The 144,179-nt window shown below is 44.9% G+C and overlaps 1 protein-coding gene across 1 annotated transcript; it reads left to right on the top strand.

Annotated features, from left to right (window-relative positions):
- Window positions 1–18,792: 18,792 nt before the first annotated feature.
- Window positions 18,793–112,088, top strand: LOC125462525 (extracellular serine/threonine protein kinase FAM20C-like). The gene is made up of 10 exons (XM_048552644.1): window positions 18,793–20,066; window positions 22,165–22,337; window positions 68,093–68,171; window positions 97,927–98,019; window positions 98,108–98,223; window positions 100,193–100,373; window positions 101,901–102,010; window positions 104,560–104,641; window positions 108,214–108,273; window positions 110,785–112,088. The coding sequence occupies exons 1-10, from the start codon at window positions 19,486–19,488 to the stop codon at window positions 111,035–111,037; spliced, it is 1,728 nt and encodes a 575-aa protein (XP_048408601.1). The 5' UTR covers window positions 18,793–19,485; the 3' UTR covers window positions 111,038–112,088.
- Window positions 112,089–144,179: the final 32,091 nt, after the last annotated feature.

Here is a 144,179-nt window from a genome sequence, read left to right on the forward strand (position 1 = left end):
TGCCGACTAGTTGGTAGTACTTTGTAATTGTTTGAAATAAAAGAATACTGAGCTGGCCCACTCTCTCAGTTTAATTGCTCTAATTATTTCAGTGCTGCACCTTAGAGGGGCGCTTGCTGTACAGACCTTTCCATCCAGCAACATTAAATAAACCTTTGTCCTCCCAAATAAATTAGGCACATTTTAGAGCTTCAGTAATTTGTCTCTATAGTAACTCACGTTCAGGTGAAGTTCTATGATTTTCCATAATTAGCTCTTGTCAAAGAGCCTGGGCCAACTGACAGCTTGTGAGTACCATGATAATGGTGCCCCCTGATAATAGCATTATTCCATCTGCACATCAAACCTTTCCAGCAACAGGAAGAATAATGGGCTTTAACACAATAAATACCATAGTGCTCTCATATTATAATGCATCATTATCTGTGCATGACAGCCTACACTGTGGAGCTAAATAAACTAACATCATGAGTCACATTTATTGACAAAACATCAGGTTCTGACATTTGCAACATGCTATGGACGTGAACTGCAATATCTTCAGGAGCCCTTCCACTTTCTGCCTGCTTTTCACTTTCAGAAGCTAAATTATCACACATCAATATGAGGAGCACATTTAAGCAGTTGCAGGGATTCCTTTCGTCTATTATTCAATTAACCTATTCAATGTTTTTGTATTTTCTTTACTTACTGGTGGGCTGTGGACATCAATAGCTCGCCAGCATTTATTGTCTGTTCCTAACTGCCTTCTTGAATCATTGCAACCCAGGTAATGTGGGAACACCCATGGTATTTCTTGGAACTTCCTGAGGTTTCAGAAATTTCCAGGCGTTTAGGTTATTTTTTAATATATTCAAAACTAAATTTAGCTCATCTGATTATCGGGAAGCCAACAACCAACTGAACATTTCTAGAGATAAAATCTTTAACTAAAACAGAAATTACTGGGAACACTCAGCAGGTCTGGCAGCATCTGTGGAGAAATCAGAGTTAACATTTCATATTCAGTGACCCTTCCTCAGAAGAGCTTCCAACGTGCACATTTTTTGGTTCTTCTTTTTGGGATAAAATCTTTAACAGTTTAAGACTTTCTTTTAACCAGTAGTCAGTTCAATTTTTCACATCAGAGTTATTGAATCTATCATGGGATTAAATGAGAGAGTCATTTGCACAGTAATGTTACACGGATACATTTCTTCAAACAGGATTCCAATCACATTGTGTTGAAAATTAGGATACAAGGCTTCAACTGGCTTAAAGAGGCAGAAAACATAGTCTAGGTAGGCTATTGAATTTATTACAGTCAAAGAGTCATACAGCATTGAACCTTTGGTCCAACCAATACATGCTGAGCATTATCACAAACTAACCTAGTCCCACCTCCCCACACTTGGCCCATATCCCTCCAAATATTTCTTACTTATGTACTTATCCAAATGTCATTTAAATGTAACAATCAACATTCACCACTTCTTCTGGAAGGTCATTCCACCCACGAACCATTCTCTGAGTGAGATAATTACCACTCCTCATCTTTTCTGAATCTTTCTCCTCTCACCTTAAAAATATGCCCCCATCCTTGAAATCCTCCACCCCAGGGGAAAGACACTTGCCTTACAACTTGTCTATACTCCTCATGATTTTATAAACCTCTACCAGGTAACCCCACAACTTCCTGCACTCCACTGGAAAAAAATTCAGTCTATCTGCTCTGTCCTTATAACTGAAATCCTCCAGGCCCGGTGATAACCTGGTAAATCTCTTCTGAACCTTCTTCAGCTTAATAATATCCTTCCTATTACAGGATGACCAGAACTGCACACAGTTCTCCAGGAGAGGCCTCAACAACGTCCTGTACAACCTCAACATGACGTCCCAACTCCTATTCTCAAAGGTCTGAGCAATGAAGGCAAGCATGCTGAACTCTTTCTTAGCAACACCATCCATATGTGATGCAAACTTCAAAGAACTATGCACCTCAACCTCCAGATCTCTGCGTTTAATAAATATTTGCTTCGATGTGCTAGTATTGTTCTGTGATGACAATTCAATTTGAAAAGGGATCGTTTGACCAAAGCAATTTTTTGGGCCACTGCTACAAGCACATTGGTGTACCTCTTATTTCTATCTGAGCTCAAAGACGTCCAAGCCCAAACACTAACTCATTCACTTTCTCTATAGACATTCACTGAACTGCATTAGAATTCTTGCTTTGAAGTTAACCAGCTTTCACAGATAAGTACACAATCATAGAATAATTGTTCTGATATTAAATAGCACGCTTATCCCTTGTGACTCTCTGGTCTTTGCCCATAACTGGCATTTCTTGGCTGTGAATTCACTATGTGACTTTCTGGTCATTTTATTCTGTTTCCTTTATCTCCCAGTAGCCAAAGTTCTAAAGCATCAATGGCTGCCAGGACATTGCTGGCCTAGAGAAGATCAGCCCTACTTCCTTAGAAACCAAGCATGACCCGCAAAAGGTTGAATAATAAATAAATGCAGCACCTCTGAGCTTATCACAATAATGACTGCAGTAGCAGAAAGTATGGGAGTACAAAATGAAATGCTTGGCAGCCTTTCCTAGCAGAAAATCAGTCAGCAATGTGCAGTACTTCAGAATAGATTTCTTGTAGCTCTGAAAGGTCTGTGAGGCATGCAAATTTTCCCTCTGCTCCACACTATTAACACACTGAGTAGCTATTGCTTTTATCTGTACTGAAATGTTTGCAAAATGTCAGTCGCTCTGGCAACCATGTTATATCTCGTTCCGTGTCAGCACAAGTTTTGTCAGTAATGGATATCCTGCAGATAAAGGGTTGCTTTCTGTGGACTGATCGATTGACTCTTGACGGAGAAAAGGCTTTCGTAAAGTTACGATGCCAATTGATCTGCAATATGTCAATAGGGGGTACAATGAGCTGGACAAGAAAAAAGGTTTGCATAACAGTTTACAGCTGATGATGAGCCTTCATCTATCATCTCAAAGATTTAAGAAGCTATGAAATGTGTCAAAGAATTGAAAGCTCTGCTGGATATCCAGAGATGAAGAACTCACTTGACATCCTTTCAAAATCCACTACACTCAAGAAAGCGAATGGTCAAAGAACACATGGTTCGATAATAAAAGGCAACTTACCTAAGCCATTAAAGCTTGGCCACCTATTCTGAGTGAATAAGTCAAATTCTGTTTTTGCTATAGCAATTTTGGGGACTTTACAGATGATTTGGGGATTCATGGAACTGATTATTCTGTGAAAAACATTATTGGTGTTCTCTCGCTTTATACATATATTCCTTTACCTTTATGAAAAACTTTACTCAAGGCAAAAGACAAAAATGATACTGGATTAACGCATGCTATTCACATAACACCTTTACCACAGTATTGTCAACATTTATGATGAAATATGTTTGTTTTCATTTTGCTTCATTTGACTTTTATTGGACATCGTAAGTTATTGAAAAAAGAGATAATTTTCATTAATTTTACTCAAAAGAGAATTTTGAGTAATTCAACTGACTCACCATTTCACTTGTGTTTATTGTTGCTGCTTTTACTGCTCAGTTCTCCCAAACAATTACAAGGAATTGGTATTTTTATTCATTCTTCATTCCAGTTAGTTTTCTCACTTTTGCTTCCCACCTTATCAATTCTGATTTGCTGTCATTGTACTTTGAAAGAGCAAGCAACGGAGAGTGAAAAAAGAGATGCATTTATATAGTGAGCTCACGTATGGATATCTCAAAATTGCTTGATAACAAATTAACTACTTTTGAAATGAACTCTGCGTTGCTTTGTCAGCACTACCTCAATCAATTGGGCACAAGAAGATCTCAGAAACAGCAAATGAGATGCATGATACTTTTAAAAAGTGTGATGATTGAGGGAACAATAGTAAATTTTGTATTTAATGTAGGTGTCTTCATTGACAAATTTGCACTGGCAGAATCTTGTACCTCATTCGTTGTGGAGATAACTCATCTCAGCGCAAGATCTAGCTTGCTGCAACTTAAAGAACAAAACAATACAGGCTGACTCTGACACTTTTTAGTTAAATGCGAGTTTTGTGGAAGGTTTTTCACTGCGATGTCTGGCAGGCTTTCTTGCTGTAGCTTACTCAGCTGGCCTCAGTTAGTACTGCCCCGCACCCATAGCATGGCATTCATCCAATCCCAGCTCCATCTCCATTTCCAGAACGAGTTGCCACTGGAATTAAACAGCATCGTTGGCACCCATGCCATCTTTGAAAGGCCATTGTGTACCTACTGGTATGGAGCTGCCCTGCACAGTTCCTGATATTTGCCCCGAATGTGGCAGAGAGGGGACACTGTGCTCTGCTTTTTGGGCAGGGGACTGGGAGGACCTGCTGGATGGGATGGTATACGAGTGGAATCTTCTCTTTACCCAAAAGTGGCAGCAGAAGTTCTGACACCAGGAAGCCTCACTGGGTCGGTGCGATCTCAGTCATCTAAGGGGTGTACATGAGTGGGAATGACCTTTCCCACTCAGCCAGCATAGATTGCACCATCTTCTCATTGACACCTCACGCTCACTATACCTCAGTTACTGTACCATCTCTCACCAAGGCTCATGCTCTGCCACTCTCACTATTGCCTACTGCATTTTCCCGCACTCGCTCTCACCCAACCCAATCCCTGATACCACTAAACTTAAAAAAAAGAGCTGCGGTTGCTAGAAATCAGAAATAAAAATATCTCCGCCGATGCTGCCAGACCTGCTGAAGTTTTTCCAGCAATTTCTGGTTTTGTTTCTGATACCACTAATCCTGCATGCTCTTTGCACTGCCAACTCACTTTCTCAGGTCACCACCCCTCCTTCATAAGCAGAAACAATTCACTTGGCTCATTTCAAAACTCACAAGATTTAAAGCATCACATTTGATATCTTTTTTAAAAAGTTTAAAATTTCTATTGCAATAATTTGAGTTTACTGGTGCCATTCACTTTTGTTTCCTGAAGTACTTGCTCTATCTCATTTCAGGAGGCAAGGATCCCACAACAGGGCAGAAAGTGGGCAAGTCGGATGGTGGGCTGCCCAAATTCCGGCTCCTCTCCCTTTATGTGGACAGTATTGCTGACTGTGACTGCTCAGAGTGACTAACAGATTGATTGTATCCAAGCCCCTGGACTGGTGACAGAGACTGCCCTTGACATTGTGCTGTGACCCCTGACCAAAAACTACCTCCTTGACTTGTTGGTAGACAGCTGACAACTCCCTGGCTTTGTGCCTCTGCTAAATGACGAAGCTACCCGGCAGTGTTATGAGCCTGGTATCTTTAGTTGAGGAGGCAACATGCAAAATGGGAAAACAAGGCAGTGGAAGATAGGGATGCTGTAAATGCCCAGGTTCACTCAGAGTGGGTGAATGCTATGACAGCAAGCAAACAGGTTGGAGATACAACCTAGTCCAGTACATGAGCTGAGTACATCTTCCTGAACACACATGTCCTTGCAGCACATTACAATGATCGTTACTGCTGCAGCACTGAAGTATTGAAGCATCCTGTCATTGGGTTGGAGATGTGGTGCCATGACACCGTTTAGCGGTTGGTACCGGTAGATTGCCAATGTCCCTGGTCATGGAGTGCATATGGCTGTTGGCCCCGGAGTATTCCCTGAGAGGTTTGTTCCCAATGTCCAATATGAAGGCCATTCACAGCCTGTGGTGAGATGAAGTCACAAGGAACCTGCTCTGGCTCCCATGAGGAGAATTCTCAGCAACTAGCTTGTTTGGTTAGATAGGTAGAAGACTATTAATGATGTGAGCTGTGACATTAATATGGTGTTTTACTTGCTATAATTCCCTCTTAACTGCCATCTCACTGAAGCCTGGTGAGAAACTTGCCCCACTGGCCAGCAATGCATAAAAGAAGCAAGGAGGTGCTCCCATGTCAAGAAGGGCCTTGGCTGACTTCTCACTCAATTCCACTACAAATCTTGTCACAGGCAACACCACTAAAGCTGCTGTAAGTTCCTGCCTTACATCTTGCATTGACATAGAGAGCAGTACCCCTTGAAATACAGGAGGATTCTCCAGACTTACAAGACAAGGAACTTGCTGGCTCTTCAATGATGTTACAGAAATGGAATATGGCAGGATGGTCAATGATTGTAGGCCTCTCAATTTAAGATCATTAGAAATTAACTCCAGTGGGTAAATTGAGGAGGTTTTCTTTAACATTCGTAAATTGCTGTGACCTAAAATGCACTGCCTGAAAGAATGCTGGATGCAGATTCAGATAGAAATCAGATATATATTACCAAGAAAAGGTGTGGTACTTATTGGACAGCTCATTCTAGTGTAGGCATGATGGCCAAATGGCCTCTTTCTGTGCTGCATGATTCTGTGCTATGCGTACACTTTATTGTAAGCTACACTGGAGAATTGGCTCACCTCAGAACTTATAGGACTTAAAATATCACATTTGATGTATTTTTTAAAAAAATTAAAATTTCTTTTGCAATAATTTGAGTTTACTGGTGCTGAATAAAGCCGGTTTGATATGTATCCAAATGCATGCAGCATGGTACAATGCAGAAATGTGGTATTACTGGCTCAATGCCCTAATAATGAATTCTATCGGTGTGCTTGTTTAACAGCATAAATGATTAACTGCCATATTAAGCTATGCTTAAAAAATTTGAATCAACATGAACATTGTCTGAATGAGCTAGGGCAAGGCAATACCCAGAAGGCAATGATACTGAGTTTCAAAACTGCCAAGTAGAAGTAATGAAATAGGTATTTCAGATTAACTGTTCGAAGTGTGCTAAGACTACAGCACACTGCTATAATTCTGTGCTCATCTTCAGCTACGTTCTTTGTTCATAACTTGTAATGCATCTGGGTGTTGGTTAGGGTTAGAATAAATATGTCTCTTCACAACATTACCTTCCAACTCCCACATCTGCTCCATAAACTCATGCCACACTGGCTTTGAAACTCTGATGACCCCGTGGTCATCCTACAAGCATAAACCAGATGCCAAAGCATCCAGTATAGCAGGCAGTATACAGAGACACAATCTAGACCAAAAATGTGCCGCTGCCATCATTTTGCCCTGGTTTAAATAGCAAAAAAAACTGTTACTCAAACAGGACCTCTACAGGCATTATAGTCTAAGGATATTATCACTGGACTATTACTCCAGAAACCCAGGCACTATTCTGGGTGAGGGTCTAAGCCCGAAATGTTAGCTTTCATGCTCCTATGGTGCTGCTTGGCCTGCTGTGTTCATCCAGCTTTACACCTTGTTATCACTGTTCTGGGTGCCCAGGTTTGAATCCCACCACGGCAGATGGTAGCAATTGAATTGATAGCAATTGAAATTGAGTTCCATAAAATCCAGAATTAAGAGTTTCATAAAACAACTGTCAATTACTGGAAAAACCCACCCGGCTCACTAATACTCCATTAGGAAAGGAAATCTGCCATCTTTACTCAGACTGGCCTACAAATGACTCTAACCCACAGCAATGTGGTTGACTTTAACTGCCCTCTGGGTCAACTGCAGATGGACAATAAATGTTGGCCCAGCCAGTGACACCCCCGTTCCATGAATGAATTTTAGAAAAAGGCAAAAGGTCATGTGTTCAAGCTCCACTCCAGAGACTCAAAACCAAAATACAGGTTAACACAGGTAGAATGTGTGGTACTGTTGGAGGTGCTGTCATTTACATGAGATGTTAGACCTCACCTGTCCTCTCGAGGCAAATTTGAAAGATTCCATGACAGTGATCAAAAAAAGAGAAAAGCCTTTCCCCCAGTGTTTGCACAATCACAAATCCTCAGGCCACATCAAATAAAACAGGCTCTGTGGCCAATTATCTGCTTGCTGTTTGAGCTTGTTATGTACAAATCTTTCCTGTGTTTCCTACAATACAATAGTGACTTAATTTCAGAAATACTCAATTGACCACAAAAGCATTGTCAGACATTCCGAAGTTGTCTAAAGTACTTCTTCTGATCTCCTTCCAAGATCACAGTGAAGCAGAACTCCTCAGCTGGAGCGTGACCACTCCTTCTGTTTCTTTTCTTGTTTTTTCTCCCTCTATTTTGCTTTAGTATTTTTGTTTTCCTTCTTTCTTCCTGGGAATGCCCTGAGCTCCCAGTCTCAGCATGGACTTGGACTCTTGGTCTTCATGCAGAGTCAGACTCTCAGCCTCAGCATGGACCCAGTGTGGCAGTCTCCCAGCCTGGCATGGATATTTGGCCTCGAGAGCCTTGAGGTGAAACCCAGCACGACCTGGAGTCATGGCCCGGTGCGGACTAAAGGCTAGGGTTCAGTGTGGACTGGAGTGGAAAGATTGTTATTCTGAACTCTTTATTTAATTATTTGTCTAATTTATTCATACGATCCGAGATGATGGACTTTTTATTTATTTTTAACCTTTTTGTTTCCCCTAAGAATTTATACTTAAGAATCTGCACCTCGGTACCTTTGCACCTAAGATGGTGCCATAAGTGATGACTTCTAAACTTTTCACTGTACCCATTCGAGCACATGTAGCAATAAAGCTCATTCCAATTCTACGCAGTCAAAGTAAGTTATTTCCTGAAAGGGCGTCTTGCATGTTTCATGTTTCCTTTACCAAGTTGGTTTGGCCTGATGAAACCATGGCTGGGCTTGTTGTTTCAAGCCACATTCAATTTTTAGTGCACATGCAGCTTGATCAATTTTAAATAAGATGCAATTGGCAATTAACAGAAATCAAAAGTTCATAAAATAATTTAAATGTATATAACTTTGAACTGGTACTTTGAAAGGGGCGTCCCCCAACAGTACCTGGATGTGGAGCCTGGAGCATCAAGTATGTTTGCATGCAGTTACCGCAGGCCCTTGAGGGGAAAGGAGTAAAATGGCCTTATCACAATCTCAACTTTAAGCAGCACACTGAAAACGGATGCATTAGATGCAATCAATAATTGTCCAATCAATTGGAAGGCATACAAGAATGCTGGTTGTCTAGCTAAACAATCACTAATTGGAGTGCTATCCTGCTGCAACTGTACAGTCTCTGTAATAGGTAGGGGGAGAATGCACAAGGCAGAGCAGCACAGTGCAGCACGCAACTCAAGGAACAAGTCGTCAGTGCAGAGCAGGCAATGCAATCTCAAATTATCATGGCACAAAAAGCCAGCGTTCAGTCACATAATGGGAATGAGGAGAAAGACTTCCAGAGGAGATGTCAAGACTTTTAAAAAATGTTCAGGGGCAAAATGAGGATAAATGTGAATAAACATGCTCTGTCTTTAACAGAGAGTGGTGAAGTAACCCCATACATTAAATCAAATCATCTAGGTTTATTCCCATCGATCAATAAATTCTGACACTAATAGATAAAAGTCAAATCCAAGCTCACAGAATTGAAATTGAATCCTTACAAACAGAAAGACTTAGATTCTTGCAACACCTTTCACAATTAAAGGCATCCTGACCACTTTGCACAGTTAAGCATTTTATGAAGTGCTGTCACTGTGGTCATGTAGGAAACGTGCAGTCAATGCGTGCACAGCAAGCTCCCACAAACAGCAATGAGGTCATATGACCAGACAATCTATGTCAGTGATGCTGGTTGAAGGAGCAGCACAAGCACTCTGAAAGCTTGTGATTTCAAATTGTTGCATTCCAAGCTGGCGTCGTGTGACTTCAGATTTTGTCCACCCTAATCCAACACCAGCACCTCCACATCATCATTGAAGAATAAGTGTTGACCAGGGCTCTGTGGGTAACTGCCCTTCTCTTTGAAATAGTGTCGTGAGACCTTCATTTTGTGATACCCACCCGACAGAATTGACAAAGCCTTGGTGTAATATTTGATCTGAAAGTCAGAATTCACACCTGAAATTTATTTTCTGTGTGATAACAATAGTTCTTTCATTGAAGATCTATCATTTAAGTTGACTTCTATTGCTGGCAAGTGTTAATAGCAAATATTCTACTTATTAGACACACCTTGTCATTCAAATTTACCTTCAAACTTAAGTGTTGACTTCAGTGAAATCACAAGATGAAGTTTTTGCAATGATATAGCACCTTTCACATTCTCAGGCCATCACAAAATACCTCACGGCCAATGTGTTACTTTACAAAGGGTAGCCACTATTCACACCAGTGAAGCAATCAGGGCCAACACCAACCTCAAGGAAGTTGCCCATAATGATCGAGCTAACCTCCATAACATGGGTTCCATCTTTCCCAACATCACTTTGAAACTGACACAAAGTCAATGGGATCCTCACTCACCCGGCAATAATGATAGGATCAATTTGTGCAAAAAACCAATTACATTCTCATGGACAGCAAATCAGAAAGCAAAATTAAGTTCTTATTAAGTATTAATTACATTCTGAAAAAAAGCACAGTACATGATTAGAGCACGCAGATGGGATTAAGGTAAAAATATCAACAAACTTTACAAAAATATTTTTAAAATGTGGTAACTGTTTTATCAGAAGTTCTCAAAATATAGCATTAGATCTTGAAGGCCAGAGATGTTTTTTCAGTAGTAGTTATAAAATTAGTACACTGCTAGAAAAAAAAACTCATTCAACAATGTGCACATTTTCCAAGAGTGTTTACTATGAGGATAATAACATCAAGGGGAAAATTCTCATTAATTCATTCATTTCTTCCTGATTGCAATTTGAGAGGACTTCAACTGTGCATCTGTCGGTGGAGAACAGAATCACTGCCAGCAACTTTTGGATTTCCTTGTAAGTGCATGTGTACAGTCCAGAAACTATTGCTTGTTTCAGAGAAGGAATGCCAGTAGATGTTTCAGCTTTGCTGTCAGCAGCACCATAGTTGTATCGTTATTTGTACTTTGGGCTTGAAGATGAGCAGTGTCATAACATGTGTATTATATCCGGCAGTACATTAAAAACTGACAGGTAGAAGAGACTTGTTCCAATGGACTGGACTTCGGTTGAGTCATGCAGGCACCAGTGTCTCAGCGAATCGATTAATGAAGACTGTAGACAGAGTTTTAAACAAAATGGGATAGAGTTCTGGAGAGGGAATACGTAGGTTTACAAAGCAAGAAGACACAGCAAGCATTGAACAGAGTTATTTAGGTATTAATATTCAGTGTGGGATGGGAAGGGTTACAGTGTAGGAATATCAAAAAAGCAAGTAAAGCCAAAGAAGGAAAAGTTATTAAAACAGCCAAAATTAAAGTTCTTTACTTAAATATGTATAGCATTCAGAATAAACTAAACAGCATAGTACTCCAGATGCAGTCTTACCAATGACACGTAAAACTGAAGCATAACCTCCTTACTCTTGCATTCAATTCCCCTCACAACAAACCATAACATCCTATTAGCTTTCCTAAGGAGAACAAAACTGGGAATTAAATATTCAAGGCTATTTGACAGTACATAAGAATGGGCAGGAAAGAAAGTTTAGTCAGATAGCTTTGTTAATACAGGTTGAAATAAGTATGATAGCAAGCGATGATCTTGGGTCAGAAGATGTCGAATCCATATGGGTGGGAGCAAGAAATAAGAAGGGGGAGAAAACACTATAGGCTCTATAACAGTATCTATGCAATAGGACAGAGAATAAATCAGGAGATAATGGGGCATCAAATGAAGAGGTGGTCATTTGAGATAGAGATGAAGAGGATTTTTTCTCTCTGAGGTTAGTATATGTGTGGAATTCTTTGCTGCTGAGCTTTGAATAGAGATGTAACCAAATTTCAATCAATAAGGGAATCTAGGGTAATGGGAAAAGTGACATTGAGGATTACCAGATAAGCAATGATCTCATTGAATGGCAGAGCAAACTTGATGGACTGATTGGCCTACTTCTGCTCCATATCTTATGATCTTATGGCACATACTATTGCAACTACGATGTATTATCAGATTTACAACATTGCACCTAACAGTGTATTAAAATATGATGTGTCCTTTTTCCAACAGGATGCCAATATGTTACATATTCTTTACTAATTTGTGAAATGTAGATTTCTCTGGCAAAGGCAGCATTTATTGCCTACTCCTAGTGACCTTTCAGATGATATTGGTGGGTCATTTTCTTGGACTGCTGCAATCCATATCATTGAACTGATGTCAGAGAGGGAGTTCCATGTTTTGGACTCAGTGACAGTGAAGGAATGAAGATTATATCACAGTCAGGATGTCCACAGTGTTCCTCCATGACATTCCTGCGCATCTGTAGCAAATGATCCTTCTGGGGCTAGAAGTTGTGATGTGGAATTTACCATCACTGGAATGGAACAAGCTGCTGGAGGAAGTGGTGAAGGCTAGTACAACTACATTTAAAATGCACCTGAATGGGTATATGAATAGGAAGGGTTTAGAGGATGTGGGCCAAATGGTGGTAAATGGGAACGGGTCAATGAGGGATGTCTGGTCGATATGGATGAGTTGCACTGAAGTGTCAGTTTTCATGCTGTATGACTCTGTGGAATCACTGAACAGTATACCACTACATGTGATATAGCACAGCATCTGACATTATATACAAGTCACATATACCATTGGCTCTAATAGCATACTGACATAAAATATGTAAGAACTCCTCGTCGTATGTTATCATAGAGTGAAACACCATCTGTCTTAAGAACTTTTAGAAACATGTTTTTGAATGGGACTTAAAGTTTTGAATCATTGAAAATCAAGTCTTATTGCTGCATACCAATACTTTGGTGCAAAACAGTTACTACAATTTTACAAATGGAAGGATAATCAATATGAGCAGTTTGACAGGCTGGCGTGCCCTAACACGGATTGTGTTGTCTTCCCATAGTAGGCCGTGACTGAAGGCTATAATCTGGGGATCCATGTCAGGGCTGAATATTCCTTTCATGTGTCATCCTGTTCATGTGCATGCAGCTCTCTGAGTTACTCAGCAACATATTGAAACTGAGCCACTTTTAATAGACAGAAACTAACCTGAAATTGGGCAATACAACTCATTGGAAAATAGACAAACAGCTTAAGTAATTGTCACATCCTCAACACACCCCAAGGCGCTTCATCCACAACATCTTTCACAATTTGAAATGTCATCATGTGCTAGTAAATGTTGTAGCTGCACAGAAAGACAGGGATGACAACAAAATGGATGAATGCTAGTCAAGACACCATACCTCAGGAATACTATGTTGGTTTTGGCAGTGTAGTTTCATTAAAATAATACTGGGCCTGAAGAGTTTATATGATGTGGATGGTTTGCAGAAACTCGACATGTGTTCCCTTGATGATAGAAAATAAGTTTCAGTTTTAAAATAAGGGGTCAGCCGTTTAGAACAGAGTTGAGGAAAATCTTCTTCTCCCACAGAGTGGAATGGAATGCTGTGCCCCAGAAGTCAGTGGAGACCAACTCTCCGGATACGTTAAAGAAAGAGATGGATGGAGCTCTTAAAGATAGTGGAATCAAGGGTCATGGGGATAAGGCAGGTACAGGATACTGATTGTGGATGATCAGCCATGATCATAATGAATGGTGGTGCTGGCTCGAAGGGCCAAATGGCCTACTCCAGCACTTATTGTCTGTTGTCTAATAAAGGACTAATGAACTAAACTAAAGTGTTTAAGATAAGGCAGGCAGAGGTGAACACTTACTTCTGTGGGGAATAGAGCCCAGAACAAAGAGTATAACCTTAAAATTAAAACTGAACCATTCAGGACTGATTCAGGAAGCATTTATTCACAGATAAGGTGATGAAAATCTATAACTGTGCCGTCTGAAAGCCTGGAAGTCCATTTGAAAAATTGCAAACTGAGTCTAACTTTTTTTTGTTAGGTAATGGTATAAATCAATATGAAGCTATGGGGTGGGGACAGGAATTAAAAGCAAGAATCTGTCATAGAGTCATACAGCATGGAAACAAACCATTCAGGCCAGCTAGTCCACACCAATCACGTTTCCCAAACTAGTCTAGTTTCATTTGCCTGTGTTTGGCGCATATCCCTCTAAACCTTTCCTATTCAGGTACCTGTCCAAATGTCTTCTGAGTGTTGTAACTGTACCTGCATCCATCACTTCCTCTGGCAGTTCATTCCACACACTACGTTTGTGTGAAAAGGTTGTCTCTCGGGTGCCATTTAAATGTTTATTCCTCTCACGTTAAACCTGTGCCCTCCAGTTTTGGACTCCCCAAACCTCGGGAAAAAACCTTTGCTATTCGCCTTCTTGATGCGCCTCACGATTTTGTAAACATTTACAAGGTCACCTCTCAGCCTCCATCACTACAGTGAAAGATCTCCTTAAAATCCAAACCCTCCAGTCCTGGCAACAGCCTGGTAACTGTTGTCTGAACCCTCTCCAATTTAATAATTTCCTTCCTATGGCAGGGAGAGCAGTAGTACATACAGTGCTCCAAAAGTGGCTTCACCAACATTCTGTACAACCTCAACATGACATCCCAACTCCTATACTGGAAGGTCTGAGCAATGAAGGCAGGCATGCTAAACACCTTCTTAATCACCCTACCCACCTCTGATGCAAACTTCAAAGAGCTATGTACCTAAACCCCTAGGGCTCTGTTGGACAACTCTACCAAGGGCCCCAAGATAATAAAATGTGAGGCTGGATGAACACAGCAGGCCAAGCAGCATCTCAGGAGCACAAAAGCTGACGTTTCGGGCCTGGACCCTTCATCAGAGAGGGGGATGGGGAGAGGGAACTGGAATAAATAGGGAGAGAGGGGGAAGCGGACCGAAGATGGAGAGTAAAGAAGATAGGTGGAGAGAGTATAGGTGGGTCCTCTACCAAGGGCCCTACCATTAACTGCAAAAGCCCTGCCCTTGTTTGCTTTACCAAGATGCAATATCTTAATTAAACTTCATTTTCCACTCCTCAGCCCACTGGCCCAATCTTTTTGTTATCTTTAGATAACCTTCTTCACTCTCGACTGTGCAACATGATTTGATTGAAGGATAAAATGGGACTCCAGGACTGAACGGTTTCCCCTTTCAAGCCTGTTGCAATGTCAAGATGAATAGATTTTGGATTATCAAGCATTCACCCAGGCGGTGTTAATAAATATGCTGTTAAATTCGCCTACGTGACGATGGTTAGTGAACTTCCAAAGCCGTTCATTCTAAGAAGGTCTCGATAAGGTGCTATATAAATTCACCGACAGATAAACGCAGTGAAATGATATTATTGGCGCCCTAGCCCATCCTCCCATCCAAAAAAATGAGGTGCCGAGACGATCTTGCGCGTTTAATGAAATCTACAAGGGTTGTTTTAACAGAAGTTGAGAACTCTTGAAGTCCCACATTGTTCAGCGGCACGGCCAAGAGGTTAATTATTTTCCGAGATTTATAGCTGCATCTAACCAGGCACTCACGGCTACGACCTGCAAATTTGCAAATTGCTTTCGGGCTGGTTGTCAAAGTGGCAGATAAGAGAGAAATCTACTGTCCGTGTGGACAAAGAGGTATGATACTCCATTCAAATTATACTCGTTATCGGACACGCGCAAAATAAACGAAAAATGTCCTTGTGAAACAAAATAATCACCTTTCTCGTGCAAATATTTTTAATCAGCTTGTTCAAACACGTTGTAATACGTCTTAGGCAGGATGTCTCAAAGCCGGATCTTCTGTGCCAGAGATGGGAAAATTACCACTGTGGCACAAAGGCTCTAACCTTCCCCTTGCAGGCTGCTGGCCCGCTGTGTTCATCCAGCTTCACACCGTTATCTTACAGAGAGGGGACTTTGTTGGGCGCGATCCGCCCTGTTTATGGAAGACTGAGAATTGTACATTCATGAAAGGATTCACAGCAGAGATGGAGGCCGTTCCGCCCATCAAGTCTGTGCCCGCTTCGAATGAGTCATGAGTGGCGAGAAAACGAGACGTGCATTTCTGGGCAGAGATAATGGGAACTGCAGATGCTGGAGAATCCGAGATAACAAAGTCTGAAGCTGGATGAACACAGCAGGGCAAGCAGTATCTTAGGAGCACAAAAGCTGACGTTTCGGACCTAGACCCTTCATCCCGAGACGTCAGCTTTTGTGCTCTTAAGATGCTGCTTGGCCTGCTGTGTTCATCCAGCTTCACACTTTGTTATTGTGCATTTATGGGATCGGGACTATATATTCAGAAATTGAGAGAAACTGGTAGGTTCAGACTAATCTGCGCTGATTGATTTGATATAATAAAATGTGAGGCTGGATGAACACAGCAGGCCAAGCAGCATCTCAGGAGCACAAAAGCTGACGTTTCGGGCCTAGACCCTTCATCAGAGAGCAACGATTGATTTGATTTTTTTTTAAATGGGTCATCGCGTGAAACAGCCGGAAGGAGATTTTGGCCATAACTTTCCTCTCGTCGGAAGGTGATCTCCTTTTAACACAAGGCGCGGAGTCTCTCCTTTGGAGCAGTTAGGATGTTATGGGGTGGAGAACGGAGAGTGAGCAGTCATTGTGGTCACCATCTCAAAGTAACTCTGCTCCTACCACCTCTGCCTGACGTCGGTACTGCAGGCTGCCCGAGTCCTGAGGGAGAGAGATCACTGAGCAATGTTCTTGTGGACTGGGACGTAATTAAAGTCTCTATCGCTGCTGCTAAAATGACAAATCCATTAGCCGAAGGGCTACCTTAGCGATTAACAAATACCTTCATTTTTCTTTCAATATTGGTGCCTTGTAAACTACCAATGTTCTGTCATTGTAACAAGAGATGCACTCAGGGCGATTTCCTTGCGTGGTTCAAATATATAGAACAATACAGCGCAGAACAGGCCCTTTGGCCCTCGATGTTGCGCCGACCTGTGAACTAATCTAATCCCCTCCCCCCTACACTATCCCATCATTATCCATATGCTTATCCAAGGACTGTTTAAATGCCCCTAACGTGGCTGAGTTGACTATATTGGCAGGCAGGGCGTTCCACGCCCTTACCACTCTCCGAGTAAAGAACCTGCCTCTGACATCTGTCTTAAATCTATCACCGCTCGATTTGTAGCTATGCCTATTTGTAGCTTTGTAACAAAAACAAATTTGCTAGAAAAGCTCAGCAGCTCTTGCAGCATCCGTAAAGGAAATCACTATTAAACTAGACAAGTTCTAACGGGCTTTACTGCTGGGCTGAACCTGTGGGAAGTGTTGAAGGAACCAATGAGGTGGAAAAGACAGCAAGAACTATATAATCTGTATCTCTCGCAATGTCAGAGGGTGATGGACGGGATGAGTCATGACGGGCAGATTTGCAGTGAGAACGTTCGGCAGACAGGGAGGGAGCAGACGGATCCCCCGGAAACAGCACGGAGATCTCTCTTCACGATGCTGTCTGGCCCTGCTGAGTCTTTCCAGCATTGTCTGGCTTTATTATACGTTACCCATCTGTAGCGCTCGTTCAAGAGGGACTGGGTTTAACAAGCAGAAACTGAAGGCTGTTCTCTTCCTTACAGGCAGTTGGATTGCAACTTCCCCAGGGTTTTACACATTGTCTGACAGCACATAGTCGAAACGAAGAATCCCGTCAGTTCCGAACTTTTAAGGTTATATGAATATTATACAGGTTTAGAGGGATAGCAGGAACTACCGATGCTGGAAAATCTGTGATAACAAGGTATAGAGCTCGATGGACACAGCAGGCCAAGCAGCATCAGAGGAGCAGGAACGCTGACATTTCGGGTCTAGACCCTTCTTCATTTTCTGAAGAAGTGTCCAGACCTGAAAAGTCAACTTTCCTGCTCCTCTGATGCTGCTTGCCCTGCTGTGTTCACCCAGTTCTACATCTCGTTATCTTAGCTTTAGAGGGATATGGGCCACAAACTGGCAAATGGGACTAGATTAATTTAGGATATCTGGTCGGCACGGACGAGTTGGGCCGAGGGGTCTGTTTCCGTGCTGTACATCTCTGCGATTTTAAATTGTCAGAGTATTTGAATATTCAATGTGCGGCGGGGGTTTATCCCATTTTACATTGGCCATGTTATAGCGATTATAAAAATCAACCTGCTCTTCAACTAACTCGGCAGCAGCCTCAAAGCAGCTCATTTTTCGCCCTATGGATTGTACAGTCCTGCTATCAGTTGCTAACAAGATCCAGGGTTCATCTGAACATAAAAGTGTCAGAATAATGTCATTTCCTCGCGATCTGTTCTGACAGGGAAAATGAAGGCGGCCGGCCAGCGCGGAGACTTGGCTCGGGCAATAGGGACTGTTTGGAAATCAGTCAGGAACAAGGAGACACATTCCACAGGCGAAGTTGTGCAAGGCTGACTGTTTCTGGCTGTGGATCCCTGTCTGTCTCTCTCTCTCGTCTGTCTTTCCCTCCGTACGCCTCCCTTTCTCTTTCAGTCTCTTTCTTCTTTTCTGTTTCCCGTCTTTCTGTTTCTCCCTCTATCCGCCTCTTTCTCAGACCCCTCCCCTCGCCTACCATCCCTGTCTCCCCACCGCCACCTCCACCTCGTTCAGCTTGTGCCTTGCTTTCCCAGTGTCTCTGCCTCTCCCTCGATGTACCTACTTCCGTTTATCCCCTTGTATCACTATATCTCTTTCCATAAATTGTGTTTTCTCGGTAGTTCTGTTTCTTTGTTGGGGGGGGGGGGGGGTGGCTCAAGAGGCCGGTGTGTATGTGCGGTGGGTGTGGAAGGGGGCGTGTGTCATGTAAAGCCGGCCCTTCACTCTGATTGGAAGCCGCGGTGGATGCGTGTTGCCTGAGGTCCTGACTGGGGAGGAGGGGATTTGAAGCTGGCATCAGTTTCCCAACACGCGGGAGTCCAGCCCTCCTCCCAAACGTGACGTTTTCCTTCCCTTCACTGGGGGACGGCTAAATAAAACATTTGCACATCTGGCAGGCTCATAGCTACTGGACTCACACACACATACACACACACACAGACACAGAGGGAAAGACGGAGAGCAAGAGAGATGTTCGCTGCAAGGCTTCATTCACTCTGATCCTGTGACAATCTCACAGCCCCACACCTCTCTCCTTGGGCTGACACATGCGAGGCAGGAGCCTGAGAAGAGAGCGGAGCTGCCTCGTCCTGTTGGAGGAGGGTTTGTAACTGGGCAGTGAGGAGTTTCAACACTGCTCCTTGAGGTGGAGGAGAGACGGGCGGAAGATTTCGTGTGTCTTATGTGTTTCATTTGGACACTCGACCATTGCCGAGGGGTCGCCACCGACATTACATTTTAAAACAAAACATGTTTTAGTTTTCTTCGGGGTGTCTGTTGTGTCTGGTTTTCTGAGTCAATGGAAGGTTAAGGACAAAAAGGAAAACAAACACACACTGCGCCAAATAGATACATTTATTTTCCGCAACTGGGAAGCGCCAGGACTAACGATGGAGACGGGCTCAATGCGGATCCTTCCAAATGAAACGGGCCGCTCTGCAGCTGAATTGAAATCGTTTTAATCTCTTTTAATTTGTTCGGGAGCCTGACTTTTTTTTCTGAGCACTCCCCACCACCACCCCCACCCCGCCCAACCCCACTCCACCTCCCGTCGGCCCGATCCCAGCAATGATGCTGCTCCGCAGATTCCGGGTGCTTATCGTCACGGTGTTTCTGATCGCCTGCACCATGCACATTCTCATTGACTTGCTGCCCAAGCTGGAGCGGAGACCGGAGCCGGGGCTTTCCGGAGGAGGGGCTGGACCGGGCTGCCCCTGTCAGCACCGGGACTCGCTGCTTGTTGGTCCCGAGCTGCAGCCGGGGCTCCCGGCCTGGGGCAAGCCACTAGCTGGGGCCGCTCCTCCAGGAGGGGGTGCCGGAGGAGATGCTGTTGTCTGGCCCAACAAACACACCCTCCGGATCCTGCAGGATTTCAGCAGCGACCAGGCAGCCGGATCGAACCGGAGCGGCTCGCAGACCCTGGCTAAGGCTGAGGAAACCGGACTGAGAGCGGGTGAGGAGCACTACAAGAGGCTGATCCCAGATCGGGTCCTGGAGGCTGTAATCCGAGCTCCCGGCCAGTTCTCCAAACTGACTGCACTCTTCAAACATCCTCTGTACCAGAGCCCGCTCCCAGCACTTACTCAAGGAGAAATCTTGTTCAACATTAATACCGACATAAAATTTAACCCTAAACTTCCCCGCGACTGGTAAGTGAGTTTAACTCGTTCCCGTTTACCCTGCAGTCAGTTCTGTCCCTGGGCTCACTCATGCGGGAAGCCGAGGACTCAGCGCTCACTCCAGCCCGTTCCCCCTCCCTCCCTCAGGCTTTGTAGACGCAGCCCCTACCGGTTTGATGCTGTCGAGAGCTCCGAACTCTCCGTGATTCTCACCCGCCCCCCCGGTCACCGAGAATCCCACAGCCGCCGGTGCAGATCGAGGAACTGTGCGAATTTCTTGAAGACTTAGCTACAGACACCGAGAGCCACACCAGGACATTAGTGCACAGGGAGAGACAGAGAGAGAAAGAGAAAGAGTGGCAGGGGAATAAGTGACAGTTAATGAAAAGCAGTCAGACTCAGAGAGCCAGGAAAATTGTCAACAGTGAGCGAGGGAGAGAGACGGGGCGACGGGGACAGAGGGAGAGGCAGAGAGAGTGACAGCGAGCGGTTGGCAGAGAGAGAGAGAGATAGGGATAGAGACAGAGGGAAACAGAGAGAGGTGAACAGACAGCGATTTAGAGACAGAGACAGCGTCAGAGAGGTAGTGGGAAAGATAGAGACAGAGACAGGCAAACGAGGAGAGGGAGAGCGAAAGGCAGAGAGAGAGATGGAGACAGCAAAAGACAGAAAGCGAGACAGAGGGAAAGGGAGAGAGAGATATAGCAAGTGCGGCAAACAAAGAGAGAGAGAAAGGTGGCCAGAGAAAGTCAGGGGCCAAAGAGAGAAGCAGACCAAATGAGTGATGAAGGGAAGACAAAAAGAGACTAAAAGGGACGCTCAGAGGGAGACAGATAGACAGAAGGACAGACAAGACAAGCAGGAACACACAGAGTTGGGGAATATACGGTGACAGAAAGATGCAGGGGAAATTGAGCGGAGAGACGGAGAGAAAATGTAAGAGAGAGGGAAGAAAGATCGAGGTAAAAGCAAAGCTGCGAAGAAATTCTCACCCTCATAAAGAAGCTTTTCCCGGATGCAAGCTGTGCTTTTGTATCTCATCCTTTCGCCTGCATGGAGTTCTGTCTTTGAGATTGGTATCCCGTACATTTCTAAACCTCTGTAGAGGAACTATCGTTCTGGGCGAGTAAATAGCACAGAATCAATACATTCCCTATCCACCTTTCCCCCCTTTAACATTAAAAAAACCTTCGTCTTCCGCAGAACCAATCTCCGCCAGGTCACCCTCTGTGTTACTGACACAGCGTTCAATGTGGTTTCACTGAACACTGGTACCAGAGTATTATGGCTGTGACCAGGAGCTCTCTCAGCTACATTGACCATCCTCTGCAGCTCTCTAGCAGTGTCCGTGTCTGCCTGTGCCTGCTCTCTCCGTCCTCTCCCTCTGGACCTCACTCTCTACCTACTCTCCTTTCACACCGCTCTGCTTTCTTTGTCTCAGTCATCCCATTGCAACCTTCTTCACATCTGAGATCACTCGCCCTGCTCGCTCTTCCCATGAACTTTGTACCTGTTTCTCCCAGCCCTCTCTTTCCAATCGCCTTATCTGAAGTCATAGCTTTCCTTGAACAGGTTACCGCAGGCGTTATTTTTAATCTGGCATCGCCAGCACCTGGGACGGTATTAGATACCGGGTAGGATCTCCTCTGGTATGGCCAGGCTCTTGTGGAAGGGGGAATTGAGTTTCTGTCGCTGTCGGATGTATATGTAAGAAGCATTCTGTCTCCAAAGTCAAGGACATGTTAAAACTATTGCCTCAATTTTACACGTTGAGGGTCAGATCGCTATTCACAGAAACAGGATTTCCTGGTTTTACAGTCACCCAGTCTGTGTGTCAGCTTATTTTGAAGCTTCGTTTCGGTGGAATTTTCTCTGAGGGCTAAGTGGAAGCGAACTTGGACGCGCCTCTACCCCCGCTCCCCCATCTGTACTTCCCTCTCTTGCTTCTCCTCCATTTCTCGCCCATCTTTCTCTCACACTGTTGTTGTCCACCATTCCCACCTCTTCCCTTCCGTTCCTTTGCTCTCATTTTGGCTGTTTATATCACAAACAAACCCCCTTCCCCAAGTGGTACGGTGACAATGTCGCCAGTAGGTTTGATTCTCCTCCCCCATGCATTCTCTTTCAGGGTGAATGAAGATGAGGAGGGTCTTGCAGCGACTGGCGATCCCCCCATAGACTCGTACCCCAACTGGTTAAAATTTCACATCGGGATAAACCGCTATGAGTTATATTCTCGCCACAATCCAGCCATTGAAGCTTTGCTGGAAGATCTAGTGAGCCAGCGGATCTCCAGCGTAGGTGAGGAAAATCTCTATTTGAATAACTGCTCCCTTGCTCTACCGTGCTTCTTTGTTCTTGCATATTCCGCAAACGCCCTTCCCCGCCCCCGAACTAATTAGACCTTGCTCCCAGTGTCTCAGGATGGAGAAATGCAGTTGAATGTAATCTGTCTTTGTCAGCCGGGATGTAATGAGATAAATTGGAAGCGAGTGCACCTCGGAGGATGCGATACTAAGATTATGGATCTCTCATTGAAAATTATTCCTTGTCTGAGATCATTATCTCTAGTAAGAAGTGCCAGAGAGTGGAGGATGGGAGTTAATAGCTTTTTGGACTGACTTATCCAGCAAATAAATAACATTGATGTCTCAAAGGAGAGATGTGAACAGATACTGCAATTTCATTATATACAAATCTTAAGGTGAGGTTGCTGAGACTCTGTATCCTGAATATGATTTCTAACAAGGATGGTGGCTGAAAGCACCATGCAAATATTTCCAATTCACATGATATGCTGTAGTATCTTAAAAAGCAAGGATAGATCTCATGGAAAACAGGGACAACCAACCTTCTGGATACAGAACTAGCGTGAAGGTAGTGGACAGAGGGTGGTGGTGGAGAGTTTCTTTTCATACCAGAGGCCAATGACCAGTGGTGTGCCATTGGATCGGTGCTGGCTCCACTGCTTTTCATCATTTACATAATTTTTTTTGGATGTGAACATAGGAGGCCTGGTTCATAAGTTTGTAGATGACACCACAATTGGAGGTGCAGCGGACAGTGAAGAAGGCTACCTCAGAGTACAATGGGACGTTGATCAGATGGGCCAATGGGCTGAGGCGTGGCAGGTGCAGTTTAATTTAGATAAATGTGACGTGCTGCATTTTAGAAAGGCAAATCAGGGCTGGACTTATACACTAAATGGTAAGGTCCTTGGGAGTGTTGCTAAACAAAGAGACCTTGGAGATCAGGTTCATTGTGAAAGTGGAGCTGCAGGTAGGATAGTGAAGAAGGCATTTGGTATGCTTGCCTTTATTGGTCAGTGCATCGAGTATTGGAGTTGGGAGGTCATGTAGTGACTGTCCTGGACATGGGTTAGGCAACTTTTAGAATACTGTGTGGAATTCTGGTCTCCCTGCTATAGGGAGAATGTTGTGAAACTTGAAAGGGTTCAGATTGTTTTACAAAGATGCTGCCAGCTTTCGATAGTTTGAGCTGTAGGGAGAGGCTGAATAGACTGGGCTATTTTCCCTGGAGTGTCAGAGGCTGAGGAGTGACCTTATAGAGCTTTATAAAATCATGAGGGGCATGGATAGAGTCAATAGACAATGTGCTTTCCCCAGGGTGGGGGAGTCCAAAGCTAAAGGGCATTGTTTTAAGCTGAGCGGGAAAAGATTTAAAGGGGTACTGAGAAGCAACTTTTTCACAGAGGGTGGACTGTGTATGGAATAAGCTGCCAGAGGAAGTGGTGGAGGCTGGTACAGTTACAACATTTAAAAAGCATCTGGGTGGGTCTGTGAATAGGAAGGATTTAGAGGGATATGGGCAAATGGAACTAGATTTATCTAGGATATCTGGTTAGCATGGACAAGTTGGACCAAAGGATATGTTTCCATGCTTTCCCTCTCTATGACTCTAAACTGAGAGGAAGGGACAATTCTCCAACTTCAACCTGCCTCAGTCTGGGACTCTGTCAAAGCTTTAGCAGTTCTGGCCATATGTTCACCAGTTTTCCCATATTGATGTCAGATCAGTAACAATCAATCAGGCATCGTCTGTGTTTAAGCCCTGTCAAATTATGACAATAATAAGGGTAACAATATAATAATTTGTGTGTAAGAGCACTTCTGGATGTTGACATAAGTATTGTAATAGAGTATATCAGGATTTTAAAGCTAAATCCTGACTGCTATTGGTTGAGGCAGCTGTAAGTTAACATGTTCGATTCATGTCAATTTGTACATCATTGACTGTCATTTCTTTACATTACGCAATGCAAACTGTTATAAAGAATGAGTATATGCATTTCCTTAATGAATATTGATTTGGTTATGCAGTGCTCCATAATTTATTATTCATTACCCAACTTTTCACAGAAATTGCTGCAAATCTCCAATTCTCCATCACCCCTGTACTCACTGACCTACATTGGCTCCCAGTCAGGCGATACAACAACTTGATAATTCTCATCCTTGTTTTTAATTCCTTCATGTCCTCACTTCTTAGTATCACTGAAACCACCTCTAGTCCTACACCCCTCTAAGATCTCTGTGCTTCTCTAATCCTGGCCTCTTAACACATTCCAAATTTCTATCACCAATTTGTCTTCGGCTGCTAGGTCATTAGCTTCCTCCCAAACCTTTTCATCTGTTTCTCACTGTCCTACAAGGTGCATATTTACACCATTCTCCCTGACCAAACTTTCGATTATCTAAGATCTCTTACCAATCACCAATTCCCCAAGAAGCCAATATTGAAGAGTAAGCCACGCTGATCAGCTTACTGTGGTGAATTCATAGCCAGGGCTGGTTGCCTCAGCACATGGGAAGCATGCATATAACTATTCAGCAGGTGGACACTACTGAACAGGGGCCACATCCCAAACCCCGCAGCCCCACAACTGTTCCACTAATTAGAGGAAGGCAGAAAAAGAATTCTCCTCAACTTCCTGCTTCAATACTTATCTCTCAATCCAAATGAGCAGAAGGCAAATGATCTGGCATTGTTTCATTCTAGTTTGCATGACTGTGCTATAAATATACATGGGGCTGTTGCAACTGTTAGATTATCGATAACATTTCAAATTGGGACATACAGAGTTTGTGAAAGGCACTGACAACCTCTCCAATCAATTTTTTCAGAAAGTTACAAAGTTTCAGAATGCAAGTGTTGCTAATGTTTATTTGTGTGTTCTGAGTCTCCTCTTGGGAAGGATGGATGAGGGTCTTCTTCTGGAAGTCCCGCAGGTGATTGCAGAACTCTCCAGTGAACATGCTGATAAAACTCACTGCACAACTTCATGAACTTTTTATTAGCAACTCACAAAATAAGAGTAAGACTGGACACAATACTTTCCTCAGAAGAGCAGCAATTTAAATTTCTACCAGTAAGCATTCATAAATCATTGCTTAAATCTCAGCTAGAGTATTGCATTCAACTCAGGGTGCCACTTCTAAGTCAGAATGTCAAGATCGTGGAGTGATTGTGAAAAGTAAAATGTATCAAAATGTTAGAATCTTTGTGGCACAAAAGGAAGTCTTTCACCCCTTCAAGACCACTCTAGTTCTCCATAGAACAACACAGCCAATTCCATTCCACTCTCTATCACTGGAGCCCTGTAAATTCATTTCCCTCAAGTCCCAATCCAGTTTCCTTGATAAATTATTCATTGTCTCCGCATTCCCCAATTTCTAGGGTGTCAGTTCAGGTCATTACCTCTCATTGGATAAGGAAGGTTTTCTTCACAACGTCCAGCATCTCTTGTCCAATACCCTAAATCTGTCTCACTAGTCCTTGTGGCATCAATTAATGAGAACAGCTTTTCTTTGTCGACCCAAGCCAAAACTGTCATGCTTGCACATCTCAATCACCTTGCTTCAAGACAAAGAACACAGCTTCTTTATCCTAACAGAAATCTATAAACCCTCTGTATGGTCATTCACATCCTTCCCAAAGTGTGGTGACTAGAATTGGATGAAATATTCCAGTTATTGGTCGAACCAAAGTTTTACAAGTATTCACCTTAAGTTTGCTGCTTTTGTACTTAATGCCTCTATTTATGAATGCCATGATCGCATAAGCTTTGCTGAATGCTCCCAGTCTTCACTGGCGTTGTAGAGGCAAAAGATTTCAATAGTGTTGATAGATTAATGGAGTTGGAATTGTTTTCCTTAGAATATGGAAGATTTAGGGGTTATTTAATAGCAGTGCTCAAAACGTTGAGAACTTCCAACAGAGTAAATAGAGAAAAATTGTTTCCATTGGCAAATGGGTAGGTAACTAAAGGGCTCAAATGTAATGTGATTCTCAGAAAAAAGGAAATTAGTAAAGACAAGTGTTGTAATTTGTTACAATCTGGAATGAAAGTATAGTGGAAGTGGAACCAATAGTAACTTCCAAAAGGAATATATACTAAGGAAAAATTTGTATGGGTGTAGGGAAGCAACAGAGCAATGGGATCAATTGGTTAATGCAAAAGTCGGGGTAACGGCTGTATTACCAGGTAAAGATGGAAAGCTGCAATATTGGACCTGATATCTGCTGCGATTAAATCAGTTTCTCCCATTGAAATAGAAACTACAAGGTCACCACAGAATATTAACATTCTCTGGAGTCTGAATTGATGGACTTTGATGAGCATTTTCAGGTCAGCTCGTTCCAAAGAACCGGACATTTGGTGCTCCTGCATCTGAAATGTACACACATTTTTCTGTTAGTTTTAAAGCTCTCGAATAGTTTAAGAAGTAACTCTGTTGCCCACGCCTTAACTATCACTCCCATGCTCAAGAAAAGTCTTAATTTTAAAATTCTCATTTGTGTTTTCATTTTCCATCATAGCCCTGCCCTTCCATAACTAATTTTCTTAATCTCATAACCTCTGAGATATCTATGCTCATCTAATTCTGGCCCCTTGAGCATCCCTGATTTTAATCACTCCACATTTGGTGGTGATACCTTTTTTCTGAAGAAGGGTCTAGGCCAGAAATGTCAACCTTCCTGCTCCTCTGATGCTGCTTGGCCTGATGTGTACATCCAGCTCCGCACCTTGTTATTTCCTTATGTGGTTTGGTTTTTCATTAGTTTTGTGTTCCTGAAGGGAACTTAGGGATGTTTTATTACATTAAAGCATGATGTAAATAACAGTTGTTGTAGCAATCATTTCTCCAACTAGCTAATATTAATGTATGGAAATAATTTACATCATACCTTTCACATCCTCAGAATGTAAAAAAGTGCTTTTCAGTCAAATAAGTATTCTTGGAAGCATAGCCCCTGTTCCAATGTAAGAAATACATGCTCACAGCAAGCTCCTAGAAATGGCTTTCCGATAAACAACAAATAATTTCCAAAGTGATGTTGGTTCTGGAGAGGTGTGAGAACTCAGTTCAACTCACTCATGGGATGTGACATCTCTGGCTAGGTCAGCATTTATTGCCAGTCCCTATCTGCCCAAGAGTCAACCACATTGCTGTGTGTCTGGAGTCACACAAAGGTCAGCCCAGGTAAGGATGGCAGATTTCCTTTCCTAAAGGACATTGTGAACCAGGTGGGTTTTTCCAACAATCAGTAATAGCTTCAGGGTTATCGCGTGACCCTTCATTCCAGATTCTTTATTGAATTCAAATTCCACCATCTGCCATGATGGGATTTGAATGCAGGTTCACAAAATGTTAGCTGAACCTTCTACTTTGAAGTAGCTCCAGTGCATCTTTTGCATCATGAGGGCAACAGGGGCATTGTTCTAACATGTCACCTGCAAGATCCAACCTCCAACAGAATGAGCCTAGAAAGTGAATGCCTTCAGGCTGTTCAGCCTTCCAGGCATAATCATCAGCTGGTAATCACATTTAGTCATGCTCCACTGATAATAGCTAGATAGCAATCAGCAATGGGAAAGCTCTCTTGAGCAGACACGTGCTGGCAGAATCAGAAAACTCACTCTAGAGGCTGGGACTTGAAACCCAGGAACATCTATTACCCCAGGTGATGAAATGTGAGGCTGGATGAACACAGCAGGCCAAGCAGCATCTCAGGAGCACAAAAGCTGACGTTTCGGGCCTAGACCCTTCATCAGAGAGGGGGATGGGGGGAGGGAACTGGAATAAATAGGGAGAGAGGGGGAGGCGGGCCGAAGATGGAGAGCAAAGAAGATAGGTGGAGAGGGTGTAGGTGGGGAGGTAGGGAGGGGATAGGTCAGTCCAGGGAAGACGGACAGGTCAAGGAGGTGGGATGAGGTTAGTAGGTAGCTGGGGGTGCGGCTGGGGGTGGGAGGAAGGGATGGGTGAGAGGAAGAACCGGTTAGGGAGGCAGAGACAGGTTGGACTGGTTTTGGGATGCAGTGGGTGGGGGGGAAGAGCTGGGCTGGTTGTGTGGTGCAGTGGGGGGAGGGGGTGAACTGGCCCTCCCCCCACTGCACCACACAACCAGCCCAGCTCTTCCCCCCCACCCACTGCATCCCAAAACCAGTCCAACCTGTCTCTGCCTCCCTAACCGGTTCTTCCTCTCACCCATCCCTTCCTCCCACCCCCAGCCGCACCCCCAGCTACCTACTAACCTCATCCCACCTCCTTGACCTGTCCGTCTTCCCTGGACTGACCTATCCCCTCCCTACCTCCCCACCTACACCCTCTCCACCTATCTTCTTTGCTCTCCATCTTCGGCCCGCCTCCCCCTCTCTCCCTATTTATTCCAGTTCCCTCCCCCCATCCCCCTCTCTGATGAAGGGTCTAGGCCCGAAACGTCAGCTTTTGTGCTCCTGAGATGCTGCTTGGCCTGCTGTGTTCATCCAGCCTCACATTTCATCATCTTGGAATCTCCAGCATCTGCAGTTCCCATTATCTCTATTACCCCAGGTGCTTCTGTTCTAGACCAAACTAGGCACTTACCAAATGAACCCTCAAGGAAGACAACAATATCCTGTAAGAATTCAGACAGCTACATAACTCTTTACCCGATTGAGTTGCACATAGCTCCAGCAGTGGCTTTAGGAGACCTCTAAAGGGTAATTTTAAAATTTTTTTTGAAAGGACAGCTCAATCTCAGGATCTAAACCTGGGGAGTTCTATCAACTGTTCCTATCTTCTCCACTTTGTCCACATTTCAACTGAGTGGGGACACCCCAGAAGGAGCTGAATTGGATTTTCATCATTATAAACTGTACCTTACTGACTAACAGTCATGGAAAACAAACTACAGGAAGATTTGTATTTATATAACACCATTCATGACCATAAGACATCCTGAAGTTCTTTACAGCCAATGTAGTATCTTTGAATTATAGCCATTGCTGTAATGCGGAAATATGGCTGTTAACTTGTGCAGAGCAAGCAACAATATGATCAGGTAATTTTTCGTTGTATTTTGGTTGAGAACTAACTCCTGGTTAGGCTAGCTTCCCTGTTTTCCTTTGAAGTAGTTCCATATGATCTTTTACATTTGCTTATGAGAGCTAACGAGGGGAATTTGGTTTAGCGTCAGATCCACAAAGAACACCTCTGAAAAAGGAACAGTCCTTCTGTACAGCTCTGGGAATGTCAGCCTCGATTGTGGTACACAGATTCTGGATTTGACTTGAACCCAGAATCTCTGACTCAGATGCTAGTGTCACACCCATCCAGCCACAGCTTTGCACTTCACTCTTGAAGCAAAATAGACATGGTGCAAGGCAGCCTTATTAAAGCCGGGGTGATATGGGGGTGTGGGGGCAGGGAAATGAGAAAATGTAGCAAATACAAGAAATAAAGCTACGGTATTTCTAATTAATAGAACAAATTGTCCAAACTGGAAATAAAGATATGCCCTTAGAACCTGTCTTCTCTAACTCTGGATTGAGATGTTCAACTTAAACAGAGAATGGTTGATGTGCAAATATCACTGTGCTATGCATTCACATCTCCATAGAATATCAATATATGTCCGATTATGCTCCTACAAAATGCCTTGGGTTATTTTCCTACATTCAAGTTACTTTGAGTGCACAATTTTGTTAATTGATTGCTTCAAAACAGATTGCAATTAGTTACTAATTGAACTCATCTCTATCAGAATAAGATACATGGTTATAATAAAACATGCAGGATTTAAAAAGAATAAAACCTGGACTCTAAAAAAAAATTTCTGTTTTGCAATGCATCTGGCATATATAACTCCCAGGTAATAATATTACAAAGGAATTAACAGGTCCAAGGGCAGAAGTAAACAGCAAAGTAAGAGATATGATGTGGGAGTTACAAGGCTACATTTCAATCAATGCATTTCAATGACAGTCGCTTGCAAAAGCCAGGTTACAATCTTATCCGAGGGAATCTGTGCCACGTATGCTTTTGAATTAAAAAATAAATTGGGAACATACTGCCAGAGAGGCCAGTAAATGGGAGCCACAAGTATTAACACAGTACTGTTCACAATAGTTAATTCAATGTCCAAAACACAGAATGATAGCAGCAAATGATTTACAGGAGGGCAAAAGAAAGCAGATTCACAGTGATGGATCATATCGTTCTGCAATTGTGGTAAATTTTAAATGTGGCATACAGGGCATAACGACCAGAAAAGATTATTCAGCTCTTCCAACCTGATCGGCAAGTCAGTTAGATATTTGCGGATCTATAGCTTAACTCCAATTACCTGTCATGTTTCTGTGTCCCTTAATACCCTTGCATGACAATTTCAATAACAATCTCTGTTTTGAAATTCCTAATTGATACCCACCTACAGAGTTCCAGATTTCCACTATCCTTTGCATGAGACGTGCTTCCTGGCATAAGCTATGTCTATATTTTAAGGTTATGCCCCATAGTTATGGACTGACCCACCAGAGGAAACAACTTCTCTCTATCCATCCCATCAATTCTTTTAATCATCTTAAACACCACAATTAGATCACCCTTTGAACTTCTGCACTCAAGGGAGTGCAAGCCAACTCTGTGGAAGCCGCTTCCATGATTTAACTCTTTTATTCCCCATTTAAAGCACATTTGAAACCTGTTTCAAGTCAAAATCATTAACTTACTTCTTCTTTAAAAATATTTGAGAGTTGTAAATAAGTGACAACAAAGTGCCAGATGCCACCAGTAATGCCAAAACATAGACAACCACTCCTCAGAAACTTTCCACTTGTTCCAGCAATACTTTTCAATGTCCTACGTGAACTACTTAAAACTAATTGCTCAATTAGCCAATGCACAAATTTCAATTGTTGTGATAAAGGCAAAACGCTGCGGTTGCAATGTTGTGAACCGTGACCTGGTTTGTTGAGTTCCCTATGCATTTCACAGTTTTCCGGTACGTGACTAATCATTAAAAACAATTGCTATCTGCAAAACAAGCCAGCTTGGTCCTGCCGTTCATTCAAAAGGAAACATTTGGACAATGTATGAGTGCTATCGTCCGTAGTGGTAGTGGGTCATTCTCTACTCAGGTTGCCAGGTTTATTCTCTTTATTATTTCATGGGATGTGGGCATTGATGTGAGACCAACATTTGTTGCTCATTGTTAAATGCCCTTGAACAGAACAGATTACTAGGCCCTCTCAGAGGGTAGTTAAAAATCAACTGATTTCAAGCAAAATACTGCAGAGTCTGGAAATCTGAAACAAACACAGGAAATACAAGAGAAACTCAGCAGGTCTGGCAGCATCTGTGGAGCGAGAAACTGAGTGGATATTTTGAGTCGATTGTGACTCTTCTTGTTATAGAGCTGTAGAGATATACTGTTTGGAAGCAAACTCTTTGGTCCAAATTGTCCATTCCGACCAGATATCCTAAATTAATCTAGTCTTCTTTGCCAGCATTTGGCCTGTGTTCCTCTAAACACTTCCTATGCACAAACCCATCCAGATGAATTTTAAATGTTGTCATTGTACCAGCCTCCACGACTTCCTCGATAAGTTGTTCTTTCTGTTGCCATGGATGCTGCCCAACCTGTTGAGTCTCTCCAGCACTTGTGTTTGTTTAAGATTCACCACATTGCTGTAGATCTAGAATTACCCGTAGGCCAGAACAGATAAAGCTGGCAGGTTTTTCCTTAAGAGACATTCGTGAATAAGATAGGTATTCACATTACACAATTGTTAAGACCAGCTTTACATGCATATTTATTAATTGCATTCAAATACCACTAGCTGTTACGCTGCTATGGTACCACCTCCCTAGTAAAGTGCAATAAATATTTGATTATTTTCCTCTATATCAGTAATTTTTTTATCACAGGACATGGGAACATAAGAAGGTCAGTTAGCTCTTTGACCCTGTTCTACCAGAGAATAACATTGTGGCTGATCTGGTGCCAAAACCACCTCTGCCCATATTCCTTAATACCTTTGGTTAACAGAATCGATCAGTTATAGATCTGAAATTAATAATTGATGCAGTATCGATTGCTGATTGTGGAAGAGATTTCCAAACACCACCAGGGTATAGAAATGTTTCACTCATCAAAGACCTGGCTCTAATCTAAAGGCTGTGTTCCCTTGTCTGAGTGTAAATATTCTTTCACAACTTACCATGTGTGTTCCACTAAATATTGTGAAACCATTGATCCTGTTATCACCCTTTAATCTGCTACATTCCAGTGACTGCAAACCTACTTTGTGTAATGTCTCCTCAGAATTTCTGCCAATCTTTTATTCTGAAAGAATCGAACCTGTATTCCTTCCAACACCAATCTATATTTTCTAATTTGTGCTGTCTAGAAGTGAACACTGTTCGCCCTCCCTCCTGGACAGAATATAGGAGAACCTGATGTGTTTTCTCCAGCTGGCTCTATCAGTCCCAGACCAACGCAAGTTAGTAGCAGAAGTAGGCCACTCAGCCCCCTGAGCCTGCTCCAGCATTCAATTAGAAAATGGATGATCTGTCTGTGTTTCTAAATTCACATTCCCATCTATCTGCAATAATCTTTGATTCCCTTGCCTACCAAGAATCAATCTCCCCGCACAGTTAAAATATTGAATTACTCTACCTCTGCTGCCTCCTGAGAGAGAGAGAGAGAGAGAGAGCTTGAAAGTCACATGATCCTCTAAGAGAAAAGAATTCTGTTATCTTTGTCTGTCAGGGCGACCCTAGTTGGAAACAGTTGTGTACACATTGTGGCCTCACCCACAAGTATGAACATACTTACCATGTCCACCTTGTCAAGTCTATTCAGAACCTTACAAACCGCAACAAAATCATCCCTGACTCTTCTAAATCTGTATGAAAATTTGACCAAATTCTTACCATTCTGTAAACTTTCAATTTTCAGCTATTATTATTTTCTGTATCTATTTAGCAATTACTAATCTATATTGAAATCACTCATAATTAATGTCATCCCTTTATCATAAGCTTGTATACTTCTTGCATGCATCATCCTACATTGTACTTACTGTTAGGGGGTCTGAAGATCATTCCCACAAGTGACTTATTTCCTTTGCAATGTTTTTTCTCTCCCCCAAACCATTTCTGCACCCTGATCAGTGATAATGGGAACTGCAGATGCTGGAGAATCCAAGATAACAAAGTGTGGAGCTGCATGAACACAGCAGGTGCTGCTTGGCCTGCTGTGTTCATCCAGCTCCACACTTTGTTATCTCTGCACCCTGATCTCCTGGATGAAGTTGGTCTTTACCTATTGCACCAATATCACCTCTGGTTAGGTGTGCTACCCTTCTACATTGACCTAGCTTCCTACACTTCTTGAATGTCACATACCTTTCAATATTCAGAATCCACTCCTTTTCATCCAGCAGCCAAATCTCCATAATGATGATCAGATCATATTTACTCAGTTCAATGTGCGATATCAATCAAAAAAGGGAGGGTCATCACTATGAGTGATGCCCACATTCAGATACAGAGCCTTTAACTTTGTTGTTGTCTTTGCAGTATCTATCCTTGGCTATTGGCAGTCACACCTTGCCTAAAGGTTGTGCCTGCTATCTAGAATAAAGCATCCAGGTAACATTCCCTGATGTGTTGATTGTAGATATCTTTGCTTTGGATCACCCTAGCTTCCTGAAGCTCCCACATTCTGCAATGTCCCACATCATTTGCCCCTTCATCTCTCACGTGTTTCTTAATTACTAACTGCTAATTCATTGATATATAATTAACACAACCTACACAGCACAAAATGTTTTAACACTGTCAGTAAACTTTATAATTATGATGAAAAAATATAATACTTGCTGATAAACTAGTTGTTCCTAATAATAGCAGTTACTGATTTATCTATTCCAGTTGCTGGACAAATCAGAATTCACATGCTACAGCCTGAAAAATAGCTAGCTGAAAAATAAAATGCTTCCTTCCCACCTTCACTGAACTCCCTCCTCAGCACACTTTCCTTATTGCAGTAAACCTTACGAAAGCAACTCTTTCTCCTATGCACTAAATTCCATTTTTGAACCAAATTCCCAGAAAGGACACTTTGTCATACAGGTGAATTCTCCTGCACACTGTTTGTACTTTCTTATTCACTGTGTTGCCTCTTTGTCTTTCTCCACTTCACAGATACTCTATTTCTTTTCAGTCGTAACTTCGTCACTTGTTCTTCATTACATTAAAGGGCCTACAGATTATCCGTACGACTGAACATTAGATCACCTGTCCCAATATATCCTGACCTGATTTAGCACCAGATTCTACATATAACACACTTTTGCAGCACCTTGGGATGCTCATATTACATTAAGGGAAATATACAAATGCAAGTTATTGCATTTTCACTGTGTTGAGATCAGGAATCATGGATGAGAGTTTGCTAGCTGAGCTGGAAGGTTAGTTTTCAGACGTTTCATCACCTTTTTTTATTTGAAAAAATATACTTTGTTCGTAAGGTGTACAAAAAATAAAACATACTTACACACCTACCCAGTCATGCAAGCCGCTCCGGATTACCCAGGGGGTACATACACCAACTAAAAGAGGAAAAAAAAACAAAGCAAAGAAAACACCCTGGCAGTCGTCACCCCGCACAGTCCCCGTTGGCCCCCTGACCAGTTGAGGAAGGCGCCAGCGGGGCCCAGTTACTAGAGAGGATTCTGTTCTCTATTCTGGACGAGGGGTTTCATACGGTGGTCTTTCCCCACCGCGCCTTGGCGGCGGCTGCGCCAAGCTTTAGCGCGTCCCTCAGCACGTAGCCCTGGACCTTGGAGTGCGCCAGTCTGCAACACTCGGTCAGGGTCAGTTCTTTCAGCTGGCAGACCAGCAAGTTGCGGGCAGACCAAAGAGCATCTTTCACCGCATTGATGGTCCTCCAGGCGCAGTTGATGTTGGTCTCGGTGTGCGTCCCCGGAAACAGCCCGTAGAGCATGGAGTCCCGTGTCATGGAGCTGCTCGGGACGAACCTTGACAAATACCACTGCATCCCCCTCCAGACCTCCTTTGCATAGACACACTCCAGAAGGAGGTGATCGGCAGTCTTGTCCCCCCCGCAGCCACTTCGAGGGCAGCGTGCGGTGGCGCAGAGATTCCGGGCATGCATAAAGGATCTCACTGGCAGAGCCCCTCTCACCGCCAGCCAAGCAATGTCCTTGTGCTTGCTTGAAAGTTCTGGCGATGAGGCATTCTGCCAAATGACTTTGCAGTCTGCATGGGGAACCACACGACGGGATCCACCCTCTCCTTTTCCCGAAGGGTCTCGAGGATACTACTTGCTGACACCTGCATGACGGCCTTGTGGTCAAAGATGTTTCCTTTCAAAAATTTCTCCACGAAGGACAGGTGGTACGGAACGGTCCAACTACTCGGAGCGTTCCGCGGCAACGAGGCCAGGCCCATCCTTCGCAACACCGGGGACAGGTAGAACCTCAGTAAGTTGTGACACCTGGTGTTTGCGTACTGAGGATCTACACACAGCTTGATGCAGCCACACACAAAGGTAGCCGTCAGGGCGAGGGTGGCGTTCGGTACGCCCTTTCCCCCATTTTCCAGGTCTTTGTACATGGTGTCCCTGCGGACCCGGTCCATCCTCGACCCCCAAATGAAGTGGAAGATGGCCCGGGTGACCGCAGCGGCGCAGGTCCAGGGAATAGGCCAGGCCTGCGTCACATACAACAGTACTGAAAGCCCCTCGCACCTGACAACCAGGTTCTAACCCGCAATGGAGAGGGACCGGAGCGTCCACCTGCCCAGCTTTTGCTTCAATTTGGCGATACGCTCCTCCCAAGTCTTAGTGCATGCCCCAGCTCCATCAAACCAAACACCCAGCACCTTCAGGTAGTCTGTCCTGACAGTGAAGGGGATGAAGGAGCGGTCATCCCAGTTCCCAAAGAACATGACCTCGCTCTTACCCATATTGACTTTGGCACCCGAGGCCAGTTCAAACTGGCCGCAGATGTCCAATAGTCTACTCACCGACCGACAATCGGTGCAGAAGACGGCGACATCATCCATGTACAGGGAGGTCTTGACCTAAAGGCCTCCGCTGCCTGGGATAGTCATGCCCTTCAGGCTCACGGCCTTCCTGATGGATGCAGTGAAGGGCTCCACACAGCACACGAACAAGGCAGGAGAGAGCGGGCAGCCCTGCCTGACTCCAGATCTAACAGGAAAACTGTCTGATTCCCACCCGTTGATCAAGACTGCACTAACGATGTTGGAATAGAGCAGCTGGATCCAATTGCGGATGCCCTCCCCGAACCCCAGTTTGGAGAGGACGTCCCTCATGTAAGCATGAGAGACCCTGTCAAAGGCCTTCTCCTGGTCCAGGCTGACGAGGCAGGTGTCCACCCGCCTGTCCTGTACGTAGTCGATCGTATCCCTGATGAGCGCGAGGCTCTCAGCGATCTTCCTGCCCGGCACAGCACAGGTTTGGTCAGGGTGAATCACCGACTCCAGGACAGACCTGACCCGGTTGGCTATGACCTTGGCCAGGATTTTGTAGTCCACGTTCAATAGTGGAATGGGACGCCAATTCTTAATTTCTTCCCTCTCCCCCTTCCTCTTGTAAATGAGGGTGATGATGCCCTTCCTCATGGACTTGCACATTTTCCCTGCCCGAAGCGCACTATCGTACACCTCCGGCAGGTCCTGGCCGACCAGGTCCCACAGAGCGGAATACAGCTCGACCGGTAAGCCGTCGCTTCCGGGAGTCCTATTCCTCTGCAAGGACTTGAGCGCTCTGGTCAGCTCGTCCAGGGATATCGGCCGGTCCAGCCACTCCCTCGTGCCGTCGTCTAAGACCTCCGTGATAGACGACAAGAACGACTCAGAGGCCGTGCTGTCCGTGGGCTTCGTGTCGTACAGTCCGGCATAGAAGGATCTGCTGATCCTCAAAATGTCGGGCTGAGATGATGCCACAGAGCCATCGTCCTCCTTCAGCCGGCTAAGCACCGAACTCTCTTTATGCACCTTCTGAAAGAAGAAACGCGAGCACGTCTTGTCCTGCTCCACGGAGCGGACCCTGGATCAGAAGATTATCCTGGAGGCCTCCACGGCAAAGAGCGAGGCTTGCTGGCCCCTCACCTCGCGGAGGTCCTCCGTCACATCGACCCCCATCAACTGCAGAAGGAGCAGGTTCTGCACCCTCTTCTGGAGTCGCGACAGCTTTCCCCGCCTCTGTCTCGCCTTCCGAACACCCTTGAGGACAAAGAACCTCTTGATGTTCTCCTTCACCATCTCCCACCAGTCGCCCGGAGACTCAAAGAGGGGTTTCATGGTTCTCCAACTGGCGTACTCCGTCTTAAGCTCCTCAACGTTCTCTGGGGTCAACAGAGTCGTGTTGAGCTTCCACGTCCCCTTGCCGGCCGGCTGGTCGTCCTGTAAGTGACAGTCCGCCCGCAGGAGGCAGTGGTCAGAGAAGAACACCGGCTCGACGCCGGTGGACCTGACCGAGAACGCCCGTGACACAAACAGGAAGTCTATCCTTGAGCGGTTAGACCCGTCTGGCCGCGACCAGGTGTACCTCTGCTGCGCTCCGTCTGCAGGGGTGCTGAAGACGTCGAGCAGTTTGGCGTCCTTCACCGTGCCCATCAGGAATCTGGGCGTGACGTCCAGTTGACTCCCCCCACCCGCTGTCCCCACGCTGGATCTTCCATCTGCATCGATGATGCAGTTGAAGTCCCCGCCTAGGATGACCGGCCTGGACATAGCCAGCAGGGGTGGAAGCCGCTGCAGGACAGCCAACCGCTCATTCCGTACCGCTGGGGCGTACACATTGATCAGCCTCAGGGGAGCGTTCCTGTCGGTGACGTCAGTCACTAGGAGGCGCCCCCCCCACACCTCCTGAACTTGAGAGATGGTGAAGTCGCGCCCCCGCAGCAGAATAGCCAGGCCCAAGGAGCGACAGTCATTACCCCCCGACCAGATCGAAGGCCCGCAGGTCCAGGCGCCGGACCATTTCCCGTACCTGCCGAGGTGCGGTATCCCGCACTCCTGCAGAAACAGGAGGTCCGCCTTGATGGTGGTCAGGTAGGCCAACGTGGACACACATCTTGCGGTTGACTTGACGCTGCGCACATTAATGCTCGCAACTCGTACCCCCATTGTGGGCAGTGACCGCAGGTTCCCTCCCCAAGTCCAAGGTCCAGCCCCTCCATCTGTCCCTTCATGCCCATTGCCCGGGCTAACTGCTGGACACTCTCCGGGCTCAGGAAACCGTCCATGCTGCCTTCCGGGTGGCATCCCCCCGTCAGGGGTGCGGAGGCAGGAGGGTCCAGCTCTGGGTCAGGCTGGGGACACGCTGTTTCCTTCTTCCCGCCTGGAAGTTCCGGGGGGCCCTCCAGTGCCCCAGCGGCACTTGACTGGGTGTCAGAGGGAGTCTCAGGACGCCTCCCGTCACCTGGAAGCAGGGTGCTGCTTTCCTTCTGCCTCGAGATCTTTAACTTCTGCTTTGGGCGGGCCCTGTCCGAATCCCCCTCGTCAGAGGAGCTCTTATAGCCCCCCTGTAGCTGCCTCTTCCCGCCTGATGGTTGCGGTTCCTGGGCCTGTCGACGCACCTTCCTCCTCGCTTTCCAGACCGTCGTCCACTCCCCTGGGTCGCCTGACGCCACCTCCATCGGCTCCAGGTTTGAGGGGCCGGCGGGGGGGTGAGCAGAGCCTGCAGGGGTGCTTTGCTGGCCTCGGGCCCATCCTGCGGGGCTGGGCCCTCCTGCACGACCTGGCCCTCCTGCATATCAGTGGGGTCCTTGCTGGGCCCTGGTGCCTTCCTCTCCTCCGGGGGTGCTGGCCCCGCATTGCCCCTGCCGGCGACCTGGGCGTAGGTGGTCCCCCGCTGCGGGCATGCCCTATAGAGGTGGCCCGCTTCCCCGCAAAGGTTGCAGCTTTTCTCTTGTGGGCAATCCTTTGCAAAGTGTCCCTCCTCCCTGCAGATGGTGGCTTTGCAGTCGGCCGCCACGTGACCTGACCTAACACAAGCATGGCAGACTTTAGGTTGCCCTGCATACGTCAGGTAGCCCCTGCTCCCACCAATCGCCAAGCTGGACGGTGGGTGTACGACGTTCCCGTCCGCGCCCATCCTCAGCGTCACCTTGACCTGCCTCTTACTCGTCCAGATGCCAAAGGGGTCCACGATGTCGGTTAGGTCCCCTTCCACCTTCACGTACATTCCAAGGAAGGTCAGGACATCAGCTGCTGGCACATGCGGGTTGTACATGTGTACAGTCACCATACGGCTCCTCTGCGCTGGCATCACAAACAGCGGGACAGTGGTCAGTACAGAGAGGGGGCCCTCACCTCCTTTCTCCTTGAAAACCTCCAGGAAGCGCTCGCAAAGCTTGGCACTCCGGAAGGTCACGTCGTAAAAACCTCCTCCGGGGAAATCCTGCAGGCAGTAAATGTCCGCAGCAGCGAGCCCACAACAGTCCAACAGGACCCTCTTCACGAAGAAGGTGCGGTCCACAGGTGCACCTTCATCCACCTTCTTCACGGAAACACGGATGGTGGTCCGGACCCCCTGACCTGGGGCACGAGCACTTGCCGCAGCCATCGTTGCAGGTTGGCTGCTCCCCTGAACCAGTGTTAGGCCGAAGCCAGCGTTAAGACCCACTGGTCGCAAGGGTGCACAGCCAACCCGACGTCCTCCTTTCACTTCCAAGACAGCACTCTCCTCCTCTCGGTCCACAAGAGAGTTGGTCTTTATTTTGTTCCAGATGTAAGCTGGTTCACTGAGCTTGCCGGTTTGTTCCCAGATGTTTCGTCACCATTCTAGGTAACATCAACAGTGAGCCTCCGACGAAGCGCTGGTGTTATGTCCCGCTTTCTATTTATCTGGTTAGGTTTCCTTGGGTTGGGATGTCATTTCCTGCATTGGTGATGTCATTTCCTGTTCTTTTTCTCAGGGGATGGTAGATTGACTCCAAACCAATGTGTTTGTTGATGGAGTTCCGGTTGGAATGCCATGCTTCTAGGAATTCTCGTGCATGTCTCTGTTTGGCTTGTCCTAGGATGGATGTGTTGTCCCAATCAAAGTGGTGTCCTTCCTTAGCCACAAAACGACATGACCCACTATCACTCGTATCCTTACATACAGATGAGGAAGGACACCACTTTGATTGGGACAACACATCCATCCTAGGACAAGCCAAACAGAGACATGCACGAGAATTCCTAGAAGCATGGCATTCCAACCGGAACTCCATCAACAAACACATTGGTTTGGAGCCAATCTACCATCCCCTGAGAAAAAGAACAGGAAATGACATCACCAATGCAGGAAATGACATCACCAACCCAAGGAAACCTAACCAGATAAATAGAAAGCGGGACATAACACCAGCGCTTCGTCGGAGGCTCACTGGTGATGTTACCTAGAATGGTGATGAAACATCTGGGAACAAACCGGCAAGCTCAGTGAACCAGCTTACATCTGGAACAAAATAAAGACCCACTCTCTTGTGGACCGAGAGGACGAGAGTGCTATCTTGGAGGTGAAAGGAGGACGTCAGGTTGGCTGTGCACCCTTGCAACCAGTGGATCTTAATGCTGGCTTCGGCCTAACGCTGGTTCAGGGGAGCAGCCAACCTGCAACGATGGCTGCGGCAAGTGCTCGTGCCCCAGGTCAGGGGGTCCGGAACACCATCCGTGTTTCTGTAAAGAAGGTGGATGAAGGTGCACCTGTGGATCGCACCTTCTTCGTGAAGAGGGTCCTGTTAGACTGTTGTGGGCTCGCTGCTGCGGACATTTACTGCCTGCAGGGTTTCCCCGGAGGAGGTTTTTACGATGTGACCTTCAGCAGTGCCAAGCTTTGCGAGCGCTTCCTGGAGGTTTTCAAGGAGAAAGGAGGTGAGGGCCCCCTCTCTGTACTGACCACTGTCCCACTGTTTGTGATGCCAGCGCAGAGGAGCCGTATGGTGACTGTACACATGTACAACCCGCATGTGCCAGCAGTTGATGTCCTGACCTTCCTCGGAAGGTATGTGAAGGTGGAAGGGGACCTAACCGACATCGTGGACCCCTTTGGCATCTGGACGAGTAAGAGGCAGGTCAAGGTGACGCTGAGGATGGGCGCAGATGGGAATGTCGCACACCCACCATCCAGCTTCGCGATCGGCAGGAGCAGGGACTACCTGACCTATGCAGGGCAACCTAAAGTCTGCCATGCCTGTGGTAGGTCAGGTCACATGGTGGCCGACTGCAAAGCCACCATCTGCAGGAACTGCAGGAAGGAGGGACACCTTGCAAAGGATTGCCCACGAGAGAGAAGCTGCAACCTTTGCGGGGAAGCGGGCCACTTCTGTAGGGCATGCCCGCAGCGGGGTGCCACCTACGCCCAGGTCGCCGGCAGGGGCAATGCGGGGCCAGCCCCCCCGGAGGAGAGGAAGGCACCAGGGCCCAGCAAGGACCCCACTAATGTGCAGGAGGGCCAGGCCATGCAGGAAAGGCCCGAGGCCAGCAAAGCACCCCTGCAGGCTCCGATCCCCCCCGACAACCCGGAGCCAATGGAGGCGGCGACAGGCGACCCAGGGGAGTGGACAACAGTCTGGAAAGCGAGGAGGAAGGTGCGTCGACGGGCCCAGGAACCACAACAATCAGGCGGGAAGAGGCAGGTACAGGGGGGCTATAAGAGCTCCTCTGACGAGGAGGATTCGGAGAGGGCCCACCCGAAGCAGAAGTTAAAGGTCTCGAGGGGGAAGGAAAGCAGCACCCTGCTTCCAGGTGATGGGAGGCGTCCTGAGGCTCACTCCCACACCCAGTCAAGTGCCGCTGGAGCACTGGAGGGCCCCCCGGAACTTCCAGGCGGGAAGGAGGAAACAGCGTGTCCCCAGCCTGTCCCGGAGCCGGACCCTCCTGCCTCCGCACCCCTGACGGGGGGATGCCACCCGGAAGGCAGCACGGACGGTTTCCTGAGCCCGGAGAGCGTCCAGCAGTTAGCCCGGGCAATGGGCATGAAGGGACAGATGGAGGGGCTGGACCTTGGACTTGGGGAGGGTACTGCGGTCACTGCCCACAATGGGGGTACGAATTGCGAGCATTAATGTGCGCAGCGTCAAGTCCACCGCAAGATGTGTGTCCACGTTGGCCTACCTGACCACCATCAAGGCGGACCTCCTGTTTCTGCAGGAGTGCGGGATACCGCACCTCGGCAGGTACGGGAAATGGTCCGGCGCCTGGACCTGCGGGCCTTCGATCTGGTCGGGGGGTAACGACTGTCGCTCCTCGGGCCTGGCTATTCTGCTGCGGGGGCGCAACTTCACCATCTCTCAAGTTCAGGAGGTGGTGGGGGGGGCGCCTCCTAGTGGCTGACATCACCTACAGGAATGCTCCCCTGAGGCTGATCAACGTGTACGCCCCAGTGGTACGGAGTGAGCGGTTGGCCGTCCTGCAGCGGCTTCCACCCCTGCTGGCTATGTCCAGGCCGGTCATCCTAGGCGGAGACTTCAACTGCATCATTGATGCAGATGGAAGATCCAGCGTGGGGACAGCGGGTGGGGGGATTCAACTGGACGTCACGTCCAGATTCCTGATGGGCACGGTGAAGGACGCCAAGCTGCTCGACGTCTTCAGCACCCCTGCAGACGGAGCGCAGCAGAGGTACACCTGGTCACGGCCAGACGGGTCTATCCGCTCAAGGATAGACTTCCTGTTTGTGTCACGGACGTTCTCGGTCAGGTCCACCGGCGTCGAGCCGGTGTTCTTCTCTGACCACTGCCTCCTGTTGGCCGACTGTCACTTACAGGACGACCAGCCGGCCGGCAAGGGGGCGTGGAAGCTCAACACGACTCTGTTGACCCCAGAGAACGTTGAGGAGCTTAAGAGGGAGGACGCCGGTTGGAGAACCGTGAAACCCCTCTTTGAGTCTCCAGGGGACTGGTGGGAGACGGTGAAGGAGAACATCAAGAGGTTCTTTGTCCTCAAGGGTGTTCAGAAGGCGAGAGAGAGGCGGGGAAAGCTGTCGCGACTCCAGAAAAGGGTGCAGAACCTGCTCCTTCTGCAGTTGATGGGGGTCGATGTCACGGAGGACCTCCGCGAGGTGAGGGGCCAGCAAGCCTCGCTCTTCGCCGCGGAGGCCTCCAGGATAATCTTCCGGTCCATGGTCCGCTCCGTGGAGCAGGACAAGACGTGCTCGCGTTTCTTCTTTCAGAAGGTGCACAAAGAGAGCTCTGTGCTTAGCCGGCTGAAGGAGGACGACGGCTCGGTGACGTCGTCTCGGCCCGACGTTTTGAGGATCAGCAGATCCTTCTATGCCGGACTGTACGACACGAAGCCCACGGACAGCACGGCCTCCGAGTCGTTCCTGTCGTCTATCACGGAGGTCTTAGACGACGGCACGAGGGAGTGGCTGGACCGGCCGATATCCCTGGACGAGCTGGCCAGAGCCCTCAAGTCCTTGTAGAGGAATAGGACTCCCGGAAGCGATGGCTTACCGGTCGAGCTGCATTCCGCTCTGTGGGACCTGGTCGGCCAGGACCTGCTGGAGGTGTACGATAGTGTGCTTCGGGCAGGGGAAATGTGCAAGTCCATGAGGAAGGGCATCATCACCCTCATTTACAAGAGGAAGGGGGAGAGGGAAGAAATTAAGAATTGGCGTCCCATTCCACTATTGAACGTGGACTACAAAATCCTGGCCAAGGTCATTGCCAACCGGGTCAGGTCTGTCCTGGAGTCAGTGATTCACCCTGACCAAACCGGTGCTGTGCCGGGCAGGAAGATCGCTGAGAGCCTCGCGCTCATCAGGGATACGATCGCCTACGTACAGGACAGGCGGGAGGACACCTGCCTCGTCAGCCTGGACCAGGAGAAGGCCTTCGACAGGGTCTCTCATGCTTACATGAGGGACGTCCTCTCCAAATTGGGGTTCGGGGAGGGCATCCGCAATTGGATCCGGCTTCTCTACGCTAACATCGTTAGCGCAGTCTCGATCAACGGGTGGGAATCAGACAGTTTTTCTGTTAGATCTGGAGTCAGGCAGGGCTGCCCGCTCTCTCCTGTCTTTTTCTTGTGCTGTGTGGAGCCCTTCGCCGCCTCCATCAGGAAGGACGTGAGCCTGAAGGGCGTGACTATCCCAGGCAGCGGAGGCCTTCAGGTCAAGACCTCTCTGTACATGGACGATGTCGCCATCTTCTGCACCGATCGCCGGTCGGTGTTTAGGCTGTTGGACATCTGCGGCCAGTTTGAACTGGCCTCGGGTGCCAAAGTCAATAGGGGTAAGAGCGAGGTCATGTTCTTCGGGAACTGGGACGACAGCTCCTTCATCCCCTTCACCGTCAGGACAGACTACCTGAAGGTGCTGGGTGTTTGGTTTGGTGGAGCTGGGGCATGCACTAAGACTTGGGAGGAGCGTATCGCCAAATTGAAGCAGAAGCTGGGCAGGTGGACGCTCCGGTCCCTCTCCATCGCGGGTAAGAACCTGGTTGTCAGGTGCAAGGGGCTTTCGGTACTGTTGTATGTGGCACAGGCCTGGCCTATTACCTGGACCTGCGCCGCTGCGGTCACCCGGGCCATCTTCCACTTCATTTGGGGGTCGAGGATGGACCGGGTCTGCAGGGACACCATGTACAAAGAACTGGGAAATGGGGGAAAGGGCGTACCGAACGCCACCCTCGCCCTGACGGCTACCTTTGTGTGTGGCTGCATCAAGCTGTGTGTAGATCCTCAGTACGCAAACACCAAGTGTCACTACTTACTGAGGTTCTACCCGTCCCCGGTGTTGCGAAGGATGGGCCTGGCCTCGTTGCCGCAGAACGCTCCGAGTAGTTGGACCGTTCCGTACCACCTGTCCTTCGTGGAGAAATTTTTGAAGGGAAACACCTTTGACCACAAGGCCGTCAGGCAGTGGTCAGCACGTAGTATCCTCAGGACCCTTCGGGAAAAGGAGAGGGTGGATCCCGTCGTGTGGTTCCCCACGCAGACTGCCAAAGTCGTTTGGCAGAATGCCTCATCGCCAGAACTTTCAAACAAGCACAAGGACATTGCTTGGCTGGCGGTGAGAGGGGCTCTGCCAGTGAGATCCTTCATGCATGCCCGGAATCTCTGCACCACTGCACGCTGCCCTCGAGGTGGCTGCGGGGGGGACGAGACTGTTGATCACCTCCTTCTGGAGTGTGCCTATGCGCAGGAGGTCTGGAGGGGGATGCAGTGGTATTTGTCGAGGTTCGTCCCGAGCAGCTCCGTTACGCGGGACTCCGTGCTCTACGGGCTGTTTCCGGGGACGCACACCGAGACCAACATCAACTGCGCCTGGAGGACCATCAATGCGGTGAAAGACGCTCTTTGGTCTGCCCGCAACTTGCTGGTCTGCCAGCTGAAAGAACTGACCCCGACCGAGTGTTGCAGACTGGCGCACTCCAAGGTCCAGGGCTACGTGCTGAGGGACGCGCTAAAGCTTGGGGCAGCTGCCGCCAAGGCGCGGTGGGGAAAGACCACCGTATGAGCCCCCTTGTCCAGAAAAGGGAAAAGAATTCTATCTGGTAACTGGGCCCAGCTGGCGCCTTCCCCAACTGGTCAGGGGGCCAACTGGGACTGTGCGGAGTGACGACTGCCGGGGCGGTTTCTTTGCTTTGTTTTTTTTTTCTGTTTTGTTTTTTTACCTTTAGTTGGTGTACGTACCCCCGGGTAACCCGGAGTGGCTTGCATGACTGGGTAGGTGTATAAATGTTTTATTTTTTGTACATTCTATGAATAAAGTATATTTTTTCAAATAAAAAAAAGGTGATGAAACGTCTGAAAACTAACCTTCCAGCTCAGAGAGCAAACTCACATCCAGAACCTCAACCTGAGCTACAAATCTTCTCAAAACTCACTATCAGGAATCATGCAATGTTTTCCACACCTCACATATTCCCTTCATCCTGCAGTGGTGTTACAATCTTCAGGCCTTTTGTACTCAATGTTGGCCTCATTTAATCACTTACCTCTTGATATATCTGAGCTTTCTTCCTGCTATGTTCATTAAACTTTCTTATTATCCACACCAGATTACATTTATGGCACACATCACCAGCAATCCACAATGCATTACTTTCTGTGTTTTAATGTAAGTCATTAATATATAGATTGTAAATAGCTGAGATCACAGCACTTATCCTCGTGATTCTCATTTAGTCACAGCCCTCAAACTTTAAAGAGTCTACTTTATCTCTTCACTAGCTGTTCTTTAACCAATTACTTATCCATGGAAATATATTATACACACCTCCTCCTCATCCCGCCCTCAACATCTGAACTTTAATCTTGCAATTCAATCACTTATGTGGCACCTTATTGAATACCTTTGGATTCCAAGTATACTACACAGATTCCCTTTTATTAGCTACATTTTCAAACCTGCTAATAAATCTTACGAGAACAATTTCCCTTTTGTAAAACCACATTGAACTTATCTGATGATTCTATGGTTTTCTATGTGCATTGTTCAAACTAATGCCAACATCTTCCTGATATCTGCTCATGGGGTAACTGGCCTGCTATTCACTGCTTTCTTGAAGAGTGGAGCTCCATCTTTGTGCCTGTTGAGACCATTCAAGAACTGAGCAAATTTTGAAACATTACAACAAGTGCAGCCACAATCACTGCAGCTCACTGTTTTGGAACAAGTTTTAGAATTATTGAAAATTAGTCATTTAAATTCCTCCATTACTTTGTCTCTACTCATATTAATCACGTTAGGTTACTCACTCTGATTAGCATCCAGGCTGCAATCTACTCCTGGTATGTAATTTCAGTCTCCTACTTTGATGACAGGCAAAAAAATTTGTTCAGTGACATTGGCATTTTCTCAACCCCTTTCAATAATATTTCCCATCTCTTTCTTTACTCTCCTATTTATAAGTGCTTTTTATAGTCTGCTGTTATACTTCTGGCTAGTTTACTCTGATATCCCATCTTTAAACACATTATTGACGACCCTCTTGTTGATTTCTTCAACATTATAAACCTCTTGGTTTAACTTAATACCATGCTTAATTGTTTTTCTAAGCAAGGGATAGATCTTCCTTGCTGATTTTTAATAAACGAAATGTAGTTTTGAAATGTTTCTTTAATTGTTTCCTGCGGTTTATCTATGTTATATTTGTCTATTTACCTAACCATACCCAGCCCTTCCCTCATTCTTGTGGCACTTGCTTTGTTCAAGTTTTAGATTTTTGGGCAGGGGGCACTGGAGTATGTACCTTTCCAACTCGATGTGGAATTCAATTGTATCTTGATCATACTTCCACAGCAGGTCATTTACTGTGAGACCACTAATTAACGCCACCTCATTGACAAATACTAGATCTATAATTGCATTATTCCCATTGGTTTCAGGGAAACGCTCATGAAATCAGTGTACAAACTCACTATCTAAACCGCTTTTACCAATTTGATTAGTCTGATCTACACATAGTTTAATGCCTTTTGCAATTATTATATTCGCTTTGTACAATTATTTTAAGCCATTCGACAGTATAACAATACTGTAATCCTAACAGCATTTTCTGATCATTGTTGTTCATTATGTCCACCCACAATGATTCAACTTTGTAATCTTCAAACTCAAGCTCCCGTCTCACTACAAGGCTACTACTCCCAGTTTAATCCTCCTCTCCTTTTAAAATTGTGTGTACTCTGAAACATCCATTTCCCACCCTTTGTGACATTGTAGCCATGGGCAGAATTTTTGAATGGTTGGGGATACCCTCTAGGTTATTTTACTGGCAGCATTAAGTGACTGGAGATACTGCCAGGAGATCTAATTAATAAGCAGCTCGGGAACCTCAGCAGCGCCACCAGGAATAATGGCCATTGCTGGGTAAGACAGGGTTCCTGCAGCCTGAAGAAGATAGACCAATGATAATTTTAGAAACAGCAAAATTAGAACAAAGAGTGGCATGGTAGCTCAGTGGCTAGCACTGCTGTCTGTCAGCGCCAGGGACCAAGGTTCGATTTCCCCCTTGGGTAACTGTCTGTGTGGAATTTGCACGTTCTCCCCACATCTGCTTGGATTTTCTGCGGGTACTCTGGTTTCCTCCCAAAGTCCAAAGATGTGCAGGTTCAGTGGATTGGCCATGGGAAATACAGGAGTAGGGTAGGTGTGGTTCTGGGTGAAATGTTCTTTGAAGGGTCAGTCTGGACTTGATGGGCTAAATGGTCTGCTTCCACACTGATTCTAACAGAAGGGAAACGCCTTTGAGGCGGTCACTGAAGTTCAGGGATCCATGATGCCAACCTGCATCCCTCATTTTGAATAATCAAAAGCTGGACTCTGCTGTTTCATGGAGGCTGGCTGAATTCAGGTTAGTAAATTCAGATATTTACATTCGCTTTCTGCTTTCTTGTGGCTTGGTGCCAGTCCAAACCCAGTCTTGCCGTCAGGAATAGCTTGTGATGGTGTGACGTTATCACGGAGTCAATCTGCCACAGCTTACTTCCGCCCCTCAATATGACTGCACCTCTCTGAGCCCCTGCCAAATTCCAGATTTGTGTAGGCCAGCTTTATGGTAATTAGATCTAAACCAATATCTCCATCTGTGGAATTAGTTCATTTATATTACTGTGAATGCTTTAGCAAGAATGCTTAATTTTATTTTTATGCTTACTATTTGCATTGATCATATTTCCCCCAAGCTGGATGATGCTGGAGAGGTGTTGCAGGGTGATGATGTGGTTAAGGGGAGAAAGAAGGAAAATTCAGCTTTGTCAGTCACATTGGATGTCATTTGTGATGTTGATAAGAGCAATTTCACTGCTGTGACACAGATAGGAAACTGATTGGAGAGATTCAAACCTGCATTTCTCGGAAAATATTTTTAAGGAGAGAATAGGTATTGACATATCTAAATGAGAACAAAGCACAGTTGAAGAACTTATCACTACATAGGCTAACATGGGGAGCAGGGTCATCAGCAGTTTAGTTGAAATTGGTTAAGGAAGCAGGAGGTGGGTCCCTTATACATCATGAGCAGAAAGGCCTTGAAGGGAGATAGGTGAGAAACTGGAGAAAGATAGGAGTTGGGTCAGGCCATGGCTCGGAAAAGAGGGGAACATCGCTAGTCAGTTTTAGTGACAAAGAATTCCACTTATTGTAGAGAAGGGGAGGGCTTTAAGATATGTGCATAGAGAGAACAAACCTGGGTATCCTTGCATTAAATATTCAGGAGTTTTAGAAGGTCAAAGGAGGTGCAGGTTGGTGGTGGAGGGCTAAACAGCGTGTTCACCACCACACTACACCCTCCTCATGTCTGTGGCCTGTGAACTTAAGGAAGTGGTGATGTACTGGGTGGGGGTGGGGGCGGGGTGCGCAGAGTGGGGGGTGTGGGGAATGTCCAGGCTGAGAGAGGATCACACATCAATCAATCCTCCCCTGCATTCCTTTGTTTTGCGATGACTTTCTGGACTTTGCAACAAGAACAAGCCAGGCGAAGACTTAGATAAGACACTCTCCCAGAAGCTCAACTTGACCTGAGATCTCCTTTTGTAAACATTGAAAGGGTGACATTGGAAGTTAAATTCTTGCCTAAGGTATTACTGTGGTCATCATATTAATGCTTCAACACTGAGGACTAACTTTCTGATTTTTTTTTCATGATGCTCAAGCTCAAATTATGCTGGTCAATAGCCTTTCAAACATTTAACATGCTTTATATGTAATAAGATCTTTGCTGGATAATGTACAAGTGTGATTCTAATCCATTTCCACCCATATCTTCTGCTTCTACTATCCAGGTTATGTCAAGCTAGTATTTTTGTCTGAATAATTTATATACATCCTGTACCATCTCCTCTTTAAAATCAACTTGTTAAATGCCTCCTCATGCTGTTTATTATTCCAGTTTCGCTGTCCCTACCTGAATGCCTGTACCTCTCTTTGTGGCAAACAGCTCACATACAATACCACAATTGTGGTCTTCTTAGCTAATTCCAACACATTTACCATTCAGCACAAGTGATCCACAGTAGTGTTCACAGTGCACAAAGGCTCTTCACCTCGCCATATCACTGTACTCTTCCATTCCTGTCACGTGTATTAATCTGTTTTTTATTATATTAGTGAGTTCCACATTCAGAGAATTCCCCAGATTAAGAAGTTTCTCCTGGATTACCTAATGGATTTATTTGTGACTATTTTATTTTTATGTGTCCCACTCCTCCCTGCAACCATATTCTCGACATTTACCCTGTCACTCTATTTAATAATAATGATAAAGACCTTCATCTGGTCACCCCAAGTCTTTTCTAGAGAAAAAAGCACCAGTATATTCAATATTTCCCGTCAGGTATAACTTCTCAGTTCTAGGAAATATTTGCTAAAACTTGTTTGGTCATAAAGAAATGAAGTGTCACTGCAAAAAATAAATGTTTTTTAAAGCTCTGTATTATGAACTATTCAGCTCAATTTAACAGATTTTCAACATAAAGGGAAAACAACATTTACACTGTATGAGCGAAGAATACTGAATTCTTGGCAAGTGGACTCTGATTAGTAAAGATATTGCCATAGAGATACACCAGATAGTCGACTGACAGTTAATTGCCAAACTTTGTTTAAATTTTAGACCAGGCTTGTTGACTTTGATTGTTCACGGCACTGCCCTGAGAAATGAATGAAAGAATGGATGCCACCTTTGTTGAGTTATAACAGGCATAGTGTGCCTCTTTGTATTGGTATTTCTTGTGAATTGTCCTGATAAGTACAAAACAAAATGCTTCATCAAAATCTAAGATAATAAAGTGTGAAGCTGGATGAACACAGCAGGCCAAGCAGCATCTCAGGAGCACAAAAGCTGACGTTTCGGGCCTAGACCCTTTATCAGAAAAGGCCCAAAACATCAGCTTTTGTGCTTCTGAGATGCTGCTTGGCCTGCTGTGTTCATCCAGCTTCATACTTTGTTATTTCGGATTCTCCAGCATCTGCAGTTCCCATTACCTCTGCTTCAACAAAATCTATCTTGCTTCATCAATACTCAGTTGTTTTTTTTTCTCCACTGCCTCTATCTCATTTTTATAGAATGCAGCCCAGGACTCACAAGCATTTTTAATCAAGCTTCATTTTTTTTTTCCCTCTGGAAACCAACCCCAGTCATCGTTTTGTATGACTTTATAAGCCAATGTTAATTACTTTACTAATTTGTGTATTTGAACATCCTCCGCAGATCCTTCTGCTCCTCCATCTACTTTCTCACAGCTGTTTTCCAAGGTAGTCTACTTGGTCTTCTGACCAAAATGTGCTACATCATACTTATATATCTGGAAATTGTTTTTCTAGTTCAGGCTTGTATCCTATAATTCTGGCTATACATAAACCAAGATCTTGCTAGCTATTTTAATTGCCTCAGTATATTACCAAGATATTGACAGTAACAAGTCCTGTATTACCTCCAGAATCCTTGAGAAGCCTTGCTGTGCTCATTTATTTGAACTTATGCTGCATATTACTTAATCCAATGTGCATTTGTCAATATTAAATGTAACTTTCTATCTGTCTGCCTACTTTGCAGAATATATCTAAATCTTACTTCAAATTCATCTCTACTTCCTCTTTTTTACTGTTCTCCCTGTATTGGTGTCACCTGGAGATCTACAGCCTAATTGTGGATTTCAGAATCCGGTTTACTTATGAAATATAAAAAGAAAATGATTTACACCGAAATGCAATGTGTGTTTTGTGTTTAAGAAACTGTGTTAGGCGTTGACCCTGGTTCAGTGTTCGCGTTTTCAACTAAATGCTTTGTCCTCCAACTAAACATTAGGAACAAATTCATCTGGTCATTTTCACATTTTAAGGTCTTGAAAAACATTCTGGGACATTGTACAGCCACCAAAGACACCGTATATATTGCAAATATTTATTTTCTTCCCAACTAGCAATGAAGAAATTGACTGAAGGCAGTCAGCATTTTGTACATTCATCAATGTCATATGCCAGTTCATCATGGATTGCCTCAGACATATTACTAGGAACATTAAATAGTGAACAAAAGTTTACATTCATGATACGACAGCTTGGAATGCGACGATGCCGCAATAAAATCCCATTACCGTCCAGACTGTAACCAGCAATTATTAAACATATTCTGATCCGTGGAAAAGTAGATTCAGATACACTTGGGAAACAATTTGTTCTAAACTTAGCCAGGGAAGAGCCAACACAATTGGATGGGTTACTTGATTTACACCTTATTCTGATTTTGGCTTCCAGCACTTTTCAGTGCAGAGTAACTTGGTACAGGCAGACAATAAAGCATAACAAATGGAGAGTGGAGTGAGCTAAGTTTATAAAATCATGAGGGGCCTGGATAGCGTGAACAGTCAAGGTCTTTTCCTGTGGTGGAGGAGTCCAGAGCTAGAGGGCCTAGGTTTAAGATGAGAGGGGAAAGATTTAAAAAGGACCCAAAGGCCAAATTTTTCACACAGCAGGTGGTGCGTGTATGGAATGAGCTGCCAGAGGAAGTGGTGGAGGCTGGTACAATTAGAACATTTAAGAGGCATCTGGATTAGTAACGGAAGGGTTCAGAGGAATATCAGGCAAAATCTGGAAATATCCGGTCAGCTTGGACGTGCTGAGCCACAGGCTCTGTTTCCATGCTGTACATCTCTATGACTCTTTAACTCAGGAATAAAGTGAGTAAGATGGAATGTGAAATGGACAGCCCATTCAATACCCTGTTTTCTTCCGAGCGCCCACCTACATCCTCCACCCAAGCTCCAACAAAGACACCGCCCTCTGCTGGAGTCTTCCCTCATTGTGCCTTCATGCTCCACTCGCATTGCACCGCAGTTCTCATTCACCTACTTGCGTGCGTCCAAATTACCACCAATTTGCAGGAGCTACTCTGAGGAAATGTTCAGGCCAATAAACATAAGTGTGACTCTCTTTGTCACTGAGGAAAAATTCAACAGAACTGACTTCTCCCATCATTAATAGGAAGCTCCCCAGTGAGATCTTGAAAATGGTTCTATGGGACGTGTGGGAGCAATGGATTACAATAGCCTTATAATGTGTTGATGATGCAACATCAGTTTCAAATGCATTCCTCCACTTGAATATTACAGGGTTTGAGTTAAATAATATTTCAATTATTAATTGTCAATCATTACTCCCCCTAAATTTTTTTTTGTAAGATGTCTAGTTACTAAAAGAATGTGCCTTTAACATATCAAGGTATCCAAGGCTTTATCAGCAGATTATCTCAGTGTGATCAATTTTGTTTGTCCTTCTTCCCAAAGTTATGACCCAGAGCTTTCAAAGTCTTCACTTTAATTTGAAATTTTCATCAGCTTTTATTAATACAGGCTTAAGATTTCTATTATTACAAAGTTAGGATTGACTTCACTATGTGAGCGTGCAAGCTGAATTTTTATTCGGATCAGGGAACCAGAAATTTTCATTAATGTAGTGATTTCTGAAGATTGCAATCATAAAAACATCTACACGGCAAAAAATCAGGAGAAACCTCTTTACTCAGTGGTTAGAAAATGGAACTCAGCACCACAAGGTGCAGTTGAGGCAAAAAGCATTGATGGATTGAAAGGGACACTGGATAAACATGTGAGGGAGAAAGGAACAGAAGGAACTGCTGATGGGATAAGGTTGTAAAGGGGTTGGTGGAAGCCCTATGGAACATGAGCTGTAGGGCCGAATGTCCTATTTCTGGGCTGTAGAGTCAATGCAATTGTGCATTTAAAGAAAAGCACTGAATACTAGCATCGCCCACATATAAGCTATGAAGTGCTTCGCTTAAATGCTTTGACATTCACTAGTTGGAGGCGTAACTTTTATTGGTGAGCCAGTGCTGTGCCACAGCGAGCTGGGCCTACACAATTCCCCACAACGAGAGGACAAAGTGGAGAGAAAGCCTGTTCAGGGAAGGCCGAGGGGAACTGGAGATCAGAATGCAGGTCAGCGCATATGCACGGTCTCACAGTCCGTGTAGGTAGAAGCATAACCTGAAAGACAGGAGCCTTTTGTCACTTGGTGGGCTGCTGCACAAATGGACAGTGCTGAAGTAGTGCTTAAAATAACCCAGGGAAGGAGAAAAGCCGTTGAAGCAATTTTTCTTTGAAATGGTAGGGTTTTGTTTGGATGTTGGGATTAATTTTTCTCTACTTCTGGGAATTATTCTGGACTTCCTCTTTATTAAAGATCCCAAGTAGCCTGTCATATTCATCGAGCCTACGTAGAATAGCCCTGGGCATGCATTCAAATGGGAAGAAGTGATGCTAAATCTTTACAAATTACTGCTTAGGTTTCAGCTGGTGTATTTGATTCTAGGCACCACAATGTGCAGAATGGTGTCAAGCCTTTGGAGAGGGCACAGCGCAGATTTATTAGTATGTTTCCAGTGCTAAAGGGTGAAAGTAAGGAGCTGTCCTTCTTACAGTAGAGAGGAGCAAGGGGGATTCTGACAGAGGTTTTGAAATGGATGTGGGAGAGTAAGTCTAGAGAAACCACTGCCAGCGGCCGTTGAGACAGGAGCTTGAGAACTGGCAGCCGACCCAAAGGGCAGATGGTTGGGGTGGGGACGGGGGTGGTGGTGGGAGTGGATTTATTTTTTAAGCAGAGAATTGCTATTGATCTGGACGACACTGCATGAAAGAATAGTGGAAGCAAACCTTCAATTATAATTTTCCAATGGGAATTGGATGAATGCTTGGAAAACAAATATTTACTGGGTTAAGGGGAAAGAGCGGAGAGAAGTAAGACTAATTGGATAGCGCTTCCAAAGAGCTAGTACAAACACAGTGGGCTGAATGGCCTTCTACTGTGATTCTGTGACTTGTACTACAGTTCCAAAGTAAATAAACATGGATCAGACAAATACATAGCACACCACGCACGTGAAGGGCAAGGAAGAGAATTAAGCAGCACTATCACCTCCTAACTACCGGGGAGCAATGCTGGAGTGTCATCTAATAAATAAACATCCTGGGTGCACTTAGATTCAGCAAAGGCGCCTTCCCCAAAAGGATGGGGAGAATGTGGAACTGAAGGATTAGTTGTCTTCAGCACCATAGATATATTTAAGGGAAGCTAGGTAAGCATATCCGGCAGGTTATGGTGCATTTAAGAGTCAGTGGAGACTGCTGTGAAGCATAAAGACTGGCATGGATCAGTTTGGCTGAGTGACCAGTTTCTGTGTTGTAAATTCTACTTTGCCCTATGCAAAGATGTAATCCGAACAATTCCTGGTGGAAGTCATTGGGGGAATTCAGAAGAAAGACAGCACCAGGCACATGGTGCTCTTGGCATTCCCGATAAGGAGGGTAGAGGTCAACTCTGGAATTGGTGCCTTTGCACCAACCTTCCTCTAGGAAAGGCTGCGACAATTAAACTGGGATTAATTCTGTCACTCAGATTCGGTGACACCCACAGGAGAACTACATTCGCAGATGTGACTGGTTTCATTTGCAGATTTGGGACTGATAACTGAATGACCCCCACATGTCCCCTAAACACTGCTGTTTCTTCATGGTTGGCTGCCTACTGGCCTTGATGTGCTTGTAGATAGCCGAAATATATCTTCCCAAGTCAGCCCTGTGCTCTGTCTGCTGTGTGTAAATGGAAGTCCTGAAATGAAAGCCATATATTTTGTCGAGTGCTGTGACAGCTGAGATAGCATTGTAGCTTGCCTGACTATCACTCAATCTGGGGTGGCATATTTCTGTTTTGTAGCGATGGCTCTGTAGGTGATAGTATTGACCTTTGGTGTGAGATGACTCACATTTACAGCGCAGGAACATGCCACTCAGTCTGACTGCTCTATTCTGGTGCCAGCCCCCTCCCAACCTCCTTCCCCACGGTGGCTCAATGGTTAGCACTGCTGCCTCACAGCGCCAGGGACCTGGGTTCAATTCCACCCTCAGGTGACTGTCTGTGGACTTTGCACATTCTCCCCGTGCCTACGTGGGTTTCCTCCAGGTGCTCTGGTTTCCTCCCACAGGCCAAAGGTGTGCAGGCTAGGTCAATTGGCCATGCTAAATTGCCCTTAGTGTTCAGGGATGTGTAGGTTAGCTGGGTTATAGGGGATGGGAGTGGATGGGATACTCTGAGTGTTAGTGCGGACTTGTTGAGTTGAAGGGCCTATTCCCACGCATTAAACCTGAGGTTGGTAGACTTTTGTGAACAAAACTTTTTAAGGGCTATGAATCAAGGGGGTATATAGAGTTAGCTCACAAATCAGTCCACTGGTGGAACACACTCGATGTCTCCCTCTGTTCTTGTCATGTACAGTCAGAGTTTGGGCATGTTGGAAGCATTTGCTTCTTCAGAAACTCCAATATATAGGAAAGTCTGTGTTTCCCTTCACAATATCGTGTATTAGGTGATGTTTGGATCAAAGTTGTTCCTTAAGGAGTGGATCCTCACAAACAAAGGAATTGAGAGCTGGGGTTTCCTTCTAATGCCAGAGAGTGACATATGTTTGCTGAAGGAATCAGGCTGGGCTAATTTGAAAAACTGGGTAATTCCTATCCTTCCAGCTGCTGGTACAGTTGCTCAGAGGTTAACACAGCTGCCTCACAGTGCCAGGGTCACAGATACCATCCCACCATCGAACAACTGTCTGTATGGAGTTTGCAAATTCTCCTCGTGTCTGCATGGATTTCCTCTGGATGTTCCAGTTTCCTCCCACAGGCCAAAGAAGTGCCATGTTAAGTTGCCCAGGGATGTGCAGGTTAGATGGATTAGCCATACGAAACGCAGGGTTACAGGGGTCGGGTCTGGGTGGGATGCTCTTTGGAGGGTCAGTGTGGACTCGATGGGCCAAATGTCCGTTTCCTCGCTGTAGGGATTCTCCGGTACTAAGGGCTTCACTGAGCCATTCTGGTGATGAGTGAGTTAAGTAAATTTTATCCCAAAAACTTGATGTCACTTCTAAAATGCTCACAGCAATATTGTCTTCTGTAACACAGGAACAAATGAGGCAACAATTGAGCTTTCTGTTTAATCAAATACTTCTTGAAACTTGCCCAGTGTGTCAACAGAACAAGGTAAACATAACAGAGAACACTATTGATTTGTGTATCAGCAGTAAAATACCCCAACCATTGACCTTTCAAACCCCGTTTTAATCAGCCAACAATTAAGAGACATTGGACAGTAATGGTGCAGCTGGTGAGCTCCTGAGCTGGGTACGAGTGAAATTAGTTTTAATGAAAAGCACAGTGACCTCTCCAATGGACTGTCCTGTAAATAATAGGCAACTTTCATGGAAAAAATTTCACTGCCTCCTCTCCATTGCCCTGAGTAACAGTTCATTCAGAGAAGCACATAGGTCTATTACTAAGGCATGATCTAGTGATTTTATATCGGGATTAGCAACCGGTCCAGGATCACTCTGGGCTCTTTCAGAATTTGAGACTAATCTCCGGGATACAGATGTGAGCAACATCCCAGAGAGTAAAATCACAGCCCCATTAAACAAACTCAGGGATAGTAGGTAAAAACCAAAAGAACTGCAGATGCTGTAAATCAGGACCAAAAACAAAGTTGCTGGAAAAGTTCAGCAGGTCTGGCAGCATCTGTGGAGGAGAAAACAGAGTTAATGTTTCAGGTCCGGTGACCCTTCCTCAGAACTCAGGGTTTTGAGGAAGGGTCACCGGACATGAAACATTAACTCTGTTTTCTCCTCCACAGATGCTGCCAGGCCTGCTGAGCTTTTCCAGCAACTTTGTTTGTGTCAGGGATAGTAGGAACTGCTGATGCTGGACTCTGAGATAACAAGGTGTAGAGCTGGAGAAACACAGCAGGCCAAGCAGCATCAGAGGAGCAGGAAAGCTGACATTTCTGAAGAAGGTTCCAGACTCGAAAGGTCAGCTTTCCTTCTCCTCTGATGCTGCCTGGCCTGCTGTGTTCATCCAGCACCACACCTTGTTATCCCATTCAACAAAGTCATGCTTCACAGGAAGTTATTTGAACATTTCAGTTGGAAAATGGAAGTGACATAGCCAAGAGTCAAGAATCGCCCAGACGGATAATGAGGGATGTGTCCAGTTTTCCATTGGTGTATGAAAGTGAGGCACTAGGAGGACGGAAATGTTGGGCAACCAATGGCAAAAGTGTTGTTCAAGGCAAGTTGGAAGCAAGGGGCCACTCATTGAAACCTCCAGTGAGGTTGTAAATCTCCAGCTTACACCACACAATATGTTTCTATCACAAACACTGAGTTTAACAGCATAAAAGGAGGCTACTCGGCCCAATGTGTCCACACCAATCAGCAGGTAACTATCCCAGCATCCAATTTCCAGTTCTTCATCCATTAATCTTGTAGGTGCCATCACTTCAATTTCATATCAACAAACTTTTCATTTCTCTTGGCTATTTCTGTCTCTGGAGCCCAAAAGTGTCTCCATCATTGTAAAATATAAGGCACTTCATAGGAGCCTGAGCAAAGAAAAGTAGTGCAGAGCGATGTGAAGAGAGAGCAGGAGAGTTGACAAAAACACTTGATCAAAGAGGTAAACACTATGGAATGGAGGACAAGAAATGCAGAGGCACACAGATGGAGACAGTGAGGTATAGAGCTCAGGGTGAAGACAGCTGAAGCAAGATTGCCAGTGGTGGAGCGATTAAAATTTGTGGTGTCTGAGGTTAGAATCTGAGAGAATATGGAGGATTAAATGGTCTGGAGGAGGTTGGAGGAATAGACAGTGTTGTTGAGTTTAAAGGAGGTTATAGAGTTAGGGAGGGTGGTAGGGATGGAGGAATTTACAGAGATAGGGAGGTGATAGGGATGGAGGAATTTACAGAGTTAGGGAGGGTGGTAGGGATGGAGGAATTTACAGAGATAGGGAGGCTGGTAGGGATGGAGGAATTTACAGAGATAGGGAGGCTGGTAGGGATGGAGGAATTTACAGAGGTAGGGAGGGTGGTAGGGATGGAGGAATTTACAGAGATAGGGAGGGTGGTAGGGATGGAGGAATTTACAGAGGTAGGGAGGGTGGTAGGGATGGAGGAATTTACCGAGTTAGGGAGGGTGGTAAGGATGGAGGAATTTACAGAGTTGGGGAGGGTGGTAGGGATGGAGGAATTTACAGAGTTAGGGAGAGTGGTAGGGATGGAGGAATTTACAGAGATAGGGAAGGTGGTAGGGGTGGAGGAATGGTAGGGATGGTTATTGGGGCTGCAGAAGGTAATGGAGATAGGGAGGGTTGTTGGAGTAGGAGGAGGCTACAGAGATAAGGAGGGTTGTTGGGGCTACAGGAGGTTGCAGAGATAGGGAGGATGGTTGGGGCCAGAGGAGATTACAGAGATTATCTTTTTTTATTCTGATTTGGATAAGTCTGCACCTAAAGTACAACTATTAACCAGGCCTTAGTACAACTGAAGACAAACAATTGTTGGCTGATTCCAAGTCTGGAACAACAGTGTACTGTGTTACAACAACAAAGTCACCAGAGATACTTCCAATGTGCCAGTGTGGTCAATGATCTGAATTTCAATTTGAATTTGAATGATTTGTTCTTGGCCACAATGAATCACACAGTAAAATACAGTGAAAAGCTTCAACTGTCAGCACAATATGGTGCCATTTTGAATAGTTTAGAAACAAAAAGAGTAAAAAGATATAACTGAAAGAGAGTCTATCTTTGTCCTGCTGCCTCCACCTGAGCTGCCATCCCTCCTAGCGCCATCTGCGCCAGACCCACCAACATAGGAGTCTCCACTCTTTAGGTTATTCTTTGAAGCTGGGCCCATCTCACTAATCCCAAATCCCATTGCTGAATGCACGCCCACCCTGCAACCAGCAGGTCCTCGGCACTCAGCTGACACACCGGGCAGCTACCACACCAATAATCACCCCTCCAGCCACCCTAGCACCTCCCCTGCCGGGATGGCGCCTTGCCAGCACCGCCACCTTGAAGCGTTTGTTGCTGCCATGGCTACCTCCAACCACTGGAGGTGCCATACCCGAGGCCGGCGCCAATCTGCACGCAGCCCACTCTCGCCGCTGCACTGATGCTGCCGAAGAAAAGAGAAACGAAAGAGGAAGAGCAGAATTGAAAAGAAGAAAAAACAGATAGGAAGCAGATGGGATTGGATGAGCCCTGGAGAAAAGCTCGAATGCAGCCCTGTTATCCTGCCACATTCTTGGATCTGGACAAATAGTAATTGCTCATGTCCGGTTCCAGTGAGGAGTCAGCACTCATTGATACCTATTCTCAGCAGCAACATGCGCATGAACAGGATCAGGCGTTTTGACAAAGCCCTTTTTATTTCTTCGCACCTTCCAAAGGAAGCTGAATGATACAAAGTCTGAGTGATCAATCCTGGACACATATGTAACACAATGTCCTAGTGACCAACACCGGGAACCCGGGTTTCTAAAATGCTTTACTAGGCCTAACATTATTAATATAGCTATAAGTTATCCCATGTGAGATCAAATGAAGAATCCATTGTACGTGTTAATTTGGTTTGCTGCACTGTCTTCTGCTGGAATATTTTATTTTTCGCCGGTTAATTCAAGGTGATGTTTTCATCTTGGGAGAACGGAGCAAAGATTACTTCTTTTTTCCCTCAGGTCAACCACTAAGCTCGACAAATGCTCACAATATGTGGGAAAAAAGGCCTGCTTTAAAATTTATAATGGCCTGCAGCTAATCACAAACATTCTCATGACTACCGAAATGAGGAAAGAGATTCTATTCGCTAGCTGGGTTCCACAATCACTTTGGTCTGAATATGAAAATGTCTCAATTTAATCTAAAAACCACAGCATCCTTCTGCATAGAACATGGAACAGTACAGCACAGAGCAGGCCCTTCAGCCCGCGAAGTTTTGCCGACCTTACTCTAAGATCAAACTACCTTGCATACCCAACATTTTACCATCCTCCACGTGCCTATCCAAGAGTCGCTTGAATGTCCCTCATGTATCTGACTCCACTACCACTGCCAGCAGCACATTCCACGCGCCCGCCACGCTCTGTGTAAAGAACCTACCTCTGACATCTCGCCTATACCTTCCTCCAATCACCTTAAAATTACGCCCCCGTGTAATAGTCATTTCCACCCGGGGAAAAAGTCTTTGGCTATCCACTCTATCTATACTAGTCATCACCTTGTACACCTCTATTAAGTCACCGCTCATCCTTCTCCACTCCAATGAAAAAAGCCCTAGCTCCCTCAATCTTTCCTCATAAGATCTGCCCTCCAGTCCAGGCAGCATCTTGGTAAATTTCCTCTGCATTCTCTCTAAAGCTTCCACCTCCTTCCTATAATGAGACAGCCAGAACTGAACACAATATTCCAAGCGTGGTCTAACCAGAGTTTTATAGAGCTGCAGCATAACTTCACAGTTCTTAAACTCAATTCTCCTGCCAATGAAAGCCAACACACTATATGGCTTCTTAACAACCCTATCAACTTGGGTAGCAACTTTTAGGGATATATGGACATGGACCCCAAGATCCCTTTGTTCCTCCACACTGCCAAGAATCCTGCTATTAACCCTTTATTCTGCATTCAAATTTGAGCTTCCAAAATGAATCACTTCACACTTTTCCAGGTTGAATTCCATCTGCCACTTCTTTGCTCAGCTCTGCATCCTGTCAATATCCCATTGCAACCTACAACAGCCCTCTATCAGAACTCTGTCAACTTTCGTGTCATTGGTAAACTTACTAACCTACCCTTCCACTTCCTCGTCCAAGTCATTTATAAAGATCACAAAGAGCAGAAGTCCCAGAACAGATCGCTGCAGAACACCCTGGTCACCAAGCTCCAGACCAAATACTTTCCATCTACTACCACCCTCTGTCTTCTATTGGACAGCCAATTCTGTATCCACACAGCCAAATTTGCTTAAATCCCATCTATCCTTACTTTCTGAATGGTCCTACCATGGGGACACTTATCAAATGCCTTGCTAAAATCCATATACACCACAACCACTGCTCTACCTTCATCAATGTGTTTTGTTACAACCTCAAAGAATTCAGTAGGGCTTGAGAGGCATTACCTGCCCCTTGCAAAGCCATGCTGACTATTTCTAAACAAACTGTGCTTTTCCAAATAATCATAAATACTATCTCTCAGAATCCTCACCAATAATTTGCCCACTACATAAGTAAGACTGACCGGTCTGTAATTTCCAGGATTATTCCTATTCCCTTAAACAAGGGAATGACATTTGCCACCCTCCAATCTTCTGGCATCTCTCCAGTGGACAATGAGAATGTAAAGATCATTGCCAAAGGGGCAGAAATCTCTTCCCTCACTTTCCGTAGCAACCTTGGGTATATCCCATCTGGCCCAGGGGACTTATCTGGATTCATGTTTTCCAAAATTGCTAGCACATCCTCCTTCCTAACATCAACTTATTCAACCATATCTGCTTGTTTCATGCTGTCTTCACAAATGTCAACGTCCCTCTCACTGAAGCAATGTATTCATTAAGGACCTCCCCTATCTCCTCTGACTCCGCGCACAGCCAATTCTGTATCCAGACAGCCAAATTTGCTTGAATCCCATCCGTCCTTACTTTCTGAATGGTCCTACCATGGGGACACTTATCAAATGCCTTGCTAAAATCCATATACACCACAGCTATCCCTGATTGGCCCAACCCTCATTCTGGCCATCTTCTTGTTCCTAACATAAGCATAGAATGCCTTGGGGTTTTCCTTAATCCTACCCACCCAGGCATTTTCAAACCTCCTTCTAGCTCTCCTAAGTCTATTCTTCAGCTCCTTCTTGGCTACCTTTTTGGGCCCTATCCGGTCCTTGCTTCCACAGCCTTAAGTAAGCTTCCTTCTTCCTCTTGACTAGGTTTTCCATATGTCTTATCATCCGAGGTTCTTACGCCCTACCACCCTTTCCTTGCCTCAGTGGGACAAACCTACCCACCACTTGTAGCAAGTGCTCCATAAACAACCTCCACATTTCTATCATGCATTTCCCTGAGAACATCTAATAACATTGCAATTTCCCCTTCCCCATTAAATACTTTCCCATGCCGTCTGCTCCTATCTCTTTCCATTGCCATAGTAAAGGTCAGGGAGCTGTGATCACTGTCACTGAAATGCTCTCCCACTGAGAGATCTAACACCTGGCCTGGATCGTTGCCGAGGACCAAACCCAATAGGGCCTCCTCTCTAGTCGGTCTATCTACATATTGGGTCAGAACTCCTTCCTGGACACACCTAACAAAATATGCTCCATTCAAACTATTTGCACTTAGGAGGTTCCAGTCCATATTAGGAAAGTTGAAGTCATCCGTGACGACAATCCTATTACTTCTGCACCTTTTCAAAACCTGCATTCCAATCTGTTCTTCAGTGTCTCTGTTCCTATTGAGGGGGTGGTCGATAGAAAACTCCCAATAAAGTGACTGCTCCTTTCCTGTTTCTGACCTCCAGCCATACCGACTCAGTGGAGACACCGTCCTCCATGGTCTCCCTTTCTGCAGCTGTGATACCACCCCTGATTAGCAATGCCACTCCCTGACCTCATTTACCTCTCTCCCTATTTCTTTTGAAACATCTAAACCCCAGAACATCCAACAACCATTCCTGCCCCTGTGTTATCCAAGTAGCTCCAAGTACTGATCCATGCTTTGAGTTTGTCACCCTTATTCCTGACACTTCTTGTGTTAAAATAGACACACTTCAACCCGTCGCACTGACTGCAACTTTGCCCTATCAACTGTTTATCTTTCCTCACAGACTGTCCGCATGCTGTATCTGTCTGTGCACCAGCTATCCCATCCTCTGATCCGTAGCTCCGGTTCCCATTCCTCCGCCAAACTAGAATAAACCCTCCTGAACAGCTCTGGCAAACCTCGCACCCAGGATATTGGTGCCCCTCCAGTTCAGGTGCAACCTGTCCTTTTTGTACAGGTCTCACCTTCCCCAGAAGGTATCCTAATGATCCACATACCTGAAGGCCTCTCTCCTACACCAGCTGCGTAGCCACGTATTTAGCTACACTCGCTCTCTATTCCTAGCCTCACTAGCCCATGGCACCGGTAGTAATCCTGAGGTTAGTACTCTGCTCATCCTGCCTTTTAGCTTCCAAACTAACCCCCTCACTTTTCAGGACCTCATCCCTTTTCCTAGCTATTGCATTGGTACCAATTGTAAAATTGGAGGAAGCTGATGAACTCGATTGTGTATTGTTTGTCATGATAAAATTGGGTATGAACGGTTGTGATTCCCACTCACAAATAAATTTTCACTGTTCTATCATCATCAAGTTAGAAACAGGAGACCATTCAGCCCCTTAAGCCTGTTCTACTATTCAATTCGATCATGGCTGATCTTCCAGCTAACTCCATCTACTTTCCTTTTTGTTCTGTAATATCGTTAATATTCTTCACTCAACAAAACAAAGCTATCCATCTCAGGTTTGACATTCCCAATTGAATGCCAGCCTCAATAGCTCTTTTGGCGGGAGAGAATTTTCCCTGAAATCCATTCCTCTTGGTGTGAAAAGGTCCTTCCTGACAGGGCCTGTGACAATTCCTATTCTGATTTCAAGGTTAAAATCAGAAGTTGCATGACACCAGGTTATAGTCCAACGGGTTTATTTGAAATCACGAGGTTTCACAGCACTGCTCCTTTGTCAGTCGAAGTGGAGGTAAACGCACAGACACAGAGTTTATAGGCAGAGAGATAATTGCAAGACTCCAGGTAATTAAAAGTGTCAAAAGATAGTACAATTAATAATAAGCCTTTACAGGTGATCAAAAGTGTCAAACTGTGTAAGGTGTCAACAGCTGAACAGCAAATGAAGGGATGTATTATGATCCGAGTAACTGAGGCAGAGAGATAATTACAAAAAGTTAAAAATAAGATGGTACTAGAGACAAACCAAATGGCTGGAATTACATGATAGGTATAAGTCATATGATGAGATTCTAACCAAAGTAACAAGTAATTCAAAACTGTACAAACTAATTCAGGTAGAAAGATAATAATGAGTTGTCATGATGATGGCATCGTAGGTTTTCAAGGTTACAGAACAAAGTGTTATTTCGCACAAACACAAAAGATAGGATGAAGTGGGAAGTTAGGGAGGAAGGAGGAGAAATCTAACATGGGATTGGAATTTCCTGTCAGTGTGGAATTCTCTTGATGCCTCCATTCATTCCAACAGCAATCATTTGGGAACTTTGAATCAAAGAAAGAGTGAACAACTACGGAAGCTGAAAATGAATTTCACCCAGGGCTCCCTCTTCTCAGTACTGCATCCATCCTGCTGTACAGGTCAGGAATGGTGCTGCAGTGATACTGAGTACAACAATAAAACCTTGGATTTATGTAGTGCCTTTCATGCAGTATAAGAATTATTCCACAGCACGACATCATGGGCCGAAGGGCCTGTACTGTGCTGTACGTTTCTATGTTCTATGTTCTATAACTCTGCAAAGTGATTCACCAGAGCGATTATCAAGCAAAATCTGACATAGTGGAAATGAGGAGATGTAAGGATGGATGATGAAAAGTTTGGTCAGAGAGGTAGGCTTTAAAGGGTATTCATGATTCCCTTGCCTGACAGATGCACAGAACAAGGGGTCACGGTCTCAGGTTATGTCATAGGCTATTTCTTTCTGAGATAAGGAGGAACTTCTTCCCTCAGAAGTTGGTTTGCCTGTGGAATTCTCTTCCACAGAAGGCTGTCAGGGTCAAGTCACTGAATACATTTAGGAAAGACAATGTCGAGGGGTGTGGGGAGAGAGCACGAGCATGGCATTGAGATACAGAGTCAGCCATGATTATGTAGAATGGCGGAGCGGGCCCACATCTAGACCTATTTTCCATGGAAAGGTGGAGAAAGAGATTTAGAGATGGAACTCCAGAGCTTGGGACTCAGGTGCCAATGGTGGGGAAATGAAATGGAGGATGGGCAAGAAACCAGAGTTGGATGACTGTGACTGGAAGAGACTTGGTTTGTAAACAAGGAAGAAGGTTTTGAAATGCGGTTGTTGGTGGGACCAGGAGCTAAAGTAGATCAGCGAGCACTGGGGTGATGGGTGAACAGAACCCATGTTAAGGCATATGTACCAATGGACAGAATGAGTTCAGGGTTACCGAGGATGAGAGAACAGCCTGCTAAGATCTGTCAGTTGAAACATGTAGAATAACCTCCCTGGGGAAGACCGGAATTGTTCAGAGCCATGGGGAAAGGACTGGGGGATATCCAGAGTAAGAAGCCTGCAAGCAGGATAGCAAAGGAACAGACCACGGAATATATTTCCAAGCATTAGTAACGGGATTGATTCTGCTCTACATTAATCCTTACTGATTGTTCTTTGTTCTCCATTCACTGTGGTCACCATGATTGTGCAGGCTGCATCCACCCATTTATCCACAACAAACAAGGCTTTCATTTGTATCCAGATGCATTCAGTGACAAAGCATCATTTTTCTCTAATGCCATAGCTGTGAACTGACAGTGTGGCAAAATGCCAAAGGCACGGCTATTCACCCACAAAAACATGGGTCAACACGATGCCTCCATAGTGACTGTTTCCTACCCAAGTTATGTAAGAACCTCCATTGCCCTTGATGGGAACCACTAAACACATCGGGACTTGTTACAGACGGGCACCATCTCACTGGCACAGGGCCTTTTGGTTCTAGCCACACAATCATACCCTGTGGAGGAAAGCCATTCAGCCAATCATGCCCTCTTACCAGCTCTTTAATAGAGCTACCTAATTAGACTTTTGTCTCTTGCATTTACTCCATAGCCTTGCAAAACCTTTTTCAGATCAAATTTAGCCAACTCTCTTTTGGAAGCTATTATAAAATCTGCTCCAACGACTCCACCTCTCTCCCCTCACCCCATTTACCCAAGCCCTTTAACAGGTAATGTGTTTCGGGTCAGAACTCACTGGTAAAACTATATTCCACATGGCCTCCAGGCTCAGTCTTTTGACAATCACCCTGACTGTGTTCCCTGCTAGCTGTTCTCTTACCAATGCAGGTTCCTCCTTATTCATTATTTCAAAACCCTTAATAATCTTGGACATCTGTCTTAAGACTCCCTTTAACTTCTCTGTTCAAAGGAGACCAACTCTGCCTCCCTGGTTTTTCCACTGAACAGGTTGGAAAGCAAAAGCAGAAGAGAGTCATTTCTGATTTGTGTAATGTCCTGTGGGATTATTTACATTTGATCTAATGTACATGAGTCTTGTTGCGCTAGATGCACAGAAGTTATGTCCTCTTGGAGTGTGAAATCTCAAAATTAGTGGGGTAAACGTTGGAAATGAAGGACATTGAAAGTCTGAAATTCCTTCCTGTGGAAAACCTTGTATTTTGGGTCAATGAATATGTTGAAGACGGACAGCAATATGTTTTGATTGAATGTAAGTGCAAAAAGTAACATCACCATCGTCCCACACTTGCATCAAAGAGAAACAATTAGTTGTGGTTTAACCTAAAAGTCACCTTACCTCAAAGAGCAGTTGAAAAAAAAGCCCTTCATAGTAACCTCAGCTGTTGCGAGAGTCGAACCCACACTATTAACACTACCCTGCAGTACATCCCCATGTATCACAGATATGAAGCAAATGTTGGTGAGTAGAATCAAGTTAGCATAGCCATGAATAGTGAGCCAGCTTTCAGGGGTTGAATGGCCTAGTCCGGTCCTAAATGATGTGATGTAACTGTGAGGAGAAAGCACTCATCCCTCAAATTAGGAAATCATTTGCATTCTGATTAAAATATATGTTGCATTTTAATTAATCGTCCACTTGTATTTCCCTGACAGCGATGAAATCTGGAGGCACACAGTTAAAACTCATCATGTCTTTCCAAAACTACGGCCAGGCACTCTTTAAACCAATGAAGTGAGTATGTTTTTCAACTACCATGTTCACTTATTTGGTTAGTAGCTGCATGTAGATCGACAATGAACGAGACGTTCCCATCAGTTCTTCTCGTTGTTAATCGTTTTGCTTTCTATGAATTTTGATTTATTTGTTTCTTAATGACAGAAACATTTAAATAGCATATTCAACACAGCGTAACATAGCTAAATGTTCTTTGATGCCTCAGATACAAACTTTTGACACCAAGATACATAAGGAAACATTAGGGTCAAAGAATGTGGATGAAGAGGTAGATTTTAACCAGCAGCTTAAAGGAGCAGAGAGAGCACTGAGATGGAAAGGTGAAGGAAGGAACTCGAGAGCTAAGGGCCTAGTCAGCTGAAGGCAGAACTGACAACCCTCATTCAGGTATGTACAAGAGGCCAACAGGGATATGGGAGGCCTGGAAGAAGGCTGAAGAAGCAAATCCAGGGAATGGTTTGAATACAAAGATGAGAAGTTTCAAATTGAGGTGTTGCTGGAGAAGAAAGCAGTGTAGGTCAGTGAGCATAGGATGGATTGAGAGCTCGGTATTTTATTTGGGACATGTTGGGGTAGTCAATAGGAAACTGTTTCAAGGACAATAGCCCTGTCAGGCACTGTGCCAGCAAGCAGAGGATCCAGACTCCTGTTGGACATTTATTTCAGGATTCAAAGGCAGCTCAAACAAATTGATTCCTCTGGGGAGAGTCCAGAACAAGAGGGCATAACTTCAGAATTAACGGTTTCAGAATGATGACTGAAATACACTTCATCACACAAAGGACAGTGGAAATCTGGAGCTTACACTGCCAGGAAAGTGCCTGACACTGAGGACAACTGAAGATTTCCAGAATAGAGTTTGATACTTCTCAGTTTGGTAAGACTGTGAAGGGACATGGAATTAAAGCAGGTCACCGAAGTTTAACCACACATCAGCCATGGTTGAATTGAATGAGAGAACAGACTCAAGGAGCCAAAAGTGCCTTTTACCCAAGGATGTGTGAATATCGGACATATATTATGGACAGGTAATTAATATTGCAATGCACCTCTCCCACCTCCCAGTTAATATTGGAGGCATGTTCGTTGCATAATTCCACCTTGAAGGCACTTGAATTATTGAGCCCTGCATTGAAAGAAAGAGATTTCAGCAACATCACAAGAAAGCACAACTGTTAAGAAAATCTACAGGAATATAAATCAACAATGCAAAAGCAGACTGTGGAATGAGGACAGTGTGAGGCGACACAGTGGCTCAGTATTCGAACTGCTCCCTCATGGTGCCAGGCACCTGGATTCAATACCACCCTCATAGAATCCATACAGTGTGGAAACAGGCCACCCAGCCCAACAAGACCACACTGATCCTCTAAGCAGCATCCCACCCAGGCCCAGCCCTACATTTTCCACGGCCAACACATCTAACCTATATGTCCCTGAACACTATTTTTCTCCCCGTGTCTGCGTGGGCTTCCATCAGGTGCTCTGGTTTCCTCCCACACTCCAAAGATGTGCTGGTTAGGGGGACTGCCCCATAGTGTTCAGGGACATATAGGTTAGATGTGTTGGCCGTGGAAAATGTAGGGCTGGGCCTGGGTAGGATGCTGCTTAGAGGATCAGTGTGGTCTTGTTGGGCCGGGTGGCCTATTTCCATACTGTACGGATTCTATGAGTAGACCGCCTCAATGAACAGGAGCATTCATTGAATGGACCTCATTCTGTTCTCTCTTCACCGATGAGTGTTAAATGTTGTGGATGAGTTTTTTGTAACATCCAGAGCAGTCAGAAAATGGAAGTTATGACCAAAGTCAGAATCAGTTTCTCTCCTGCTCTGGAAAGCTGCCTCCCACAGGCTCCTACAATCTCTCTGTCACCTCCCTAGCCTCTGTCTCACTGTGTGTAGACAATGCTGAGGCAGGATGAGTCAGCGGATGTACTGAGGAAATCCTTCTCACTGTTATTTCCCTGCAGTGAGGACATGGAGAGCCAACATGTGCTGAGCAATGGGGGAGCAGGCTGTCAGAGAATGTGAGCAAAGTTCAAGGACCTGATTATGGGGGTATCTCTTCACTATTTCTTCAAATTGCGTCAGTTCTGTAATCCCCATATCACACAGATAGACTTCCTTGTGTTATAACATCTGTCACTCGAGTAACTTTGAGGTGTTTGCTTCCGTTACCTCCATTCCATGTGACAACGGTGCTTTCTCCAAGAAATAACATCCTAACCTCAGCCCTGTGTTTGCCATTCCTGAAACTGAATTTATGTCCTTGTCTTACTGTCACAATTTCATTGAAGCAGTGTTCCAAACTGAACTGTTTCTGAGTAGGAGAAAATTACTGCAGATGCTGGAATATGTACTGATGACAAAAAATGCTGGAGATTAAAGCAGATCAGACAGCTTCCATGGAGAGAAAACAAGCTAACATTTCGAGCCTAGATGACAACTCTTCATCAGAGCTGACCTGAAATCTTGAACTCTTCCTGAAGTCCTGTTCTTTTTCACACTTCCACGTGGGATTTCCTCAGTTGGCTGCCCATCGAAATTAAAATTTCTACCAGTCTTTCTTCTAACCCTGACATTGTTTCAGGGCTCCAGCTTATTCTGCTCCAACTGCACATTGCTGTGATTCCTCAGAATCAAGAACTGTGCACAGTTGGACAAAGATACCAAAGCACTTGATGCTGTGTCAGCTGTAGCTCTGTGGGTAACACACTTGCTATTCAGTTAGTAAACCATGGGTTCAAGCCTAACTCTAAAAGTACTCATGGAATGCTATGCTGCCAGACATGGCACTGTTTGGATAAAGTGCAAAACTGAGGACCCATCTGTCCTCTTGGGTGGACAAAGAACTGTTTGGATGAAGAGCAGAAGAATTGTGGTTTGCTGATTGTGGAATTTGGCTGTGTCTGAATGCTCTCCTCCATTAACACTGAGTGCACTTGAGTCTGTTGTTGTCTATAAAGTGCTTTTGGATATCCTAAAGCCATGAAAGGTGCTATACAAATGTAAGCTCATTCTTTCCTGTGACAAAGATGATTGATGACGACAGGCCAGTGGATGTTGTCTACATTGACTGTGGGAAAGCATTTAACAAGATCCCTCCTGGCAGGTTGTTCCAGAAGATTGAATCACATGGAGTCCACAGTGAGTTGGTGAGTTTTCTATTGGCTTGGCCATAGAAGACAGAGAGTAGTTGTGGATGAGTGTTTTTATCACTGCAAGTCTGTTGACGATGGTGTCCCACATGGATCAGTGCTGGGACCTCTGCTGCTGGTCATTTTTATAGATTATTTGGATGGAAATTTAGGTGGTCTGATTAGGAAATTTGCAGATGACACAAAAATTGGTGAAGGTGTGGATAATGAAGAAGGTTGTTAAGGGATACAGCAGGATATGAATCAGTTGGAATCTGGGCAGAGAAATAGCGGATGGAAATTAATCGGGACTAGTGCGCAGTAATGCATTTTAGAAGGTCAAATGCAAGATGAAAGTATAGTGTATATAGCCAGGCCCCCAGAAGCATTGATATACAAAGGGATCTTGGGATAGAAGTCCATAGCTCCCAGAAAGTGGGAACGCAGATGGGTAAGGTGGTGAAGAAGGCATGCTTGCCTTCGCCAGTCAGGGCACTAAGTATAAAAGTTGATGCGTGATGTTGCAGCTGAATAAGCCTTTAGTTTGGTCACATTTGGAATATTGTATGCAGTTCTGGTAGCCACAATATAGGAAGGATGCGGAGACTTTGGAGAGGAAATAGAAGAGGTTTACCAGGGTGCTGCGTGGTCTGGAGTGTATTAGCTATGAGGAGAGGTTGAACAAACTTGGAATGTTTTTACTAGAGGCTGAAGTGTATAAAATACACTTCGGAGTAAAGTGTATAAAATTATGAGTGACAGGGATAGGCTGGATAATGAGAGCCTTTTCCCTGGGTAGAAATGTCAAATAATAAGGGGCATAGGTTAAAGGTGAGAGGGGCAAGTTTGGAGGAGATTTGTGAGGCACTGCCAGGGAGGAGGTAGAAGCAGATATGATAGCAACACTTAAGAGACAAACGCATTAACAGGCAGGGAATAGAGGGGTATGGATCATGTGCAAGCAGATAGACATAATCAGCACAGACAAAGTGGGCCAACAGGCCTGTTCCTGAACTATACCATTCTATGTTCTGTGTTCTATGCCATACCATTTGCACATAGAGTGAATTCTCACCTGGGCTGATCCATGATATTAGATTTTCAGTTGACGGAGGCATCTCAAACTGAGGCATATTATTTCAAATGTTTCTGGTATTTAAGGACAAGCACAAACTCGCTCTGTAATTTGATGATAGCTTAAAATCATTTTGTTTCTTTGTTTTATTTTAGTTTGCCCCAATGCACTTTCTCCATTACATTCTCATCCTCTCCTTGGCCGCAATCCAATACAACCTATCGAATTTTAATATCCTGGTCATATAATGGAGCTTTTCCATCTGGAGGGTCTACCATTAGGGGGATGTGAGGAGATAATCAGGATTCATTCACTTTAAGAAACAGCTGCTGTGAGTGAAAAAGTGAAGGCTGGTTGCTCCAGCATTCAAATGACTAAAGTTTTAGCAGCTCCCCACTATGACTTTCATATTTAGGTCATCATGTACTTTAATGTTAACAGAGGTTATCAGTCGGTGGAGATAACTGAGTAAGCACATTACTCCAGGAAGTGTAGGACTAGAATTTAAGCTTAAATGTGTGGATTGGGAGCCGACCTACAAACTTCTACCATTAGAGGTGAGAATGTAACACACTGAGCCACAGGAACTATTGATCCCAGTTTCAGGGGATAGAGCAAGATCTAAGCTGACCAAAGAGAATGGTTAGAATACCGAAACTGCAGAAATAGAACCCAAGGCCATGAGTAAAACCCAGTGCAAACAATGGAAAAGCCAAATGATGATAGAGAGAAACATGATGTTCTTTCACAGAGTCACGTTCAGTCAGGCAATATAGCAGCAGTGAGCAGGAGAGTCTTTTCATGTCTGGTTTAAATCAGTCTTTCTGAAAGTGCACTCAGTTAATTGGGCGATGGTCTAATTAGGTGGTATGCCCATTTGTGATATGACAATGTTTTGCTCTGGAACAACATTCTCAGATACAAAAGATCTTGCTGTAAGTCAGATGTCCCAAGGGTTAGAATGGCATATTGCCAAAACATTTCTAATATTGCCTCAGAGCCTTAACTCAATTTCAATGCCACTAAAACCTACACTGAAATTATTTTTCCCAGCAACGTTATTAGTACTCAGACTCAGGAGTGTATTCGTCAGATTTCTGTCATGCTGATTCAGGTCACGTCTACTGCAAGGGGATATTGTGGGTAAAATGGGCCTGGAACCGGGGCTGTTCAGGCCTGAGGCCAGCCTGAAATTGGGCTGGAATGTGTGGCCTGTCATGCCTTTAAAGGCTTCCTGGATAGGGGGAGAAAACAGGAGTATGACACTGAGACAGAGTATCAGCCATAATCAGATTGAATGGTGGAGCAGGCTTGAAGGGCTGAATGGCCTGTTCCTCCTCCTGTCTTTCACAGGTAGATAACCTGTCATTGGAGACACTGTGGGATCCCACCTCTCCTCCAGAGCCCCTCATGTTAGTCCCAATATAAGGGACAGACAGGAAATGTGTACTGCCATCAGGACAGCTATGCTACCAAGAGGAGCACTCCTGATTTGCTTGGTTCCATGAGAATTCGAGAAAAGTTGATCAATGATGGCCGTTCTTTTTCATTCACTTGCAGGATGTGGGCATTTTAGGCTGGCCGGCATTTATTGCCCATCCCTGGTTGCCCTTGAGAAAGTGGTGGAGAGCTGCCTTCTTGAACCACTGCAGCCCATGTGCTGTAGATAGGCCCACAATGCCCTTAGGGAGGCAATTCCAGGCTTTTGACCCAGCAACAGTGAAGGAACAGCAACACTTTTCCAAGTCAGGATGGTGAGTGGCTTGGAGGGAAACCTGCAGGTGGTGGTGTTCCTCTGCATCTGCTGCCCCTGTGCTTCTAAATGGCAGTGGTTGTGGGTTTGGAAGGTGCTGTTTAAACCTCTTTGGTGAATAGGTTGAGGGCCCATCTGCTATCTGCAAAACTTGGCCCTTTAAAGCCTACTCCACTCCCACAGCCCAATTTCCCAGAGAGATTCAGAGCAGGTGTTATGTCACATATTGGCCTAAATGTATTTTAGGTGGCCAGCCCAAATGCTTGAAAAATGGCCTGAAGCAATCTCAGGTTGAACTTTCTTCAGGCTTCCTTGGGAAGAGCGCATCAGTGCCAGAAATTGGGCCCACTGTACCTATTTACACCTGCAAAACATTATGTACGCAAACAAAATGTACTTCATGCATATATTTACATCACAAATATTGGCTCGCATTCAGCAACCAAGTAACTGAAACACTCACGGTGATCAGAAAACACTCTCATGCTCTGCTTGTCATCTTACAATTTTACCAAAAACCTTACAAAGACTTTAAAGTTCACGTGATGTGAATGGGGATTGGGATCACACAAGCCAAGTAAGAGACAGGCAAGTTATACAGGACAAACATTGCTGGAAATACCAACATTAAAATGAGACATTAAGAGCTGCAAATGAAACATCAACCATCTTGTTGGGTGTGTGGTTTCTCTTTGACCCAGGGAGCAAACCTGATTCTAGAATCATATTCCAGTCGAGGTCTGAAGTCACATCTCTGGCCTGACATGATAGGTGAGTGAAGTGAATCTCTCTGAAGGAAGTGGTTCTCCTCCTTTTTAATTGGTGACCTTGGATCCGCACTCCACAACTGCATCCTAAACTTAAGAGGGTCCAAATCACCATCAAAAACTTGCAGGGCTCTACAGTGCCCATCGTTCCATTTAAATATACCCAGAAACCTCCCATACAGTGGCTCCATTGTCTAGACTTTGCCTAACAAGCTACACTGTGCAACTTCTAACAGAATCCTGCTAAACCAACCATCTTAAAACTAAATGTGTCACCTGGTAATCATTGCATAAAACATCTGCCCAGAAATATCCATTCACCTTTGGGGCTGCCTTGAACACAATTGCGTCAGATCCAGTTACAGAAACCGCAGATTGCATTTTATACAGCATACTCCAAGCTTCATAGGAGAAATAATAAGACCTAAGAGCCACATCATGAGAAATGGCAACATGTGATCAAAAAGGTTGCTCAGCATTTAAAAAGTTTCACAGAATCCCTACAGTAAAGAAACAGGCCCTTCGGCCCTACAAGTCCACACTGACCGTTGGAGCATCCCACCCAGACCCATCCCCCTAATTGACACATCCCTGAACACTACAGGCAATTTAGCATGGCCAATCCACCTAACCTGCATATCTTTGGACTGTGGGAGGAAACCAGAGTACCTGCAGGAAACCCACACAGACACAGGGAGAATGTGCAAACTCCACACAGACTTCACCTGAGGGTGAAATTGAACCCAAGTCCCCGGTGTGCTGTGAGAGAGCAGTGCTAACCACTGAGCTACCATGCCGTCCCAAAGGTGTTGGCTGGTGGAGAGTTTAGAGCCCAGCCAGCAACTCGTGGTGGAGTGATGGAGACTGGGGACTTGCCAGAGGCCAGAATTGAAAGTTTACGGTAATGTTGGAAAGTTTTAGGACTGGAGGGAGTTACAGACATATGAAGCAGTGAGACATTAGAGAGGCTTCACAATAAAAATGAGAGTACTTAAATTCAGGCGTAACTGGGCTGGGAGCTGGTATAAGTCAGCAAGCACAGGAATGAGTGGGATTTGGTATGAGTTAGTGAGCAGGGTTTCTGTGTTCTGTGCTAAACACATGAGAAAGCATCTGGTAAAAAAAGTGATCAGGCTTTTTTTCCAGACACTTTCTGATGGAAAGCATGTGACATTTAAAAGCCTCAAACAGCAGTCTAAACTTGCAATGTTAATGATGCTTCCTGAATGTTAACATTCTTTTTAAATAAGAACGTACATAGTTTTCCAATTGAGATAGCAGCAGTGTAATCTGTAATCACCATTCAGAGTGAACAATTCACAGAGCAGCTGTCTGTGAATATTCCAACCTATCGTTTCATTATTCACAGCACTTTTTTACATCTTTGCAAAATATTCATAAAATTTGCATAGCACGTCATTATTTTTTGGAAGCGAATATATAATAACTGGCTGAGTACTCAGTGCGTCTGCAGCAACAGTTAACAATGTCAGCTATGCATCAATGTAGAACTCTTGACTGTGAGGTCAAAGGTTGTGTGTTCAAGCCCAACCTGGACACTTGAGCACAAAGTTCAAGACTGAGGGAGTGCTGCACGGTCAGCTTGAGATGAGATGCAGGTAGCTGTGATAGCAAAGATCCTCCACCACTTATGGCCGAGTAGACTACATGGGCACACCATTTTGCTATATGTTTGAATGGCTGTTAGCCTGACATTCTGCACAACTGATAATGTGTAGCAAACCCCAAGAGTGGAGGAGGGTTGCTAATTTGCAACACACATACATAGTATCAAAAAAGGAATTCTGTTCATTATGAGAAGCATCGATTATCTATTTATCATTTCAAGCCAAGTATAAGCAGAGGGTAGCATGATTAAATTAGTTAATCACTCACAGTGAATAAACATTGTGCTATTTGATCAATGGTATTGTTATAGCAAAGATTTCAGACCAGCCTGTGCCTTTAAGATGGTTAGATGAGACTCAATGTTCCAGTGTAAAGGCATCCACCTCACCGGCAGTCACTGTCTATGTGTGATGGAGTCAGTCAATTGTGGGCATGCTCTACCATAATATCAGTAAACATACAGTAAGTCTGTGTTACCATAACCTAGCGAGTAGTTACTGTTGTAAATAAACTTGAGAAATCAGACTCAAGAAGAACCTGACTATCTGTGGTGTATTTTATGGGAAATAACTTATAGAAAGCACAAACACCATCTGGTGGAAAGGTTATAACTCAGCTAAAGATTCACCACGTGTTAGCATGATGGTGCGAGCAATTACTGGTATTTATCTAGCATCACAGAAACATTAGAGCAGATACAGCATGTGGCATCAGATTCAGTCATTTGTAATCAATCCTCAGTCCTGCAGACAGCAAGAACATTCTTATTCCTGCCTCCTCCAACAGCCAATATTATGGCAAAGTTGCATCTCTGCTTCTTAGTTTTATTTCATTATACTTTATTATAAAAGGCAAATTCCATTCAGGGGCAAGCCCAACAAGAATGTAATTTTGGTTTTGGTGGTACCTAATTGATTAGCAGCTGATGTGTAGAGTTCATGGATCTATTGATCCTCCAGGAGTATCAGTCACTGTGTCTGTTTATAATAATATATTGGTGATTTAAACTTCAGGTTCAGTTGCCTTCCACCACTGGTTCTTAGCTGATTATCTAAATACTCAATTACTAGCAGCCAGTAACTATAAATGAGAGGTTCTTTATACCATCCAGTGAAATACTGAACAATGCTTAATCAATGATAATGCATGTTCACATGAAGCTGTACAATTTTTTTTGTTAATCACCCTGTTTGAACAAATTTCTGACACGTAGTGAGGTGGAACTTAAACCCAGACCTTCTGGCCCAGAGGTAAGGATGTTACCACTGCACCATAAGACCCTTGTACAATGACTAGTGATAACACACTTTATATTTTTCTACGAAAAGCCTTTAATGGGTTAATCCCACTGAGAAAATGTTTTTAGTATGTTAGACATTGGAGACATCATAATAAGCACTCATAAACCCTAAAACTTCAAATAAACTTGCAATGATATATGTCTGCTATTTGCAAGAGCAGTGAAATCCCATTTCTTTCGCGTTTCCTCTGTAGCCCAGCACACTTCACTGCTTGAGGAGTTTGGAGGCATAGAGTAAAGTCATGGAGTCATGATTTCGATCCAATTGTCCACACCAACCAAGTTTCCTGATCTAAACCCATCCCATTTGCCTGTGTTTAGTTATTATTCAATCTGCTTTAATACCCGGGCATTTCCACATTGTTAAAATTTACTGTGTCAATCAGATCTGGTTTCTCTGCCCATTAAATTTCATGCTTTTGACCCAAACAAACCAGTACTTAATGTGAATGATGTTAGTGGAGCATCCAGCCTCACCTGATGGTGGCTGAAGTTACAATGCACATCAGCCATGACCTTTTCGAAAGGCGGAACAGAGGGGTGAAACAGCACCTCCCCTGTTCTGATTTTACTAACCTGTGACGTCAAGTTACCTTTGGTGATATTTTTACAGCTGTTGAATGGATACAGAGCCATTGACAGTTCTGATTAAACCCATCACCCAGTGTCACACTGACCTGGAGTCTGTGCTGAATCTTGTTCCTGCAGCCAGGGTTCTTCAAATCAGCCTCTGAGTCTTAAGTAATAACTCTCTACAGAAGTCTTCATTCTGCAGATACCAGCTCAATGCGATTTTTAGCTTCTTCTCCCTTTTCAAACCAGATAACTTTTAATCCCCAACAATACTTGCATGTGATGGGCTACCCCAAAGATTGGCAGGTCTGGTAACATCTGTAAAGAAAAATTAGAGTTAACGTGACAGGTTCGGTGACCCTTCCTCAGAGGGTCCTGCTCTGAGGAAGGGTCACCAGGCCTGAAGCATTAAGTGACATTTCTTCACAGATGCTGCCAGGCCTGCTGAGCTTTTCCAACAACTTCTCTTTTTGTTTCTGATGGACAGCATCTGCAGCTCTTCTGGTTTTTATTTTCCCTAAAGATCTGTCCTTCGAGCCAAAATTAAGCTTGTCTTCCAGAGTTGACTTAAATCCACATGACCTTGATCTCTTAAATCTGAACATGAGCTCCCACCCACATTCTTGCATGGTGAACCTTAAAGATTTGCTGCCTCTCCCTCTCTCTGTCTCAATGTCTGTCTCTCAGATTCTCACAAACTGACCACATCAATGAGGTTTAGTGATATTTGAGAAAATTTTCAACCCAATCCTGCAGTGGTTTCTTCTGGACTCATTCACTCTCAGTGTCCATCTCCATAAGAACATAATACACATGGGCCTTGTTTCCAAGTGATTAACTGTCCTCCAGGCCTCTGTTTATCTTGGAGTTAAATATACGGATCAGGATGTAATCATTTCCAAAATCTGACACCTCCTGGGGATTTAGTGGCCAGCAGTCCATCCACCCACCACCCACTTGTTCAGGTCCAAATAGCTGCTTCCCAGTAATACCTTCTTCCCAATAAAATAACTTCGGGCCTTGATTAAACTTTAACAAATGTACCAAATATCCTCATCAACAACAGAATTCAGAGCAGGTCACATGATCTCTATCATTTCCCCATCCGACCAAAAATGAAAGACACTGTCCCAAATTATAACAATCATACAAATTTCTCCTTTGTAACTCCTCCCTCCAAATGCTGATGGTTTATTTTTATCTTTAGTCATTCACTGGATGAGGCCCGTGCTGGCTAGGCAACAATTATTCCCCATCCCTAATAGCTCAGAGGGCAGTTAAGAGTCAACCAGGGTGCTGTGGGTCTGGAGTCACATGTAGACCAGACCAGGTAAGGATAGCAGTTTCCTTCCCTTAAGGACAATAGTGAACCAGACGGGTTTTTCCAACAATCAGTTCATGGTCATCATTAGATTCTTAATTTCAGATATTTTAGTGAATTCAAATTCCACCATCTGCTGAGGCAGGATTCAAACCCAGGTCCCTAGAACATATCTGGGTCTCTGGATTAATAGTCCAGTGATAATACCACAAGGCCATCGACTCCCCTAGGTCATCTGCTCAGTGAGGAGATAAAGTCAAGAGTATAAAGTCAAGATAATAGTTTTGAGCTTCATGATCAGAAAGATCCTGGGCTTCAGTTGGATCTGCAGATTTGAGTTTGGTGTCTGTGATCAACATTCATGGACATTTTCATCATCTTCTGATGACAATTTCATTGATGCTTTTAAAAAAATACATGGAGTATGAGTTTGCTCGAATGTTATTTCTTCAGAGGATTAAGCAGCACTTTAATTAAACTGTAGCATTTGATAAATGGCATCGAACAATTATCTCCCGCAACATAATTGGCATTTATTCCCAGCAATTCAATTAAATTGTGCAAAATGCCTGGCAATCTGATGGGTTATGTTAAATTCAAATGGCCCATTTATAACCAGTGGGGCACTGTTAGCTGCTAGAGTATAAGCCAAGCTTGGTAAATGTTATCTTTAGTCATGGGGAGGACTCGGAATCTGAATCCTACTGCACCCAAGGTTGTGATTATTATTTCAGATCGAAGCCTGTTTGATCCTGAGCCACAGACTGAAGCTGCCAAAATATAGAGTCACAGGCATCATGGCTATATTTGGCCTAGTTTTGGATGCTTGCATTTTGCTAAGGCTCAATGGTAGCTCTCTTACCTCTGAGTCAGAAGGTAAGTCTGTGAGTGTGAATTCCACTTCAGGAGTTTATTAACCCTTTGAAGCTGAAGCTGCAGTGCAGTGCTGAGGTGGTGCTGTGCTGTTGGAGGTGCTATCATAGGAATGAGACCTCAAATGGATGCTTCCTCTCAGGCCCATTTTGGATCCCACGGCACTATTTCACAGAAGACCAAGCTCTCCCCATGCTAATGATCTCACAAGTTTAGACCATGCGTGACAGCCAGCTATTAGACCATATGGGAGACACTGCAAACAAAGTCATTTGACGTCAAGGTGAATCTATTTTCCAGTGAACGTCTCTGAGTACACAATCAAGAACAGGAAACCAGACTTCTTCACAATTAGCAATGAAAAGAAAAACAAAATCATTTGATAACATTTTTTGACAACTCCTTGCACGGCCTCAGGACATACGGAAGCATTTTACAGCCATTTGCCTACTTTTCTTTCAAAGTGTAGTCATTATTATAATGAAGGAAGCAGCGCATTGAATTTGCACACAGCAAGTTCCTATAAATAAACATGATAATGACAATAAAGTCTGTCACATGATTTTGGTCGGAGGGTAAGTATAGACCAGTGATCATTTAGATAGACAGACTGGCCCTCAGTTTCTTGTATCAATGGAAAGATGGGCTAGCACTCTCCCAGTACTTGTGCTGATGTAGGTGACAGCCTTGAATTTGTGCTCGATCTGAGTAAGTTCCTCATCCCACTCCCTGTCTCCTTTTAATAATAGCTATCACTTCAAACCACAACCATCTGACTCAGAATCAAGTTCCCAGCCACTGTGATGCAACTGACTTCAGTCGTGAGCTTCTTTCATATTGTTCAAAAATGCAGTAGATCAGGCTGTTTGTGGGACTTGAACTTCAGTCCGAGACTCAAGGTCATGAGTTCCTAACAACTCAAATGTCATTTCACAACAATAATTTTGAGGCAGATGTCAAGTTTGTTTGTGGATTCCTGGTCTATAACGCAAGCCTAAATCTGAAAAGGTCAGAATTCAAATCTGTGTTGAACAACTGATTCATAACGGAGGAGTTAAGGGTGTTAGATGTTCAAATTCTTCCGGGGGACTTTGGTGGAGTAAATAAGGACAAACTCTTTCGCTGGCAGAAAAGTGGGAGGACGTATGTTTAAATTAATTGGTCAAAGAACAGGGGAAGCGAGATGGAGAATTTTGCTCACACATCGAGTTGTCAGGATCTAAAATGTAATACCTAAAAATGTGGTGAAACAAAAGTCAGAGCAACTTCCAAAAATCTGCAGGGTAACGGGAAGCAAGCAGTGAAGTGGGACAGTGGTTCTGGCATAGACACAATGGGCCAAACAGCCTGCCTTGTTGGATGAGTCTGTGCATTTTATGGAAAAAAAATTGGCGAGATTGTTCAGGATGGGGGAGAGAGAGTGGATTGATCAGCTATTTCTGACTCCTAAATTTTTTTTTCGTCTTCACCCAGAGTATCAAATGGATGGTCAGCCAGGGAGCAATGCGAATGACAGAGTAGATGTCTTGATCTGTGACCCAGTGACATTGGGTAGACTTCTTGTTGATAATAGTCCTTCACTCATTCAGACAGAGGACACACAAGATAACAAAGTATGTAGCTGGATGAACACAGTAGGCCAAGCAGCATCTCAGGAGCACAATAGCTGACGTTTCGGGCCTAGACCCTTCATCAGAGAGGACACACAAGGTTCATTCTATAACTATGGGAGTCTATAAAAACCCATATGCCCACAGCCCTTGGATCTGAAGCAAAAATCTTACTTCTCTTTGGGTTAGGAGGAGGTCACAAGCCCAGACAGAAAATTCAGCAGGTTGGGCAGTATCCATGAAGGGAAATGGTGAATGGCCAAGGTCTTTTTCCAAGGATAGAGGAGTCCAAAACCAGAGGGCAACAAGAGGTGAAAGGGGGAAGTTTTAAACGGGACCTGAGGGGCAGTGTTTTCACACAGAAGGTATTGTGTGAATGGAATGAGCTGCTTGAGGAAGTGGTGAAGACACATACTTTTACAACAGGGAAAGGACATTTGGACAGCTACACGCATAGTAAGTGTTCAGAGAGATCTGGGCCAGATGCTGGCAAACAAGTCGAGTTCGGTTTGGGAAACATGGTTGGCACTGACGAGTTGGGTCTGTTTCGTGCTGTATGACTCTATCACTCTCTGAGATTAACAGCGCTGCTATTTAACAGAGCACAGTTTCGAATTGAGGAGGAGAGAATGGAATCTGGTTACTTTCCATTCTAGTATGATTTTTAACTCAAGGGCCTGAATGCTTTCTTCCAACAGATTCCTCTCTCTAAAGTTGATCTGAATGACAAGCACAGCTGTCTGTAGGATGGGGAATGTTCTGAGTGAGACAGCCCAAGAACAGACAGGCTTCCTGCTGTTCAGGGGTAGAGATCATGTGGGGTAAATGATGCAGTGGGGAATGGGAAATGATTGCAGGCTGTCGTTGAGAGATTGCAGGCAAAAGGGTAGCAGCGGAAGTCAATGATCGCAAGGGGTATGCAGTTGGAGGGGCTGGAAAGGGAATCAGGTAATGTTGGAGGGGAAGAGTGCACCTGCATGTCCTGGCCCACAAAAAGGGCTGTAAAGGCTGTATAAAGGTGTAGAGCTGGATGAACACAGCAGGCCAAGCAGTATCAATGGAGCAGGAAGGCTGATGTTTCGGACCTGGACCCTTCTTCATCTTCTGAAGAAGGGTCTAGGCCTGAAACATCAGCCTTCCTGCTCCTCTGATGCTGCTTGACCTGCTGTGTTCATCCAGCTGTACGCCTTGTTACCTCAGATTCTCCAGCATCTGCCGTTCCTACTATCTCTGTAAAGGCTATACGTTGGTTCTCACCTCCTTTTAGCTGCTGAAATTCCCGAGGTTGATCAAGAATAAATCTTGGAAGAGGAATAAAATCAGGAGCACAATGGATCGTTATATGTTCAAACAAGGAAGGCATCTCTTCAATATGGATTGGTCTTCCACTCTCCGTTGGGGGCAAGTGATTCAGAATGGGTTGGATTCAGGTGTTTTGACGTTTTAACACCAGAACCCTGTGTTTCAGCTGAGTGACCTTTCAACCATTGTTAGATGTAAACTCACTGGGTGTACCAGTCAGATTAGGCAGAGTTTGAAGCCCAAAATCAGCCGGTCCCCACAAGGAAAATCTATGTTCTTCTCTGGACTGGAAAAGCTATCAGTTTGAGGAAATGGACTTGAAGTTGGAAAGTTACTGTTTTGGAGTCAATTGGTTGGAATGTCGGAACTAAAGGTGTTTGTAACCAAAACATTAAAGTTACTTTCTTGTACTGTTGACTAAAAATGAATTTGAGACAAAACTGAAGTTGAGCTGATGGTTTTTGATTATCCCAGTTTTTTCATTGAGCACTTAACCCCCAAAGAAGTTCAAAAAAGCAGCTTTCAATGGCTTTTAACTGCTATCAGATAACTTTCTGGTACAAGTCAATTGAAATACATTATTGAGTCCCAAAGTACAGTTTGAGAGGTATTGGCCTTACTTGACCATAGTATTTGACCACTGTATTGGCCATAGCCTGAGATGCCAAGTGCTATACTGAGAGAGTGCTGCAGTGTCAGAATTACCATCAATGAGATGACAGAGAACTATGACCTTTTGTTGGCACAGTGACTCAGTGGTTAGCACTGCTGCCTTACAGGGACCTGGGTTTGATTCCACCCTCAGGTGACTATCTGTGTGGAGTTTGCACATTCTCCCCGTGTCTGCGTGGGTTTCCTCTGGGTGCTCCAGTTTCCTCCCACAGTCCAAAGATGTGCAGGTTAGGTGGATCGGCCATGCTAAATTACCCATAGTGTTCAGGGATGTGCAGGTTATGTAGATTAGCCATGGGAAATGTAGAGTTACAGGGATAGGTAAACAGGTTGGATTGGGTGGATGTTCTTCAGGTGGTTGAACAAATGAAAAAGTGCAGCATAGTATCAGGCCCTTCAGCCCTCCAAGCCTGTGTTGACCATCATGCCCTAATTAATCTAAAACCAAACCTGCTGTTTTTTTATCCATATCCCTCTATTCCCTCCCTAGTCATGTACCCATCTGGATACCTCTTAAATGTCTTCAATGTGCCTGCTTCCACCACCTCTTCTGGTCGTGCATTCCAGACTTCTACCACTCTCTGCATGAGAAACTTCCCTCAAACATCTCCCTTAAACTTTCCCCCTCTGACCATGAACCTGTGTCCCCTTGTCATTGAAACTTCAACCCTGGGAGAAAACCCCTGACTATCCATCCTATCTATGCCTCTCATCATTTTGTAGACTTCTATCAGGTCTCCTCTCAGCCATCGTCTTTCCAGTGAATACAATCCTAGTCTTTTTAAACTTTCAACGCCCTGGAGACCAGGCAACATCGTTGTTGAATCCTCTCTGTACTCTCTCCAAAGCTTCCATATCCTTCTGGTAGTGTGGTGAGCAAAACTGCACTGGTTGAAGTAGACTTGATGGACCAAATGGCCTGCTTCCACACTGCAGGGATCCCATGATCCTTTCAGGCTGTGGTAGCTGACCAATTGCACAAATTTGTCATATCACAAAAAGAAGCATCTCTGCAGGGTCCAGGTCAGCATTTATCCCTCATTCAGTGCCAGAATTTATAGGCAGGGAGGGGCAAACACACCCCACCCCCTCGCTGAGAGAGGAGAGATTTCAGGCAAATCTATGCACATAACCTTTAAACAAGGAGCGCAGTCGAACATGTTGGAAATTCGGTGACATAAACAAAGACAGCACGTTGAGTTCTGTCCAGTTTGGAAATATCTCTGGTTGGACATTGTAACCACAAGTATGACTGGAACCTGTTTGCACCATCTCAGCACAGAACAGACTCTTCCAACATTATCAGCTGCCAGTTGGGAAAACAGCTCAGCTTTATTAATCAGACAAGTCATTCTGTTTAGAATAAAAGTCAGCCACAAATGGCAAACAATCCCAAGACTCATCTTTCCATTTTAAATTATTCCATGTTGTACACACTCCTGACTTACCTTCACTAAAGAAATGTGACAGTTTGTGGAACAGTAAGTCATTCTGTGTATTTAATGTACAGAATTGCATTATCCTGTTCATCAATATTTAACCATATCCTAATGTCATGTTATAAACTTTTCTTTGGTGGGCCTTTTGTCCAGCTGCCTGAAGCTGTGAAGCTGCCGAGGAGTTCAATGAGTTTGAACAATTCCCAGTTACATTTCATGCTCATTCATGCTGCAGATGTGAAAGTGACAGTGTCACTGGAAATGATACTGTAACATGTGTCACTTTCAAGGCCCCAGTCATACCCAGTTTCTCACACGCACACACACACACACACATACAGACACACACACACACACACACACACACACACACACACAATAACTAGACACTGGTGAGATTCACACACACGCACACTCACACAGTAACTAGACACTGGTGAGATTCACACACACACCAACACAACCAGACATACTGCGTCTTGGGGAATTTCACACATTCTCTGACAGAGTAACTGCACAGATGGGAATTCCACACAAACATTCAGTAACTGCACACAGATGAGATTCACACACTGCATAGAGTAACTGAACATAGAACCTCATGCAAAACTACACCGAATTATTACAGGAATCACACAGCAGATCCTCTCCACAGGGCCGGCATGATGTGTCTCAATACTACCACCTTGTGGGATGTTGCACCTTTAAACTTCTCTCTATCTCCCTGCTGAAGACAGACTGCATTGTGAAATCGAGGCTAATTACAGTGCCCCTAATTCTAACTCAGTTGAGATCAGCTTGATCAGCACAGTCCCTTCTTGTCTCAGTATCACACTGTCATCACTTTGATGGATAGCTCCAAACCTGGCATATTTTGAATCAATGGGTCACCACAACCCCCAACTCTAATTTCAAATAAAACTTCTTGTTCCTTTCACAGCCTCAGGATATCCAAAAGCTAATTAAGCATTTCTGAAGTGCAGTCGCTCTTGCAATTTGGAAAACCTTGCAGTTAAATTGCACCCAGTGATTTGCCTCAAATTCTCTGATTGTTACTGATGTTGAAGGGATGAACATTGACCAGGATACCCTGCCCAGTTGGTCTTCAAAATAACCTTGTGGAATCCTTCACAATCACCAAGCACAACAGACAGGACTTTGTGTGTTTAATCTTTTTATTTCAAAGATGACCCCTCTGACAGTAGCAGAGGCAATACTGCATTGGAAGCCTCTAGCAGACTGTGTGCTTGAGTCTTTGGAGTGGAGCTTTAACCTTCTGACTCTGAGACCGAACTCTTTCCACTGAGCAACAGCTTACATAAATTTACTGGATTTGTTTTGAAGGATTTGCAGTAAATCTTCAACCATTGTGACTCTTCACGGATTGACAATAATTTGGAAACTGTTGCGTGGTGCTGGTTATAAAAAGAATTAATGAGGTTGTGACCATCATTTTCCATGGAGACAACGCACTCAAATTTCCATTTGTCTCCAGCTTGTTGCTGAGCCAGCAGGAATAGCGGAAGGGCCACAGTATGGAGCTGGAAGAACACAACAGGCTAGGCAGCATCAAATAGATACTTGGGATCATGGTATAATGGAGGGTATGCAGGATAGTTTGATCTTAGTAGGATAATAGGGCAGCATAACTTCATGGGCTGAAGGGCCTGTTCTGTGCTGTACTGTTCTATGTTCTATATTCTAGAGGAGCAGGAAAGTTGACATTTCAGGTTGGGACCCAATTTCTGAAGAAGGTGGTGGCATGACAGCAGCTTTTCTTGTTAAAATAATTTGTCAGGATGTTGCTGTTGCCAAGAAGGCTGGCATTTGGTGCCCATTCCTAGTTTGCCCTTGAGCATGGTTGTAGTGAACCCACTGTAGTATGTTCAGTGAAGGTGCTCTCTCTATGGGAGTACAGTGACAAAGAGTCATGATTCTGATGATCCAGAGGCCTCATACTCTGGAGACTCGAGTTGAAATCTCACTATGGCCTCTAGAAAAGTTAACTAGAAGCAAAATATTACAGATACTGAAAAAGTCGAAAACAAACATACAAATGGCAGGGAAACTCAGCAAGTCCTGCAGCATCTGTGGAGAAACAAAGAAGAAGTCATAGCAGACATGAAACGTTACCTCTGTTTCTCTCTTCACAGAGGCTGCCAGAGTTGCTTCTGCCTGGGCAATGAAATTCAGTTCGTTAAATTAATCTGGAATGAAAAGTGAACCTTGGTATTGGGGAATGTAAAAGTGAAGGCGTCCACAATTTGGCAACATCTGAGTGAATGAAAGCTCGTACTTATGACTGCGATCCCATACATAGTTTTACATTTTAAAGATCCATCCTACAAATATTTCCTGTTGTCATTAACGGTTGCTATCCGGTGTCCTGCACTGTGCCCTGACTGCACACAAATCAACATGCTAAAGGATTCCAGAAAGGAACCTGTTCATAACCTGAGGACAGCTGGATTGGCATTAGAAATGCACCCCTGTCCTGATGGTCCTCTGGTCGGAAGCTTGTGCAGACAGTACTTAGGAAGCTTTCAAATCAAACCAGGCCACATTGAAAGTAAAATGACTGTTTACTGGAGTCTGCCAAAGATTTGTTTGATTCATAAGCCAATGTGATGGCAGAATACAGGGGGAGCAGTAGCTTGGAATTCCTGTGGCTTACACGATCAGCTGGGTCTTGGGGTGTACCACAGTCAGAAACTGTGAATTCAGTCACTACACCAGAGACCTGAGCATAAACTCAGGATGGCAGTGCCCAGTGCAGTCCTGAGGGAGTGCTGCACTGTCAGGGGCATTGACTTTCACCACAGAGCTTAACCTCTTAGCTGGATGTAAAAGATTCCGTGACCTTTACGTGATAAATATCAGGACAGTTCTCCCTAGGCTCCAAAATTTATCCCTCAATCACCAAAACAAAAACAGATCGAACGGCCTAGCTAAAAATGTTAAAACAGAACAGTAAGGGCTTCGACACATGTTTTAAAAAGAGTCAGCAAAGTGAACGTTGATCCTATAAAAAGTGACTCTGGGAGTTAATAATGGGAAATAAGATGAACTGGTATTTTGCATCAGAGACAGAAACAGAAATTGTTGGAGAAGCTCAGTAGGTCTGGCATCATCTTAGGGAGAAATCAGAGCTAACATTTCCAGTCAAGTGACCTTTCCTCAGAACTGATGGTAGCTAGAAAATGGTCAGTTTATGTCCAGAAGGGCTAGAGAGAGAGTGCAGGGAAGTGGAGTTGAAATGCCGATCAGCCATGATTAAATGGCAGAGTGAACCCGATGGGCTGAATGGCCTTACTTCCACTCCTATGTCTTATGGTCTTATGGTGTAAGATGGGATGGAGGGAGGGGATAAGGAGTAAAAAAGAGGCGGGGTTAGAGAAAGAGAGAGAAGAGCAGTTAGACAGACAAAGGAGTCGATAACAATCTGGCTAGGAGGGTGAATAGCTGTTAATAGGGACTGTTAGTGGCTAACAATGGGTGGTGTGTAATAGCAGACCATGCGATACCAAGGCCAGGTTGTGGGGATTGGGGTAAGAACATGAGAGAGCTCAGGCCCTAAAATTATTGAACTTGATATCGAGTCCCGAGAGCTGCAGGGTTCTCAGGAAAATGAGGTGCTGTTCTTCCAGTGTTACCTTCCAGACTCACCACCCATTGTTAGCCACTAACAGTCTCTATTAACAGCTATTCACCCTCCCAGCCAGACTGTTATCCACTCCTTTGTCTGTCTAACTGCTCTTCTCTCTCTTTGGGCTCTATCCCCACCTCCCGTTTACTCCTTAACCCTCCCCCACTCCATCATCTGCATATAAGCTGACATTTTTCTAGTTACCATTTAGTTCTGAGGTAGGGTCTCTTGGAGTTCATTAATATGTAACACACACTGTGGATAAAGGAGAACATGCGAGTGCACTGTACTTAGATTTTCAGTAGGCATTCAAGGCAGCGAAGATTATTATGGAAAATAAGAGTTCATGGTACAGGGAGTAACATATTGACACGATTAGAAGATTGGTTAGATAACAGAAACAGAGGGTAGACATAAATGGTTCATTGGCTTTGGCAATTTGGCTTTCACAATTTATATAAATTACTTGGATGAAAGGACTGAAAGTATTGTGAAATGTTACTGCTTATTTCAAAAGGAATTTAATACAAACTTATACTTCAGCCAAGCTGGGCATTTGTGAAATGACATTCAGAGTACTGTGTACTTTCACTGGTTTTTATTTGAGGAAGGATGTAGATGTTTTGGAAGCCGGGCAGTGAAGGTTTACTGAAACCAACTTCTAGAATAGCATTAGTCTGTAGGTTGTCTTATGAGGAAAGATTGGATAGGCCAGGGGTCAATTAAAACATATAAGGTCTTGATGGGTCTTGACAGAGTAAATATGGAGAGTATGCTTCACCTGCTGGAAACATCTAGAACTGAAGGTCACTGTTTCACAATATGATATCACCCATTTTAAGATAGAGACCGTCAACAGGTTCATGTGTCTTTGGAATTCTCTTCCTCATAACATAATGAAAGCAGAATGTTTGAACCTCTAAAAGGCAGAGACAGATAGATTCATGATAACCAGGTTGGGGGTTTGGGGGGTGTGCAGGATTGAAAAGTTACTGTGGATATACAGGAATATAAAACTAAACAGAACAGCTTTGATTTTACAGAATGGCAAGAGGGTTCGAGGGGCTGAGTGGCCTACTTCTAATTGTACAATTGAATTTTCATGTGTATGATAACATTGCAGTTGAAGAGGGCCTACTGTTAAACTGCCTTCCATGTTTCCTATATTGCAACACTTCAGATGTGTTCAAAGTTGGCTGTAAAGCCATTTGGAATATCCTATAATTGTGAAAAATGTTATGTAAATGCAAATTTGTCCATTCTTTCTAATCTTGCGTTTACAGAATGGGAATTGACTCCATTTCTGAGGTCTCTGAAACCAAAGGATTGAAGAACAGTGATAATAAAGTGTGGAGCTGGATGAACACAGCAGGCCAAGCAGCATCTTAGGAGCACAAAAGCTGATGTTTCGGGCCTGGATCGTTCATCAGAAAAGCTTTTCTGATGAAGAGTCTAGGCCCGAAACGTCAGCTTTTGTGCTCCTGAGATGCTGCTTGGCCTGCTGTGTTCATCCAGCTTCACACTTTGTTAATAAAATGTGAGGCTGGATGAACACAGCAGGCCAAGCAGCATCTCAGGAGCACAAAAGCTGACGTTTCGGGCCTAGACCCTTCATCACAGAGGGGGATGGGGGGAGGGAACTGGAATAAATAGGGAGAGAGGGGGAGGCGGACCGAAGATGGAGAGTAAAGAAGATAGGTGGAGAGGGTGTAGGTGGGGACATAGGGAGGGGATAGGTCAGTCCAGGGAAGACGGACAGGTCAAGGAGGTGGGATGAGGTTAGTAGGTAGCTGGGGGTGCGGCTTGGGGTGGGAGGAAGGGATGGGTGAGCGGAAGAACCGGTTAGGGAGGCAGAGACAGGTTGGACTGGTTTTGGGATGCAGTGGGTGGGGGGGAAGAGCTGGGCTGGTTGTGTGGTGCAGTGGGGGGAGGGGATGAACTGGGCTGGTTTAGGGATGTAGTGGGGGAAGGGGAGATTTTGAAACTGGTGAAGTCCACATTGATACCATATGGCTGCAGGGTTCCCAGGCGGAATATGAGTTGCTGTTCCTGCAACCTTTGGGTGGCATCATTGTGGCAGTGCAGGAGGCCCATGATGGACATGTCATCAAGAGAATGGGAGGGGGAGTGGAAATGGTTTGCGACTGGGAGGTGCAGTTGTTTGTTGCGAACTGAGCGGAGGTGTTCTGCAAAGCGGTCCCCAAGCCTCCGCTTGGTTTCCCCAATGTAGAGAAAGCCGCACCGGGTACAGTGGATGCAGTATACCACATTGGCAGATGTGCAGGTGAACCTCTGCTTAATGTGGAATGTCATCTTGGGGCCTGGGATGGGGGTGAGGGAGGAGGTGTGGGGACAAGTGTAGCATTTCCTGCGGTTGCAGGGGAAGGTGCCGGGTGTGGTGGGGTTGGAGGGCAGTGTGGAGCGAACAAGGGAGTCACGGAGAGAGTGGTCTCTCCGGAAAGCAGACAGGGGTGGGGATGGAAAAATGTCTTGGGTGGTGGGGTCGGATTGTAAATGGCGGAAGTGTCGGAGGATAATGCGTTGTATCCGGAGGTTGGTAGGGTGGTGTGTGAGAACGAGGGGGATCCTCTTGGGGCGGTTGTGGCGGGGGCGGGGTGTGAGGGATGTGTCGCGGGAAATGCGGGAGACGCGGTCAAGGGCGTTCTCAATCACCGTGGGGGGAAAGTTGCGGTCCTTAAAGAACTTGGACATCTGGGATGTGCGGGAGTGGAATGTCTTATCGTGGGAGCAGATGCGGCGGAGGCGGAGGAATTGGGAATAGGGGATGGAATTTTTGCAGGAGGGTGGGTGGGAGGAGGTGTATTCTAGGTAGCTGTGGGAGTCGGTGGGCTTGAAATGGACATCAGTTACAAGCTGGTTGCCTGAGATGGAGACTGAGAGGTCCAGGAAGGTGAGGGATGTGCTGGAGATGGCCCAGGTGAACTGAAGGTTGGGGTGGAAGGTGTTGGTGAAGTGGATGAACTGTTCGAGCTCCTCTGGGGAGCAAGAGGCGGCGCCGATGCAGTCATCAATGTACCGGAGGAAGAGGTGGGGTTTGGGGCCTGTGTAGGTGCGGAAGATGGACTGTTCCACGTAACCTACAAAGAGGCAGGCATAGCTGGGGCCCATGCGGGTGCCCATGGCCACCCCCTTAGTCTGTAGGAAGTGGGAGGAGTCAAAAGAGAAGTTGTTGAGTGTGAGGACGAGTTCCGCTAGGCGGATGAGAGTGTCGGTGGAGGGGGCCTGGTCGGGCCTGCGGGACAGGAAGAAGCGGAGGGCCTTGAGGCCATCTCCATGCGGAATGCAGGTGTACAGGGACTGGACGTCCATGGTGAATATGAGGTGTTGGGGGCCAGGGAATTGGAAGTCCTGGAGGAGGTGGAGGGCGTGGGTGGTGTCACGGACATAGGTGGGGAGTTCCTGGACCAAAGGGGAGAAAATGGAGTCTAGATAGGTGGAGATGAGTTCGGTGGGGCAGGAGCAGGCTGAGACGATGGGCCGACCAGGGCAGGCAGGTTTGTGGATTTTGGGAAGGAGATAGAAACGGGCCGTGCGGGGTTGGGGAACAATGAGGTTGGAGGCTGTGGGTGGGAGGTCCCCTGAGGTGATGAGGTCGTGAATGGTGTTGGAGATGATGGTTTGGTGCTCGGGTGTGGGGTCATGATCGAGGAGGCGGTAGGAGGTGGTGTCGGAGAGTTGGCGTCTGGCCTCGGCGATGTAGAGGTCAGTACGCCATACTACCACTGCGCCACCCTTGTCTGCGGGTTTGATGGTGAGGTTGGGGTTGGAGCGGAGGGAGCGGAGGGCTGCCCGTTCTGCGGGGGAGAGGTTGATTGAGAACGCCCTTGACCGCGTCTCCCGCATTTCCCGCGACACATCCCTCACACCCCGCCCCCGCCACAACCGCCCCAAGAGGATCCCCCTCGTTCTCACACACCACCCTACCAACCTCCGGATACAACGCATTATCCTCCGACACTTCCGCCATTTACAATCCGACCCCACCACCCAAGACATTTTTCCATCCCCACCCCTGTCTGCTTTCCGGAGAGACCACTCTCTCCGTGACTCCCTTGTTCGCTCCACACTGCCCTCCAACCCCACCACACCCGGCACCTTCCCCTGCAACCGCAGGAAATGCTACACTTGTCCCCACACCTCCTCCCTCACCCCCATCCCAGGCCCCAAGATGACATTCCACATTAAGCAGAGGTTCACCTGCACATCTGCCAATGTGGTATACTGCATCCACTGTACCCGGTGCGGCTTTCTCTACATTGGGGAAACCAAGCGGAGGCTTGGGGACCGCTTTGCAGAACACCTCCGCTCAGTTCGCAACAAACAACTGCACCTCCCAGTCGCAAACCATTTCCACTCCCCCTCCCATTCTCTTGATGACATGTCCATCATGGGCCTCCTGCACTGCCACAATGATGCCACCCGAAGGTTGCAGGAACAGCAACTCATATTCCGCCTGGGAACCCTGCAGCCATATGGTATCAATGTGGACTTCACCAGTTTCAAAATCTCCCCTTCCCCCACTGCATCCCTAAACCAGCCCAGTTCATCCCCTCCCCCCACTGCACCACACAACCAGCCCAGCTCTTCCCCCCCACCCACTGCATCCCAAAACCAGTCCAACCTGTCTCTGCCTCCCTAACCGGTTCTTCCTCTCACCCATCCCTTCCTCCCACCCCAAGCCGCACCCCCAGCTACCTACTAACCTCATCCCACCTCCTTGACCTGTCCGTCTTCCCTGGACTGACCTATCCCCTCCCTACGTCCCCACCTACACCCTCTCCACCTATCTTCTTTACTCTCCATCTTCGGTCCGCCTCCCCCTCTCTCCCTATTTATTCCAGTTCCCTCCCCCCATCCCCCTCTGTGATGAAGGGTCTAGGCCCGAAACGTCAGCTTTTGTGCTCCTGAGATGCTGCTTGGCCTGCTGTGTTCATCCAGCCTCACATTTTATTATCTTGGAATCTCCAGCATCTGCAGTTCCCATTATCTCTCTCACACTTTGTTATCTTGGATTCTCCAGCATCTGCAGTTCCCATTGTCTCTGGTTAAAGAACAGCGGCCTGTTTATGAGATGGCAGCAAAGCTACTCTCTCACATGGACAATCAGATCCCCTGCCCTGTTTGTAAATTTTAGTGTGGCCCCTCAAGTTAAGCATTCCTCTGTAAAAAGAAGCTTTACACCACGAAAAATAGCAGGAAGCTGTCACAGTCAGTACCTGGTGAAGTCTAACAGCAAGCCTCTGTGTTTTGTTCGTTAAGAAATTATATATTTGGATTCCGCAAAAAAAAATTCAATTCAATTAATCTGACAGAAACCTATGATTTTCTTGCTGACATATCTTGGGCCGCATTCATTGAATTAAGATTGGAGTAAACCCAGAATTAAAGGAGCAATTACTGTAGCCATGACGATCTGCAATTATTGCTGCTCCTGTTGTGAATTTGACATTTGGCCCACTTTTCGCAGACAGGAGGGAACTCAGCTGATTTGCATTCTGATGGTGAGAATATGAACATTAAGGATGATGTTCAGTGATAATCATTCTCAGTTTCTCAGCGGGGAGAAGGAATTTCTCACCCATCCATAATCAGAGATTCCGTGATTTTGTCTCCTAACCCCAGCCGGTTCACATTCTCTAAGGTCACATCCTGAGCTGAGGCCTCATTTCCAGACACGGGAGATCTCGGTTACTGGCTGTAGCGTATGGGGGCTGAACAGGACACTTGACGGCCCTTTCAAATCATGAGGAGACTGGCTCAGTACTTGCATACATACCTGAGGGCCCAGTTAAATCATATTCCATACCTGGGGAGATGAAGAATGTCCTGCTGTGTTCATCCAGCCCCACACTTTGTTATCTTGGATTCTCCAAGGTAGGCCCAAGTTAGCTCCAAAGGGAGTACTGCAGGGCGAGGGCCAAGGGTAATTCTGAGGGAGTGCTGCAGGGTCAGGGTTGGGGTAATGCTTTTGGAGTGGTGCAGGGTTGAGGGTAATACAGTGGGAGCGATGCAAGGTTGAGAATAATGCTGTGGGAGCGATGCAGTGTTGAGAATAATGTTGTGGGAGCGATGCAGTGTTGAGAATAATGCTGTGGGAGCGATGCAGGTTGAGGTGCTGCCATCCTTCCAGTGATACATTTAACTGGGACCACCACCTCCCATTCATGTGGTGGACAAGATCCCACTGGCAGCTGGTGGAAGAAGAGCAAACAAATTCTCCCCAGTGTGCCGGTCAATATTTCTCCCACAGTCCACAGCATAATAACAGATTGTTACCGTGTTTTTAACCTGCTGTTTTGGAAGTTGAAAACCGCCTGCTTTGTTTCCCATGAGACAGTGAAAAAACAGTGAACGAACTACTTCATCGATGTAAAACCTACAAATAAAATTCCCCCAAGCCAAGGCTATCCACTCTGGCCCCCAGGTGACTCCAGACCCACAGCAATGTGGGTGAATACTAACTGCCTGCTGAGGCGATGTTACAAGTGTCTCAGTTCAAAGGTAGTAAGAGACGGCCCCGCCAGCAACACCCACACCCTGTTAAAGAATAAATTAAAATGCTTTGGGATGTCTTGACATCCTAAATGGCTAAATGTAGATTATTTTGCTTTCGCTGTGAGTTGTGACAGTTTAATTATTTTTGGTTTACTCCCCGACACATGAAAGTTGCCAACATAAACTCTCCCTTATTCACATCTGTGCTGGGTCCTTGAAAGAGTTATTTGTTGAATTCCACTTCCGTCTTTCCAAAAGGGAGGGTGTTTTTCCCCCCGTTATGTCATTATCCAATTCCTTTTTGGAAAATCCCTACCCAGTCTGCTCCCACTGTCCTCTCAGGCAGCAGGTAGTTCCAAATCACATTCACTTTGTAAAGTACGAACAAATTGGGTCTGGGCTGTCACTCTCAATGCTATACTGATGGGGTGTGGCACTGTTGCAGATACCAGCTTCCAGCTGGGATGTTAAAACAACATCCCATTTGCCCCCTCAGGTGGATATAAATGATCCCAAAGATAAGCCACGGAATCATCCTTGGTGTCCAGAATACTATCTTATCCTTTAACCCACATCAATTAAATAGAAGATATGATCATTATCACTTTGGTGTTCATGGGAGCTTGCTCTGTATAAATTGACTGCTACATTACAAATGTTATCGCCCTTCAGTGTCACTCCACTGCTTGGAAAGGATGAAGCCTGGAAGGTGCTATGGAAGTGAAAGTCTTTCTGATCGCACATTCCTGAAGCCATGACTCAGCCTCTTGCTACCATGTTTGTTTTTGGCATGAGATTTGTAGCTGATTTACAGATTAAATCCGCGCACTCAAGGTCAGCCCAGTGCTGAGAGCTCTGAGCTATTTGTGACACACATCAGCCTGCCCTTTGCCATTGACACCATTAAGGCCTATCAACTGACCACCCAAACCACCTGTCCGTTGGTCCACTTTCTTTCATGCAGTGGTCAGTGCACCAGGCCCTCCTCTTCTGCCACACAGCCCCCATTGACAGTGCAGTTAGGAACCAGTGGATAAAGAGATTCTACACAACAGACAAAGGAAACAGAGAAGATAGTGAGTTTTTTTGCTTTTAATCTCAAGTTGTGATTTGGAAAATGCTGCCTGCAAGGGCGATGAAAGCAGACTCAATAGGGATTTACAAAATGGATTCGGACAGCAGCAAAAAGGAGAAAGAAAGCCTTCTTTTTGGAACGCCGAGGTATGTGGGATTAAACATATAACTCTTTCAAAGAACCAGCACCAATATGAAATGGGCCAAATGGCTCCCTGAGCTTTATTTCTCTGCGATCGATTCAGATTGTTGTCTCTGTACAGGAGAGGTGAACTTTTTGGAATGGAACCATCCGTCTGCAGTGTCCATTGGGAATAATGCCAGTTATTAGTTTTGGTAAAAATGCCATGTGGTCGGTGCCTAAGTCATGGAAAATTGGTTACGAACAGGGAGGGGCAAATAAATGTAAGTCAAGTGGGAGCACTGGAATGAATGTGAGGAAAGGATTGTGCATGAAAGAGAAAGTAATTGAGTTATACCGGGAAAGAGGGTTGGAAGGACGGACAAATTAAACCCTGCTTTTACAATAGGGAAAGTTCCCACGAAGACAGCCCATTAAGAACTGGGACTGCATTGAGGCTGATGGGGAGAGGACTAGCCTCCAGTAACTTGGTTGACTAATAGATAAGTTTAATTTAAGGCTACATCAGAGAATAGCAATGTGGGGGCCTGGACTACTGAATATGAGTTTCAAATCCCCCCTGGGCAGCTGTGGAATTTAAGTTCAATTCTTTGAATAAACCTGCAATTGAAAAGTTAGCTTCGAGCATCATGATGATAAAACAGTTGAATTGTTGTAAAAGCCTGACTGGATCACTAATACCCTTTAAGAGAAAGAAATCTGCCATCCATACATGATCTGACCTACATGTGACTCCAGACCCACAGCAAAATTGACGCTTCATTGTAAGAGGACATTGTAAAAGACTAGGTTTTATTCAACATGCTGGCTCGCTGCCACTTTGCAGGTGAGATGAGTGATTGGCATTAACTACCAACCTTGCCAGTCACGTTTACATCCTGTGAGTAAATGAAGATCATTTCTACCTGCCGTTCCTTTCCAGACAAACCAGAGAACAGGAGACGCCGCCAGATTTCTTCTACTTTTCTGATTTCGAGCGACACAACTCCGAGATTGCTGCCTTCCACCTGGACAGGTAAGGGCCGTGGTGAAAGAGAGGGTTGTCTGTGATGGCTCCTTTGTTCTCACCATGATGTAATGTCCTCGCTTCTCTCCTCTCGAAGAATTCTGGATTTCCGCCGCGTGCCGCCTGTTGCCGGGCGACTGGTTAACATGACCAAAGAAATCAGGGACGTGACCCGTGACAAGAAGCTCTGGAGGACATTCTTCATCTCCCCAGGTATGGAATATGATTTAACTGGGCCCTCGCTCCCACTTCACACCTTTATGTTGCAGCTGTCACAGTGAAGCGCCTTCTAATGTGGGTGGGGGGGGTGGTGGGGTTAGCAAATAGGCTGACCATGAGCAGGAGGGGAGGAAGCAATCATCACAATAGCCCTGGGCTCCGAACCACAGCCAAGACTTGAGACGATAATCCAGGCTGATCCCTCCTTGTGAACTTTGCCCATCTCAATTCAATGTCCTCAGAGCCTTCTTTTCCCTGAGGAGAACAATCCTAGCCTGTCTTGTCTCTGGGCTCACTGAAACTCCACATGGCCAGTATTGTAAGTGTCCACTGTGCTTTAATGTGTAACGTCCTCACCTCTGAGTCAGAAAGCCTCAGCCGAAAGACAAACATAACATTCAGATTGAATCTGCCTCACTTATACTGGAGGAGCACTGCACTGTCAGCGGTTCAAATGAGGGGTTAAACTGCTACCCTGTCCTGTGAAATCCCTTTATCATTATTTCCAGAGAGAGCTGTGGAGGGGAATGTCTTGGTCAATATTGATCTCTCGTTCTGACAGTCTAAACCCAAATCATGAGCCAAATATTTACTCTGCCTCTGATTCAGCTCTAAGTGACACAAGGCCAGTGGAGAATCACACCATCAGTGAACACAGATCCAAGAACTTCGGCTCTGCACTGTAGGACTAACAGCGGAAGGAACTCTTTCCAGGGTAAATGTCCCCATTAGGGACACAGCATTCACCCTTTCAAGAGAGGTCCGACGCTAGCCTGGTGTTGGACAATGGTGTTGGTTGGGGTGGACATGTAGAGAGTGAGGTTGGGGTCCCCTGAGATTTAGGACTGAGCCACATTGCAAGGTGAAAGTAATGGGAGCTTTACTCCACAATTAACCACATTAAACCTCACAGACAGGAATTGGATGCCCAGTGTGTTTGTTCAAGTTAGATCTCTTTTTTCATAAACACCTGCTGCCCCCCTGGATTGTCAGGAATGTTTACTCTAATATTTTTTTTCAACGAGTTGCAAAAGAATACTTACAGAGTCTACCGAGGTAAAGAAAATATTCAATTTATTTAAGAAACACCGAAAGATGGCTTAAACTTTCCACACAGCTGCAAGGGGAAGCAAAATCATGTGATGTCACATCACTTCCTGTCATGATGTAAACTACCACTTTATAGTTCACGTAATCAGGCTTAACCCTTCAAAGTGTTCTCTTGGAGTTTGAGTCCTTTGTTCAGGCGGTAATGCTGGTGATACACAAAACAGTATCATAGTTCAAAGTGCATGCTTCAAGATAGTAGTAATTTTCCTTCGTACAAAATCCTTATGGCCATTCTGGTCAGTCCTTCGCTTGGCTTTCCCTGAAGATTGCTTCCGAAGAATTGCAGCTGCAATGTCCCAGCTTGCCTGTGATGCCCTTGAATCCAACAACTTAAGGGTAACTTGCATCAATTTCGCAGCCGTTTGCTGTGATCCTGGAACACACTGCTTATACATAATCTGTGATAACAAGGTGCGGAGCTGGATGAACACAGCAGGCCAAGCAGCATCAGAGGAGCAGGAAAGCTGACATTTCAGGTCTGGACCCTTCTTCAGAAAACAACATCTTCACAAAATGAAGAAGGGTCTAGACCCAAGACGATAGCTTTCTTGCTCCCCTGATGCTGCCTGACCTGCTGTGTTCATCGAACTCTACACCTTGTTATCTCAGATTCTCCAGCATCTGCAGTTCCTACTAAGGTTTGTACATAATCACATTTTTTTAATTAAAACTTTGCAAATTCATTAGAAATGCCACAGCCTACGGGACTGTACACCAAGTGCTGGAAATTGGGATTAAGTTGAATGGCTCTCTTTTGGATAAGCGGGACTAAACGGGCTCTTCTGTAAACATTTATATATTCTGTGACTTGTAATTGTTGACAGTGGTTGTACATCTCTTCTTTGTCTGCCAGCCAACAATGTGTGCTTCTACGGAGAGTGTTCCTACTATTGTTCTACCGAGCATGCTCTGTGTGGGAAGCCTGACCAGATCGAAGGCTCACTGGCTGCTTTCCTACCTGATCTGGCGCTGGCTAAAAGGAAAACCTGGAGGAATCCATGGCGACGGTCTTATCACAAACGCAAGAGAGCGGAGTAAGTTCAAGTGAGGCTGGTTTGAGTATTGCTGCAAAAAGGACACATTTCATCGATGCTTTTTTTCTCACACCCATCAGGACAACTCACAAGAATACCAATTCAAGGAAAAGCAATGAGAGCATGAGATGGGCATGCTGATTGGTTGCAAGTGGACTTTGGTAGAGATGTTGCTGTGAGAAATACACCTACTGATGATGATTGACAGTTAACTTCCAGGCTTTGTTTAAATGTTAAACTGGGCAGGTTGACTCTGAGTTTCTCAGGGCAATGCTCTGATCAATCAAGGTCAACCTGCCTAGTCCTTACAAATTGCCCTGAAAAGTGGAAGATGGAAAGCTTCAACAAATTGTGTCTTTTTTCAAAAACACTCAAGCATTGCATTACCAAATGGCTCTGAGGACAACTTTTCAAAGGTGTAAAGTGTTTTTTTTAAAGGTGGGGTAGCGTTGTGTTAAGGCAGTTTGTTGAAGGGATAGCTTCTCTTTAAGGTCCATGGTAAGAGTTGTCTGTTGAAAGTAGTCCTTTGAAGAACCATAGAAACGGTACATTAGCTCCACCTACCAATGTATATGTTGAAGAAATGGTGCCTCTTTGAAAATTGTCTTGACAGATTCATTACCGTCATGCACCGATCTACTTGGTGTCAGAAAAAGTCAGGAATATGAGATTTAGCATTGTGCACATTGATTTTTGATTGGCCATGTTAATTGTGGTTCTGTCAAGGCACTGAGTGAAGCCCAAGTAGACAATGCGATGCGCATACCTGCCAGGAGGCCATATATTCTTACATTTCGCATGACTCCCAAATTTGCCATAAATCCTTCATGTGGAAAATTTCTATGTGCTTTTCAAAACTGACATCCACTGCACTTCATGTACCCTGAAGTTATTACTTCAAAGGAATTCTGCACAACCGACTAACCACAAGCTGTTCTTTCAAAATCCATGCTTCAGTTGATTCAGATTACTCAAAGTGCTTAGTAATTTCATCTGGCATTTTGACAGTGGAGTAAAGGCCAACCCATAAGGTCAAATTGATACCATTCACAGAAACCCTCACGTTTCCTTCCTGGACTCACATTTCCATCTGTAGCTGTCCATCAAAAACACCTTCAATAAAACATCCCAAGGTGCTTCATAGTTGCACTTATTAAACAAAATCTGACACCATCCCACTTTGTTGCTACAGATAATCAAAACTTTCATCGAAGTGGTGAGGTTTTAAGGAATGAATTAAAGGAAGAAAGCAAGAAGTAACCTGATTAATTGTTGAATCCTCTGACAAAATCCACAAAATATGGAGTTAAAGTCTGGAATCTTCAACAATGACTGTTGTGTTGCAGACTGTTGTATCTGTTTAAACAGGTTCCTGAAAAGCTGCTATTAAGCGCTGGGATGAATAGAGACATTATCACTGCCTCAGTTCAGGACAGTTTAGCAGAGAAGTGACAAGGCACAGAGATCTCACTCACTGCACAGTGGAAGCACACGCTTTTACTAAAGCTTTCTGTTCACTTTCTACAGGTGGGAGGTTGATCCTGATTATTGCGAGGAAGTCAAACAGACTGCCCCTTACAACAGCGGCACCCGGCTTCTCGATCTCATCGACATGACTATTTTTGACTTCCTTATGGGTAACCAAGTTTGCTTATTTTTCCTGAAATTAGGGAGAAAGAAATATTTGTATGGGGAGGTGACGGCATTGTGGTATTATCGCTGGATTGACAATCCAGAAACCCAGGGCATGTTCTGGGGTCCTGGATTCAGAATCCACCAAGGCAGACAGTGCAATTTTAATTCATCACAATTCTGGGATTAAGAGCCTAATGGCAAACATCAATCCATTGTCGATTGTTGGAAAAACCCATCTGGTTCATTAATGTCCTTTAGGGAAGGAAACTGCCATCCTCACCTGGTCTACATGTGACTCCAGACCCACAGCAATGTGGTTGACTCATAACTGCCCTCTGGGCAATTAGGGATGGGCAATAAATGCTACCGAGCCAAGATGCCCTCATCCCATGAATGAATTTTTAAAATTATGCAGCACCTTCATGGCATGGCTAAGATATTTACAGCTAATGAAGTCCTTTTGAAGTGCAGTCACTGTTGAAATGTGGGCAGCAAGGCAGCAGTTGACACACAGCAATGTGATGGTGTCCAGATCTGTTGTCATGGTGTTGATTGACGAATAAATATTGACCCAGGACATCGGAGAGAACAGCTGAGTTGTGTCTGCAAGGGGCACTCTCACTGCAAATGCAGCTGCACTGTACCTGATGTCACTGGTAATGATGCCCCAGGTAGCTTCCTGCATTAAAAAAAAGGTAATAAATCAAAATGCATTTTAATAAACATAGCACCAATCAAATGTGCTCATTTTCAAATGTTTCGCAGACATGCAGACTCATAGCCAGATCCTGCCAGCCTCATTAAGGATTGTGGCTTTCAGGGAATTTTAAACCAAGGCACCAGTCAAAATTCCTGGGAATGCGATTTGCTAGCTGCTCCACTGCCAAGCCTGAGATTGCCTCACTCAGCACTTCACTCACTGCCCCACATGCTGTCTCACGGTCTGTTCAGTTCCTGACCCCTCCCAGCCTCTATCCTGTTCACGGAGCTGAACCCTCAGTTCCATATAAAGCAGGGTAGTAAACTAGGCTGAGACAGGGCCAGGATGGCATGGCGAGTGAGACAGGTAGCAGATAGATGGCAAGCATAGAGATGGTGAACCAACATCACACTTGCACCTCATCCTTCCAGCTCTACAACAACTGCGCCATTGTCATTGTTCCAGTACATTCCAGGAGATACTCTGCAGGAGAACTCACCTGCTCTTTAAAATAGTGCAATGGAACTTCTTACAACAATCTGAAAGGGCAGCTATCACCTCAGACAACGCAGCTCGTCATGAGTACTGCACTGGGATTGTTAGCCTTGATTTCGATGAGCTCAAGTAAGTCTTGAAGCCACAACTTTCTGACTCAGAGCTGAACATGTGGCCCACTGAGAAATGGCCGAAAGGTTCAAGAGACCTTTGTGTTCTGTAGGTAAATTGGTACAGATGCTGAACAGGAGGAACAGAAATATAATTCTCAATCTGTGCTGAAACAATTAATGGCATGTAGAACACAGGAATAGGAGAAGGTCATTCAGCTCCCAAGGCCATTCATTTATGTGCTTCACTTGATCCCATGACCATTAACCCCTTTATAACAAACATGTACCGTTCTCAGTTCTGAAATTTTAATTGACCCTATCCGCAGTAGCTTTCAGGATGTGGTTGCCAACATTCCAAAGTGACCTGAAATTTGCAGGAATTATAGATTAACCTCCAGGATATCTCCTCAAGTGAGTAAAAGCCTGAGGAAAAAAATCAAGGTGGCTCTGAAGCAAATTGTGTGGCCTTTGTTTCATTTTCCTTGAGACGGTCTTAGTTGAAAAAGAGTTCTGAGTTAAGAAAAATGGACTGTTTGACATAAAGAAGCATCCAAACAGGTAATTGAATCCACTTTGCAATCAGAAGGGAATGGAAGGCAGGGTTCCGTAAGAATGAATACATCAGGGAACCAATCAAAGGTGGTTACAGCCAGTGAAATTGGCAGCAGTTAATCATTTAATCAAACCTAGTAGCGAGCCCACCATGAACCAGTCGCCCCAGCTGTTAGTCAAAAGGCTCCAGCTTGCCTTGCTCATCCCTAGAGGCAAGAGCAGATCAGACTGAGTGTCCACACCTGACTGATATTCAGTAGTTCCTGTTGGAAAGTCAGGCATACATGAGGTCAGGGCGGAGCATGTCTGGAGAACACCTCCCTCCATCTGACAGACACCATCAGAGCTTCCTCAGGAGGGCTGCTGGTATAGGGAAGTCGCACCAACCCCGAAGCAGATGAGACCAAGCCAGGACTGGTTCCGTGGTATCAGACATGCGATCTACTTCAGGAACAAAAACAGAAGTTTCTGGAAAAGCTCAGCGGGTCTGGCAGCATCTGTGAAGAAAAGAAAGTTCTGAAGAAGGGTCAGTGGATCGGAAGTGTTAACTCTTGATTTTTTTTTTCTTTACACATGCTTCCAGACCCGCTGAGCTTTTCCAGCATCTTCTGTTTTTGTTCCTGATTTACAGCATTTTTTTATAATGTGATATACTTCAGTCTGACTTCTTTCCTGTCCCATACTCTTCCAGGAAATATGGATCGGCACCATTATGAAACTTTTGAAAAATTTGGAAATGATTCATTTATTATTCATCTGGACAATGGACGTGGGTAAGGATTGACACCAGATACTGCCTACTGATTTAATAAGTTAGAATGAGAGTGTGTGTGTGTGTGTGTGTGTGAATACGTTTTCCATGTGCGTGGGTGCATTTATTTGTGAACACAAATGTCTATGCATATATATGTGAGCGTGGGTGCATGGCCACACAAGCTAGTGCATGTTTGAGTGTGAATGTGTGTGTGTCTAATAGCTGCATGTCTGTCGCTCAAGCAGAATTGACATGGCTGTTAGCATGAATCTGCCCTGGTTACAGTCTATCTCCAGGAAACTGTTAAAAAAAAGGCCACTTGCCTGATGTATTTAGTGAAACTGTACGACACAGGAAGGTGTCTTGGTCAATCCATACTGATTGCTCAAGTTGCTCAAGGAAAGAAATTGACAGGGATTTGTAAAAAAAGAATTATAAACATTTCCATGCTGAAGCTGGACAGGGTTTAAGGGTCACTTGACTGCTGTGAATGACCAGAGCTCCAGTCTGAAGTAATCTGCCCCTCTTCAGCACCACTGAAAACAGCCTATGCCTTCCCTCACATGCACACTAGACCATTGGCAATATCATGAATTTCGATGTTGCCTTTCGGAAAGTTAGTCCCAGAAGTTTTATTGTTCTCGCTGAATTCTGCCCAGAGACCAGGGCAACACTGTGCCAACCAAACCCTCGAGGGGCTGCTAAGTTAGGTCTTAGAGTCAAGGGAAGGGGCTGCATGACAGACTACTCTAGAGCCTCCAGGGAAAGGACGGTGCATCACCTAACCCATCATTATGTTTTAAATCCATTCCAGGTAGACACGCATCATTGGCTAAGCTAGCATCTATTACCACCTCTAAGTGCTCCTGAGAAGGTGGTAGTGTGCTATCTTCTTGAACCACTGGCATCCCAGGTTGTGGAAATAACGATGGTGCTGTTAGGACTGGAGTTTCAGGATTTTGACTGAACGACAGGGAAGGAACAGAGATATAGTTCTGTGTCAGGATAGTGTGCAGCTTAGAGGGAAAATTGGTGTTCCCATGTAGCTGCTGTTCCTTATTGTTTTCGATGGTAGGTGCTGTCAAAGCAGCCTTGTTCAATGACTGCGGTGCATCTTGTAAATGGTACACACTCCATGTCAGGAGTAATGGTAGTGAATGTTGAAGGTACTGGATAAGGTTACAGTTAAGCTGTGCACCTTGTCCTGTGTGACATCAAATTTTATTGCATCCTGCGGGAACTGCAACCATCCAGGCAAGTTAAGATGATTCCATCACCTTCCTGACTTGTGCCATGTGAACAGTCACTGGGGAATCAGGAGGCAAATTACTTACCACGGAATTCCTGGCTCTGACCTACTCTTGTCGTCCCAGTATTTGTGCTCTGACCCAGCTCAGAGCACAGTCAATGGTAAACCCCCAGTTTGATGATAGTGGGAGATTCAGTGATGATCGTCTCATTGAATGCCAAGGGGCAGTAATTAGATTCTCTGCTGTTGAAGATGATCATTGCCTGGCACTTGTGTGCGGCATGAAGGCTATTTACAAACTCATTAGCCCAAGCCTCTTGTCCAGATCTTCCAGCCTATGGCTACGCACTACAGGATTTAATGAGTCACAAATGATGCTGAACATTGTGCAATTGTGAGTAAATATCTGCACTTCTGAAGTTATGATAAAGGGAAGGTCAACACAGTAGGAACCAAAACTGCGCAGCAAGTTAGAAATTGCCACAAAGATGGTTTAATCACTGAATAGCTGATGACACTGATGACATCAAGCATTATGCTATTCTGATTTATCTATCCTGATCTCACGCTGTCCTATCCCTTTTCCACAAGCCAGCAGCTGATAATACATCCCTGGTAGGATAAGCAGCACCAGAGAACTAAAGCCTCCAGTATTGACTGAGAGTCACAAGGCCACAGCGTAGTACAGGTGGCTTGGTCTCATCTCAAGAAGGAAGATGGAAGTAGAGCTGGCATCTAAACCTTGTCAATCCTGCATCATGCCACAGCAACAGATTCACTTTGTGCCAGAGCCTTTAGAGAGCCAGAGAACAAAAGTAAAAAGTTGCATTCAACCTTTATGGGCCTTTACCTTGTCCTTAGCTGGGTCACTGCACCCAGTTGTGGACACCAGCTTTGTGAGAAGGCTGTCAGGGCCTTGCCAAGGATACAGAGGAGATTCACAAGAATCTATAATGACTCCCTTCAAACCCTCAGGACATCCCAAAGTCCTTCATAGCCAGTAAAGTGGAGTCACTATGGTACTCTTGGAAACATAGCAGCCAATGTGTGCACAGAAAGATTCCACAAACAGCAATGTAATCATGATCCACTTATCTGTTTGAGATGATGAAATATAAGAGCAGAAATTGACCAGACTTTCCTTCAAGACTGTACCATCTCTGATAAGAAAGCCCAGACCCCGTCTCGTGGGATCTTGAACAGAGCGAGTTGGTTATGATGGCCTGGTTCAGGATGATCAAGTCAACATCAGACACTCAGTCTATTTTAAGACTGGGATAAAGAGCAGCCAGGATACCAGAGAGAACTATGTGCTCTTCTCTGAAACAATGTGGTGGGAATGTCTACACCCTCCTACAAGAACCAGCAGAGCCTCTGCATAACGTTTCAGCTGAACAACAGCGCCCTCCTCCAGCACTGCACAGGCTATGTCAGAGTTGTGTGTTGTTGCTTGTGTTGTCTCAACCTGGAAGGCTGTTGCGTAAACTGTGAGGAGTTATAACAGTGTTGTGTGAATGTGCAGAGTGTTAATGCTGTGTGCCATGTGAATTATGTAGTCAGTGTGATGTCTGAAAGTGTGTGCAGTGTTAGCACCTTGTGTCTTGTGAACCAAGAGAAATGTTAACATTAAACCTGTCTGAACGCAGGAGCTTTAGCATTGTGCTTTTAGTAATAGTATACTATTATAATGTCTAATGGGTTTCTCTGATAGAAAAGAGGAATTTATAAATTACTTGTAATGCATTTGACTGCATAATACAAACTTTATAGTCTCAGGTGAACACATATTTCTTTCATACTCTTGCAGAATAATTCTTACCTTGGACACAATAATACAGATGACACATCTGTAGGTGCTATGACCTATTTTCATTCAAACCTATCCCAACAGCAAACTTGTTAGAATTTCTGCAAAAATATGTAAGAATCTGAGAAACAAGAGCAGGGGGAGACCTTTAATAGAAAATAGATCATATCATGGTTGATCGTGTTTCATTGAGATTGCTTCTGTTTGCTTAAACTCCAGAGAATATAGGGCTAGTCCACTTAATTAGTCCTCATAGGACGATACTTTTATCCAGGAATCAGTTTACTTGGTGCTCAAACCTCAGAGGTCTACATAGAGCCAGAAACATTACGGTGAGCAGAGCTCCACCCAGTCTTATTCCTGGTGACATGTTGACGTGTCCCAAATTAGAATCTAGCGTTTTTCCCAACTGCTGATGTCCAGCTGTTTAAAGTTCCGTGTCAAGATATAGTTTTACCGAACAGCTTTCCTGAATGTGAGGAAGAGTGCTTGGAAATGCATTCACACTTTCTAATGTTGTGATGCCCTCCCACAGGTTTGGGAAACACTCACATGATGAGCTCTCCATCCTGGTGCCATTGAATCAGTGTTGCAGGTAAGTGCAGAACGTGAGTGGCCTACCCTGCTGACCTTCCTGTGTCCAACCTGTCGATCCACAATTCAGGGTCCGTGCAAAAATCCTTCATTCTACATTAAGAAATGGGTTGAGCTTTGTGTTTGTTTTGATAATGTAAAACTGAACTTATGGATCACAACAACTTTGAACAAGCTTCAAATTGAGAGGAATTAGATTCAGCTTGAAGGTATTTTTTGATCAACCTATGCAGACATGTTAGTTTACCCCTGTGGGGCAAGTGGGGCTTGAACCAAGAGCCTGGAACAGTACCATTGCACCATTTCACATGTATGCGGACAATAACCATCATTTCTCCTCTACTGTTGCTAAATAATCAGACTGCTCATCTAAAATCCAGTATCAGATAAAAAGCGATATTCAGTCCCCACTCCCAAACTACAGACTCCATCCCCCTCGCTGATAACAGTCTAAAATCATGCCAATCCCTTCACAAGTTTGGTATCAGAATTGAAACCCTCAGGTGAACTCCTAATTTTATCTTTGTGCCATCTGTAGGATTACAAATGTCACCAGTGTCACATTGCTTGACTTGGCCCTCTCTCATGGCACTTCTACTGCTGAAGTTCTATCCATGCCTTTGTCATTTTTCTAGTTGACTGTTCAAGCACACCTCTGGATTGTTTCACACATTTGCTGTTAACTTGAGATCGTCCCAAGATTCCTTGTCCTAAAACTGAAATGTTCACTGAGCCACATTAGCTGCCAATCCAGCAATGTCGTGATTTTGAAATTCTCATCCTTGTTTTCAAATTGCTCCAGATTTTGCCCCTCCTTATCTCCATAACCTTCTCCAACCTCACAAGTCTCTGAGATATCAGCTATCCTCTATCCCTGGTATCTGGTGCAAACGCAGGGATATTTTCTCCTGCTGTCTCATTGCTGACTGTGTCTTCCATTGTCTAAGCTCCAAGCTCTGGAATTTCCTTCCAGTCCACCTCAGCCTCTTTATCTTCCATAGGACAATCCTAAAAATGTATCATTTTGACCAAGTTTTTGGTTGTCTGATCAAACATCTCCTCACTTGGCCTATTGTCATTCTTTTGAAACGTCTTTCAGTACATTAAAAGACTAGGTCGTTAAAGGTTGCTGTTCTTTTCATTACGATCTCTGGGGCAAACAGCACAGCAGTCTTCCAATTCCAGCAGTGAGTTGGTCATGAGATGTGTCAAGGTTAGATTAGAGGGTTATTGTGTACCAAGTTCACACTGGTTCACAGAGGTCATTATATAGCTCCTCAGGGTCTCTGATGCATGGAGGCCATTATGGTACAGGGGTCATTAAACAGAAAGGTCAATACAATGCATGAAGTCACCTCTGCAGTCAATGTCCTCCCTTAAATACTTCAGGCATCCTATTGTTCAGCTCCCATCAGACCCTGGACATTGTTTTGAGAGAGACATTAAACACAATATCAGGTTGCACATGGATGCTGAAGCACTGACCTGCATCTCGCCACCATCTCTCACTCCCTGTCCCTCCACTGCCTTTCTACTGACACACTGCTTGACCAATGCCCAATTCCTGATGAACAACTATCGCATTCATTTGTTGCAAACCTACTGTCTTGGTCGTTTGGCACAAAACTCTATTTCCTTTGCCTTTGACTCCAGCCCCCACCTCCTCAGGCTCATATTCCAAGAGTCAATCAGATCAGGCTTCACAAGAACTAGAGTAGCTCAGATTTACATGTGAGAAAGCGCTGACGTATTTCACAGGAAGAGAATTTGGCACTGAGCCACATAAGGCGAAGATCTAGTGGTATTATCACCAGACTGTTAATCCAGAGACCCAGATAACATTCTGGGGACCAGGGTTAGAATCCCGCCAAGGCAATATGGTGGAGTTTGAATTCAATCAAGATCTGGAATGAAGAGTCTAATCATGACCATGAATCAATTGTTGATGGTCAGAAAAACCCATCTGGTTCACCAATGTCCTTTAGGGAAGGAAAATGCCATTCTTACCTGGTCTGGCCTACATGTGACTCCAGGCCCACAGCAATGTGGTTGACTCTTAACTGCCCTCTGGGCAATTAGGGATGGGCAATAAGGCTACCTATCCAGCAACACCCTCATCCCATGAATGAATAAAGGAAGGAGAAGTCAGGATGGGTGACGAAAAGCTTGGCCAAAGAGTATTAAGGGGCTTACAGGCTGGCCAGCGGAGAACCGCTTAAATTCGGGAGTTTGAGAGAGGCCGGAATGAGAGGAATTCAGATACTTTGAAAGGTTGTGGGTCTGAAAGATGCTACAGGGGGGAAGGCTACGTGGATGTAGGGTTTTGAAAACAAGGATGAGATTTTTAAAAATCTAGCCATTGCCATATAAGGTAGATCAGTGAGCACCATGGGCAATGGATGAAGGTAAATGGCAGGATATGGGCAGCATAGCTCATGTCTGGGGCGATACTGTTGTTGACCCTGTTAATTGTTAAATATCTGCAGTCATTGGCATTGCTTCTGTCTGACAGAATAAAGGAATCGACATACCGCCGGCTACAGCTCCTGGCTAAAGAAGAGTACAAGCTGAGCGAGGTGATGGCAGAGTCACTCGAACGGGACAAACTCTCACCCATTCTGATAGAGCCGCACCTGAAAGCCATGGACAGGAGGTTACGAATCATTTTAAGATCAGTCAGCGACTGTGTGGAAAAGGAAGGACGAAGTGCTGTGGTGGAGAACGACATAGACTACGATTTCAATTCAATTGCGACCAATAGGTAGTAGAGGGAGGGTGACCTCTTCTCTCGTTTTTTTTAACTCGTGTAAGTGAGAAATGGAAAGTCTTACAGAGACTGGCTATTTATGTTACTTTTTGAATTCAGTGAATTCAGAACAGAGATGTAATTGTTCCCAAATATGTAAAGTATAGACTCCATCCCAGATTATTATAACTGAAGTTTCTAAGTTAAAGCATTTATTTGTTTTTCTCGATGATATCCAGTTCTGAGATGTGAATATTGAACAGGTAGGAGTGTGCAATCCCAAAACCGAAGAATTTTTCAAATAGATATATATATATATAGAGAGAGAGAGAGAGATTATATATAAAGAGGAATCATGTTAATGAGTGAAAATACTTGAAAGCTGGTTAAACTGATCTGAGCAACCTGGGCATTGCTCATTCCAAAATGAGGCAGCAAAGCTGTAATGTCGATTCTCCTTCCAGCACATGTCAAGCAGCCACTGCCAGCTTTGCTTTTCAAGTTCTTTGGTGTACAGTCACAGGCTGGTGAGCTGGTTTCTTGTGGCTGTAGGCTTTTGCATTCACAGTGTTCTCAGAGGGGGGTGGGCGGGTGTGCGGTGTGTGGTTAATGTTTTTGCGATACGGTGAAAGTGCAATAAAGATTATGGCAACAACTCGTGTCTGGTCTGCATCACGAGATTAATTCGGTGGGGGATTGAGGGGCAGGCTGTTTGATGGTGCTTGGACAATTCTCAAAGAGCAAGGTCTTCAAAGCTCAGATGGGCCCTAACTAAAGCTGCTGTCCCCAATGTCCTGTCCTACATCCCACTGGTGCACAGCCCCATTGTGGCCAATTGCCCTCTAACCATTCATCCAAGGAGCTACTGAAGATCAAAAGGACATTGGCAATTTGAAATGATAAAATCCCACTGCACAGGAGAAGGCCATTCAGTTTATCAAGTCTCTGCAAGCCCTTTGAAAAGGGTATCCAGTTAGTTCTGTTTCTTTCTGTTCTGTGTCCGTGGCCCAAAGAGTATTCACTTTTCAATATTTTTTACTGATTAACTTTGGATTGTTGCTTTCAAATATGCTATAATTGAATCTCTTGCTGCAGTTACTATTTACTATAATTACTTCTATTAAATCTGTAATGCTAGATGCTGGATCACAACAGTTTGGGTAAATCGAAGTCTCCTCATTTCTGAACCCAGTTCTCCTGTCGATTACTAAAATCTGCATCCTCTGGTTTCACATCTTATACTAATGGACACATCTTCTCCCTATTTGTTCTAAGGAAGCTCTTCATAGTTTTGAATGTGTCTCATAAATATCCTCTTAACCTTCTCTTGATCGGGAGAGCAATCCCAGCTAGTCCAATCTCTCCACATATTTGAAAAGACTCACTCTTGGGATCATGCTCAGAAACTACCTCTATAGTGCCTTGACATCCTTCCTGAAAGGTTTTAACTTAATAATTATGTGTACTTGGAAAGTATCATTTGGCACTATTCTCGGGGGACACTTGCCAGGATCAGGGCCCTTGGTGAATTACAGCTTCTCAGTTCTAGAGCCAGCGAAACAAATAACAACAATCTGCCTTCATGTAGCACCTTTGACACAGTAAAACATGCCCAGTTGTTGACAGGAAAATGACCAAATAAAAGTTTTCATGGAGCAGTACACAGTGATATTAGGACAAGTCATCAGCAACTTGGTTAGAGAGGAAGAAAATGGAGACCATGCTGAAGAAAGAGAGTTGAAGAGGCAGTGAGATTCATTTTCACATTTAGGGCTGAGGTAGCTGAAGGCATCATTACCAGCATTGGACTCATTCACATCAGGGAAACTCGGACATTCAGATTTGGAGAAGTGAAGAGATCCCAGGAAGGCTGGAGGAAATTGTAAAGATTAGACACAGCAAGGGCCATAGAGGGATGTGAAAACAAAGAGGAGAACTTTCTAATGGAGGCAGCTGAGATGAATGTACTCAGCTTTGGAATGGGTTTGAACCCAAATCCTTCCTGGGAAGTGGAAAGTTTCAGGATAAATTTTAATCCAAACATGGTCTGTGCCCCTCCATTGCCCCATCCTGTGTTTACAATAACTGCCAGCCTCCTGATGCCTCCAGTCTTCACATTTTGTCTTTCTGCCACTGGTAGTGCAGCCTTCATTGTATTTGTCCCCATCCCCGAAAATGACCTGCCAAAGCTCTTCGACATCTCAACATCCCTTCCTGCTGTGATAAGGCCATCTAGTCAAGTAAGCTTCCGCTGAAAGTTAGCTATCTCTTCCTCCTTTCTCTGAAGCATTTTGTGAAACATATCTTTGGGGTTTGGAATGTTTAGTTTGGATGCTGTGGCCACTGTGATCACAGAGTCAAACTCTCCGGTCTTTTCCATATATCCTTCAACATAAAATATCTATACAAACCATTTTTTTGATGCCATCTTTGCCCAACCTCTCAGTACAGATTATAGCAAAGAATGAATTGGAATGGAAGCATCTGTCATAGTTTATTCAATAACAGGGGGCCGTTGCTAACATTGCCAGACAAGATGACACTCTATTAAAGATGTAATCTTCTGTTTCTTCAAAATGCCCCTTGGCCAGTCAATGTTACCCTGTAAAATACAAATCACCTTTGTCATCATTTACGTGATGAATGCAACTCCAACTACGCTGAAGGAGTTTGACATTATCCAGGACAAAACAGCTCACTTGGCACTCCATCTGATACCTTCAACATTCACATGCTCCACAACTGGTGTGTGGTACAAGATACTGCAGTGACTTGCCAAGGCTCCTTCAGAATGCAACCATACACAGAAATAACAATAATAGAAATAATAAGACACAGCAATTTCCAAAAGGAAGACATACAGGACACAGGCAGGATGGGCTAAATGGCCTGTGCTGTATCAGTCCACATTTGTTTTGTATGAAGAGACTTGATTAGGGTCTTCAAAATTATAAGAACCTTGACAGGATGAAAGTGGAGGACACTGTTTGCACTTGTGATTCCACAACAAATGGGGCTACAAATAGTAAACAACCATTTACAGATCAAATAGACCGTTTAGGAGGGTCTTTTTTTATGGAGAATGGCGAAAATGTGAACCTTATTGCCACATGGAAGAATATAGGATTTGTGCTTTCAGGAGATGTTTGATGCTTATATGAGGAGGAAATGAATATATTAAAATGGAACAGAGTAGGAGAGGCACTAAGTGCAGTTGGAGAATCAATGTGGAGTGTATACATATGCATTCTACAGTCGGGCAAATTGGCCTTTTTCTGATTTGCTCGTTTGACGTATTTGGAATGACCAACATGTGTGTCATGAGCTGCCTGGCCTTTCCAGTCCCTAACACCAAGATACAGACAGCTTCCATGAACATGGATGGAACTCCAAAACAAGGTGCAGGCAGTAGTTTAGCCCTTATACACCAGCCAAGAATGAAACTAATCCAGAGCAATTAATACATCCTCAGGTATAGAATCTTCCAACACAGAAAGAGGCCATTCAGCCTATCATGTCCATGCTAGCTAACCCTTTGAAAGAGCTATCCAATTAGTCCCACTCTTCTGCTCCCTCCACGTCACCCTGCAAATTTTTATATCAAGTATTTAGCTATTTTGCTTTGTGTCAGGACATTGCAATTCGTAGCTCATTAAAGGAGAAGGAATTTTCCTAATTCCCCCCTCTCGGGTTCATTTGCCAATTATCTTTGATGTCCATGGAAGCAGTTGCCCCCCTCACCAACTCTATCCAAACCCTATATCATTTTGAACACATCCGAGGCAGTTTAAAGTAATACAAATGCATGGGTCATAACTAGAGACTGAAATCGAAACATTCCTTTCACTGGTCAGAGCAAAAACAGCCAAGGACTGAGGCATGTTTTATACACACAAATAAACCACAGAGACTTGGGCTCTGGCCAGCCAAGAGCGGCTGTAGATATAAAGGGCTTTTTTAAACATTGCAACATAAAGTGAAGTGGGGGAGGTGCTGTTCTCTCAGCTTTCAAGCACATAGACATACATGCCCATTCACACACAAGCACATCCACTCAGACACACACAGACACATTCACACAGGCACACCACATGCATAAGAATACAGAAACATACAAACATGTACATATGGAACTACACTCACAAATGCACATGTACACACACACACTACGTTTTGTTGTGCAAGTGAAGCAGTCCATGAAGAAACACACAGACCTTCTCATTTCAGACAAAATCTGCCTACACTTTGAAGAAAATGTCACATTTTAACATCTTGCTTTGGACTTCCTGCAAACTGCACATTAGAATAATATCCAGACAGGGGTCTAATCAAAGAGCCTGATGCAGGCCATATGAATTATAATGGATCACTGGGAGTGAGTTACAGGCTGGAATCTAATTGAGAGCTTCAGACGGTTTATGTAAGAAATAATGGGTGAATTACAGGCCGAAGCTCAGTTGATTTATACAGAGAATGATGAATATAATTAAGAATGATTACCAGGCAATAATCTACTTGAGCAGTTCAATTGATATCAAAAAGTACAACTGCAAAGCTTAAATGGTTTATAACCGTCATCTGAACTCCATGATGGATTGTAATCTTGAACCTCCCTCGGGGTTTCTGCTATTTCATATCAAGAAATGCAGATCATATACTTGTGACTGCTTTGCTCAGTTACTTCTGATAATTGCCCTCAATGATGCCCAATGCAGAGCTGACATTGGGATACAGTGAGGGAGATGGGTAGTCATCAGCACCATAATGTTATTGTAATCTGCTCTGTAATCCCTTGTAAAAGGATTCTATCTGGGCAGAAAACCTGCCTGTTTCATGCTTACTACCCATTCGTAACAACAGCAAAGTACAGAGTACGCTGAAAATAAAAATGCTGGCAAACTCTCAACGAGCCTGTGAAGAGAGAATCAATTAATGTATCAGGTTGATGGCCTTGCTTCAGCCAAAATGTAAATTTTGCCATATTCTTTAGACATTTCAGCTCATCCTCTATCTCTCTCACCCTTCCTTGTCCCAGTTCAACTGCCAAAATAACCTTTGAGTTGGAGTTCACAGCTGGTTTTCAGGATTGACCTATTCTTCAGCTTCATTCAGCTGAAACAGGCTTGAGAAGGCAGAATGGCCTTCCCTGCTCCTTTATTCTCAATGGCCAGTCTTTGGTGCTGGGGGTAAAACACATGCGTTAGCCCAATTTCTAATCAAGGCAACATTGCATGTTTAACTGGTGTCTTTGGTGTCCCAGGCTAACCCCTTGATAATGCATTGGTAGCAAAACTATGTAGACAAAAGTTTTGAGGCCCTAATTCTATAATCCACCATCTACAAGGCACAAGTCAGGAGTGTGTTGGAATACTTGCCTGGCTAAGTGCAGCTCCAACAACACTCAGGAAGCTCAATACCACCCAAGAGAAAGCATCCTGCTGATCAGCACCACAATGACCACCTTAAATATTCATTCCCTCCAGTACTGGTGCACAGAGGTAGCAGTATATACAGTGACACCTTCAAGATGTACTGCAGCAACCTACCAATTACATTCAGCAGCATGTTCCAAACCCCAATATATGATCACCTAGAAGTATTTTGCAGCTAATGCATGGAAATATGACCATCTACAAGGGCCCCTCCAAGTCACACAGCATCCTGGCTTTAAACTATATTAGCATTTCTTGTCTATTGCAAAGTCAAAGTCCTGAAACACTGCCCTAGTACCGTGGGTATATCTACAATAACATGAACCATAGTGATTCAATAAAGCAGCTCATCGGCACTATCTCAAGGTCATTAAGAAATCGACAATTAATGTCTACCTAGTGAGTGGTATGGCCAATGAATAAAGAAAATGTTGTTTGGCCATCTCTAAAATGTAAATCCAACACCAAAAATCTGCCCAGGCTTTCCTTTAAACCTTTTATTATGCCTACAACTGCTACAACAACAACAACAGCATTAATGCAGAGGAATGTCCCACCATACTTCAAGGGAAATTAACCAGACCAAACAAAAAATGAATGCCAAGTTAAAGAAGCAGCTTTTTGGAGGGCTGATGAAAATCTGCATCCAACAGAGGTGAGCTGAGATTGACAGCCCAAGGTATCAAGGCTGTATTTGATGAAGTGTGGCTTAAGGGAGCCCCAGCAAAACTGGAAACAATAGATATCGGGGCAGACTCTTCGCCAGTTGGACTCATACCTGACACAAAGGAAGCTAGCCATGGTTGTTGGAGCTCAGTCATCTCAGCTCCAGGGTATCTCTGTAGGAGTTCCTCAGGGTAGTGTCTTTGGCCCAACCAACTTCAACTGCTTCATCAATGACCTTCCCTCCATTGTAAGGTCAGAAGTGAGGATGTTCAGCGATGATTGCACAATGTTCAGCAGCATTTCTGACCCCTCAGATACAGAAGCAGTCCATGTCCAAATGCAACAAGATCTGGTCAATATTGAGGCCTGGGCTGATAAGTCATAAGTAAAATTCATGTTGCATAAATGCCAAGCAATGACCATCTCCAATGAGAGACAATCTAACCACTGCCCATTGACATTCAATGGTGTTACTATGACTGAACACCTACTATCAGCTTCCTAGGGTTTACCATTGACCAGAAACACAACTGGACTCGCCACATAAACACAGTGGCTACAAGGGCAGATTAGAGGCTAGGAATACTACAGTGAGTAACTCACCTCCTGACTCCTCAAAGCCTGCCCACCATCTACAAGGCACAAGCCAGGAGTGTGATGGAATACTCCCCACCTGCCTGGACGAGTGCAGCCTCAACAAAACTCAAGTTGCTTGGCACCATTCAGGACAAAGCTTGATTGGCACCACATCTACGAGCATCTACTCCCTGCACCACTGATCCTCAAAAGCAGCAGCATGTACTAGCTACAAGATGTATTACGGAAATTCACCTACCAAACCCATGACTACTTTCACTTGGAAGAACAAGTGCAGCAGACAAATGGGAAGTCAACAACCTCCAAGTTCCATCAGCATCCTGACTCAGAAATATATCGCCGTTCCCTCACTGCTGCCGGGCCAAAATCCTGGAATTCCCTTCCTAATGTCATTGTGGGTCAACCCACAGCAGGTGGACTGCAGCAGTTCAAAAAGGCAGCTCACCACCACCTTCTCAAGGGGCAGCTAGGGATGGGCAATAAATGCTAGGCTAGCCAGTGACGCCCACATCCTGCAAAATGAATTTAAAAAAATAACAGTTTTGAGGGTGACTCTTTAAAAAGGACAAAGAGAGATGGGAAGGCTTAAGGAGGGAATTTCAGAGCTCAGACCCTGGGCAATTGATAGCACAGGCACAAATGGAGGGGTGAGGGGAATGATGGTTGATCTTGTATCCAGAGTAAGGTTTGAAATTCATTTCCAGAGAGAGACAAAACATTGCCAAAATTTAAACCTATCCCCCATACCCACCTCAGTCCTAGCTTTTGTTTGGTTTATTTTCCTTCGCAAATGAAGGTGACCCCATATAACGAAAGGCAGATAACGTAAATGAAAGAAATTAATCGCAAATGCACACCAAGGTCAAACTGTAGAATGCTATATATAACTAGCTGTAAAACCTGTTAGACTTTGGATGGCAAAAGTGATCTTGAACACACTGCAGTACCCCCTCAAGAGAGCTTGGCTAATGCTATTTAAATATTCATCGATGCTTGTACACTCAAAGACAAGGAGCATCCTTCGATCACACTTGCTTCCTTTATAGTACAGCAATTAATGCTGGCCTAGCCAGTCATGTTCACATCTCACAAACGAATATATTTTAAAAATCCTTAGCAACAGGCATTTTCTGTAACATCATTAAGAAGCTGAGCTTCAAGGTGAAATTAACTGTCTGGTAATAACTAGTTCAATACCTGCTGTTCCTTTTCTGTACAGAACCGTTCTGCTAAACTATCATTTGACCTTCAAACTGTCAGGTACAGAAATGAAGGGGATTGGAGTTCCAATTTCAAATCATCATAATTTTTAGAATCTGTTCAGCCAGATGCTTTAAAGATGTTTTGTGAACTCCTGATCGTCACATTTATCTTTGCAGTTCCATTTTTAGCTTAATCTCAACTGATGTGCAGATTTGAACATCTGTTTCCATTCGAAGCGATGCATCATTGAGTCTAACCACCACAGCCGACACCTGCTGTCCACAGTGACAAAACATTTCTTGCAAGGCTCATCACCGTGCCCCTTCACCCCACTATTGGCAGCTAAGATCAGCATTTCATCTCTAATTAGCTCTTCCTCTCACATTCGTCTTTCTAAAGCCCTACTTAAACCCAACCTCTCTGACCAAACTTTAAGCCTTCCCTCCTATTAGGCAGGATATTCCCAGTCTCCAAGGAAGCTAGTTTGGAGCGTGGAGTGGGAGAAAACTTGGAAATTTGGACTGCAGATCAAGAAGCAGACAAAATTCTATTACCAACTTCCATTTTGCCAGAAGCAGGAGGGCAAATGCACCAGTTCCCCATGCAGCAATACTGAGGGAAATGGGGAGAATGTTCACCAGGAACAGTTGGTGTCAGAAGAGGACCCTCCCAAACGCACACTAGCACCCCCCCACCCCACCTCCCGAATGCAGAGCTCTACCAAGCGAGGACTACAAGCAACCGGTTGGCAATCCACAGAAGCCTCAGACTCCAAGCCCCAGACAGTGGGCCTCAAGTACAGAAAGTCACAGCTGCACTCCATCCAGCCCAAGAACACTACAATCTCAGCCCTCCTCAGTGCTAACATGCTACTCACATTTCTGCGATAACAAGGTGTAGAGCTGGATGAGCACAGCAGGCCAAGCAGTATCAGAGGAGCAGGAAGGCTGACGTTTCAGGCCGAGACCCTTCTTCAGACCCTTCTTCATTTTCTGAAGAAGGGTCTAGACCTGCAACGTCAGCTTTCCTGTTCCTCTGATGCTGCTTGGCCTGCTGTGTTCTTCCAGCTCTACGCCTTGTTATCTCAGATTCTCCAGCATCTGCAGTTCCTATTATCTCTGTAACATTTCTGCGGTTGCCCGGATTTGAGTCTCACTCATCCTCTCCTTCTGCCACGGGCTTGTGCATCTCTCACTGGGGCTGTTGGTCTTTTTCTGATTGGGCCTTTAGCCTCAGGACTCTTCGCTGGAAAGTGAACATGGGGGTCGCAAACTGGATGACCTGGAAATGAAAGATTCCTGACTCCTGAAAACAAGCGATCACCAGGAGACCGTGTCAATTCTCTCCTTAGATTCAGCATTGAATTTTGTCTGTTTACCTTTCCTGGGAAGTTTTGTTCCAATAGAAATTCAAGTTGCTAATTATTCTGAAAGTATGTTTTAAATGTTTTAATTCATGGAATATGAGTGTCGCTAAAATATGCCATCCCTAATCACCTTTGAAAACAATGATGGTGTGCTGCATCCTTGAATACAAGTCAGTGGCTGTCACAGTGAACTTTCCCACAGATGATGAAGTGTACGGCAAGAAATGCAGCAGTCAGTTCTCACAAAAGCTGCTAAATGTCACATTGAAGTAAAACAGACACTCAGCCATGCTGGTTGAGCAATTAATAAAAGTCAGGGTGCTGGAATATCCTACTTGCTTATCTTCATCAAAATGTTGTCATGGAATACTTTATGTTCACCTGAGAAGGCAGGTAAGATCTTGAGGTAACGTCATGCCAGAAGTTGCATTATTGCAATGCACAGGACTCAGAGAGATGCCATATCTTTAACATGGCTGCATAGCATCATATAGTACAAGCGGCCTCCATCTTACCCTCTATACAGTCAATTTACAGATAGCCAATGTGCTAGTCAGTCAGCCATTCAACTACATATACAATATAATCATAATCCAAGTAAACATATAAACCAGACCGTTTATCTAAGTCTCAGATGTTATATTGGTATACATAGTTAGTGGCTGATAAATTTTCAGATACATCTTTGTTTCTTATGGGCTAACGTGTAGAAAAATACATCATATCATAGGATCCCTACGGTGTGGAAACAGGCCCTTTGGCCTATTGAGTCCACACCAACCCTGCAAAGAGCTTCCCACCCAGACTCACAGCATCACTTGTATTTCTCATGGCTGATCTACCAGCCTGCACACCCCTGGACACAATGAGCAATTTAGCATGGCCAATCCACTTAACCTGCGCATCTATGGACTGTGGAGGAAAACTGCAGCACCCGGAGAAAACCCACAGAGAAATAGGAAGAATTTGCCAACTCCACACAGACCGTCGCCCAAGCGTGGAATCAAACCCCAGTCCCTGGCGCTGTGAGGTAGCAGTGCTAACCATGGAATCACCAATGACACCGATAACAATGCAGTGTTCTGTCAGTAGCACACCAGTGCATCAGCCTGGATTTTGTCACTGGAGTGGACCAGAAACTTGACCCAGGTAAGAGTGTTAGTCACTGAGCCACAAATACCACGCCCAGCAGACAATGTGGTCTCAGTGACTTACAGTGTCCCAGCCTCTCAAAAATGGAGTATTGTGTTTAAACCAACAACAGGAAAAAGGAGAGGTAACAAGGTGTAGAGCTGGATGAACACAGCAGGCCAAGCAGCATCAGAGGAGCAGGAGGGTCTAGGCCCGAAACGTCAGCCTTCCTGCTCCTCTGATGCTGCTTGGCCTGCTGTGTTCATCCAGCTCTACACCTTGTTACCTCAGGTTCTTCAACATCGGCAGTTCCTACAATCTCTGAAACACGAATAAACAATCTGATTCAAAACAATATGGTAATGAAGTTAATAAGACAGGTCTGATTTATTTTTCTCATTTGTATCTGCATGTTCATGTTAGTTAATTCCATTTATTGTACCTGAATTGTTCAGATTCAGCTCTGCTTTTTTTTAGATTAGATTCCCTACAGTGTGGGAACAGGCCCTTCGGCCCAACAAGTCCACATGCCCTTTGGAGCATCCCACCCAGACCCATCCCCCTATAACCCACACACCCCTGAACACTATGGGCAATTTAGCATGGCCAATCCACCTAGCCTGCACATCTTTGGACTGTGGGAGGAAACCCATGCAGACACGGGGAGAATGTGCAAACTCCACACAGACAGTTAGCTGAGGCTGGAATCGAACCCGGGTCCCTGGTGCTATGAGGCTGCAGTGCTAACCACTGAGCCAAAGTGCCGCTTTATTTGTCTTTAGATATTTCCGCCCAGGTCTGATTAACTTTATTTGTCTATGGCTACATTTTCATGCCCAAGCCAGACTTATCTTAAAGGACAGTTAAAAATTACAAACTTGATAGCTTTGTTATTTCAAATTTAAAGCCTTAGACTTAAATTACACTCGGTGTGCCTCCATGGGTCAGTGGGAGCATAGACAGCGAGTGACCTCAACCTTGTGTCCGTATTTGTGTACGATTGTGTGTGTGTGTGTGTGTGTGTGTGTGTGTGTCTGTGTCTGTGTGTGTCTGTGTGTGTGTGTGTATCTGTGTGTGTGTGTGTGTCTGTGTGTGTGTGTGAGTGTATGTGTGTGTGTGTCTGTGTGTATGTGAGTGTGCGTGTGTGTGTCTGTGTGTGTGTGTGAGTGTCTGTGTCTGTGTGTGTGTGTGTGTGTGTCTGTGTGTGTGTCTGTGTGTGTGTGTATGTGAGTGTGTGTGTGTGTCTGTGTGTATGTGAGTGTGCGTGTGTGTGCGTGTGTGTGAGTGTGTCTGTGTGTGTGTGTGTGTGTGCATGTGTGTGTGTGTGTGTCTGTGTGTGTGTGTGTGTGTGTGTATGTGTGTGTGTGTGTCTGTGTCTGTGTCTGTGTGTGTGTGTATCTGTGTGTGTGTGTGAGTGTATGTGTGTGTGTGTATGTGAGTGCGTGTGTGTGTGTCTGTGTGTATGTGAGTGTGCGTGTGTGTGTGTGTGTGTGTGTGTGTGTCTGTGTCTCTGTGTGTGTGTGTGTGTCTGTGTGTGTGTCTGTGTGTGTGTGCATGTGTGTGTGTATGTGAGTGTGTGTGTGTGTCTGTGTGTATGTGAGTGTGCGTGTGCGTGTGTGTGCGTGTGTGTGAGTGTGTCTGTGTGTGTGTGTCTGTGTGTGTGTGCGTGTGTGCATGTGTGTGTGTGTCTGTGTGTGTGTGTGTGTGTGTCTGTGTGTGTGTGAGTGTATGTGTGTCTGTCTGTCTGTCTGTGTGAGTGTGTGTGTGTGTGTGTGTGTGTGTGTCTGTGTGTGTGTGAGTGTGCGTGTGCGTGTGTGTGTGTGTGTGTCTGTGTGTGTGTGCGTGTGTGTGCGTGTGTGTGTGTGTGTGTGTGTGTCTGTGTGTGTGTGTGTGTGTCTGTGTGTCTGTGTCTGTGTCTGTGTGTGTGTGTGTGTGTGTGTGTCTGTGTGTGTGTGAGTGTATATGCGTGTGTGTGTGTGTCTGTGTATGTGTGTGTGTGTCTGTGTGTGTGTGTCTGTGTGTGTGTGTGTCTGTGTGTGTGAGTGTATGTGCGTGTGTGTGCGTGTGTCTGTGTATGTGTGTGTGTGTCTGAGTGTGTGTGTGTGTGTATGTGAGTGTGTGTGTGTGTCTCTGTGTATGTGAGTGTGTGCGTGCGTGTGTGTGCATGTGTGTGTGTGTGAGTGTGTCTGTGTGTCTGTGTGTGTGTGTGTGTGTCTGTGTGTGTGCGTGTGTGCATGTGTGTGTGTGTTTCTGTCTGTGTGAGTGTGTGTGTGTATGTGTGTGTCTGTGTATGTGTGTGTCTGTGTGTGTGTCTGTCTGTGTGTGTGTGTGTGTTTGTGTGTGTATGTGTGTGTGTATGTGTGTGTTTGTGTGTGTGTCTGCGTGTGTGTGTGTGTGTGTGTGTGTGTATTTGAGTGTGTGTGTATGTGAGTGTGTGTGCGTGTGCATGCATGTGCGTTTGTGTGCATGTGCGCGTGTGTGTATATGAGTGTGTGTGTGCATGCGTGTGCGTGCGTGTGCGTGTGTGTGTACGTGAGTGTGTGTGTGCGTGCGTGTGTGTGTGTCTGTGTGCGTGTGTGTGCATGTGCGTGTGTGTATGTGTGTGCATCTGCGTGTGTGCGTGTGTCTGTGTGTATGTGAGTGTGCGTGCACGTGTGTGTGCGTGTGTGTGTGTGTGTCAATACAAAGGTTTCAAATTCCGCTTCCAAATATTGCCCAATGGAGCTGATTGTACACAAAAATGTAACTGTTTCCCAACACAGGGATGGTGAACGTCGTTTTGAATTCTCTGTATCCCACAGGCTTCCTCTAATCACCACAACTGACTAGTTCCACCTCTCCAGCGCAGTAATGGCCCGTGCCGGTCCTCCTTAACTTTCAGTGAGCTGACCCCCAGGGCTGCCTGTGGCCCATGGCTCTGACCAACATGGAGAGACAACCCTGGCCAGTGCCTGTCCCTGCCCTGGCTGTAGCACTTCAATGAAAGGTGCTAGTGCCCTCTGGAGTGTTGCATTGAATTGCAGAACTGTATTGTAAATGGGTCAGAGATGTGCCATGAGGATGAAGAGAGGCTGGACCATGTCAGGCACCTTCATCCATGGACAGGGCTTATAGGCAGGCACTGCCCATGGCACACAGATTTTGGTGACTGCTGTCCAAGGTGGGAGCCAGGAGGACCAAATGTAGGACAGTGTAAGTCCTACACTGACTTACATGCCAGTAATGATCTCTGTCTAATTTCTCTCTGGCGTGGGGGAAGAATTGGAGACAGCATTTGAACAAGGCGGGCTGTGGTAATAATGGCATGCTCATGCATATAAATAGACCTCTTGCTGCTCACTGGTGACATTCCCATCATGCTGTTCAAATTCCAGTCGCAGGGCCAGCCGTCTGCTTCTCAATATCAGCTATCCCATTTCCTTCTGGCTCACTGTGTTTTTCTAACTCACTGTGTCCCATTGTCCACATCCTTCCGAAGTTGGGAAGGTTCACCCATTGCTACAGCACTAACATCAGGCCTAGCAATTAATCAAGAAGGCATATATTAAACATTGTTAAAAGGAGATGTGAAGTGAAAGTCTCATCAGGACTGAAACGCATGTTGCACAAATTTGTGTGCCTAGCCCAGACCATCACGCAAGTGAACCTCCATCCACCTACACTTCTTGTTGCTGTAGAAAGGCTGCCAACATTATCAAAGATCCGTCCCACACTAGTAATGCTCTCCTACAATCTCTTCCATCAAGCAGAGGATACAGAAGCTTAAACACATCCATCAACAGGTTCAAGAACAGCTTCTTCCCTGCTGTTATTAGACTGTTGAATGGGCCTCTCTAATTTCAAATCTAATGTCGATCTTGCATCTGTGCACCTCCTGTGCAGCTGTAACCTTGTGTACCTCGCTCTGTCCAAACACCGTATGATGTGTATGTCCTTGTATATTATGATCTGCCTGTACTGCTTGCAAAACAGGACTTTTCACTGTACTTAGGTACATGTGACAAGAATAAATCAAATCAAATTCAAATGAAAAGCTCCCACTTCATCTCTCTTTTCAGCAAAGTAAATGTTTTCAAAGCTAAGAGGAAGGAACAGCATGGGAGTGGGATTTGCTGAATAGTTCTTTGAGAGACTAGCACACGGAAGTTGGGTTGAATGGCCACCTTCTACACAGAGTGGGTTTTGAGTGCTGGTGTTTGAAAGTGCTGTTCTGTTCTTGGGCTCTCAGTGAAATGACAGTCACTTAGCACCACCTGCAGCTACCTTTAGGAATAACAACCACAGGGAAAAATCCCGATTTCCAAGTCTGGGTGCAGTTTTTAACAACCCACTCAGGTATCAAGACCAAAATAAGAAGACGCAGAGTGTGGAAATTTTCCTCCGGTTGTGATCTAAAATTTAGAATCTGCAGAACTTAAAAGTCAGGTGGATAAGAGGTAACACCATGGCGTGTTTAACAGGTATGTTCCCAAGATATAATCTGCATCAGTAAGTGGTGAACTGATCCACACTAAATAAGTAGACCCACTGCATCACTGTGAAAAATCACAATTAAAATCACAAAAATGTACTTTTGATTTCTGTCGACGCTCTTCAAAAGTGTCTCTATTGGAATGGGTGTACCAGTATTTCACCGCCACCTCACTCAGCACGGATTCATGCTTTGCCAGAAGTTGTATGTCAGTCGTATATTAGTCAGTGTATTCCGGAGGGAGTGACGAAGGAGGTGAATGGCTGCAAAGGTTTAACAATCGATACATCATTGATGCTTGTACCCATCCAGTGCACACAGCCTAACACTCCCTGAGACCTACATACCTTGTGCTCCGTGACCCAGGTGCTTCTTAATCCAGCAATGCCTTAATTTTAAAACTCTTACCTTTGGTTTGAAGTGCCTCCACTGTCTTATGCTCTGTCCATCTCTATAATCTCTGTCAGCCAAACAATCCTCCAAAATCACTATATTATGGAATGGGAGTTCGTTTCCCTTCACCAGCTGGTCCCATAAGCATGAATTCCCCTCCATAAACGTCCAATCTCTCTGTCCTAGGACGATCCTCTTCGAGGTGTTTCAATCGGAAAAATCTCATTCCATTGCTCAATGTCAAATTTTGATAACTCCAGTCAAGTGCCTGGGCACATACCAACCATGTTGAGAGTACGATATACTGTAAACACAAGTTGTGGTTATGTTTGATGTAACTGTCTTGCTGAACCTGATGGAACATTTTTAGTCTGTAATCGACCACAGTCCCATTACATTGCCTCACTCTCACCTGAGTTTCAGACCACCTAATAAAAACTAAAATTAAAATTTTAAAATTTTATAAAATTTAATTTTAAGAAGTCTAAATTGAAGATGCTGGAGATCTGAAATAAAAACAAGAGGTGCTGGAGAAACTCAGCAGGTTTCACAGCAACTGTAGGGAGAGAAACACAGTTGACATCTCAGGTGCAATATGGTTCGTCTTTGGAACTGAAGAGAGAGGTGCAAAAGCGATGACATTTTTAGTGTAGACAAAAATAGGAGGAGCAAGTGGAACAGGAAGGCAAGTTAAGGGAAGGTTAGATGGCAAGAGAGATTAGACATCACAAGTGTTCCAGACACACAAAAGCAATCAGTGTAAAGGAGCGACATAGTTTGGGTGTTAATAGCAGATTAGAAGCCAGCTCTGCTGAAAGTGAAACCAGGGGAACCGAGCACTGAGGGAAAGAAGGTAAGAGAAACAAAATTGAAAACAGAGATCATGGTTTGAAATTGGTTCAATTCAATGGCAAACACAAAAGGCTATAAAGTACTTAAATGAGGTGCTGTGCCTCTAGCTTGTGTTAAGCTTCCCAGGAAAAATGCAGCAGCTCTGGGACAATTATGTCAGTATGAGAACAAGATGATCGATTAAAATGGCAAGCAACTGGAGGTAGGTAAAGCAGGATCATTCTTGTGAACTGAGTGGAGATACTGTGCAAAGTGTGCACTCAATCTGTGTTTGATCTCCCACTGTGAGCAGTGAATACAACAAACTAGATTGTTTAAACATGAATGCAGTTATGGATCATGTCAGGTATGGAGCATGCGAAGGTGAGAGAGGAATGGAAATTGGAAGTAAAATTCGTTCATTTTTCCAGTTCCAGGCAAGAGTAGGAAGCAGCACCAATATATTGATCAATGTGTCAGGGAAAGAGTTAGGAGAGGGGACACAAGGTGGATAGTGATGAGGATTGTTCCACAAAAGACAGGCACCTCTAGAGTCTATGCAGTATCGTGAACCATTCCGAGAGGGATGTTAAAGGAGACATTGTTCAATGAGAGAACAATTTCAGCAAGATGGAAGTGAGTTGGTGGTGGATAGGGTCTGATCATATCCCCATTAAAGTGAGACGCGTTAGCCCTCAGATTGTCATGGAGGCTATTCAGGCCATGAAGTCTGAACCAAACCTCCGAAGAGCATCCCACCTACTCTATCCCCATAATCCCACATTTACTTTGGCCTTAATATGCCACTTAAATGGCACAGCCTTGTAACTGTAGGAGAAAGTGCAAACTCCACCCAGAAAGTCACCCAAGGCCATAATTGAACCTGGGTCCCTGGTGCTGCGAAGCAGAAGTGTTAACCATCAAGCCAGCATACTGCCCTTGCTACCCTGAGGGGGGAAGGAGGTATAAAGGGTTCAAACACCTATAGTGAAGTATAGGAACAAAAACAAAGTTGCTGGAAAAGCTCAGCAGGTCTGGCAGCATCTGTGGAGGAGAAAACAGAGTTAACGTTTTGGGTCCGGTGACCCTTCCTCAGAACTGATGGTAGCCGGGAAAACGTCAGTTTATAGTGAAGTATAGCCAGTTAGGGCCAGGAAACTGGGTAACAGCTCCATGCCTAATGTAATGTGATTGCAGAGCTGTTTATCAAATGCATAGTTTCCAAATGCAGATTGTTACAACCTGTTGAAAAGTGGTGAATCTCCTCTCTTCTGTGCTGCTTGTTCACAACAAAGGTGTGTTTTATCACGCTCTACCTTCCTACAATTAAAATGTAGCTGACCACATTTAAAGCAAGAAGGAACCAATCACAAGGTTTCCTTTGTTTACAGAAAGGGTGATTTTAATTACCTGCTAACCCGAGAAAAGTAATAAATACTTAGTGCAGTCACTTGGATCCACACAGTCTGTCGCGCACACACACACACAGACGCACACAAAAACACAGACATACAAAGCAAAAAGAGGTTAGCATAAAAAAGAAACATCAAAGAATACAAAGTTTATAGTCCTTTGATTGTCTTTGAGGCATCAGGTTTAAACCTGAGGGCAAAGTTTGCTGGTTCCTTGGGTGCAGTCAGCAAATGTTGTAGATATTTTAGAAGTTCATTCCTCTATCTAATGCTGACTCTGTGGCTCTTCCCTTGGGACCTGAGCCATTTTACTTTTGAGGGAGTTATAAAGACAATGACACCCACATCCTCTGAATGAATTTTTAAAAATTGGTCCATCATGTCCGTACTGGCTCTTTAAAATAATCATCTTTACCTGATGTCAATCTCTTGCCTTTTCCCCATTTCCTTGCATATTATTTTTATCCAAATAATGATTCAATGTCTTTTCAAATGCGTCAATTGAATCTGCCTTCACTGCATTTCCACACAATGCATTCCAGACCCTAACTCCTCACTGTGTGAAAATGTTTTCTCCCATATTAAATTTGCTGGTTTTGCAAGTCACTTTAAGACTATGCCCTTTTGTTCATCTTCCTTTCATAAGCAGGAGCAATGTCTTCCTATCCATCCATCCAGCACACTCTTGATTTTGTAATACCTTATCAAACCTCTCCAGGGAGAGCTGTTCCCACTTTTTCGTTCTATCTTCATAACTGACATTCCTCCTCCCTGGGAGCAAATCACTCCTGCGCTCTCTCCAATGCATTCACATCCTTCTTATAATGTGGCGCTCAGAACAGTACACAGTACAGCAGCTGAAGTCTAGCAAGCATCTCGTATTCACACCATTCAACAGCAAAAGAGAAACCTCAAGACATTTTTATAAGATTTAAGGCCCTTTAAGTAGAGGTCCCTACGTTGCTGCACACACTTCCATTAAGATACCAATAAGAGGGAGAAATGTTCCTATTCACACTTTTTAAACATCTACTGAGCCTAAAAGGAGCAAAAGCATCAACAGGATTGAATAATGAATTGTAAAATGGATCAAGAATGACCTGGAGTGAGTTTGTAACACCAAATATTTTCAAGCTAGATGCAGAAATCATTACAAGTCGCTGTGAGGCTTAGAAGTTTGACTTCAATAGAAATTTAATAAGCAACCTCAGGGGTGACAAACGGCCCAGCTGTGATTGTAGATACAAAAGGTAAACCACAAGAGATGCAAGAGCAGCAAATCAGTCAATGGAACTTGAATTGAAAATAAATTCTTAGCTCTACAAAGTCACTGGTGATCAGCATGGAACAGAATATACAGAAAATGAGTCTTAGGCTCAACAATATGAAAGGACAGCATCTAGAAAACATTGTTTTTCAACAAGCTATTCGAGTAAATATTAGATGGCCAAAGTAACAAATTTACATAGAAGATAGCAATTGTACGAACTCAAGCTTTCAGAGCTAATCATAAATGTACAATAAGCAGTATTGTATAGATGTGAAAATTAGACTTTGAATGACCAACGGTGACTTATGGCACTACAGATACAAACAGAAAAATAGAGGTATAAAAAGAATAATTAAAGAGAGGGCCCTTGAGGAAGGTTGAAACATGGTGCGCTGTGGGTGTGTCAAAGTAAGGTTGGCAATTCATCAAGGGTCAGACAAGAAGAATGAGACTTAATAAATTATGTAGAATGCGAAGGAACTGAAATAGGCCACTTAGGTCAACAGGTTTTGTTGATGTTTATTCTCCACATGAAACTTGCAGCACCCTTCTTTATTTAATTCCATCTACACATCCTTCAATTCTCATCTTTCTCCTGTGTATACCTATTTCCACATGAAACATACCTATGCCATCCACCTTAACTACTTCCTGTGTTAGCTAGTATCACATTCTGACTACTCTCTGGATCAAGACTTTTCTCCCAATTTGTCTGCATTTACTACTGAATATCTTATACGCTTGGTCTCTGGTCCTGGGCTCCCCTGCAGATGGAACTATCCTGTCTATGTCCACAGTAAAAAATAATTTCATAACTTTTGAAAGCCTCTATCAGCTCACCCATCAGTTTTCTCTTGATTAAGGGGCTCAGACAGTTCACCGGTCCTGTTGGGCATGGTTTAACAAATTGATATTCAAATGTTGAATTAGGCAGCGAAAGACTTTCTGAGATTCACACATTGCAGACACTAGTTTCCATGATTCTCCTCTGGATTCTTTCCTTCTTCAGAAGCCCATTGGTAAGAGCCCAGCTCTTAAACACAAAGTCCAAACATCATCACCTACTCTCTATCAGTTCTGGAGTTGTTCTGTTTGAGCCCTAAAGGGAATGGAAAGTGGAACCTTTCCATTATAGTATCATTCTTTAGATGGTTGGTTTATAGCTACTCACTCTTGGTTCTATGTTATTTTTATACTGTGGAAGGCAAACTGTTCAGAATGTTCTTGGAGTGATGTCATCAAGGTTCAGCACAAATCTGTGGGCTAAGCAGGTGTATTGAATGTAAATGTAATAATCCCTTCATGCAGAGTGCAAATGACATGCAAATTTCAAGAACCTCCAGGTGTAAGGAAGGGACAACGAGAGAGATCTACAGGCAAGAATCAGTTCAATGCTCAGAAAGTATGGGAACATGTCTGTAATTTTCCAAAATGACCAAAAGAGGAGGTCAGGATTCCCCTACAAATAATGACACAATCCAGGCCAGTGTGTACCAAAACCATGCATCCCAAAACCAGCCCTGTTCGTCCCCTCCCCCCACTGCACCACACAACCAGCCCAGCTCTTCCCCTCCACCCACTGCATCTATGTAGTGTGTACCAGGCCAGTTCTGCCACAATATATTGGCCAAATGCTTTCAGACAGTAGGGTTTCCCAAAGTCAGGGGAGAATGGACTGTTGCCCTGCAGATATAGCTGTAAAGAGTAATAACTGGCTGGAAATGGGACTCGGCCCCCTCAATCAGGAGCAAGTCTCACCTCAGAGGGCTGTCACCAATAAAGTTCTCTATTCCCCATCAGTAGCAGAAGCTGCAGTGGATATGATTAGGATTAAGAGCATTCATTAGAGTCTAATTCCAGGACCAAGCAAGTGTGAGTGTCTCATGGTTTAGCCAGGAAGTGAAGTTTAGGGCATGGACTCAGTGTACTGGGCTGGAGAGGCAAGGGAGGCTAGGGATTATTTGCTGAATCAAGAAAGCATAACCACATCTCAACTTCCTCAAGAGACTAAGGAAATTCAGTATGTCTGTAAAGAGTCTTATCAATTTTTATAGATGCACCATAGAAAGGATTCTGTCCAGATGCATCATAGCTTGGTTGGCAACTGCTATGCCCAGGACATTAAGAAATTACAGAAGGTTGTGAACATAGCCTAGTTCATCATGGAAGCCAACCTTCCATCCATTGTAATAAAATGTGAGGCTGGATGAACACAGCAGGCCCAGCAGCATCTCAGGAGCACAAAAGCTGACGTTTCAGGCCTAGACCCTTCATCAGAGAGGGGGATGGGGTGAGGGTTCTGGAATAAATAGGGAGAGAAGGGGAGGCGGACCCGAGATGGAGAGAAAAGAAGGTAGGTGGAGAGGAGAGTATAGGTGGGGAGGTAGGGAGGGCGTAGTTCAGTCCAGGGAAGACAGACAGGTCAAGGCGGTGGGATGAGGTTAGTAGGTAGGAGATGGAGGTGCGGCTTGGGGTGGGAGGAAGGGATGGGTGAGAGGAAGAACAGGTTAGGGAGGCAGAGACAGGCTGGACTGGTTTTGGGATGCAGTGGGTGGAGGGGAAGAGCTGGGCTGGTTGTGTGGTGCAGTGGGGGGAGGGGACGAACAGGGCTGGTTTTGGGATGCGGTGGGGGAAGGGGAGATTTTGAAGCTGGTGAAGTCCATATTGATACCATTGGGCTGCAGGGTTCCCAAGCGGAATATGAGTTGCTGTTCCTGCAACCTTCGGGTGGCATCATTGTGGCACTGCAGGAGACCCATGATGGACATGTCATCTGAAGAATGGGAGGGGGAGTGGAAATGGTTCGTGACTGGGAGGTGCAGTTGTTTATTGCGAACCGAGCGGAGGTGTTCTGCAAAGCGGTCCCCAAGCCTCCGCTTGGTTTCCCCAACGTAGAGGAGGCCACACCGGGTACAGTGGATGCAGTATACCACATTGGCAGATGTGCAGGTGAACCTCTGCTTAATGTGGAATGTCATCTTGGGGCCTGGGATAGGGGTGAGGGAGGAGGTGCGGGGGCAAGTGTAGCATTTCCTGCGGTTGCAGGGGAAGGTGCCGGGTGTGGCGGGGTTGGAGGGCAGTGTGAAGCGAACAAGGGAGTCACGGAGAGAGTGGTCTCTCCAGAAAGCAGACAAGGGTGGGGGTGGAAAAATGTCTTGGGTGGTGGGGTCGGATTGTAGATGGAGGACGTGTCGGAGGATGATGCGTTGTATCTGGAGGTTGGTGGGGTGGTGTGTGAGAACGAGGGGGATCCTCTTTGGGCGGTTGTGGTGGGGGCGGGGTGTGAGGGATGTGTTGTGGGAAATGCAGGAGATGTGGTCAAGGGCGTTTTCGACCACTGTGGGGGGAAAGTTGCGGTCCTTGAAGAACTTGGACATCTGGGATGTGCGGGAGTGGAATGCCTCATCGTGGGAGCAGATGTGGCGGAGGCGGAGTAATTGGGAATAGGGGATGGAATTTTTGTAGGAGGGTGGGTGGGAGGAGGTGTATTCTAGGTAGCTTCCATCCATTGACTCCATCTATACTTCTCGCCAACTCAGGAAGGCAGCCAACATAATCAAAGACCCCTCCCACCTGGTTTTAATCTCTTCCAACTTCTTCTGTCAGGCAGAAGGTACAAAAGCTTAAACACTCATATCAACAAGTTCACAAACAGTTTCTCATTACCAGACTTCTGAATGGACCTCTGAAATTTTAAATTGAACGTTGATCTCACTCTTTGTGCACCTTCTCTGCAACAGTGACATTGTGCTCGTCACTCTGTTCTATTACCCTAATGCACTTTATATGGTATGATCTGCCTGTACTTCAGGCAAAACAAACCTTTTCACTGTACCCAGGTACATGTGATAATAAATCAAACCAAATCATTTTAGGTTGGGGAGATGATGTCCAATGTTGGACAGAGGTCATTGATGGTGGTGACCCCTCCCTTCCTCATCGTCACATGATTTCCCATCCAAGGCCTGACAGGATTCATTTCCAGAGGTCACTCTGCACTTCCCTGGAATACAGAGATAGGATTGTAAATTATCATTATGCACTCATTAATTGTCCATTTATAGGCCTCAATTTTGGCAAGAACCTGCATAGGCTGCACCCTTCTTGCCATGAATTTGTGCCCAGGCCAGGGTGGCACAGAGGGCCTGTGGGAAAACATACACACTGCCAACCTGCCAACGCCCCCACCAACAGTGGAACGTAGAATTCCACCCTTTAAAGACAAGGTGATCACTTGAGCTCATTTGCTCACCTGTGGTTCACGTAGCACGGTCAGCGAAGTCAAACCAAAATCATAGAATTAAGTTCTAAGTGCTGAGACCTCAGCACAAAACCAAGGCTGACACTCCCAGTGCAAGACAGACAGAATGCTGTACGGGGTCAAAGGTACCAACTTGCCAATGAAACATTCACCCAAGATCCCATTTGCTCTTTCCAGTGGGTGGTATTGTTGCCAGTAAAAGCAGGAGAGTGCCCTGGCCAAATTTATCCATCAAGCAACATCATTAATTGGCTTATTAAAATGCATTAAACGTTTTATTAAATGGCTTCTCTGGGAAGCTAACAAATCTTCAAATTATAACAGTAATTTCACTTCAAAAGGCTGTTGTTGGCTGTGAAATGCTTCCTGGCACCTGCTGACATTCTGAAATACAGTTTTTCTGTTTTGTTAGAGATAGCAGTATTTACAGCTCAGGGAAAGCTGGTTTCTTGCGAACTGGGCAACAAAAACCTCTGCAAAGTTAATTAGCTTAATTTAGGAAGGACCTTATAGCCATGCAGTACCAATTAAAGATGTGATTTTTAGATTCAGATACATAAACGCAGCAAACATCATTTTGGACATTACCAATAACTGTGATAAAATAATAATTGCACTCCCCAGATCTGGACTTCGGTCAAGATAAATGCTTTTTAATCCTCCAAGATAAACTAGCACATTTGGGCAAATGTTTTAAACCTTTCAGGACATTTGGAATATTGTGAGCAGTTTTAGGCCCCATATCTAAAAACTGATGTGCTGGCCTTGGAGTCCAGAGGCGGCTTACAGAATGATTCCAGGATTGAGGAGCTTGTCATATGAGGAACAGTTGAGGGCTTGAGGTCAAGACTCGGGGCTTAGAAGAATGAGGGGGATCTGATTCAAACTTCCGGAATACCAAGAGGCCTGCATAGAGTGGATGTGGAGGTGACATCTCTACTCGTAAGAAAGACTAAGACGTGAGGAAAGAGCCTCAGAGAGAAGGGAGGTCCCTTTAGAACTGGGATGAGGAGAAATTTCTTCAGCTGGAAGGTGGTGAATCTGTGGAACTCATTGCTGCAAAAGGCTGTGAAGGCCAAGTCGTTGAGTGAATTTAAGACAGAGGTAGATAGGTTCTTGATTGGAAAAGGGATCAATGGTCACAGGAAGGAGGCAGGAGAATAGGGTTGAGAAACACATCAGCCATGATCGAATGTTTGAGCAGACTCAATGGGCTGAATGGTCTAATTGGGTTCCCATGCGTTATGTACTTTGGCAGCTGATGAACTACTTATTTCACTTTCTGTTTATTTCACTAAGGTGTTGTCCATTAAGACCGGCTTGTGTTAAAATTGATTGAAAGATGCGTATGTTCAACAGGGAGCGAGCAACAACCTCCTGCATTTGTAAAACACCTTTAAGATGGTAAATCGTCCCAAGGTGTTTTACAAATGAGCCTTGGTGTATTTGTGTAGAGGAGATCTAGGAGGGTCAGAAACCTTCCCATCATGGTGGGCATAAAATTCTGTATCTGCTAATGGAAGCAGAACTACTGCCCCTCACATCTGACCTTTTCTGTATTCCTTCCAACCAGCTGAGCTGCTACAGCCACAGAGTGCAATACTGTGTTCAATTCTTCTTTAGGAAGGATGATGTTAAACTTGAAAGGGTCCAGAAGAGATTTACAAGGATGTTGCCAGGGTTAGAGGGTTTGAACTGTAGAGTGAGGCCACATAGGCTGGGGTTACTCTCCCTGGAGCAATGAACACTGAGGAGTGACCTTACAGAGGTTCATAAAATCATCAGGGGCATGGATAGGGTAAATAGCCAAGGTTGCTTCCCCAGGGTGGGGGAGCGCAAAACTAGAGTGCATAGGTTTCAGGTGAGAGGGGAAAAATTTAAAAGGGACTTAAGGAGCAACTTTTTCACACAGAGGGTGGGGCATGTATCGAATGAGTTGCCAGAGGAAGTGGTGGAGGCTGGTACAATTACATTTAAAAGGCATCTGGATGGGTATATGAATAGGAAGGGTTTAGGAGGATACGGGCCAAATGCTGGCAAATGGGACTAGATTAATTTAGGATACCTGGTCAGCATGGGTGAGTTAGACTGTTTCCATACAGTATAACTCTATGACTCTGTGGAGTGCAGTAATCTACCCAATCAGCTTTCTTGAGTATTGTTAGTTTTGGATTTAGTACCTCGCAGCCACACTCTGAGTCAGATGGTTTTGGGTTCAAACGCCATTCCAGAGGCTGGAATACAACATTAAGGCTGACACTTGGTTGAGGGAGGGTTGCAGTGTTCAAGGTCTTTCTGGTAAGATGTTAAACTGATTTGCAGATAACAAAGAATCCATTTGTTATCTACAGGGTGGAGCTGGAGGTGAAGGGTCTTTGATGAAGGGTCTAGGCCCGAAACGTCAGCTTTTGTGCTCCTGAGATGCTGCTTGGCCTGCTGTGTTCATCCATCTCCACACTTTGTTATCTTGGATTCAACAGCACCTGCAGTTCCCATTATCATTGTTATCTACAGTGAATAGGTCGTTGAGTATCGGGACCAATTCCGTGCCTGAGCTTGTTTGTATCCTCAGCAAGGCCACCAACACAACATTACAGAAGACAAACCTTTAGCAGGCCCCACCTCCAGGTCTACCATCAGTTAGAGATTGCAGGCAGGCTGCAGAGGCAAGAGTCTGACACATTATGAGCTCAACATGACTGTCTTGCTCTTGCACTCTTGCACATTAGAACAATTGCTTCCTTACAATATGATGCAGCCTTAAGCTCAAAGAAGCTGATGGCTTAGTGGTTAGCACTGCTGCCTCACAGCACCAGGGAAGTAGGCTTGATTCCACCCTCTGGTAACGGTCTGAGTTTGCACATCCTCCCTGTGTCTGTGTGGGCTACCTCTGGGTGCTCTGTTTTCCTCCCACAGTCCAAAGATGTGTAAACTGGTGGGATTGGCCATGCTAAATTGCCCATGGTGTCTAGGGTGGGAAATGCAAGGATTGGGCAGGGGTTGGGTCTGGGTAGGATGCTTTTTGGAGGGTAGGTATGGATTTGATGGGCTGAAAGGCCTGATTCCTTCCTGTGGGGATTCTATGGAAGCCAGTTTCTATTTCCCATGCCAGCCTTTCTGGAGCTTCTCAAACCCAAACTAAATATTTACATCCAATTTAGCTCACTGCTGTGGGACTCCTGCTTGCTACTAAAGTCTCTAAAAATATCCAAATTCAGAGAAAACCTGAACAGACCTTCAATCCCTTCACAAGTGGATGAAGGTTGAACTGATGTTCCAAAAATCAGAAGCCAATAATTAGTCCACCATCACATCCAATTCCCCAAGTTAGCCCTCATTTTCACTGTGAAATACTAAATTTACTGTTTTTTTATTTAAATGTGTCTTTCATGGGATACAAGCATCACTAAAATGATGGCATTTGTTATGCATCCCCATTTCTCCTTAAACTGGCTCTCTTAGCCATTTCAGAGAGCAGTTCAGACTTAACCATTTTGCTGTCAGTCTGGAGTCACTCGTTGACCAGAACCCAAACGTCAGCTTTCCTGCTCTTCTGATGCTGCCTGGCCTGCTGTGTTCCTCCAGCTCCACACTGTGTATCAGGTACAGATGGCAGTTTCCTTCCATAATGTGAGCTGGATGGGTTCTTACGACAATTAGCAATGATTTCATGGGCATTATTCATGGGACTAGCTTCTATTTTTGAATTTCCCTACAGAATGTCAGCTTGGGCCTGTGGATTTTTAGACCAATGCTAGAAACAAATTGCCGAAATATTCAATTTGTTTTACAAAGTGCTTCCAATAATCAATGCGCTGAAAGGGGGAATGGGAATTGAGGTTTTCTTTGGCGGGAAACAAAGCTTCCTAAAGTAGCTGGTGTCAGCCGGTTGCATTTTCAAACTCCACATCAGCCAGTTTGACAGTGTAAGTCAGGACAGTGTGAGCTCCGAGTATTCCAGCATTAGCTGGGATCCACCAGCCAACTGGCTTCTCATTCTACACTGATGCCACATGAGCTGTTTTGTTAACGGTTACAATATTACGATAGCAAGCAGACTCACAACTGCAGCAAGATTAATTTACCCACAAAATGTTGTGAGTGGAGGATAGCTACATACTTACAAATTATGTGAGTATCACTTTCAGCAGCCCAGTGCCCACAATCAACAGGAGAGTTTTTCTTAATTATTCATTCACAGCATGTGGGCATCACTAGCAAGGCCAAGATTAACAGTCCATGCCTAACTGCTCTCCAGAAGGTGGTGGTGAGCTGCCTACTTGAACCACTGCAGTCCTTAAGGTGTAGATACCACCACAGTGCTGCGAGGGAGGGTGCTCCAAGGCTTTGACTCTGTGATAGTGAAGGAATGCCAATGTAATTCCTGGTCAAGTCTGTGTGTGGCTTGGATGGAAACTTGTAATTTGTGGTGTTCCATATACTTGCTGCTTTTATCCTCCTCGGTTGTAGAGGTTGTGAGTTTGATACTGTCATGGCAAGTTGTGTGGGTAGCACAATGGTTAGTCATGCCATCTCACAGTGACGGACTCAGGTTCAATCCCACCCTTGGGCAACTGTCTGTGTGCAGTTTGCACATTCTCCCTGTGTCTGCATGGGTTTGCTCCAATTTCATCCCACAATCACAAAGATGTGCTGGTTAGGTGGACTGGTCATGGGAAATTCAGGGTTACAGGGATAGGGTAGGGGGTTGGGCCGGGATGTGATATTCTTCAGAGGGTCAGTGTGGACCTGATGGGTTGAATGGCCTGCTTGCACACTGTAAGGATTCCATGATTAGTATACACTGCTGTCATTGTGTGCCAGTGGTGGAGAAGGTTAGCATTGAAGGTTGTAAATGGTAAGTCAATTATGCCTTGAATGGTGTTGAGCTTCTTGAACATTGTTGGAGCTGCACACATGCAGACATGTGGAGAGCATTCCATCCTGATTTGTGCCTTATAGATAGAAGTTGGAGGAGTTCTGGGAAGTCAGAAATGAGTTAGTCGCTGAAGAATGCCCAATCTCTGACCTTGCCTTACCAAATTCTGATGAAGGGTCTAGGCCCGAAACGTCAGCTTTTGAAGTCCTAAGATGCTGCTTGGCCTGCTGTGTTCATCCAGCTCCACACTTAGTTATTTCCAATCATTATCAATCCTGGCTGATATTTAAAAGAGTTAATATCACCCCGCAAGTGGTAATAAATATCTACTTGGTCATATTCCACGCTTTAAATTCAGTGCCTCTATCTCTTTTATTAAGTGTAAAATTCTGCCTCATGCTGATTTCTAGAAACATAGCATGGTTGATGTATTTGAGTGCAGCCTTAAGAAAATCTCAGACAAATCTCCCTCTGTCCTCACACGCACACTCTCTCTCCCCTCCATCCTCACATGCACACTCTCACAGCATGGTGGCTCAGTGGTTGGCACTGCAGCGTCACAGCGCCAGGGACCTGGGTTTGATTCCAGCCTCAGGCAACTGTCTGCGCGGAGCTTACACATTCTCCCCGTGTCTGCGTGGGTTTCCTCCGGGCGCTCCAGTTTCCTCCCACAGTCCAAAGATGTGCGAGCTAGGTGGATTGGCCGTGCTAAATTGCCTGTAGTGTTCAGGGGTGTGTGGGTTACAGGGGGATGGGTCTGGGTGGGATGCTCCAAAGGGCGTGTGGACCTGTTGGGCCGAAGGGCCTGTTTCCACATTTTAGGGAATCTAATCTAATCGAATCGAATCTAATCTAAAAACTGCCAACTGATTTAGATTCACACATTGCAAGTTTGGTGGCTAAAAGGAACAGATCATTTTCTGAGATTACAATAACAGAAAATAATAACTTCAAAAACACTCTGCAACTAAAATCTCCATTTTAAAGCCAATATTTGGGAGGATTTTCTCCCCCAAATACTGCAATACCCGTTTTTGAACTCGCCTCCCTGAAACTGATGTATATTTTAACTAGAGATAGCAAGGACTGCAGATGCTGGAAGTCAGAGGGGTGGTTGTGGACACTGACATGGGTCTAAGCTATGCCTGCCTCTTTGTAGGATACTTGGGACAATCGCTCTTCCGCTTTTACACTGGCACCATCCCTCACTTCATCCTCACTACATTGATAACTGTTTCAGTGCTGCCTCGTGCTCCGATGAAGACCTCGAACAGTTCAACCACTTCACCAACTCCTTTCACCCCGACCTCAAATTCACTTGGATCATCTCTGACACCTCCCTCCCTTTCCTGTACCTCTCCATCTCCATTTCTGACAACCGATTCAGCACCAATATCTATTTCAAACCGACCGAGTCCCATAGCTACCTAGACTACACCGGCTCTCACCCAACCTTCCTGCAAGAATACGATCCCCTATTCCCAATTCCTTTGTCTCCACTGCGTCTGCTCCTGGGATGAAGCGTTCCACTCCCAGACATCTCAGATGCCATCCTGCTTCAAGGACAGTAACTTCCCCTCTCCCATGATTCATAATGCCCCCAAACGCATCTCCTGCATTTCCTGCACTTCTGCCCTCAAACCCTCCAACAACAATAAGGATAGAGACCCCCTGGTCCTCACATACCATTCCACCAATTTCCAAATCCAACGCATCATCCTCTGCCATTTTCACCACCTGCAATATGACCCCACCACCAAAAAAAATTTTCTTCCCCACCCTTAACTGCTTTCCATAGGACCGCTTACTCTGCAACTCCCTTATCAGCTTCACACATCCCACTCCCTTTCCTTTATTTATTTCTGAGCTCCCTTCCCCCTCCCCAATCCTGATGAAGGGCCCAGACCCAAAATGCGGCCTTCTGGCTCCTCAGATGCTGCTTGACCTCTATATTTTAACTGGAGTTGTGGCGCATCATATCAAAGTGTAGACTCCAGTTTATTATTATAACATGTCATTTGTTCCTCAATTTGAAATAAACACTTGTATTAAGGGTTGCAAAGTTGAGAAGACAAATAATAAACAAGGAGAATCTGTCCAAGGCTAAAGCTACAGAAAATGTAACAAAAACCATGTCCTTGAAATTCCACTACGGCAATATTAAAATAAATAGGTTAACTCATCTGTCAAAATAACAGACAAAGGAATTTCAGAGGAATGTGTTAAGCATGGTTTAACTTCTTTGTTCAGGAGCTTAGTGCTGGAAATGAAATCTGAGGTCTTGAAGATCAAATCCTCACACTTATTTACCCAAATGGTAGAAACCAGCTGTTTCAGTCCAATGGAATAAGGTCTTTAAAGAAACCTTCAGCCGAACACAAGCAAGCGGTTGATCTGATTGATAGAACCACCTCGTGTTTTGATGAGAGAGATATTAAATAATACCCTGGCCTTGAGCCAGGCATACCATAGAATATGTGTATCTCTTGCAACATTGAAAAACGCTTTCAACGATGTGTGATGGAGGGAAGAAAATTAATGACAGCAATAGTACAAAGATCAAAGAAAACAAAAAGCTATGTTCGAGACCTTTACTGGTGCATATGTAGGAAGCTAAATCATTTTTAACAAGACACGTGAAAACAAGATTGTTTAAAAAATGTATTTCTCAACTCAACGATGAAAACAAATACTGGTAACAATGTATAAGAAGGGCAAAACAGGCAGCAAAAGTATTGAAGTGGTTCATTATATTCAGGACTCCTGAGACATAAAGCTACTGTCCTGAGATAAGCCTTTCAATGAGATAGATTTAGTTGGATTATGTTTTGCAAAGATAGCAGTTATCAGCAAAAATGGTTTGTATTGGGTTATTTAGGTCAATTCATGAAGGAAAGTTCAGCACATTTAATGTCTATCAGAACAGACAATCTTATTGCTCCTTAATGTAGGAGTAATAGATGTTGTAAACCATTCAAATAATTGTTAACGATAACTTTTCTTGCACATCAGGAATGAGGAATAAAGAATACATTGGCTTTTTTGACTAAACTAACTTTGTAAAAATGGAACATCCCCATACTAATTGAATGATACCATCAGCCTACTCAGATTTGTTGGAGGTGGGTATCAATTAAGTCCCGCCTGGTTTATTGCCCATAACGCTGCATTGCCCTAAGACACTGAAAGTGATGTACCTCCCAGTCAATATTCTCACCTTCTTCCTCAGAAGGTTATGGCAGCTCTCCCTGCTCTTCAGAACACATTACATCCCCTCTTGGCCTGCTATAATGGTGCAGCATGCAGCATGCCAGGTTTGTGTGGCACAGTCTATCTGGAGGATGGCCATGGTCAGAAATCAGGGCCTTCGTGCTGGTCCCCACCTCAGGACCCAAGCCTGACCTGAACACAGTGCGTTTGCCCTCAACCTGAGCAGTGTTGCCCCAGACCACCCTCTCCCCACCCCTCCAATTTGCACACTCTTATCCCAAACCCTCAACCTGAGTACAATAAGCCTCACCCCCAATCCAGAAACAGTGGAGACCCTACCTACTGACACAGTGATTCCCGCCACTGACCCAAGCACGGTCCCTACTGCCCTGGGCCCTCCTTATTGGGCCTTAATGTATACCTGCGCCCCAGGCCTTGATCCAGTGTGTGTGCATTTCAAGGCCTCTCCATATCGATCCAATCATCAGAACCTTGCCATGAGGAGCCCTATCATCTGTTCTATAGTTGTTGTCATGCATTTTCCCTCAGTCAGTGGATCCCTTAAAGGAGACATCAGCAATAGAGAGAGAGGGTCATTCTCCTCTCCCTTTGGCCATGCACATATGGTGTTCCAGCTAATGAGGCAGGAACATGAGAGTTATCAGGAATGTAGGCATCATGGCAGCTCCCTGGTGCTGATCTCCAAGATGTAGTGGGAATGATCACAGATGAGTAGAATATTCCTGCTAATGAATTCAGTTCTGTTACACATACACAGCCTGGGGGAGGCCAGTGATTTTGGACACTCGTACAGCTCGGCTTGCAGTACTGACCATGCCACGGGAAAAGGAGATGAATTTCTGGCACAAACTGCATTTTTAACATCTTGATACATTTGTGGGTTGAGGATTGGGAGGCTCTAAGCAGATCCCCAATGGATCTTTGGAAGGAGCCAATCTCATAAAAATTAAGTGCTGATGTTAAATGAGCCACTGCCAGGATGCAATGTAACCCACTTCCTCAGGGTGAAAGTTCATCTTTAGCAGATGATACCTTTCTATCATGGTGCACTGTCTTTTTATAATTGCACTGTGACAACAGCAACTGTTTCTGCTGAATCCATTCAGTTTGGGTACAATAAACATACAGGGGAAATATCAGGAACAGAATAACCTGTGAATCATAGTAAACACAAATGAGACATCAATATGTGCAGCATTTCAGCAGAACATGGAGACCTCCAAAAAAGGCCATGAAAGGCCTTTGTATCAACCTCTGACTTACACTACCTTGGACACATGTGTGCAGTACAGGCCATGTCACACAAATACATTGGGAAGTCCTAACTGTGCAGGACTGCTTCCGTTTTGTCAATCCAACAACATCCTCCACCCAATCCCGAAACACCCATGAACTACTGCATTGAATATGGGGCTCACATTGTCATGCACTTACAGTTCAATTTGTTAGGAAGGTAGCTCTGAGTTCAGGTTCATGCCACTCCCTCCCTTCATGTATCCTTCGTCTAGCTGCTCCTGCCAGCCGTCAGATCCCACGTTCACATCTACCATTTTATATGACAATTAATATCTCCTATTTTCCTCCTTAGGCCCTGGCCTAACATATAGCTTGGTCCAATATTGCTATCCACTGTCCCCTCAATTGAGGCCATATCCCATGACTCCCCATGCTGTTTCAAATATATTTGTATTTTTAAATATTTGGAGTCACCATACTCCTGTCCTTTCACAGTTATTGTTCCATTTGCATCATATTGTCCTGATTCCAAACCACACACCCGCCTTGAGTTTCCCACTTTCCCAGCACGGTTGGACTATTTCCTGCTAAACCCATTTTGAAGTGTACGCCCCAGAACTTTGGAGTGATCATGGCCCAACTGCAGCTTCACATGAACTGATAACCCACAGCCCCCGAACTGATGTCACTGCATTCCCCCCTCCCTGTAATTTTCGGATGGGACAGACCTGCCCTTCGGGGCTGGCTGCAGCCCAATCCCAAGACTCAATGAACACAGATCT

Source organism: Stegostoma tigrinum, chromosome 23, assembly GCF_030684315.1.
Source record: "Stegostoma tigrinum isolate sSteTig4 chromosome 23, sSteTig4.hap1, whole genome shotgun sequence".
NCBI lineage: Eukaryota > Metazoa > Chordata > Chondrichthyes > Orectolobiformes > Stegostomatidae > Stegostoma > Stegostoma tigrinum.

Bases quoted from the DNA above. Each gene is read 5' to 3' on its own strand.
- LOC125462525 (XM_048552644.1), top strand. From the start codon at position 19,486: ATGATGCTGCTCCGCAGATTCCGGGTGCTTATCGTCACGGTGTTTCTG. The intron at 100,374-101,900 runs GTAAGTTCAAGT...CACTTTCTACAG, and splicing joins CACAAACGCAAGAGAGCGGA to GTGGGAGGTTGATCCTGATT. The intron at 104,642-108,213 runs GTAAGGATTGAC...GCCCTCCCACAG, and splicing joins CATCTGGACAATGGACGTGG to GTTTGGGAAACACTCACATG.